We start from the raw sequence: 144,179 nt of genomic DNA on the forward strand, positions 1-144,179 counted from the left end.
GTGTTGGCAAGCACATCTGATATGGTTGTGGTGCCAGCCATAAATATTTATCACAAAATCCAACAATGCTGCTCAGTCAGTGTGGTACGAAACACATTCAATGTGGGCTGTAGATTACCAGAAATAGGTTCTCTAGAATGACAACCTTCTACATTTGATGGCAGGTTCTCGCATCTGCCTGGAGAACGCACAATGCCCACAGTAAAGTTTAGTAGAGGTGGAGTTATGGCCTGAGGATGTTTCTCCTTGTATGGACTAGAACCCTTGGTTCAAATTTAAGATAACTTCAATGATGACACCTACTGTTTTAGATAACAACTGTCTTCCAACATTGTGGCAGTTTTATGGGTTGAACCCACATTACTTTCAGGATGACAATGTCAGCTGTCATGTTGCAAGGTCCACTAAGGATCAGTAAGTGACAATGTGGTTAACTAAATGGACTCACCCGTCCAGACCTGAACTCTGCCGAGAAACCCCCCGACATGAGTTTGGTAGCCAAATTAAGGAACACAACCAGACAACATTGGTGAAGGAACTTGCACATTTTCTGCAAGGTGAGTTGACGAAAATACCAATAGCTGTCACACAAGTACTTGGTGCACCCCGGAGGGTTAAGGATGTAACTGCCACTCGTGGAGGCTCCACCGACTACTAACACAACAAATTTTTGATATCACATGTCCAAACACTTAACTGGTAGATGGTGTACACTGTAAACAGTACATAACTTTTTTCCTTTCTAAATTTTTCAGTGGGATAAGAGGATGTATGATGTGGGTATATATACACTCTGGTCATCAAAGTTAAAGGCTAACGAGAAAAATTTACTCACTAAGTTAATGTTGCAACTAATGCACAAAACTGCACTTCCATGCATACATTAGCAACAGAAATATGGAAATTCGGTGACTGATAATGTGCTGCACAATGGACAAATGTTGGCATTCCAGTCTGTAGTGTTGTTTAAAGTTAATGTGGTTTCTGAGAATCATCAGTATTCAGCAGCTGTGGCTCAAAGGCCTTATTGAAATGAAGCAATTGGTCGGAAATAATTGGGGGGAGGTCAAACACAAATGGAGGTCGCACAAAATTTGAATATCCTTCAAAGTGTTACATCAAGAGTTTGGAGCTGCTTTTTAAGCACTGGATCAGTTGACAAATAGCCTGATTAAGGGCAACCAAGAGTAACAACCGCATCAGATGTTTTCAATCATTGTTGGGTTGAAGAAACTGGAAAGCAACTATAAGAGATTTGCTTTTAGACCCTTAGGCTGCCACTGAAACTCGAACTAGCCTTCTATTGCAGCCTGAAGGCTTAATGGCAAAGAAAAACGATGGTTTGTGTCATTCCAGCTTTACAAAGAGCCTTTGTCATGTTCAATGCAGCCAAGATGACTGAACCTGAGTATTATTTATGATGAGGAAGAGGCACACAACTTGCTTTCCCTTGTCTGAAATATCCCATTTCAGTGATCGTGGTTTAATAGTTTGGGGTAAATGGCTCCTCTGAGCTGCATATTTTTCAAGGACGTTGTGTAACCACTCGATATATCAGGGTTTCTTAAACTGTGGGTCGCTAAAAATTTTAGCAGTTTTGATATTTAACTTGTTATAATAATTTTACAATTACCATATATTTTTACACAATTTATCTGAAAATAAATAATAAATAAAGACAATGAAGACAAAGGAAAAATGAAAACGTTTTCGCCAATTCTTCTTATAAAATAAATGTTCATTTCATCTGTTACTTATTTAAAATTTTCACATTGTTCTTTGTCTTAAAATTAGAAATTAAAGTTCATGACCTAAAACTGCAATAGTATAATTACAGTACAAGTGAAAAAATTGCAATTTGCGCAATACTTATTGGGTCCCACAAAAATTTTGTAAATACTTTGGGGTTCAGGAAAAAAATCTCAGTGATAAAAAGGGGTCGTGACTGAAAAAGTTTAAGAAAGCCTATGATATATTAATGAGGTAATCGAACCCCATGTTAGAATTTCAACAATTAAATAAGTTTATGTGATACATTAAAAAAGTAAAATACATTCTTATGCTCAAATACACAGCAATATGTTTATCTGAGAAATGCACAGATATAGGACTGCAGGAACATCAGCTATCAACCAAATGGATCTCCTCATTGTTCTCTTTTAGAGATTTTATGCCAAAATTATGTGCTCCTAAAGAAATTTTTTGCAGTTTCTTCCATTGTGCCAAATTCCATCAGTACATAAAATTAAGGCATAAAATATCATTGGTTTATAAAAGTCATTGGAATACAAGGGCTGTCAGAAAAGTTTCTTTTTTCATAATGCAAGAAACATAAGACGGTTGTCTGTTCGACCTCAGTATTTTGATGGCAACTCAAATGAACAGAAGTGGAGGGAACTTGTTTGGGCATCACTTGAAAACTACCAATCAAAATTTCAGCTATTTTGAATGCGAATTTTTTGTTTGACAATTACTTTCGTGAGTTGATGTAGCCGTTTTTGTAAAAATTAGGTGGTGGTGGTGATGGGGAATCGAGTATTGTGCTGTCATTAGATACCTATTTTTTTAAAGGTAATACCCCTACTCAGATTAAATAGTAGTTGGACACAGTGTACAGGGAATCTGCACCATCATCAACCACTGCGAAATTTTGGGCAGCTGAAAACGTGGTCATAAAAAGCCTGGGTTACGATGAATGTTCAGTACAGCTAAAAACTGCAACAGGATTGCCACTCAAATAGGAAAATGAAATTCCCTGAATTTTCCAGGTGTGTTTTAAGAAAATACCAGTCTATCTGCATAATACACACTGGCTTTGCTAAGAGGTAAATTAATTATAGTACCACTTGAAAACACAAAAGTTTGCCATTTACATATGACATATATATATATATACTTATAACACATATGACTTATAATATATAATTCCCAAAGGATTACTATTATAACACTTTAAGGAGTTATTTTCTCCTCTGAAGATTCAGATTAGAATCTGCCCAATCTGGATTAAAAAATGTCTTCTTTGGCAGACATTTTTCAGCTAAACGAAAGAAAAATCTATTTAATGATATTTTTAAATAAATTCAGGTATTTTATACTTATTTAGTAGCATGCATAAGCAAAACATATATGCATTAAATTTTGTGATAGTATGTCATCATACTGCTAGAATTAATGTCAGGATTATGCAGAGAAACTTTCCTGAAATTTGAAGGTTTTATTTACTAATAATAAATAAACTTAGAGAGCAGAAGCAACATTAAATGACATAAATATGATTCAAATAAAGATAATTATTTAAAAATTGAATTGGAATAATCAACAATATTTTGGCTAATATAGTTAAATTAAATGGTTAGCCTAGGTGACTATTTACTATTTTATTTTACTGCAAAATGACAAATAAGGCATTAATTAAAAAAAAAAAAAAAGAAAAAGAAAAAAGGAGCGTTAAAAAGATTTTGCGGTAAAATCTTAGTATACACTATGGCCTTGGCATGATTTTGAAAATTGTCGCCCACACCAAAATGACCCGTTTACTGCTCATCATAATATCCCCAATATTTTAACAAATTAGTTCAACAAATTCCCCGACTTTTCCAGATTTTGACTAAAATATTTAAATTCCCTGAATTTTTTGGTCAATTTTCAAATTCCCTGACTTTTTACTATTTTCCAGGTAGTGTGGCAACCCTGCTGCAATCACTAACGAACACATCGCTAAAATTCACCAAATGGTGCTGGAGGATGTCGAAGCAAGGTTAGAAAGATAGCAAAGGCAACGAGCACGTCCAAAGAACGTATTTGGCATATATTGAACCAAGATTTAGATAAGCGCAAGCTGGCTGCACGTTTGCTCCAAAAACCTGTCTGAATGAATATTTGCACCTTTCTGTTGGCGCAATAAATCGGAATTTCTTCAATTACTGATCACTGTAGATGAAACATGAACTCATCATTACAGCTGAGAAACAAAACCATAGTCAAAACAGTACACTGCAAAGGAAGAAACGGCTCCGAAAAAGGCAAAAAACAGTTCCTTCTGCTGGGAAAGTAATGACAACAATTTTCTGGGACAGCCATGGGATTGTCTTAATAAGTTATCTTGAAAAGGGATAAACCATTATTGGAGCATGCTATGCAATGTTACTTCACAAGCTGAAGGCAGAAATTGTGGAAAAACGGCCACATTTGCAAAAAATAAAAATCTTGTTTCACCAAGACAATGCTCTCACATTTCAGCGACTGCAATGACGAAAATATATTAATTACGGTTTGAGCTGCTTGACCACCCGCCCTGTTGGTCAGACATGACACTGCTCTTTCTGACACTAAGTGACAGTCAAAACATTTCTCCAAAAATGGGCTCCAAAAATGATAAAAACTGTGACTTTGGCTCTAATGTAAAATTGGGTATCCTTTCGATTAGCGACAAATTTTGGCGATGAAACCACATTTCTGGTTACCACAATTCCTGATTTTTTTAAAATGAAAACAGATCAATATATACATGGACAAAGTTAAAGCAGTGTGCAATGCCTAGTTTATGTAATTCTTCAACTTTTTATTTTGGTTCTGTGTAGCGGCAATCTTGATATTATGCCTCCGTGGTGTCAATCTTGGCGCCAAAAACGAATTGCCAAAAAACAAGGGGTACCCAATTGTAAACTTTTACCATTCCTTCTGCTGGAAAAGTGATGGCCAAAGTTTTCTGGGACAGTCATGGGATTGTCTCAATAGATTATCTTGAAAAGAAAAACCATTAACGCAACATACTATGCAATGTTATTTAACAAGCGGAACGCAAAAATTGTGGAAAGACGGGCACATTTGCAAAAGAAAAAATTTTGTTTCACCAAGCCAATGCTCCATCACACACCACAGCAGTTGCAATGGCAAAATTCCATGAATCACAATTTGAACTGCTTCATGATCCATCCTAGTCAGCATCAAATAACTTTTTTTTTTATTCCCTAAGCTAAAAGTACTTGGAGGACAAAGATATGAGAAGACATTACAGAGAAAGATTCCACATATTATTTAGGCGGGTTAAAAGTATGCAAGCATCGCTGGAAGAAATGTATACACCTACAAGGAGACTATGTCGGAAAATAACGGTAATTTTGGAGAAGAAATAAGTTGGAAACTTTTAACAGTCTACGTACAAAAATGGTAACGGTAAAAGTTTACAATTGGGTACCCCTTGTTTTTTGGCGATTCTTTCTTGACGCCAAGATCGGCAACAGGAAGACATAATTTCATGATGGCCGCTACACAAAACCAAAATAAAAAGTCAAAGAATTGCATAAACTCTGTGTCCATGTACACATTGACCTGTTTTCACTTAAAAAAAATCCCAGAAATGCACAAAATAGGCATTGCGCACTGTTTAAATTTGTGCATGGACACATCAATGTATTTTATTTTTAAAAATCAGGAGACTAAAGCAAAGTTACACTATCATAGTAACGAGAAATAATATTTCATCGCCAAAATTTTACAAAAAAGTGTCGCTAAACGAAGAGGCACCCAATTCTACACTAGAGCTAAATGGTGACACTACTTGAATGAAGGATTGTTATTAGCATGGCTGCCTGAAAAATCATTATGCTCATGATTGGCAGTGTGACACATTCTGAAAATATGGAAAATTCTACCAAGATGGTAGTGATAACACATAAGTATCAATAGAAAATTAAAGGGGATATAAATTTCCCAGTCATTATCTTAATTTTTTAGACAATAGTCTCTTAACAAGAAAATCACCCTGTATGCACATGTAAATGTTGAAAAATAATAAACTTTAGCATGTGCTCATCTTACAAATAAGATTTTAAATCAACATACTGTTATGAGATTAAATTCTGTATTTTTCATCATTAAACTAGTATGCTTTCAGAATTAACCAAAAGGTATTGGAATCACTTCGGCTAGTGCTTAGTTCCGAGTTTTACAAGAATTTGTTGGACTTTTAATGTATCACTTGACACATAATGGAAGTGACCATTGCAAGTGAAATCCAGATGTTATTTTCAAATTACAACCCTGCTTCTCCAAGCTAACAGTGTCAAAGATATGATAAATATAAATTATGAAAATTACTTTTTACAAAGAATTACATTTTATATGTTTCAAAACTACTTTCCAAGGGTATATTCAATTTCAGGGTTTTTAAAATAAAACAAATACATGTAAGCATAAGAAAGCTAAAAATTTACTATTCATCTAACTGTAAGATAATATAGAAAAATTTTAAATCATCAAATTTAATTTTATAAGCTTGTTTAAAATTATTTTTTGAAGATTATAAACAGAACCACAGGAATAACTCAATCACTTCTTTCACTGCATTTAACATTTTGTTAGAGCATGGGTAAACTATCAGTTATCCTTTTTAATAAATGTACCTTTACTCTTAATGAGATATTTATAAAAAAAAAATTTAATTTCTACATAACATTTAAAAAATAATTTCATGCATATATATATATTTAAATTTTAATAACTAGAATTTACTCCAATTATGTGATGAAAATATTCTTAAAACTATATAAGGCTATCGAGTTATTTATTTTCATATTTTTGTCAAGAATTCTGAATCCTGAGAAATTTACGAAAGTGCAGGATTTAATCTTAAAATACGAGGTCCTAACTTATTCTTTAAATTTATAACAAAGCATTATTGCCAAAGTAAAAATAACCTTATCCCATTTGATTACCTTTTAGTCTTTTGTCTTTAAAAGGTACTTTGCGTCTTTACTGAAGGCGCTTGTGCTTTGCGTACTTGATCTGCACAAATTGCTTTGCCCCTTGTGTCTTTACATTTGTCAACTTGACCTTTACCAGATGTCTGGTACTTGTATCTTTACTTGAACCCTTGTACTACCTTGTACCTTTACTTGGACCCTTGCATTAACTTGTACGCTTACGAGTCTAGGACTCTTGTGTTACCTTGTATCTTTATAGAACTTCAGAACCTTGTATTGCCTTGCCTTTACTTGTATCTAGAGTACTGCAATGGTTAAAAGAATTAATAAATGAGTCTAAAAATATTAAAATTTCTCGTGTAAAAATATATAATTTAACGTTACGTGTACACACATACAAAAAATACTGATTTAACATTTTAATGACCAACCAACTACAAGCTTAATGAATCAAATGAAATTAAGATGAGTATACACATGGACATTAATTAAGAACAAAAATAAAAAGTCAAAATAAGCAGGTGAAATTCTAAATGTTCATTTCGGCATTTGGAAGACCACAAATCAAGCGTCGCTGTGAGGGCTGGCACTTCGATGATACCTCTCCTTTGAACGAGAACGTGATCGTGAACGCGAACGACTGCCAGAAAACCTTTTCTTACGGTATCCAGGGCTACGATCACGATAATACGGAGATCTGCTTCTTGATCTACCTCTTCTACGATAATCATCATAACGGCTAGAACCACCTCGATATGGCGATCGGCGTCCTTTCCTTTCTTTACCACGCATTTCTTGAGGCGTTTTTCTATCACCTTGAGCAAATTCAATTTCAAGCTCGCGTCCAAAAAATCGAATTCGATCTAGTTCATTCAAAGCTTCTTCGGCATCGCGAATATCTTCAAATTGCACGTACGCAAATCCACGAGGTCGTCGACTGTAATAATCAAGTGGTATATACACATCGGTAATAGGACCATACTTTCCAAATAATCTTCGTAACTCTTCAGGTCTAGCACTGTCCGGAACATTACGCACAAAGAGCGACGAATTCGGTGGTCGCGAATACCGAGACATAATTCTCCAATTCAATTTATGTTTTCAAGCACACAAAATAGCTCAAACCAGGGTTTCTAAATGCTTAGAAGGTAACACTGTTTTAGCACTAATATGATGCCTATGGAAATTTCAGCAAACTTAAGCACCGACACATAAAATTCCACGAAATGGCGAACAACGCAGATACTTATCTCAGAAAAATCGATTGTGAAGTTAAAGTTATTGCCACCCTCAAGCAATGCTACTCTCAGGAAATATTTATCAGTTTTAATGCAAAGAAAACAAAAAATATAATTTAACTATGTAGGATATTTTTTATTATTATTAGACACAAGTAATGTTTAGTATCATCATTTACATCATCAGTTTTCCTATCATGATTTAATACTGCTGGTTAAAAAAGAAGTGAAATTCAGGCTTATTGAATCTAAAATAAATTAAATTAAATAAATAATTGTAATTTACTGTAAATTGTGATAAATCTTTTTATTTTAATGTTGATACTTTTTTTTAAATTGTATTTTGAAAATTTGTATTAAGAAATGGCAATCTGTTTTTATTTACATTTGTTGCTTATCGCCCGCAAATTAATTCGAGAGTTTGAATCATGAATCTCCATCGCGTTAACACATCATTAAAAGTAAATTTTTGTGAATCTAAATTTATTTCCTGTATTAAATATGTGCAACTGTATTATGGATAAATAAATTAAATAATAAGTATGCAATTCTTTGTAGGTGTTTTATAAACATATACAGAAATCAAATGGAAATTTTGGCACATTTCGCCAGAAACATAACGTAAGTATCTGTTGAATATTGTTGCTTTCGTTGTTTGTTAAATCGTACGTCTAATCTCTTGTTTTTCAAATGCGATATTTTTTTCTGCGAAAGATTGGTTACTTCGGGATACCAACTTTATTACACTCTATTGACTTTTAATTAATGCGAAAGTTAAACTGTGGCACTATAAAAAAAAAAAAAAAAAAAAAAAAAAAGATTTGATAGAAATAATTATAAATCCGACTTAAAAAAAAAGGCATAATTTAATCTAAATTCCATTTATAATTCGATGAAGCGTTTTCACTTTAATACTGATAGTTTTTGTTCGTACATTTGCTTCACATGAATGTCATTCTCCACCATACAAATAGAAAATGCAAGATAACTGCCCTATATTTCTTGTTGGTTTCGCTAACATAACATCATCACCGTGTTTGTTTGAATATGACATAGAATAGCTGTCAGTATTCTGTTATGTATGATCACAGCTGTAAAATAAAAATTTTCTTCAAGTATGAAATATGACACTTTAATTGAGAAATGTAATAGCATTTCTTAAGCTGCTTTTATTGTGGTCAGAATGGGTTATTAGTTATGTGAATAAAATATGATGGGTATGTTGTATCATAATATAATCAATATTCTGATTGACTCTGCCATGGTTAGTTTTATATTTCATCATCAATAGCAGAAGTAGATGTGTATGGTTGCAGTTGCAAAGGCTTTCCAAAGAGTCTGATATTTGGACTAATTATGGTTTAACAGAGTGGGTTTTGTGGCAAGTTGGCTTCAAAAAATTAAATTAAATGGGACCATAAATTTGCCATTGATCACTTTTATGTCAGTATTAAATGTTTCTTTAAAGAAAATAAGGAACTACACTTATATGCGCCCTCAAGTTGCCAAATTTCTTGCCAAACATTTTTGGTGAGAAACTCCACGCTGTCATATTACTACCTAAATTTTTTGTCTACATTTCGAATTTTAAGCCTAAAATGTCTCCCAAAACATGGTTTTCGCATATGCAAAAACCACGTTTTGAAAACACAATTTAAGCTAAAAATCCAACGCAAAAACAAAAAATTTAGATAGCAAAAACATAAAGTTTTTACCCAAAAATATTTGACAAGAATCCATATACGCAGTGATCTGTTTTAACTTCAAAAAACATGTACAACTTGCACATTCTAGGCAACGAAGGAATCTACTAACTATGCACACCTCGCTTCGATAAATTAACGTAACAACAATAAATTTCAAAGAATACCATGTACACAGCATTCTGTTTAAAATTAAAAAAAATATGAATTGCACAATCTAGGCATTGTGCACAAATCAACCAAATAAACTAAACTAAATTACAAATAGTTCAAAAAACAACGATAACAACAAAAATTCATAGTAAAAAAAATGAACATAACATTCTACAAAATAAAAACAGTAAAATAAAATGCACTTACCATGTAACATTTCCCTTCTCTGAAGACCACTTAGTCACCCACCCTAAAAGAACGGACAGAGAACCCTTTGCTCGCCTTGGCCGGAAGAGAGGAGTGGATTTTTCCCCCTGGTCGCAGGTGGGAGTAAGAAGAGATTGAGATGTGAAAGAGAAAAGAACGGACGCTGGTTTGCGCGCTCTACTGTAGTGAAAATGTATTTTAAAGTTTTTCTAAATTGTAAGCTGTACATAGGTGTATATAAAGATAAATATTTAGCCTAGACCAGGTCTCGTTTCTTTTGATGGAGATACGACTATGGTACAACCATAATACATTCCTGAATAAAATTTCGCCAGTCACACAATGTCTGTGAACAAAAGTGCCACGATTTTGCTATATCACATGTCATTTTGAGATTCAAAATTTTGAAAGTAATGATAAAAACTTCCTCTCAAGTTAACTTACTACACCAAAACCATAATCCAAATCTTAAACTCCGCTGTCAGCCACATACTTTACCAGCAACCATTTGACTGCAAATCCACACAAGAACTATCAGAAATGCCCTTCTTCATCCGAGTTCTCATAGCAGCTCTGCTCCGTTTTAAAAGTCCCACAGAAATTCCAAAAATGCACTTCAGTCCTCATAAACACACCCGTGAACAAAAGACTCGTTAACAACTCCAACATTGTACCTTTTAATACTAAATTTACTTTCCACACAAACTAAAATATGTGACCAAAATCTTTCCAGCACGTCTATCATTACAACATAGGCTATTTCAAAGCACGCACAACACGAACCAACGAGCAATTAAACCACTCCAGCAAAAGATTTTTCAACATCAACAGGTTTGCTATACAACACGCAATAGCTCCAAAAACGAGCACAGAACATGCATCGCCACATTTGGTAAAATTAGGGTGCATATAAGAGTAGAGCCGGAAATAAATACCTGCCATTTTAGCTTGGAAATTCATTTTATTTGATTGCAGAAATAATTTTACTGCTGTTAACTACCATTTTTAATATTTTTTAAATTAATATTTATAACCTGTTTGTAATCTCAGTAATCTTTGTACAGTCAAAAGTCGTTAATTCGGACACCCATAATCCGGAATGATCTATAATCCGGACCTCAAAGCTACAAACTTTCTGCGCATGCGTCGCGTTGACGCGTAAGACCTTTACCGCTGCTAATTTGCGTGTGCGCGTGCGCAAAATACGTTTACGAATGCGCGTTTAATGTATAACGGACGGGATAAGCTAAGCTAAAATTATCTAATTATCTATTTCAGTTAATGTTGTAGATTGCGTTGTTCCTTAATCTTCGAATTGGATCCGGATTATTATTTTTTGCAGACTGTTAGAGCAATTTTTTAAAAGTAAGCTTGAACTTTCGATTATGTCAAATAGAATTTCCGATATATATTTACTAATATGTAAAGGATATACAAAGCGAAAGTATCTTTCGGAGTCCATTAAACAAAAAGTGGAATTGCTGCAAAAAATGGATAAAGTTTATCTAAACTTTAACGTTTGTTTATCTAAACTTTGTTTATCTTTAACGCCGCGGCGGCGTGCATTGAATTGGAAGTTGATCTGTCAGCACTATCCTTATCTTAAGGGCAGATGTTTTTATTTTATTTGGCTTATAATTGCTTACTCAATGTAGTATTTCATCTCGCCTTTGATATGATTTAAATCAAATGCCTCGTCATTATAATTCGCTTCCGATAGCGAAGAAAGTGACAGAGGTCACTGAAAACGAAAAAATTTCGATTGACAAATTAGTCGGTATTCTCGACACAGCAATTATAGGACTTGAAAAGCGGAACTTTGTAACTGAACAAGAAATTATGTCTGTTTATGGAATTAAAGAGAATGTATTATCACATAAAAAACGAAGCAACTTAAACAACTTACATTGAAAGAAATGTTAAATAAAGTAAACAAATAAATATTAAGCTTTTCTTTTTTTGTAAATTTTGATACCCTTTAGATCATAATTGTTCTTTATTTCGTAAATTACGGTTTCATATTTTTAATTTTATAATTTCTGCATGCCATTTTACCAGATTTAAACTGATGATCTATAATCCGGAATCGCCAAAGTCCCGATGAGTCCGGATTAACGACTTTTGACTAAATGATTTTAAAAATATGTTGAGCTTTAGAACTGTAAAAATAAAATGATATCAGAATTATAATTCTTAACACTCATCTTTTATTTTTATCATCTGATCTAAAACTTGGGTAAAAATATATTTCAAGATACCCCTTGGCAAAAATTGGCAATTTTTTTGTGCCATTCTTATTTATGTCCAACACATTCCCCGATAAAATGGCATGCAATAATACATAATTAAAACAAAAAATACGTAATCTCAATAATTCACTAGGAAATAACATAAGAAAGGAAATACATGTTATCTAATCTAAGGAGTACAAAAAGGAAATATCAACTTATTTTATTTAAAAATTTCTGTTTCTTCGAATGTGCGATACACAGAACTCCTTAGCAGCATCCAAAAACTATTTAAATTTATCTAAACTGAATTCTGTATACTGCTGTCATTACATTAATTCACAAATGTAAAAATGAAAAATATCCTCTGTACTGCCAGATTGTCAGTAGCATTTCTTTTGAAAATCCCTTTTTATGATATTCCACATACCTTTCATAGTGTTGATGTGAGCTCCATTTTCAAAATCCTTATATATCACTGCATAATTTACTGAGAGGTGAACGAAGACATTTAAATCTTATGCACTAGTCAATCAATGTTTTCTTTCCCAGTCATTCCAAAATGTACAGAAACTTCAGGTTAATCTTACCACCAGCAGGCATTTTATAGTATAAAGCACAAAATAAGCAATGTACTTCCTAACCAACATCCATACCTAAGTAAGCCCTTACAAATACTTTCAGTCAAAATCACTGCAATCATGCATCACGACTAATCACATCATAACAGGGTTTCCATAACATTCAACCAGCTCAGGTTACCATAAATGAAACAACTTGGTGATAATCCAAGGGGTATGCCTAAAATATAGAATAACCAAAACTTATGTAATATGCTGAAGTTTTAGTAAATAAATTAACCTAACTGTTTCAATATAATAGTAATATGAGTTATTCAGTTTAAAAACAGGTCATATGTTTATATGTGGATTGAGTTTAAATAATATAATTTTTATAGGCCTTTTTTTAATAGTTATTGTAATTTTAATTAATTTTAGTTCTCTATTTTGTATTTTTTAGGATGTAGTCATTGCTTCTGCTATCAGAACACCTATTGGATCTTTCCGCAGCTCTTTGGCTCCTTTGACAGCACCTAAGCTAGGGGCAGTTGCTATACAAGGTGCTGTAAATGCAGCAGGTAACAAACAAAAAGTTATTAAAATTAATGTGTTTTGAAATTTGAAATTTCCATTTCATCTGTATTGTAATTTATATAGGCATTCCCAAAGAAGCTGTTCAGGAAGTTTATATGGGACAAGTTTTACAAGCTGGAGCAGGACAAGCTCCTGCAAGACAAGCTGCTCTTGGAGCTGGTAATTTTAAATTATAAATTTCAAGTTTTGGTTTGTGTAAAAACTTTCCAAAAACCACTTATTTTAGATAACAGGCAACAGCAATCAGTGAAGTGCTTAGTTATATTTTACATTGAGCATAAAGAAAAAATAATCACTTTGAAAAATCCTTTATTTAAATTTGAAAAACTGGCAAACTTTTTATCACATTTTTCTTTTTTTTTTCATTTTTTCTTTTTGTGTATATGCTCTACTTATTAAAATTCAAGTAACGAATAGCTGAATGGGTAAGATTTCTGATCACTGATAATTTACCTCATATTCAAATCCTGTCAAATAAGCTGGCTGCTTAGGTGTTTTGATGGTTTTTCTTAGAATATGTGACAGTTTCCCTTAGCTCTGGTGCACATAATGGTCAAACAAGCAAATGTGATAAATTTCAAAATGGTTGTTTTTATAGTATGAATAATAAAAATCAGAACATCCTTAATGCTTAAAGAAATTTCAGCTAAGCTAAAAATCATATCCTTCTTCATGCTGAACATAAATATTTGCTAGACGTACTCTGAAACCTATGTCCTATCTGTGGCCTTTCAAAAATTTGCAAAGCTCATTATAACTTCCTGTGCAAATAATGAAGTAATAATTATCAGGAATTTGAGCTTCTGAGGTAGATTATAGAAATCCACATTTGAACAGTTTCTGCTGAGTGCTCGAAATCAGTGGTAATCAGGCTTTTTAGCACTGCAACATCAAGGTTACAAGCTGACACAGAAGTTAAAGCAGTCAATCCACAATCTAATTTTAATTGCTCAGAAATATCCATTAGATAATATTAAAAATGAAAAAGTTTTATTTATTTATTTATTTTACTTTGTGTGAAACAGATGTTAATGTCAAAGCAAGTACAATAAACTTAAAATCAGCTCTGTCGTTACAAATATTTTGGTGAAAAATTGACTAATATTAGTAATTTATAAATAAAAATGAAAACATGACATATAACACATAGGAAATTTTAAAAAATTACAAAAGGAAAACATTTAATGATACTTCTGGCTCTATATTGCTGAACTTAAGTCTTAAAGGCAGTTGTAAGGCTAATTAGATTAAGTATTTAGATTTTAGATCGAGGAATTGGGAAAATCCCATCTTGCATATATAAGATAAGGCAAATAGTAATAATACCTTTAAAACCGCATTAGACAGTTCTGGATATTTATTTTGAACTTTTAAGCCAAAAACTGCTCAGTTCTTTGAAAACAAATTTTATATCTCCATTAGATGATAACTCAGTTTTTCATTTAAATGAAATAATAATTTTAGGGGCTACATAAATGGTTAGTCTATATTTTAGGGTGCCCCTTGGATTATCGCCAAGTTGTTGTTTCATTTATGGTAACCTGAGTAATTGGATGTTATGAAAACCCTATTATGATATAATTGGTTGCATGACTGTGATGAATTTGACTGATGGGAAAATATTTGTAAGGGCTTAGTTATTGGATGTTGGTTAGGAAGTATGTTGCTTATTTTGTGTTTTACACCATAAATGGCTGTATGTCATAAGATTAATCTGAAGTTTCTGTATGATATAGAAGGAAAGGGAAAAAAGCATTAAATCACTGGTGTGTAAGTAAAGGTTTACTTAGTAGTAATTATAAGTGTCCTATTTGTACGAAGGAAATGCGTATGGTCGAACATAAAGACCATTCAGATGGCATTGAATGGGTTTGTCGCATGATAGGTTCATGCAAGAAATGCCACTGACAGTCCAGCACTATGGAGAATTTTTTTTACTCTTATTTTTGTGAATTTATGTGATGATGGTAGTATACAGATTCTAGTTCAGATAATTTTTGAAAGTTTTTGGATGCTGTTAAGGAATTTGTGTGTCACAGACTAAAGACATAGAAATTTCTCAATAAGTTAAATTGATATTTCCTTTTTTAGTCTGTTGATGAGATAGCATGTATTTTCTTTTTTATGTTATTTCATTGTTTGATTTAAAATGCAGTTTTTTGAGATTATATATTTTTTGCTTTAATTGCGTTTTATTGCATTATGTTTTGGACACCATTTTACTGGGGAGAGCATTGGACGTAAACAAGGATGACGCCAAAAAATAACCAATTTTTGCCATAGGATACCCTAGAATATATTTTTACCACATAAACTGGAAAGGATATTGAATTTATCGAGTCCAAATCTTCCAGAAAATATGTATTAAGATCTGTTAAGTGAGTTTTTAGATCTTTATTAACCCATTCACGACGGGCATCTCTGTTACTGAAGCATAGTCTTGGAACGGTACGTTAACCAGATGCGTCGTCTTGCGGGGGCAATTCACGCTGCTAAGCGTAACTTTGGAAAAAAATTAAATTTTTGGAATTGGAACAATTTTTGGTACATTATGAGAAGAATATTCAGGTAGTTGTCAAAATTAATTTTAAAGCTTTATTATTATATTATCCTTAAACATTTTTTAAAATACTCATGTAGAATAAAAAATTTTCCCCTTATCCCACAAATAAATATATATGGAAAAATATCCAAACAATCGCAAATTTAATTTAACACTTCACGCAATTAAAATTAAAAAATATTAAAACTGTCTTTCATAAAAATTCAACGAGCAAACAATAAAAAGTAAGCAATATTTCAAAATGAGACAGTGTATGATATTCTTTGAAACGGGTGAACGCAAGGTCCAACGTTGCATATGTCACAGGAATATAACATATGCTGCTATTTTACTCAGCAAATTTGAATCATTTAGCATTTGCATATGTTCTACGGTCAGATAGTGCTTTCGTTTTGCCATTTGAAGGTAAAAAAAAAAAAAAAAAACTTTCGCTAAGCATCGTCTTAATGCCCGAAAACTCAAAGAGTAATAAAAAAGTCTGTAATGATAGAACATCTACTACACTATGATGGGATAAAATAAAAATAAGAAAAAAAAAATGGTTAATCTTTGGATTATGGTAACTTGGCATTTTTTTGGCGGAAATTTGGCGACCCAACCCTGCTACAGCAACTTGCTAGTTTTTTTTTTGGACGCTATTTTGTTTTCACAAAGTAAAGGCATGTTTTTTTTTTTTTTTTTTTTTTTTTTTTTACTCAACATTTTTTTTTCCAACAATCTGCTAGCTGATTTACGCTTATGCTAGAACTTTTATGGAACAAAAGTGCTTAATCATGACGAAGATTAGGTGGGAAATTGGGACAAAGTGTAGAATCGCCTACTGTTTGCCGCGTTTTTAAGAACTGCACATACACGGTATCATCCATGTACACGTCGACCTATTTTCACTTAAAAAAAAATCCCAGAATTGCACAAAAATGGCATTGCACACACTCTTGACTTTATCCATGTACACTGCTAAAGTCCTAGCTAGTAACCTTTATCGCCTTACCAAAATGTCGCCAAACTACCTGTTACCATATTCGAGAGATTAGCCAAATTAATAAATTAAATTAAAAGTATTCCAGAGCATCGAGAACATGTTCATTTGTTTATATAAAATGACACAGTAAGAGCAATTACATTGCTCAACACTAACGAATTAGCATTTGTGTATATTCTATGTTTAGATATTGCTTTCATTTGCCATTAAAAAAAATATGTTTCGCTGACAATAAAAAATATTCATCTCAAAGCCGGAAAAATCTAAGAGTAATTAAAAAAAACTCTAATGATAGAACATCTATCCCACTATATCGCAGAAATAAAAATAAAAAGTACCTCAAAGCAGCGAGAACACGTACATTTGTTTATATCAAATGACCTAATTAAAGAGACATTACATTGCTCAACACCCACCCACGAATCTCACTCTCATTCCGAAACAAAATACCGAAAATAAAAAACATTGCCTATGAATGAAGGTAAATGTACTTAATTTTCGATATATTTCACCATAACAGACATACATCTACATCTAGCGGCAATAAAAAATACGGTACTTACATATTATCGCAACCAGGTTGGCGCGATTTGTAAGTTTGAGTAAAAAAGTATGAATAGAAAGAAAATGTACATTTATTAATTACAGATAATTTTTAATACAGTTTTTTATATTATTTTGTTTACCCTACTTACGGCAACCTTATGTTAATTTATTAAAGCGAGGTGTGCGTAGTTCGTAGATTCGTTCGTTGCCTACATTGTGCCATTCGTAGGTGTTTTTTTAAGTTAAAACATGTCGCTGTGTACATGGATTCTTGTCAAATATTTTTGGTTAGAAACTGTACGTTTTTGCTATCTAAATTTTTTGTTTTTGTTTCAGATTTTTAGCTTAAAGCGTGTTGTCAAAACGTAGTTTTTGCATGTGCGAAAACCGCATTTTTGGAGACATTTTAGGCTTAAAGTTCGAAATATAGACAAGAATCCATGTACACAGCGACATGTTTTAACTTATAAAAACATCTACGAATGGCACAATGTAGGCAACGAACGAATCTACGAACTACGCACACCTCGCTTTAATAAATTAACATAAGGTTGCTGTAAGTAGGGTCGCCAAATTTGGTGATTTATGCGAATTTTGGCCTGGTTGCGTTAATACGTAGGTACCAAAAATACTAATTAAATGTTCTATCTAAAAAGTCAAATGTGGTATGCCCGGCCATAAGAGGGAACTAAATGGCGATTCAAATATGACACACCCAGCTCTGAGATAATGTTTGCTGCTGATGTATATATGACATGCCCGTACTGAATGGGTTAAGGGAATGAACAACTTTTAGTTTTTTGCTGTAATAAAACCTTTTTAAAGTAGGAAATGTTGTAAAATTATCTTCTTGTAGAATCAGTCACGAATCAGTTTTCTTTGTAATTGCTTTGCTTTTATCATTAGCTATAAATATATTTAATTTTTCTCTTTGAGAAACTTAAATTCAGGTCATTCAGTTTGAGAAAAATATTACATAAGTAAGCTAACCTAAATTAGCCTTTCTTCATCAGTTAAAAAGTGTAAAAAAATTTCTATCGCCATCGTCATTCAAAAACACAAGTACTTCATCTTTAAGTTCAGATAGTCTCATTAAGACACATTTGTTGAAAGCCAACATACTTCTGTATGTTAAAGAAGCTGTTGATATTGACTGCACATTTCTCTGCATATCTGCGAAAAAAATCCTTGATTTCAGAGGACATGCCTTTGTAAAATTTATTATTTTAACTCCAGTATCTGAGACAGATTTTTAAGTGGTGTGTTTTTCGATACAAGCGCCTTTCTATGAATCCTACATTAAACTCGTGTAAAATTGGGAGAGACTTTTTTGATTTGGGCTACAAATCTGCTGTGTTTCTCTGCCATGGCACCAGTTGCATCACTGCACACACCTGCACAATTTTCACAAGAAGTATTTTCCATGATGTAAGAGTTTGCCAGTTTAAAGATTTCTTCCTCCTGAGTTTTTTGTAGTTCCTTGTAAAAAAGAAAGTTTTCAACTATTTCATTGTTGTACTCATATTTTGCAAAACAATAATTTCTACATGCCATCTTACTAGATTTAAACTGATGATCCAATTTCCAGAAAAATACTTTGTACTGTATAAGGCATGGAATCCATCTTGCTTATAGTTCATCATCTTCATTGCATACAAAATCATCTTTTATAAACTTGTTGAACTTATAGACTGATTTGTTTGCTTTTACTTCTTTATGTGTTGATTTCATGTCTCTGTAGAGGCAGAAGCCATCAAACAGATTTTGTCAGTGGTGAAAGTCAAAGCAGCTGAAATTGAAGAACCTTTTTTTTTCTTCAGTCATTTTTTCCCCCAATTATCCTACCAGTTTTTAGCCATTTATTTACGAGTTAACATAAAATCTATAATTTTAAAAACAGTCTGCTTAACACAAATTCTAAGTATGGAATTTTACACCAAAATAATAATTAAACTCACAATTGTGCCACATTTACGGTTATTAAAATTTGTGTTCTCATCACTTGCTTACATGGACATCCTGTGAAAACAAACTTGGTATTACTGCCTGTCTCCCAGAAGAACTGCTCTCGCAATTATGTTTAGTACTAGTTGGTAGATGTTGCTATAGCAATAGAATTAGTATATTTCAAGTAGGGCTGAGCCAAATGAATGCTTTATTGTTATTTTGATTTTGATGAATGTTGTCCATGGAAAACAGTTTAGAGAAAGTCAGTTTATCATTAAGTGCACCAAAATGCAAACTAAAAAGCAATTCTTCAAGATGCTGCTACGAAAAATAGATTTGGGCCTGTTTCTTTGGCAATAAATAGCTGTTCTTATGATGCACAGATAGTACACAGCATTATCTGATGCATATCCAAACTAAATAGATTTTAGATCAATGATTTCTAAGAGATATAGTCTATCTCTTTGAAATCGTTGTTCTAAAAATAGAATAACATCTCTAGAATTTAAATTTTCACATTTTAAGAACCAAAATTTTCTTTCCAAATGTTTAATTGTTACTGTTATCTAAAATATCATGAAGAAAATCCCTTTCTGTCAATCATGTATTTGTATTGAGTTAAACTTATTCAGAATTTTTTCATCTATCTTGTGATCCCATTTGGGGTCATGACCCATACAATTGATGCCACTGCTTTAGACTGCAAGACCAAATACTATTGCTTTAGATTATTTTTTTAAAATCTGTAATTCACTGCTGTTGCCAATTTTGTTATAAATTAAATAAATTATTCAGTATTCAAACCTCATTGGTGATCTGACTGTTATAATTTATATGGATGATGTAATCATTCCATCCAAAGATGAAAATAAGTGAATTAAAAAATTATGGTATGTTCTTCAAATTGACTGAGACTATGGTCTAAAAATAAATTTTCAGAAATGCAACTTTCTAAAAAAAAAAAAAAAAGATTGATATCCTAAGATATGTTATTGAAAATAGCACCCTTTGACCTTCAACATCCAAAATATATGCTATACAATCATTTCCTGAACCCAAAATAGCTAAATAGGTTCAAATTTTTCTTGGATTAGCTGGATACTTTTAAAAATTCATTAAAGATTATGCCACTGACACAAAACCTGTAATTGAGTTACTATGAAATTTTATCCCGTTTGAGTCCTGCTCAACAATGTGTTTTCTCAAATCTGAAACAAGCACTTTCCAATTATCCTATTCTATACCTTTACTAACAAGGTATACCGCAACTTCATTGCAACGCGAGTCAACACAGTAATGTATCTGTTGTCTTGCAACAAAGTACAGATGTTTCTTTCCACCCAGTTACTACCATCTTTTTCCGAAAATAAGACACTGTCTTACTTTCGTTTTTGGTCCAAAATACGCACTAGGGCTTATTTTCGGGGGAAGGCAAAAATAAATGTATATTTATATATTTTTATGTAATATTTATTTTACACAGAATACAGAGATTTAAATTTATTCAATTACAGTCATGTCATCTTCTTCTGCAACATCATCATAAATAAAATTATGAATTGTATTCTGATTTTCTTCCAAATCCATTTCCTGTTGAATCATTGGTCCGAATCTCTCACGTCTTGTGATATAGCTATCGTTAAATGAATACTTCTTGTCTAAGTAACCTGTTTGTAATGCATTGGAAACATCACTATCAGTTATTTTGTCCCAGGAATTTTTTACCCAATTCACAACTTATTGTAAGCCTGGTTTTACAAAATTACCTCGATGATTTCTCACCATTCTGATTTCAATATATCCCTTGATTTCCATCTGCAAATGATCCTTGAATGGCTTGTTTATTGGAATGTCAAGTGTCTGGAGGTAACCAGTCATTCCTGCCGGAATCATTATTTGATCAATCTTCCTCTCAGCAAGAAAGTTTTTCATGTCTTTAGCACGGTGATTACTGGCTGAATCCCAAACTAGTAAACCTCTATTCTGACCCCTCAACAGTGGTGGCAGCATAAAATCAACCCACTTTCTTATAACTACTTGGGTACACCAGGCTTTTTCACTTTCAATGACATAAATTCCTGAAACAAGTTGAATCTGGTCTTTTTTACCTTTAGTGATTAAAAATGGCGATACTTTCTTGCCATCTAGATGAATCGCCAAAATACAGGTAGCACAAAGCACTATCGTAACTGGTAGAAAGAACGTAAATTGACAAAGAAGCCTTGTGGTGAACCGTCATTTGAGCTCCTTGGCATAGGAATACCACAGTTTCATCCATAGCAATCATGTTGGAGAGTTGGTATTTCGAAAAATCGATGCCATCAACAAAAAGCTTAAACGCAAGTGCACGCTTAACAACTTCATTGTCTTCCAGCTTAAACAATATTGTTGATCTCCTTAGAGACAGTTCATATTGTTTAAGGAAGTTGTCTAAGCAGTGTGACAATGCTTTAACTTCTTCTGTGGATATATCAAATTCAATTGCTGTTTCAAGGGCAAATTTTTTAATATCAGCCCTGTGCACAACCAAAGCCATTGCTCTCCTCCCTGCAATCCATTCCCAGATGCAATCTTCCAACTCAAAAAATAACGGCTTCCGACCTGATCCAACTCTGCGTTTTTTCTCATTTCCTTGGTCCACCAGTTGACACAGGTAATTGTAGTCTGCACGCCATTTACGAACCATATGGAGATCCAGCGTCTTCTCTTTACAGCATGCTACAAGATTTACACCCCTGGAGTCTTCCACGATTCCCTTTTTGTACTCGACAGAATAGCTCTTTTGTTTTGTACTAATTTTAACTGAGGTTAAAAATTATTCACTTAATTTTTAAATAAAATTACATATGAGGAAATAATCAGACTTACAAGACTGAAATGAAGAAACGTTGTATACCTGCACTGTCACTCAATGTAGACTGCTGCCTTATGTTGTATTTTTAACCAGTTCGCTGTTAGGAAAATCGCAAACATTTCGTGCCATTTTTTGCACACAAAGGTAAACTTTTTGTGTCTAAAACTGGGCTCAGAGTATTTCTTTCCCCCTTTCACCACCTGTGAAAGCCTATTTAGAAGTTCTGTTCAAACCAGATTGAACAGCGTACCTGTCACACTGAAGGATGGTGAATAACGACCCCCTAAAGGGCAACATAAAAGACAAAGACTGGTATAGTCCTTAGAGCAGATATTTTTCCCTTTGCACCCAACCCCACTTCCACTTCCTGCACCCAACCCCAAATCTATTGCAATCTATTACAATGTAAATGTAATTTTTAATTGTCAAGAAAAAGCTTTATATAAAGTAAAAATAAGGGCATTAGCTAGTATTTGAAATGCCCTTGAATTTTGTTTTATTATTTTCTTGATGGCCTGTAACAAAAGAGAAGAACTGAATCGTTAAGAATTGAAAAGATAGCATTCAAATCCCTTTGTTCGTTAATAGAAAGGGAGGAAGCTGTTGTGAATCTTATAAGATATGTTGAGGGGGTAGCTATTCGAAGAAAGTGTCCCCATCCTTTACTTTCCTGAAACAGCCCCGCTGTGATCCTAATGCGACACCGTTGAGAAGATAAGTAATCCATCAATTACCCCTTTTGATTTTCAACTCATTCTAAGGGGGTTGGAAAAAGGTCGCTGCGTCGCATGTGTCTTGGGGGTTACGGTTCAGCTCAAATTTCACTCCGACGAGAGTCTGCTGACGCTAACGGTTGACAAAGCCTTTCCTGTGAACGTATCTCTCTCGGGGCAAACGGTGAACTGGTTAAGATAAATTCCAAGAATTAATTTGAAACGAACTGTAGAGGTAAACAATTAATTTCTTGGAATATTTTGTTTCAAACATTTCTCTGAAATACAAATATTAGGAAAGCTAAACATATTATTACTTATACTTAATAAATCAACAGCATTTTTTACAAATTCTTTTTGTCACATTATTTTAACTAGGGATTATTTTCGGGGGATGTCTTATTTTACAAAAAGTTCCAAAAATCATGATAGGGCTTATTTTCAGAGGATGTCTTATTTTACAAAAAGTTCCAAAAATCACGATAGGGCTTATTTTCGGAGGATGTCTTATTTTCAGAAAAAGACGGTATATGAACAAGAAAACGGGAATGAGACTATTCGTCGTGGGCGTTTCACTCTCAGGCGAGTTCGCTGTTAAGGCATATTTTTCTTTACACGACTGTATTATATCTTGTCCTTTTATAATAAGTTGATTTAAATTATGTTTAATTTAAAAATTTAATTCTATTTAATAAACATTTTATATATATAAAATATAAATACATGTAAAATGTTTCTGTGTACAGTTTTATACAAATACACCGTTATACATGACATATTAATTTTAAGAAAGTAAGGTACTGACAAGATTCCAAAGTAATTCTGTTTTCCATTCAGATTTCATAAAAATGTGAATTTCCTGCTTCTATGAGTGATTTCTCTGAACTAGCAGATTAAAATTTCAAGAAATTTTAATGAATGATGTAAATATTGTATTTGCATAATTTTAAAATAGATAATAACTTCTGTTATGTCAGAAGTTTAGCCCCAGTTCTCTTTGACTGACATAATTTCCAACTATGTGTAATTTCTTTATATCTCGTACTTGTAAATATCTATATATATTAATATATTAAAAACAACTTTTATTAAATATATACAAAAGGTAAACAGAATTATTAAACTAAATAAATTTAATACAAGTATAATACGACAAGATAAAATACAGTCAAGTAAAGATAAATATGTCTTGATGGCGAAATGGCCACGTTGAAATGGTAAGGACAAAAAAGACCTATACCCCAAGAAAACTACATCCAAGAAGAGAAATACTTCAGTTATGAATTAGAAATCTTATTCATCACTAAATCCCTTAAAAAATTTCTATATTATTTAGCTGGAACAAAATGTGACATGGCCACTCACAAAAACAAAACAGTAATTCAAAATTACATCACCAAAATATTAAAAACAAAAATTAGAGCACTAAAATTCAATTCTTTACCAAAAGATTAAGACATAAAAATTTCATGATGAAAAATCTTCAGTGATTAGAGGTGAAGCAATGGTGTGTTCAAGACATAAGGTCATTCAATACAGCAGGAGAATGTCACCACTATGTTGTAATTTAAGGTCAAGGTCCAGATAGATGAGCAAGTTGTGCTTATCCATGGTGTCTGTTTAGGGCATTGGCTATTAGTCAATATGCCTATTCTGCTGAGATGTTTGGCTAAGCAATCGTGCCCTGTACTCAATCTGAAATTAGCCACAGCCTCTCTATGTGGCCTGCGACTGAACTCATTGCAGTCATTCCTGATAATTTCCCAGAGTTTACTCTTCCATTTAATTGATAATCATTATAAGCTGGTAGAAGATTCTCGTGAATGCTTCTAAGAGAATACAAAGGAATAGAACTCTGTTCAATGAATAACTCTGTACGTCTATTTGCCAATAAATAACTCTGTACGTCTCTCTGCCGTCTCTTTGCTCTTTGCTTTTTCACTACCATTAATATCTATGTGGGGTGATATCCACTGAAATTATACTGTTTTACTGTTCCTGTTTAGTTGCCTGATATCTTGTTTTATATTTGACACAAGAGGAGGCAAGAGAAAGTGGTGTTGCTTCTATGGGCGACTAAGAATCAACAAGAATGATAGCCTTAAAAACTCAATTCTAGATTTAAAATTAGACATAGCAAAAAAGACTGCATGAATTTTTACATTAAAATTTGAAAAATGTTGACCCACTGGAGCGTGATGTGAAAACAGTTTACAATATGCACCTGCACCAGCAGCATTATTCGTGCTAGAGCCATCTGTAAATGCACATATCCATTCTGGCTCAGGATAGTTATTGTCCAGTAGAAACAAGGCATTTGATTTTAGATTAATATCTAGTGTGTCTTTTTTTTTCTATTTTCATCCAATTTTAAATTGTAGAATATTTCCAAAAACTACAGCAGGTCTACAAGTTAGTATTTTTAGCAGGGATACTGAGGTTTAAATCATCCAAAAGACCTTCTGGCCTTCGAAAATCTCGACTGGAAAAATCTGAGTTCTGAGGATGCTGAGTTGTATATTTTGCATCTGATTTGTCCACTGGGATGATTTCACTCTAGTAACTGTATAAACTGCCTGTTTCTGTATCTCAACAGCAATCAGAGGGTTTGAAGTATAGTATTATAATTCATATCACTGAAGAAACTTCAGTGCGAACAGCGAACAGCCACAACCTCCAAAAGCGAACAGCCACAACCGTGAACTGTTACTCACTTAGTCAGGAGACATATGCAATTTTAGGAATGTCACTGGTGTGAGTAATATAACCCCCCATAACTAAAATAACACTTAAAATTGCTTGATGGGCTCTTTACTCTGAAGACTTTCACTCACAATTAAATATAGCTATGAACCTGTGAATATCTAATGAGACATATACATTCTTTAAGTTGATTTTCTGTTATGTTAATTTCCACCGACAATGTCACCCAAAAGATTATTGTGGCACAATCAACTGATGAATTCATTACTGGGATCAAACAAACTTTAGACAAAACCCATTTATATAACTACTCTTTAAAGAATGATCTTCAATATAAAATAGTTAAAGACCAAGAACTGCTAGTTATATTTCAGGCCATGCAAAAAGAAATAGTGCAAAATGTTCATTCTAAAGGTTATTTCTCTACTCTTAAAACGGAAGGCATTATTAAATGGGAATATTATATCCCTAATTTGTGTACAGTTCTTAAAAAAAATCATCTTGAACTGCATCCTAGGTATGCTGTCTTCCAAAAAATCTGGTAATTTTCACCCAATTCCAAAAGGTAGTACACAGTTTGACACATATACTTTCTGGCAATGCATTCTAAGTTTCTCTGCCTTTAACGTGTTAAATAGACAAATATGCAAAACACTCTTGACGAAGTTGAAATTATATCAAAAATCTTTGGGTAACTCCAGACTTATTATCTCAGATAAAGGGGCTGCTTTTACTTCAACTGAATTGTCATGACAAGAATGTTGAGCATATAACAATAACTGCTGGCATTCTGCATGGAAACAAACAGATTGAATACATGCACAGTATTTGGTTTCCCATCTTAACCAAGTTCTCCATACAAGAACTCAAAATGTAGTTTAAACACATTGCCTCTGTTCAAAGAATCATCAATAGCACTACATCACAAACCACCAGTTGCAAACCACATGAACTACTTTTTCGGCATAAAAATGAAAAATGAAGAAGGTATCAAAATTAAACAAATAAGGTTGCACTATGAACAGAATAGTGAAAAACAGCATTCTCAAAATTCAAGAAGGAAACAGACGTTACAATGTAGCTCCATAAACTACCAAACTTATATAAAGTGGGTGATCAAGTAGCTCTGCAATGAACTCAGTTTGGAATTGGAAGGAAACTCTGTAAAATTTGTAGACCCCTACAAAGTCATGTGTTAAGCCATGTGACTACTATGAAGTAGGGAAAGTTGGAATATATGGAGGAGTTCAATGTAGATAGTGAACTCTTTATTTAGAACTATGTACCACACAAATGGACATCTCATATTTATTACTTCTGTTCTTCAATTCATGATTTTTTTAACTTTGTATGATTTTTCATTCTTTTTTATTGCTTATTATTTTTTTTTTCATAGAATTTTTTTATGTAATAAAGATTTATTTAGATGTTAATTTTTTTCTTCTCTTGTCAGTATGTTCCAGGCATGTTCCTTAAGACATTTGAGATAGTCTGGAGAAAAGACATTTTCTTTCTTCTTCTTCTTCTTTTCCCCCCCCCCCGGATCTTCATTCTGAAGATCTAGAAAATAATCAAGATAAAAGCATTTCCATGTGGAAAGATGATCATTTAGAAGCTGCTAATGAAAATGGAGAATAAGAGGCAGAAAATTAAGAACAGCCTACAAGAAATAGAAAATTACCAGCAAAGTATAGAGACTTTATAATTTTGTCATACTAAGAAGCAATATCAGGAGAAAATAGAGACAAATGGTTAAAAGCTATTGAAAAAGAGGAAAAGTCTTTAATTAAAAACAGGATTTGGAAAGCTGTGAATAAAAGCAAAACATAAAGAACATTTTAAACAACAAGTGAATTTTTAAAATAAAGAGGGATGAACATTTTAAAGCTTGACTTTTTGCAAGAGGGTTTCAGCAAGAAGAAGAAATTGTCTTTCAAGAAAAAAAGTCCTGTTGTAAGCAGTGAAGCATTAAGAATATTATTTGTTACTTATAGTATGTGGGAACATGAGACAATACCGTCTAACCTCTTGGTGGAGTGGTAGAGTGATGATGCCTCTTGTCTCCCATCAACTATAATATTTTTTGCATTGTGTTTTGCACTATTTTCATTTACACAGTGATCTGGTTTTCCTTACAAAAAAAGGAAGGGATTCAAAGAATTGCACAAATTCACATTATATACAAATTTTGATACATACAATTCAGTTGTTTAAGAAGTACAGTTTCATAGAGTGTGAATTTTTACAAAATCTACTGTCAGGCAAAAGGCCATATTTCTAAAGACAGCACTTTCTTTTTCATCATCTGGCAAACTCCGCAATCGTATAATGATTCCTTACATGGAAAAAGAAATACTAATCAGAAAAATGACCGCTGAATGTTAAGGTGATCTTCACTCATCTGCTATATGTGCAAGCTTACCTGGCTTGCTACATAAGTATATTTGGGTGATATCATGGGTTGTCTATTTTAGCAACACAGTGGCCTTGTAAGTAATTTTCAGGAATATATGGGTAATAAGAAAGAACCATATAATACTGTATGTTATAATCTTTCAGTTTTCGTCTTAAATGTGTTATATAATATAATTTTTATAATCAAGATTTTTTTTTGTAATAGTTATATATAAAAACTAAAATGTGCAAAATTTTATAAAAATCATCAACTAAAAAATGGTATATTTTTTCGTTTATATTTGAAATCCAGCTGATAAAAAACTAGGCATATTTTCTTTTATATTTCTATGCCTCTAATCATTCAGTTTTTTTAATGCTGAATACTTATATATTTTAAATTTATAAAATGTTTTTAAGGCCTTCAAATTTCAACACCCTGTACCACTGTTAACAAAGTATGTGCATCTGGAATGAAGTCTGTAATGCTTGCTACTCAGAGTCTTATGTTAGGACATCAGGTTTGTTTTTAAAAATGAATTTTGACCGATCTTCATAGTATATTTGTATGCTTCGTGGTCACTGACTGTTTTGTATTTTGTTTCAGAATGTAATGGTAGCAGGTGGTATGGAAAGTATGTCTAATACCCCTTATTATTTAGCACGAGGGGAGACTCCATATGGTGGTGTAAATCTCTTGGTCAGTTATTTCTATAGTACTTTTTGCTTTTGTAACTTTCTAAATTTTGATGATTATTTAATTATTTCATTTTCGTAGCATTACATATTGATACAGTCAAAAGTCGTTAATTCGGACACCCATAATCCGGAATGATCTATAATCCGGACCTCAAAGCTACAAACTTACTATACGATGCATGCGTTTATGGCTTACTATACGACGCATGCTTTACGGCTGCGAATATGTAGGTGCGCATGCGCAAAATACGTTTACGAATGGACATTTAATGTATAACGGACAGTATAAGCTAAGCTAAAATTATCTAATTCAGATAATGTTGCAGATTGCATTGTTCCTTAATCTTCAAATTGAATCCGGCTTATTATTTTTTGCAGACTGTTAGAGCAATTTTATAAAAGTAAGCTTGAACTTTCGATTATGTCAAATAGAATTTCTGGTATATATTTACTAATATGTAAAGGATCTACAAAGCGAAAGTATGTTTCAAAGTCCATTAAACAAAAAGTGGAATTGCTGCAAAAAATGGATAAAGGCATATCCTTTGTTTATCTAACCATTCTGAAATCTGTTTATCAATTTCACACTGCTCTGCGTGTGTGTGGGGGGGGGAACGTCGCGGCGCGCAATGAACTGGAAGTTGATCTGTCAGCACTATCCTTATCTTCAGAGCAGATGTTTTTATTTTATTTGGCTTATAATTCCTTACTAAATGTAGTATTTCATCTCGATGTACTCCATCTTTGATGCGATTTAAATCAAATTCCTCGTCATTATAATTCTCTTCCGATAGCGAAGAAAGTGACACAGAGGTTATTGAAAACGAAAAAATTTCGATTGACAAATTAGTCGGTGTTCTCGACACAGCAATTATAGGACTAGAACAGCGGAACTTTGTAACTGAACAAGAAATTATGTCTGTTCATAGAATTAAAGAGAATGTATTATCACATAAAACGAAGCAACTTAAACAACTTACATTGAAAGAAATGTTTAATAAAGTAAACAAATAAATATTAAGCTTTTTTGCAGACTGTAAAAGCAATTTTATAAAAGTAAACATGAACTTTCGATTATGTCAAATAGAATTTCCGATGCTGAAGCTCCCGAAGGATCTACAAAACGAAAGTATGTTTCGATGTCCATCAAACAAAAAGTGGAATTGCTGCAAAAAAATGGATAAAGACATGAAGAAAGTGACAGAGGTTATTGAAAATGAAAAAATTTCGATTGACAAATTAGCCGGTATTCTCGACACAGCAATTATAGGATTTGAACAGCGGAACTTTGTAACTGAACAAGAAATTATGTATGTTTATAGAATTAAAGAGAATGTATTATCACATAAAAAATGAAGCAACTTAAACAACTTAAATTGAAAGAAATGTTTAATAAAGTAAATAAATAAATGTTAAGTTTTTTTTTTTTTTTTTTGTAAATTGATACCCTTTAAATCCTAGTTGTTCTTTATTTCATAAATTACGGTTTCATATTTTTAATTTTATAATTTCTGCATGTCATCTTACCAGATTTAAACTGATGATCTATAATCCGGAATCGCCGAAGTCCCGACGAAATCGGATTAAAGACTTTTGACTGTATACGAAATTGAATTAAACTATTATTTATTTATATATATATATATACTTCTGAATCTATGGAACAAACTTTTCCAAAAGAATGCCGATCTAAACATAAGCAATTGTTAGCAGTAATAATTTTTTATTACCTTAATAGCTGCATAAGAATTTTTCCAGCTCTTATACATCCATTGCATATATGCAGTAAGATCAGACTCAAATGATGCTAGACCATTTCCTTTTATTCCTTGTTTTATTTGGATGATCCCCACTTTTTGTCTGCATGTTGAGCAGGCATATAAATTTGGGGATCTACAAAATTATACGAATAGTTCAAAATAAAATTTTTGTATCAAAATTTATGAGAATTATCCTTTTTTTATAACGCTCAGAATCTGAGTATTATTCTAACAATTGGAGAATTGTTAAGCCATATTTAACGTGACTAAGGATGTTTTTTTACAAATATGTTTTGGCATCATTATTTTGAACTTCAATCAGAAAGCACTCTTTTGAGTTGTTTACCAAAATTTATAAAAATTATTTAAAATTACAAGCATATGCCTCTGAATATTCATTGTTTGAATAAGATGCCTCTGGCATTGTTTTTCCTACGTACAAAGGTAATTTTTACAATGTTATGCAGTCCTCTAATACAGTGTTAGCATGTTTGTCTAAATGTTATGAGCAAACTTCCCACATAAAGTTATTCCAATCATTGCTCATATTATTACAGATATTTTAATTGATTCGCTAACCACTTGATCTATGTCATTTCTTCTGATGAACAAGAGATAAATTGTAATGCAGTCAAAAAAATGTATTTTTCATCCATGAAACAGGTCTCTAGCATGTGTGCTTTTTCATTTTTAGGCATTATTTAATTATATTACACCATGTAATACTATACAACTTCATTTCCTTGTTATTCTCATTAAAATCTAGTGCATAGTAGAATTCCTTTCCTTAGAAAAGCAGAACAGCATATATGACACCAGTTTTTGCACAATGAAACATGTAAGTGCATGAACATCGTATCATTAGTAACATGTTACTAATGAATATCATTGGTAACATGTTACTAATGAATATCATTGGTAACATGTTAGTGCATGAAATATAAAATTAAAAAAGCAGTATCTTTATCATGAATAATTGAATTTATAAAAGTAACATAGAAAAGACATCATCTATTTTCCATGCAGGTAAAATGACAGTTTGTCATATTAAATGCGAAAATGCGATTAAGATTTCCAATGGAGCCAATTTATCATTGTTACCTCCAAAATCTACAAGTGCTACTGTTTATTTGAGCATTTACATATTTGCAGCTTCATTGTAAATATTCCATTTTATGTTGTAGTTTGCATTTAAATTTCTCTGTTTAACATCCACTTTAATTAAGACACAGTAACACGCCAAATAAATACTAATTCAGAAATCAAACAACAAAAATCAGCGTTATATTTACAGAGTTTTCACAGGACTTTCGATGGTTTTACCGAACCACCATCCTCAGCTGCAAAACCGCAAATGAACAAGATAGGAAATAATGATTAGATAAGATAAGAAAGCCTGGACAAGAATAAGCAAGTGGCACCATCTGTTGGTGAAACCAGAACTAAAACATAATTTCTTTAAAGGCCAAAGGCAAATTTGGATTGGAATTAGGATCGTTAACTAGAACAGAAAGTTTTTTATGAATGTGAAATGCCTCTAGAAAATCCAGTTCTCCAATGGAAGATGTTTCTTGAATAATTTTAGCAACAGAAAAATTGAAAGTGTGATTTTCGGACCAACAATGTTGAGCAACAGAAGACTTCTGTGTTTCCTTTTTTTCTAACATATGCCTCATGTTCCTTGACGCGAAATTTCAAGGCTCTCTTAGTTTAGCCAATGTAAATTAAACCACACTGGCAAGGAGTTCTATAAATACCACCAGGAACTCATATCCGGAATGGGTTCCTTGAGTATGGAGCTCGGAATTTTATTGATGGGAGAATAAACAACCCGAAAGTTAAATTTCTGCAAAATATGTGCAACTTTATAGCTAATTGATGGAAAGAAAGGAATGACAACAGAATTTTTATAATCTCCTAAAACAAGAGTGTGCCTTTTAGTGTGTTGAGATGAGAATTTTTTAACTGCTTGATTAATAATGTTGGATGAAAAGCCCCTGTCAATAGTTATTGCTTTTAAATAATTTAGTTCTTCATCAAGGGCTAGTTTGGAGGAGCAAACTTGAAGAGCACGGAAAACATAGGAATAAAATGAAGCTAACTTTTTTTAGTTGGATGACATGATTTAAAGTGTGGTGGAAGGCAAACCGATGAAGGTTTACGGTAAACCGTAGTACTGAAGTTGGATGTGTTACGTGTGACCAGAATGTCGAGAAACGGAAGAAAATTGCAAATCTCAAGTTCAAAAGTGAACTGAATAGCAGGATCAATAGAATTCATTGTTGAAAGAACTTTATTTAAACCATCTTTATTACCTTCAAACAGGGTCAAAGTATCGTCTACGTAGCGGATCCATACCGGGAAGTTTAAAGTTTCAAACAATTTTGATTCATAATAATGCATGTAGATATCAGCCAGGATGGGACTGAGGGGAGCTTCCCATGGCTAATCCCTCAGTTTGCTTGTAATATTTATTTTAGAAAGCAAAATGTGTTTGTTTCAAACAGAGTTGAGTGAGAGTAATTAGCTCATCAATTTCGATGTAAGAGAAATGAAATTCACGAAGTCTGGTTTCTAGACATCTTAATTCACCCTCCACTGGGACATTGGTGAATAATAATTTTATATCAAAAGAAACCATGAGTAAATTACTAGGAGAAATGTTTTTAACCTTTATTACAAACTCTATTGAATTTTTTATGGTGTAAATGTTATTGTCTAATAGAGTTGAAAATCTAGAAACTAAATATTAGCTAATAAATACGAGGCAGTACCTAAATTTGATACAATAGGGCGGAAAGGAATACCACTTTTATGAATTTTGGGAAGAGCATATAATCTGGCACAATTCGCAACAGATGGGATAAGCGAATGTTTTAAGTTGCTTGAAATGATTTGTAAAGATTTGATCGCAGTTTTTATTTTTGACAAGTCCGAAGGTGAAGGATCTTTAGGGATCGGATTATATGGTCCTTCGTTTAAGAGTTTAGTGACACCATCGATGTAAATGTTCTTATCCATGACGACTATCTGGCCACCTTTGTCGGCCTTAGAAATGATAATATCCGGGTTAGAATGAATTTTGCGCATTGTAGCTCTTTCTCTCGCAGTTAGATTTGGTTTCAAAGGTTTATTATTGAATTTCACATTATGAGCGATAAGATGCCTAATTATTTCTTTCTGTGAATCTGAAACTTTACTGAACTTCAAAGCTTTTTCGATAGGAGCCAAAATCTTTCGAATCAAGGGTTTACAGGTTTGTGAGAAGTTAAAATTATATTTTAGAATTCTCTCTTGTTCTTCTGAAAGATGAACATTAGAAATATTAACTATTGGCTTGATGTTTACAATGGGAAGATTTTTTAAACTACTCGAACTGGAAGACTGTAAAAGAAGTTTTTCGAATTTAACTGCAAGGGTGTTTTTATGACGGTTAACTGCATTCTCCGTTCTAGACCAAGACTTTTGTTCAAGGGCAGTGAATCTTGGATATGATTTAGAAAGTTCCAGATGAAGCTTATAGAGTTCATGTTCAATTTTGGACAATTGTTGACGTGTATCCCTTATGACGGACCGAAGTAAGGCAAGCTTGCAATTTAACAGAATTCTTGAAACGCGACTCAAAGGTTTTTTCATTAGATTTGATTTGAATAAAATTGGGTATCAATTTTTTACATTTACATTTAAGTAAAAAGTCAAGATGATTCAGGAATTTTTGCCGTTTCAGGCGTAATTTAGTGAAACGATTAACGGATGAAGGCATGATAAACAATGCAGAAAATCAAACTAAATTAACTAAGAAATAATAAAGCACACACAAAACAGCAGAAAAATACCTCACTGAAATAAATAGAAACAAAACGTTTGTAAGCAAAATGCATGAAATCAGACTAGAAAAGCACAATATACAAAACATAAACATAACTTGAAATTTGCAAAAAAGTTTACCGAAACTCATGCAATAACAAAATGGCGGCCACACCACGTGCAAAAAAGAAAGCAAAAAATAAGCCTTTTTGGGACTTTTATAATTAAGACACAATAACACGCCAAATCAATACTAATTCAGAAGTCAAACAACAAAAATCAGCGTCATATTTACAAAATTTTCACATTACTAGTTTCGATGGTTTTACCGAACCACCATCCTCAACTGCAAAACCGCAAATAAAAAAGATAGGAAATAATGATTAGATAAGATAAGAGAGCCTGGACAAGAATAAGCAAGTGGCACCATCTATTGGTGAAACCAGAACTAAAACATAATTTCTTTAAAGCCCGAAGGCAAATTTGGATTGGAATTAGGATAACGATCCTAATTCGAATCCAAATTTGTTAACGAACTAGAACAGAAAGATTTTTATGAATGTGAAATGCCTCTAGAAAATCCAGTTCTCCAATGGAAAGATGTTTTTTGAATAATTTTGGCAGCAGAAAAAATGAAAGTGTGATTTTCGGACTAACAATGTTGAGCAACAGAAGACTTCTGTGTTTCCTTTTTTCTAACATATGCCTCATGTTCTTTGATGCGAAATTTCAAGGCTCTCTTAGTTTGGCCAATGTAAATTAAACCACACTGGCAAGGAATTCTATAAATACCACCAGGAACTCATATCTGGAATGGGTTCCTTGAGTATGGAGCTCGGAATTTTATTGATGGGAGAATAAACAACCCGAAAGTTAAATTTCTGCAAAATATGTGCAACTTTATAGCTAATTGATGGAAAGAAGGGAATGACAACAGAATTTTTATAATCTCCTAAAACAAGAGTGTGCCTTTTAGTGTGTTGAGATGAGAATTTTTTAGCTGCTTGATTAATAATGTTGGGTGAAAAGGTGTTTAGGAGATTATAAAAATTCTGTTGTCATTCCCTTCTTTCCATCAATTAGATATAAAGTTGCACATAATTTGCAGAAATTTAACTTTCGGGTTGTTTATTCTCCCATCAATGAAATTCCGAGCTCCATACTCAAGGACCCCATTCCGGATATGAATTCCTGGGATATTTATAGAATTCCTTGCTAGTGTGGTTTAATTTACATTGGCCAAACTAAGAGAGCCTTGAAATTTCGCATCAAAGAACATGAGGCATATGTTAGAAAAAAGGAAACACAGAAGTCTTCTGTTGCTCAACATTGTTAGTCCGAAAATCACACTTTCATTTTTTCTGCTGCCAAAATTATTCAAAAAACATCTTTCCATTGGAGAACTGGATTTTCTAGAGGCATTTCACATTCATAAAAATCTTTCTGTTCTAGTTCGTTAACAAATTTGGATTCGAATTAGGATCGTTATCCTAATTCCAATCCAAATTTGCCTTCGGGCTTTAAAGAAATTATGTTTTAGTTCTGGTTTCACCAATAGATGGCGCAACTTGCTTATTCTTGTCCAGGCTCTCTTATCTTATCTAATCATTATTTCCTATCTTGTTCATTTGTGGTTTTGCAGCTGAGGATGGTGGTTCGGTAAAACCATCGAAACTAGTCCTGTGAAAATTTTTTAAATATAACGCTGGTTTTTGTTGTTTGACTTCTGAATTAGTATTGATTTGGCGTGTTATTGTGTCTTAATTATAGAAGTCCCAAAAAGGCTTATTTTTTGCTTTCTTTTTTGCACGTGGTGTGGCCGCCATTTTGTTATTGCATGAGTTTCGGTAAACTTTTTTGCAAATTTCAAGTTATGTTTATGTTATGTATATTGTGCTTTTCTAGTCTGATTTCATGCATTTTGCTTACAAACGTTTTGTTTTCTATTTATTTCAGTGAGGTATTTTTCTGCTGTTTTGTGTGTGCTTTATTATTTCTTAGTTAATTTAGTTTGATTTTCTGCATTGTTTATCATGCCTTCATCCGTTAATCGTTTCACTAAATTACGCCTGAAACGGCAAAAATTCCTGAATCATCTTGACTTTTTACTTAAATGTAAATGTAAAAAATTGAGACCCAATTTTATTCAAATCAAATCTAATAAAAAAAACCTTCGAGTCACGTTTCAAGAATTGTGTTAAATTGCAAGCTTGCCTTACTTCAGTCCGTCATAAGGGATACACGTCAACAATTGTCCAAAATTGAACATGAACTCAATAAGCTTCATCTGGAACTTGCTAAATCATATCCAAAATTCACTGCCCTTAAACAAAAGTCTTGGTCAAGAACGGAGAATGCAGTTAACCGTCATAAAATCGCCCTTGCAGTTAAATTTGAAAAACTTCTTTTACAGTCTTCCAGTTCAAGTAGTTCAAAAAATCTTCCCATTGTAAACATCAAACCAATAGTTAATATTTCTAATGTTAGTCTTTCAGAAGAACAAGAGAGAATTCTAAAATATAATTTTAACTTCTCACAAACCTGTAAACCCTTGATTCCAAAGATTTTGGCTCCTATCGAAAAAGCTTTCAAGTTCAGTAAAGTTTCAGATTCACAGAAAGAAATGATTAGGCATCTTATCGCTCATAATGTGAAATTCAATAATAAACCTTTGAAACCAAATCTAACTGCGAGAGAAAGAGCTACAATGCGCGAAATTCATTCTAACCCGGATATTATCATTTCTAAGGCCGACAAAGGTGGCCAGATAGTCGTCATGGATAAGAACACTTACATCGATGGTGTCACTAAACTCTTAAACGAAGGACTATATAATCCGATCCCTAAATATCCTTCACCTTCGGACTTGTCAAAAATAAAAACTGAAATCAAATCTTCGCTAATCATTTCAAGCAACTTCAAACATTCGCTTATGTCATCTGTTGCGAATTGTGCCAGATTTGGCAACATTATGGGGAGCAGTAAACAGGTCATTTTGGTTTTGGCGACAATTTTGAAAATTGTGCCAAGGCCTTACCGTATACTAGGATTTTACAGCAAAAAATTTTTTAATTTTTTTTTTTTTTTTTTTTTTTTAAATAAATGCCTTATTTGCCATTGTAAAATAAAAAAAAATAGTAATCAGCCATCTAAGGCCTTACCGTATACTAGGATTTTACTGCAAAATCTTTTAAACCTTTTTTTTTTTCTTTTTTAATAAATGCCTTATTTGCCATTTTAAAATACCATTGTAAAATAAAAAAAATAGTAATCAGCCATCTAGGCTAACCATGTAATATACTATATTTGCTAAAATATCGTTGATTATTCTAATTCAATTTTTAAGTCATTATCTTTATTTTTATGTTATTTGTATCATTCAATGTTGTTTCTTTTCTCTAAATTTATTTATTATTAGTAAATAATACTTCCAAATTTCAGGAAATTTTCTCTGGCATAATTCTGAAATTAATTCTAACAGTATGATGGCATACCATCACGAAATTTAATGCACATATTTTTTGCTTATGTATGCTGCGAAATAAATATAAAATACCTGAATTTATTTTTAAAATATCATTAAATAGATTTCTTTCATTTAGATGCAAAATGTCTGCAAAAAAAGCCTTCTTTTATTCCAGACTGGGCATTTCTAATCTCATATCATCAGTGGAGAAAACAACTCCTATTATAATTATAATAGTAATGCTTTGGGGATATAAGTCATAAGTAATTGGCAAATTTTTATGTTTTCAAGTAATACCATAATTAATTTACCTCTTAGCACAGCCAATGTGCATTACATGAATAGACTGGACTTTTCTTAAAACACACCTGGAAAAGTCAGGGAATTTCATTCTCCTGTTTGAGTGGCAACCCTGATATATGTTTTTAATATTGTTATGTTGTGTTTATACTATTTTATAATCCGAAAAGAAATGCAGAAGTAAATGTTAAAACTTTTAAAATTTAAATTCTCTTTGAATTTTAGTTTTATTTAGTAACAGTAAATGTTTATTTTTATGAGTTTATTTAAATTTTGTTTTTATTTAAAAAGAAAATCGAAATATTTTTATGTGTTATTTAAAATTTTGTTTTTTAAATTTTTTAAAAATATAGAAGTCATCTTAAGAAGATAATTGCTGTGAGATATACATGTATGCTGTGTTGGCTTTTATTACATGAAACATTGTATTGTTTTAAAAGACACATAAATTAAAGCTGCACTGATAATTATTAACTTAATTTTAAACATAAATGTTAAAGGAAATGTTTCAAAAATGATCACAGCTATTATCATTTGTTTGAAAAACTACTTTAATATAGCATTTTTATGGTTCCTTAACTGGCATGCTTTTATTATATATTAAATTATAATATTACAAATTATTATAATTCTGTGCCTGCAGTATAGCAAATGAATTTAAGCATTCATTTTTATTTGAAAATTAATGGAATTTCAAAATAATTTTTCTCCTCCCCCCCCTCAAAAAAAGAAACCTCATATTTCTCATTTCTCTGAAATTTCATCTAAAATATGCATATTTAAAAAAATAACAAATAAACAAATAAAGTAACAAAAGTGTTGTAGTTAAAATGCAGAATTAATGAGCCAAATTTTAAAGTTCCATTAGAAATTGTTGTTTATTGATGAATTAAATGAAACTAGAATTAATGTAAATTAGAAATTTGCTAGTTGAAATTGTTTTAAGCAGCAGTTTAAAACTAGCACCAAAATCTCATACATGTATGTGATATCTTGGTGTATCTCATATATCTTGGTGAAAAGTCTTTGGTTGTCGTGGCATTAAAAGTTATGTTTAGCATAATCGAGGACATCCCAATTTTTTAGTGTTGTTTAAATGACAATTTGGTTTAAAGTCTATTTGTTTTACTCTTTATGTTTATTTGCTTTTGAATCTGGGATTTGCATCTAATGATTTTAGACCAATATGATTTTTTGAATGCTTTTTTCACATAATATAAAATTTTGTGGGTTGTTTTTAAGTAGTCAATTTAGCACAATGTTACCTTTTTTTTTTTTTTTTTTTTCATTTTACCAAGTGTTTCGAAGGTGTGTAGGGTCCATCCTGGTATATTTGAGATTCGAATTTTTAGTTTTATATGTTTCTTTAGTGTCTTAAATGAAAATTTAATAGATTTTTTTTTCCAGTTTTTGATCTCAAATGAATCAGAATGTAACATATTTTGGAAACATATTAATCCACTTTTGTGAAGCTTTAATTCATTTTCCTCTGATGAGTTCTGACTTGGAGTTTCAGTGAAAGGAGATTAATTATCATTTTTATATTTTTATTATCTTGTATTTTTTTCCATTTTTGCTTTTTCATTTTTATTTTTAGAGTTTGTAATACTATGAATTCTTATTTTAATTTTGATGTGTTTGGATTTTGTGTTAAACCTCTTATACATGATAGCTAATATTAATATTGTTAACGAATAACTTAGTTTTGACTCCAATTTACTCTATTTTACTTCAGTCCTGCAGCTATAGCGCAGGATGGGTATAAAAATTTGCTTTTAATTTTAGACTGCCATTATTTTTCTTTTTGTATATATATATATGTACATCTTTCATATTGTACATTATATTAAACTTCATGAAGACATTTTAGTAAAATAATCTACGAGGGTTGGAACTTTAATAGTGGCAACTATTTATTTACAAGGAATACAAAAGTGATTCATATCACCATGTTTTACAGTCCTTCAATATAGTCGCCAGCATTGTGTACAACCCGTTTCCAACAATGTGGAAGTTGCAGAATACCTGTAGCAGCGCCTGTTTTGTTGATAGTTTGAATGGACCGGTCTACTGCCGCAAGAATCTCAGGAACAGTTTGGAAGCGAGTGTCACGAAGTGGTTCCTTCATCTTAGGAATTAAGTCATAGTCACAAGGGCTTAGATCTGGGGAGTATGGTGGATGGTAAAGCACTTCCCAGCCCCATCGCTTGAACAAATCGGTCACAGCTTGCGCTGCATGCGGCCGAGCATTGTCATGCAAAATGAGAGGAGCATTCTGCAGAAAGCGTTGCCGTTATTTTCTCAAGCTGGTCAGAGATTGTGCTCGAAAAATGAGCAGTAATACTGCGCAGTGACGGTCTGCTGTGGGAAAACGGTATGTGTTAGGATGACATCATCACAGTTGTACACGAGAATCACCATAACTTTTACATTGCTGGTGTTCTGACGAAATTTCGAACGTCGTGGTGACCCGTGATGATGCCATTCGTTTGATTGGCGTTTCAGTTCTGGCTGGTATGATTGAGCCCAAGTCTCATCCAACGTAATGATACGGCATAAAAAAGCATCTCCTTTGCGCTCATAGCGCTCCAGGTGGCTTCGGGCAGCATCGTATCGTAGCCATTTCTGCATTTCCATCAATTGATGTGGAACCCATCGTGAAGCAATTTTTCTCATGGACAGGCATTCCTTCAAAATGTGCAGCACAGTCGTATGCACTAATCCTGTTTGTCCGGCCAGGTGACGAATCGTTTGGTGGCGATCACAGTCCATTAGTGCGGCAACAGCTTGCACGTCTGCATCGCTGACACTTGGACGACCTGGCCGCAGCATTTCGGCCATGTTTTGGCGTTCTTCATTGAATGCTTTCACCCATCTTGCTACGGTTCTGTAAGGCAATGCAGATTCCCCGCAAGCCTCTTGAAGCCCTTGATGACACTGTTGTGCTGTACAACCTCTGGCACATTCAATTTTAATCCAACATCGTTGTTCTTGTTTTGAAAACATCCTGACAACACTTACTTTAGACCGCAAGCTAATACAAGGATCCGTTCTTCGCGTCACTCCGCATGCGTGTGACGTAGGCAGGACAAGTCTTTTTGCTGAGAGGTAAGGTAGGTATGTAGTTAACGTGTGGTATACGCGATATTCTTTGGTTTTGTTGCGTAGCGTTTTTTCAGCTGTGTTGCCACTATTAAAGTTCCAACCCTCGCATTTTGCTTTGAATTTTTCTGTTTTAATCAAAAACCTCTCTGAAAATTTCATTTTATTTCATCATGTATTGTTTAAAGAATAAACATTATTCTTTAATGCTGACATGTAATATCTCATTCCAGGATAGCTTGGTTTTTGATGGATTAACAGATGCTTATCAGAAATTTCATATGGTATATAACTTTGTTTTCTCATTTGAAAATTTCATATGCACTATTATTTTGATTTTTATTATTAAATATTATTTTTAAAGAAAAAAATAAAATTTTGATGAAAAGATTTTATTTACAAATGTTTTATTAAGCTTTCATATATTATTTTGAGATTTTTTTAATATATGCATTTCAGAAATATCAGTTTAATATAGAATCAAATTTTTGCATATACAGTACAAAGTCCGACATCCAGACTCTTAAAATCTGGACCTCAAAGCCACAAACTTACTCTTTTTTTGGGAGGGGGTATGCTTTATGCATGCACATTTGATTTTTCCTCCTGTAATAAAACATGGAGAGCCCCAATTCTTAATTTCACTACCTTGTTATTGGAGAAACAATTATTTAAGCATAAATTTGTGAAATCCATCATTTGGCTCTAGCTGCTTGGCATACATCTCAAACTGAAAAATTCTACAATGAAACATCATTGATGTTACACCTACTACTATTTTATATCCCTGATGCCAACCTGGTGGATCATTATTTATTATATTTTGCTTTCATCACTGCATAGTTATCAATGCATGACAACTTGAGTAATAACTCATGCAGCGATGTGTAAACATTTTTTGTTTTATATTTGTAACTGAATAACAAAAATATGGCAACCTTTTATGCTGGCTTTACGTTTGGCGGTGATTATAGATTTAAGTTAAATGTGCTAAGAAATGTTAACAAGGAAAAATTTCTTTTCATATGCCAAAAATAGATTTTGTTAATGAAACTCATAGGCAAAAAGATTACATTTAATGCTATTTAAATTAAGAATAACTGATATGTTATTCACATAAATCCAGAACCGGCATCAGAGCTAGTATGGATGCAACAGGCGGCAGAATTTAGGGAAGGCAAAATTCTTGGAATTTGGAGAAGCACCAAAAAGCAAAATTAAAGGATGACAAAATTTTTATAATTTAATGAAAGCACTGGAATCCAAAATTTAGGGGCGGCAAAAATTTAGAACTTAGAAAGGAGCTTTGTAGCAGAATTTAGGACCTGTAGAGACTGCATCAGGTGGTATCTAGCACCGCCTATATATCTAGCACTGATATCCATTTCTATATGTGGGAGTTTATTTACTCAGGACTCAGTTTAGCCTTAAGAATGTGCAAAAAATAGACGTAGGTATAATAAATAACTAAACTAACACAATTCAGGCTTAATTCAGTACGTGAGAGAAGCAAGACAAAATTTAGCGGAAAAATTGTCTTTCGTTGCCAATCTTATGATATATAACCAATAATGTATAGTAGACACTATTAAGCTAGGCTAAAATTATCTTTACTGATTCTAAGGAATTTCAATTAATGTAGCAGACTGTGCTGCTCCTTAATCTTCTAATTTGATACATCTTATTATTTTTTGTAGACTGTTATTATTACAGCAATTTTATGAAAATTGAAGCTTGAACTTTCGATTATGTCGAAACGAGTTTCTAATTCTGGAGCTGCAAAAGGATGTACAAAGCTAAAGCATGTTTCGATGTCCATTAAACAAAAAGTGGAATTGCTGCAAAAGATGGATAAAAGCATATTTGTCTCAAAAATGTGCAAGGAAAAACTCGCAAGAGCATTGGAAAGTCATCTATATATAACATAAGAAAAGAGAAAAGGGAACTTTTTGAATGTTTCTGTAGATTCTGACACCCCACTCACAATGAATAACAGAAAAATTGTTCATTATGCTAAAAGTGATGATCATAACAATGATGAATGAATGATTCAGACAACATTGCAGTGAGTGTGTTCTATTGATGGGTCTAATGCTAATGGCTTAAGCCAAAATATTTCATGCCAAAAATGAACTTCAAAACTGAGTTCACATATTCGATAGGTTGGTTAACCAAATTTAAAAATCGCCATGGCTATTAAAAATTTCAGGTGAAAAAGCTTATAGCTCAAGCCAAAGTATTTCACTACAAAATGAACTTAAAAACTGAGTTCACATATTTGACAGGTTGGTTAACCAAATTTAAAAATCGCCATGGCTATTAAAAATTTCAGGTGAAAAAGCTTATAGCTCAAGCCAAAGTATTTCACTACAAAATGAACTTAAAAACTGAGTTCACATATTTGACAGGTTGGTTAAGCAAATTTAAAAATCGCCATGGGTATTAAAAATTTCAGGTGAAAAAGCTTATAGCTCAAGCCAAAGTATTTCACTACAAAATGAACTTAAAAACTGAGTTCACATATTTGACAGGTTGGTTAAGCAAATTTAAAAATCGCCATGGGTATTAAAAATTTCAGGTGAAAAAGCTTATAGCTCAAGCCAAAGTATTTCACTACAAAATGAACTTAAAAACTGAGTTCACATATTTGACAGGTTGGTTAACCAAATTTAAAAATCGCCATGGCTATTAAAAATTTCAGGTGAAAAAGCTTCAGCTGATACTGAAGCTGCTGAACTATTTGCAGATGAATTCATTGAACTAGTAAAAAATTATCTCTAGAATGAATATGCAATGCTGATGAAACTGGTCTTTTCTGGCAATATGTATCACAAAATACCTTGCAACCTCTACAGAAAAGGCTCCAACTGGTGTCAAAGATTCCAAACCGAGACTAGCAATTTTAGCACGTACAAATGATGCAGGAACCTGCAAGTGCAACTTTTCATAATCGGAAAAAATGCATGACCTTGAGCATTTAAAGGAGTAACGATTTTTTCCATTATATATCATGTAAATAAAAGAGCATGGATGACACAAGCATTAGTGAATGATTGGTTTGAAAGTCATTTTATATCTGAGGCTGAGCAACATTTGAATTTGGCTGGTCTGCTGATGACACAAAAATTGTCCTGATTGTAGACTACTGTTCAGCTCATACTTCTACTCAAGTTTTAGTGCCATGAAAGATATCATGAAAGATAATGTATCCATATTATTCTGTTCTCCAAATTGTATGTACATCAGTTAGCCTATGAACATTGGAATAGTGCGTTCGCTGAAATGCAAATATAAAGTAGCATTTTTTAAATTACTTGAACAAGACTATGAAAAAGTTTCTGAAATATTTTAGCATAAAATCTGCTGTATTGATCATCATCAGATCATGGGAGGATGTGTCTCCAGATACTTTTAAAATTGTTTGGTATAATTTATGGCCAGCTACCATATTTCGTGGTGAAGATGATAAAATGATAGCCGCGGATTTGAAGGTTTTCAGATATCACAAACACAAAGTGAAAGTTTCTAATTAATGGGTTTTGTAAAGAAATTTGGAGAAGCAGTAATAAATGAAGATGATATAACAGAAGTTTTTCATTGCGATGACAATGCTCCAATCATCAAACAATTAACGGATGGCGAAATCTGTAGCGTGGTTCTAGATCTAGAAAATACCACTACCAATAGTGAAGAAAGGGACAGGGAGGGGTCATTGAAAATGAAAAAAAAAAAAAAAAAAAATCAATTGACAAGTTAGATGGAATTCTCGACACAGTGATTACAGGATTTGAACAGTGGAACTTTGTAATTGAACAAGAAATTATGTCTGTTTATAGAATTAAAGAGAAAGATTTTTTTTTTTTTTTTTTTTTTTTTTTGTAAATTTGATTTGGTAAATTTTGATTTTTTTTTAATTTTGATTTTGATATTATAAATGCTCTTTATTTCATAAATGACAATTTCATACTTTTAACTGTATAATTTCTACATGCCTTCTTACTAGATTTAAATTGATGATCTAATATCCGGAATCCCGATGAGTCCGGATCACAGACTTTGTATGAGTAAAAGCACATATAAAATTTAGTTGCTAATCATTTTATTTTTTACAAGAGATTATTTGGTCTGTATAATTAACAATGTCTGAAATGCATTTTTGAATGCAATTAGTGTATTATATTTTATAAGCACCCCTTTTTAACATTTTTGTATTTTTTAAATCTTTCCCTTGTATTTTGGAAATGTATGGCTTAATACAAAAATCACTCTGCTCGAATTTCAAGTAAGAGGAAAATTAACGTTGTGGAATGTAAAAGAGTATGATTGTGCTGTTAAATTCTCTTTTCTGGTTCCTTCAAAAAAAAAGTAGAATTAATTTATGTTTCAATGTATTATTCATCTTCAACATTACCTAGGTGTAAGAAGCATTTTTTGCTATTAATCAAGTTCTTGAAAGAATAAGAGTTTAATTTGAATAATAAATAAATAAAATTGATTAATAGTCAAAATATTGTTACTTTAATTTTTAAAATGAACCATAGCTAATTGTGAGTTTATCAATTTCACGGGAAAATATTAAGCTTTACATAAATTATGATACTGTTAAGTGTAAATGGCTCATGACAAAGGGCAGAAATTTTAACATTTCATCGTTGAAATTGTTTTGAAAAGATGAATGATGAATAATGTAAAATGTCAAGCAGAAATATCTTAATTTTGAAAAGAATGTGTCATAATATATTTGCTGAGGCATATCAGAGCACTGTCATGTAAATCTTCTTGTTTTAAATACATAAAACTGTATGACTGTAGCACACATGTCTTTTTTAAACTGAATTAAGTTTATATATATGTTCATTTTAATTTTACATAAATTATATAAACTTTACATAAATATAAAGTAAAAGTTTATACAGGAGCAAAGATTTTAAATTACAAAATAAAGTGGCAGAAAATTGCAGAACCTAGTAAAAACCATCATGTTACTCACAGAATTCATACAATAGAAGACCGACCAAAAATCTGTTGCCCTAAAATTAAACAAAGCCTGTAAAATGTAAACAGTAAGTGGCAAATAGTGTAAAACGTTTATTGTGAAATGGCAAAATTAACACATAAAAAAACTTTTATTTCTAAGTCCAGATTGAAATGGATAGTGAAACTGGAGGCCATATTCAATTTTTATTTAAACAGAGTAGGATAATGAGGGAACAAATGTCTAAAGAATCATGCATTGTGCATTAGATTATATGTATGAAAACAAAGACCATTTCAAAAAGAATGCTATTTAAAAGCATTAGAAATATTTTACTATCTAGGAACGTTCTGATCTCGGTGATATAAGGAACCTTAAACAAATACAGTCAAAAGTCTTTAATCCGCACTCGTCGGGACTTCAGCGATTCCGGATTATCGGTTTTTCCGGATTATAGATCATCAATTTAAATCTGGTAAGATGGCATGCAGAAATTATAAAATTAAAAATATGAAACCGTAATTTATGAAACAAAGAACAATTTTGATCTAAAGGGTATCAAAATTTACAAAAAAAAAAAAAAACCTTAATATTTATTTGTTTACTTTATTAAACATTTCTTTCAACGCGCGCATGCGTAAAGCATACATTACGCATAGTCGAAATTAGAAAATTGCAAGCAGAAAACTATTTAATGTGTATTTGTGATATTTATAATGACGAGGAATTTGATTTAAATCATATCAAAGATGGAGTACATCGAGATGAAATACTACATTTAGTAAGCAATTATTACCCGAATAAAATAAAAACATCTGCCCTGAAGATAAGGATAGTGCTGACAGATCAACTTCCAGTTCATTGCGTGCCACCATCCCCCCCCCCCCCCCCGCAAAGCACCGTGAAATTGATAAACAGATTTCAGAATGGCTAGAAAAACAAAGGATATGCCTTTATCCATTTTTTGCAGAAATTCCACTTTTTGTTTGATGGACATCAAAACATGCTTTCACTCCTTTGGCAGCTCCAGAATCGGAAATACTATTTGACATAATCGAAAGTTCCAGCTTACTTTTATAAAATTGCTCTAACAGTCTGCAAAAAATAATAAGCCGGATCCAATTCGACGATTAAGGAACAATGCAGTCTGCAACATTAACTGAAATAGATAATTTTAGCTTAGCTTGTACCGTCCGTTATACATTAAACACGCATGCGTAAAAGTATTATGCGCATGTGCACATGCATATGTGCATGCGTGAACGCATTATTCGTTGACACATGTGCAGAAAGTTTGTAGCTTTGAGGTCCAGATTATAGATCATTCCGGTTTATGGGTGTCCGGATTAACAATTTTGACTGTACTGTTTGATGAAAGTTTTACTTTCGAAAAAAATATTTGAAATTTTCAGAACAATATTGTAAAGCTGATTAGAAAGCAATGACTGTATGCGAAGTGGGGAAAAAAATCAGTCATATGCATTCTAAAGTTTTTAGACTAATTACTAAAAGTGAATATGTAAAAAATGGGAAAGTTTTATCTGTCATTTTTATGTTTTTATCCTTATTTTTTCTTGTAAATCTTGCTTGGTTCTGTCAAAATTATATTGTTTTTGTGTGCTTTTTTTCTTTTTTCTTTTTTTATTTATTTTACTTTTGCCCCCAGTTCAATTTTAAATCTGGCATTTATTTTTTATATCCTGAAAACCACAGAACTTTAAAATCGGCATAATCTCTGGTCTCAAGCAATTCCAGTTTCTAGTCTTCTATTGTACTTTATATAAAATTGTATTGGTTTTTTTCTGTATCAATTTTTTTAAATTGATTTTGAAAACTGTTTCCCAATTTGCTAAATTTCAGAACCCAAAAGGCCAAAAATGTTATATCTAAAAGTCACCAAGCATGGTGAATTATTATATTAAAAATATATATATTTGTCCTTTGCTCATGGTAAGAGGCAACTGGAAAGTTTCGTTGCATTTATTCACATTAAAATTCAATTTTATAGTTATTAAATATATTCATTCTGTGTTCATATACTATCCATGCCATTTTTGTTTGATCTTATATTTTGAACAGTTGGACATTTACTGATGAGCTCTTTGCTGCGAATTAGGGTTAAACCAACTAACCATTTACTTATCTTGATACCAAAAAATATTGTACAGAAACTACCATCTTACATCTGTAGAACAGAAAAAAAAAAAAAAAAAAAAAAAAAAAAAAAATACATAGTGAATCTTAAAAATTTGTCCAAGCTACACTCTTGTTTTTGAATTGGCAGTCAGCCTTTCCTAACTATTATACTGCAATCATAGAAAATAACACAGTGCTCTAGTATAGATGCATACAACTGTCTTTCATGAAATATTAAATTTTATATTTATTGTTGGCCAACTAATATCATTTAATATCATCTATCTTTGGTGAATTCTCTGCTATTTGTTGGCAAAATCTGTTTTAATTTTAGTTTTATATGTGAAGTTCATTTTTAACAAATACAGTACAAAGTCCGTAATCCGGACGTCCATTATCCGGAATTATCTATAATCCAGACCTCAATACGTTTACGCATGCATTTTTAATGCACGCATCCGCTACGCATGTGCATAAAGCGTTTACCCATGCACACTTCCGATAGTGAAGAAAGTGACAGAGAGGTTATTGAAAACGAAAAATTTCAATTGACGAGTTAGTCGGTATTCTCGACACAGCAACTACAGGACTTGAACAGTGGAACTTTGTAACTGAACAAAAAATTGTCTGTTTATAGAATTAAAGAGAAGGTATTAGCACAAAAAACGAAGCAACTTAAACAAGTTACATTGAAAGAAATGTTTAATAAAGTAAACAAATAAATATTAAGTTTTTGTGTGTGTGTGTGTGTAAATTTTGATACCCTTTAGATCATAATTTCTCTTTATTTCTTAAATTACAGTTTCTTTTTTTTTAATTGCATAATTTCTGCATGCCATCTTACCAGATTTAAATTGATGATTTATATCGGAATCGCCGAAGTCCCGACGAGTCCGGATTACGGACTTTGTACTGTATTAGGCTTTTATTAGAAAGTCGCCAAATATTCCGCCAATTTAATTATTTTAAATTATATTATTATGAGCTGATATTCTTATCAGAGATCTGGATGACGTGTTGACATTGTCTTTTTATCACATTGGGGGTGAATACTGTCATAGTAGAACACAGTGACTAATTAAAATTTTATTTAACAATTTTAAAACTTATGGATTCAGAAGTTTTATTTGGCTGTTTATGGATTTCAGAAGTATTATTCTTAATAAATTTAATAATGCTTGTAGTATTTTAGAAAAAAATGAATAAGAATTTTTTCCCCTACTCTATATTTTAAAATGTCATTAGCCCTCATTTTTGTTAATTTTTAAATATTTATATTTTTACATTTAAACAAAGTAATAAATTCTATAAGAGACCATTTGTTAATTTCATTTTAGCAAAGGCAAAAAATATTACTATGAGTATTAAATAAAGTATTTTTGTTAAAATTAATGAAAAATTAGTTTATCTCACAAATATCTTTCAGCTGTCATGAATTTGTTTCGAGTCAGTTTGAGTTAGTTGAGAAACTGTGTGTTTGAAATTATCTTCCACTGCTTTGTAAAAACTTATTGAGTCAGTGAGAGAAAGCAGCCATGAATTATTTCAAGCTGAGAGTTTTTTTAGCTGTATCTGAAGATGACCATTAATCTAATAGTAGTAAAAAAAATTTGAATTTTTTATCAAAACTTTTTTCTGTTTAATAATTTAATATTATTACATTAATATTTTAACCCTCTGACCAACAAGGCCATATATATTTATACACATCCTAGAATATTTTGTGACATCTTTAAGAAAGTATATATATATATATATATATATATACGTGCTTCTCGAGCCATATTGAACAAATTAAAGCAATGTATTAAAAGAACGTAAATCCTGGTAAAAAGTGTTAGGGGCATTTTGGCATTAAAATGTTTTAATGATAATTTTGCATTTATGTTTAATTGCTCTAATGTTAAATTTGCGTTTTGGCTTTAAAACCCTCTTTTGCATAGCAGTTTTGAGAAATTTAGCCTTTCTTAGCGAAACTCCATCCCAGTGAGTGAGTTAACATTCTATTACCTGTAAACATATAATAAATTTCATTTACTTAATTTTCTGTTTCTATATGGCCTTTTTTAAAGTCTTTAATTGTATTGTAAAAATTCAGATATGTTGGAGTGCTTTCTGTAAAATTCACTGCATGCTTTTTTCTCATTTTTCCTTCCCCCACAAATCTTATTTTTAATTTTATGAAGTTGATAAGTATTGATTTTATTTATTTATTTAATGCTGCTGTTGTGATTTCTGTATTTTTTTAATTTAGATTTTTAAGATATTATTCTCTGAAATTATCTTTATAAAATTTTCAGGGTGTGTGTGGTGAAAATACAGCAAAAAAAATTGGAATTTCTAGAAAAGATCAAGATGATTTTGCAATCAACAGCTACAAGAAAACTGCTCATGCAGCAGAAGTAAGTTACACATTTTCAAGAATTTTTAATTGTCTTTTAAATAGATCTGCAGAGTTTATTTACATAGCTGATATTTAATGGTGTGCATATCAAGTAGTTGTGTGTAGTGAATTATAGTTGTTATATAAAACAATGTTAATTCATATAAAAGAATACCTATTTAGAGAAGAATGCCTGTTTAAAAAAGTTGAGATGTTATACTGCATCAGATTTCAAGTTTAGTACTCTACTGTGAAGTACAGTCAAAAGTCGTTAATGCGGACTCGTCGGGACTTCGGCGATTCCGGATTATCGATTTTTCCGGATTATAGATCATCAGTTTAAATCTCGTAAGATGGCATGCACAAATTCTAAAATTAAAAATATGAAACCGTATTTTAGGAAATAAAGAACAATTATGATCTAAAGGGTATCAAAATTTACAAAAAAAAAAGAAACTTAACGCGCACACGTAAACGCCTATGCGCATGTGTCAACGCGGCGCATGCGCAGAAAGTTTTTAGCTTTGATGTCCGGATTATGGGTGTCCGAATTAACGACTTTTGACTGTACTTTTTTTTCGACGGGGCAACTGGAAATGTTTTGATTTTTTTTAAATAAAAATTAAAATTTATATTGTGATTTGAAATGGACTGAAAAATTTGGTTTCATAAGAAAAAGAAATTTTCTGTCTGGTAACAGTTCAAAATATTTTTTTTGCTGCCATTAGTTTTTAAAAACATTATTATTTTAGAGAAGTTAATGTGTTATGCTGTATCTGATTTTAATATCAGTTAGAATTCAGAGGATGTAATGAAACTAAACGCATAAAATTAAATAAAAATTTATTTTTATATTTGAAAATACAAAATATTTTGATAAAAAAATGCAGCAGCAACGGGAAAAAATATAACTCTGTTTGTTCCTTATTCCACTTAAAATGTGCACTTTAAAATATTTAAAATGTATATAAATCTCAAGAATGAGATATTTTATAACGTTGTAAATTGAAAAATTCTTAGGCCTGTGTTTTCTTTTATTTTTATAAGTAATAAATCCAGTTTGAAAAAGTAGTAGATTGTTTAATTGAAATATATTTTTCATGAGATATTAATACTAAACAACCATTTAATAAAAATGAAATTAATTTTTTGTATTCCTAATGTAAGCTTTTGAGATTGCAAATTTAAGAGGTTATTTTACAAATTTATTATAAATGAATGAAACAGGTGAAAAGAAAGAGTGCAGAATCATACCATTCTGCAGTATTTCCCTTCACCCCATTACTAGAAGGCATAAAAATAAAACAACATTAATTAAATGAAACATATATGAAAATTAATCATTTTTCACAATAAATTCATTTAATCACAATAAATTCTCTAACAAGGAATAATTAAAATAAACCCATTTAGATCATGCAGTGTAAAATTCGTCATTACTGCAAATAATGTAGAACAAAATAAACAAATATGATTGAAACAACACTTTCTGTTTCAAGTAGTGTTTTATTTGTAATAATATTGCAAAACTGTTTTATTAATATTCGCAACATACTCATATGGACTCTAATTTTTTTCCTTATTTTTTAAACAAACATACCTTGGAAAAATATGAATTTATTGTAAAAATTTGTTCACTTGACATTTTTCAAGTGAAAGTTAGATTGAGTAATGTACACTGCTGGCTACTGAAATTGCAATACCAGGAAGGAATGATCTGATGAACATCAAAATAACATGAAAGAAAGAAGAGGTGAGGATATGCAAATGATTAGTATTTCAGTGCATTTAGAAGTTGCAGGAGGGTGAAACGACATCTAAAGATCTGCATAAAAGAAGAGTTGTCTCGAATAATAAGAAGAAATGCTTACCAGCAAGTGTCAGAATGCAGTAGAGGCAAGATCATTGCCTATTGAGAGTCTAGATTATTGTTCCGTGATATCGCCCGTCGCACTAATCAACATCCAATTGAACAGCATGCAGGATCTCAACACCCTATGACTAATGCCTGAGAGAACAGACATATTGTGTGGTCAGCCATGCAAAATCATAAAACCACATCACAGACCTTTAGTCAGGAAATGGACATGTATGCAGCAAGCCTAGTATCTGCTCGTGCGGTGCGTCGATGTTTGTAGCCGTGTGGACTATCAGCATAACGACCATTACTTCGGCTTCCCTTGACAATGCAGCATAGAGAGAGACGACGACTCTGGTGCCATGAACGACAAAGCTGGACACAGAATGGCACAACATCATCTTTTCACATGAGTCATGGCTCTTCATGCAGTACTCGGATGGCTGCATACATTTCTGCAGGCTCCAAGGAGACCACACGTCACCTGCTTGCATTCGATAGTGGCATAGGAGCCCTGCACCTGGTGTAATGATTTGGACAGCCATTGGGTGGATGACAACCACATCTCTAGTTCGGATCGATGGTAATTTGAACGCAGATCGGTATATTTCTGACATCTTACGTCCGGTGATTGTGCCCCTATCTTCGAGGCCTGACAAACATCATCTTCCAATAAGACAATGCAAGATCACATGTTGCACATCATGTTCTGACCTTCCTGCGCTGACCTGTACGGTCTCCAGATCTTTCACATGTTGAAACATCTGGTCATGGGTTGCTGAGAGACTGGCCTGCCACCCTTCTCCAGCTAATACCGTTGATGAAGTGTGGCATAGACTTGAAGCAGCATGAAATGAGTTGCCCATTTCTGTCATCCAAGCCCAGTTCGACTCCATGCCTAGTATCTATAACTGTTTTAGATGCCAAAGGTGGCCACTATTTTGCACTCATACTAATTTCGCACCCTTGTAAACCCCCAAACTGCTTAAAAATTTTATCATTTTATCTACATGTCACACTGTTTACATACAGTAAATATATTTTTTATATTTGCTTTCCTTCATGGTGTTGTAGTTTTAATGGCCAGCAGTGTAAATAACAGCAGCAAAACCAAAAGTTATGTATCCCTTTTAAGTCACTCAAATGAACCATAAGTTCTGCAGATGATTGAATGTGATAATATTAAAAATTAACAACTATTCATTCAGTTAAATGCAACTTAAAATTAGCATTGCTAACAAAGAAACACCAAGTAAGTATAGCACTACATTGTATCAACATTATTTTACTTCGACACACAGTGTTGCCATTCCGCAACAAGAAAAACAAAACAAAAACATAAGTTGAAAATCACAGAAGTAGTAATAGTTAAATTTAAATACATATATTAATTATCTTACAGTTTGTAACATACTTCTACCTTGCAAGGTGAAATTTACAAATCTCACTTTGCTATTCACATTTAGAGCAAGCAGAATTTTCCAATTTCTGAATATAAAACTTAAATTATAATCAGTTACACAAATAAAAAACAAATTTCACAAGTCTATTCAATGAGGAATTCTTATGGTTCTTCCTGATCTACATTTGGGATGGTGTTTGACTTAAGTGGCATCAGTGTTCTCAGTGGAACATTTGGAAACATTTTCTAAAGATATGTCACTTTTTCTAGAAGCCTTCAAGACATCAACATCAGTTTTGCCAACACTCTTAATGAATTTTAAAGTCTCTTTGAGAAAAATGTATCCCCTCACCCCTGTAGTTTCTTGCTCTAGCAACTCTTAGATCACTGTCTTTTCCAGGATGGGCCTCTAAAATCATTCCAAGAGGCCAATCAATGCGTCTGAGCTGATTATGCGCAGTTAGAACAATATCACCATGTTTAAAGCATGATTTCTTTTTACTCAGGGTTCGTAGCGGTCCTTACAAGTGCTTATAAGTCCTTATATTTGAAAATGAAATATAAAGGCCCTTATAGGTGCTTACTTTTTCTTTAAAGTCCTTATTTTTTTGTTTTTAGTGCTAATTTTTTGCTTTTAGTGCTTTTTTTTTAATCCTTTGTTTTTAATGAACGCGCATTTTTTCCCCGTACCAAAGCCGAAACAAAATAAACAACTTTTCTTATATGCAACGTCAGATGGTGAATCATACTCCCGAAAATTGCTTTCCCCCCTTCCTCTGCATTAACGTAACCTATGGTGCGCGCGAGAGTACAGACAGGTGCACGTTGTTCTATTGGCCAAAGAATTGCGAAAACGTAGAAAATTCCGGTACATTCGGTACTCTTTTCTTCCCACCCAAATACTACACACGTTTGAATTTCTATCAAGATTTTAATAATTTGCATTCTCGTTCCGCGTGGTCAGTTCATATTCGTGTTTATTATGATCGTTATGCTTATATTATGAGCCTATGTATGAATATTTATAATAATATAGTTGCAGTAACTGCTGAAGTATAGATAAACTTCCAAAAATGGGTGTGTTTTTACACAGATTAGCTTTCTAAGGAATAATATGCGGAATGGCTTAAATAAAAGGAAAGTAATCGAATAGTCAAAATAATTTCATTTTCTTTGCCAATACATTATACAGTACGGAGTTTCTCCGCAAAATCTCTAATATTGAAGCAGCGGACTTTTTTTTTTTTTTTTGTCACTGTCCAGTCTGGATTGTACAGGACTAAAAGTTTTTGCGGTCTACCCATCCCAAGCGAAAATTGATTCTATTCCGGAAATTTAATACAGTCTGTTGAAAATTAGAATCAGAAACACCCCAGATTAGTAAGTCTCTTTCTTTTCCTTTATTTAGTTCTTTTCTCTCCGAATAATGGCAGGTGTTGATTCCGATTGCGTAATATCACATATGGAAGAATTACGCCGCACGTGTTGCGCAATAACATTTGCGGTATTTTGCATTGATAATTAATTTTGATGTTCAGTCTGAGATTTGATTATGCACACTTAAAAGAGTTTTACTGTGCTTTGTAAGCAGAATATTTCTCAGTTCCGTTGGTTTTTATATGATGCACATATCGAAATGTCAAAATCACTTATTTAGCCTAAATTTAAAGAACAGCTACAATCTCCCCCACTCCTCTTTTTCCAGTTACTGTCCGGAATATTCGGGAATTTCCGAGTATGCGGGTTAGTTAAGCTTTTACTGTTAAAGGATGACTGAATGAAGCAATTTCCCTTCTTCTGATTTCAGAAATGTGCCTCTTTTTTACTTAAATTACTTTGCTTGGGATATATGTTAAGGGAAAACTGTTATGCAATGAAAATTTAGAAAATGTTCAGAATTTTGATTTAAATTATTTAAATATTAATATGAGTGGGAAAATAAATTGTATTTATTATTAGGTGCCAAATGAATACAATTAATATGGCTTATTATTATTTATTTTCTATATTTTCAACTGAAATATCATCATTAAATTTTGTAATATAGTTTAGTTCTGCATAGTTTTTTTTTTTTTTTTTTTTTCTCTCATTGCAAACTAATTCTGTAAATTGAACTGTCATTTAAAATTAAAAAAAAAAAGTTAATTGTTTTCCATTGTTGAGGTAATGCTTATTCTCTTAATAAATATTGCATTGCTCATATTTTAAATTACAAGTCTAATTTTTCTTTTAAGGTTATGCAGTTGTGTGTAATGTAATTAGACAGGTGCTTATTTTTTCCTTAAAATGTGCTTGAAAAGTGCTTATAGGTGCTTATTTTTTTAACTAAAATGTGGCTATGAACCCTGTTACTCCTTTGTGGACTAAAAGAGCAAGATACTCATTTCTAAATCTTTGTCTAAGATTTTCATAGAGCTTCTGCACATACTTTATGCATTTTATCAAAGAAGATCGGTCTACATTGTCATGTTCTGCAGTTTCACTGTTGCTATGAATAAACATTCTAGGTGCCAGTGGTACCAATTCATTCAGATCATCTAGTATGTAGGTCAGCAATCTAGCATTTATTACTGATTCACAGTCACACAGGATTTGGCTGAAGTCTTCATAATCTACAGTGAATTTTCCTAACACTCAACGCAGAAGTTCCTTGAGCATTCTTATCGTCCGCTTCCACCGTGCTGCTCTGGGTGGAATAAATTTCCAAGTAATCTTTGGAACAGTTGAGTGCATGACTATCTAATGTGTCAAATGCATTGTTTGTTCCTACAAAGTCCTGTTATTAGAGTATAGATCTGAAATCCTACCTCTTCTCACAATGAATCATTTTAAGGCTTGAATATAAGTATCTGTGGTGGGTGACTGTACTGTATGGAAACGGACCATTCGGTAAATAGTGCAGGTAAAATAAAACAATCTAAGCTTCACATTTAGATTTCAGATGGCGAGAACGAGCATAATCAACACCAGATACTGCAAAGGCTGCTGTCTAAGTAACTCTTTCTCTAGGTCGTGAGGTGAAAGCAACTTCCATGGGTTTAGATCTGTAATGCTTGTACATTACACATTTAGAAAGCACTTGTTTCAGTAATGTTTTAACTTTAAGAACCTAAAACCTCTAAGCCTGGAAAGTAAGACTGAAGAACCTGCATGTATTACTTTTTCATGCTCTTCATGAATTAACTTCAGTGCGACACCGCAGGCAAAAAAAGAACTGGGGACCTGAAATTCCTTTTTTGTCACTGTTCTTATTTTTAGAAGCCCTTCTCTATGTCTAATCCCTGTATTTTAATGAGAAATTTCTCATCTTGAAAGGTCTTTAACTGTAGAAACTTAAAAACCAGAACGCTTCCTTGATTGAATTCTTCATAACTCAAGCTACCTTTTAATTTATTTTCCTGTGGAGTGTTATAGGGAAAACATAGAATCCATTCCACTACTCTGATATTTGTATCATAGGTGGAAAAATCACTCCAGATTTCTATTGTCTGAATATTCACCAAGGAGTACATAATTTCTCTTTTCTCTTTAATCACTTCTCCTTCATTGACATTTAGTTCGGTATCACTAGCTGGCCTTTCCAGAGGTGGAAGATATAACCAGCTGGTACCTTACCACCATTTTGATTTGCATAATTGCTGCGCTGAACAACTACTTGGAAGGTCTGCTGGGTTCAAAGATCCAGGCTCATGTCTCCATGCTTGGACAGGTGTTAGATTCCTAATTTCTGTAACATGGTTATGAACAAATACACTCTATGAGTCTTCTTTTTTTAACCAAGCAAATATTGTGGTAGAGTCAGTCCAGAAAAAAATGTTCTTTGTTTGAAATTCTTTCAGATCTTTGAGGAAAGACGAGCAGAAATAATAGCACCAAGAAGTTTCTACCTAGCAATCCTTTTTACAACCAGGAGCAGTTCTAGTTTTACTCTGTACTAGTTGTGCACAAGTAGTATTTCCATTACTAGCTTTCAGAAAGACTATGGTTGAATAAGCAAGTTTACTTGCATCACTGGAAAAATGTAATGAAATGTCCTCGAGTTGTTCATCAAAGTGGAACCATTTGGACACTTTCAATGCCTTGTAAATATTCAAGCTGATTTAGCCATTTTATAAAATCTTGACGTGTTTTTGTATTAGTTCTCCATCGCAACTGATTTTAGATTTTCACAAATTTGGTAGCCAAAGTTTCGAACACAGTATCACCAGACCAGTACTAATTTCGCACCCCTGTAAACCCCCAAACTGCTTAAAAATTTTATCATTTTATCTACATGTCACACTGTTTACATACAGTAAATATATTTTTTATATTTCCTTTCCTTCATGGTGTTGTAGTTTTAATGGCCAGCGGTGTAAATAACAGCAGCAAAACCAAAAGTTATGTATTCCTTTTAAGTCACTCAAATGAACCACAAGTTCTGCAGATGATTGAATGTGATAATATTAAAAATTAACAACTATTCATTCAGTTAAATGCAGCTTAAAATTAGCATTGCTAACAAAGAAACACCAAGTAAGTATAGCACTACATTGTATCAACATTATTTTATCTAGTTATCCCTAGAGCAGCATTTCTTAAACTGTGGGTCGCAACTCCAAAGGGGGTCGTGGGACCTGCAGCAGGAGGTCACCAAAAATTTAGTAGTTTTGATATTTCTTTAACTTAAAATAATAATTTTACAATTACTAAATATTTTTACACAATGTATCTGAAAATAGATAAAGATAAGACAATACAGATAGAAAAAAGGGGGATACATTTCGATGTATTGTTTGTATAATAGAAACGTTCATCTCACTTTGCTTTGCACATGACACTGTCACTTCGTATGTTACTTATTTAAAATTTTCACATTGTTCTATGTCTTAAAATCAGAAATTAAATTTAATGACCTAAAACTGCAATAGTATATTACACTACAAGTGAAAAAATTGACAGTTTCACACATGGGTATGTCGGATTTGCGCAGTGCTAATGGGGTCTCACAAAATTTTCGTAAATATTATTATTACACCCTTACAATTGACCAATGCTGGCTCTTTATGCAATAGTGGCTGATGCACATGTTCTAACTGCTGTGAGTGTGGGCCTACTGTGATGGTTTAGCCACTGGCAGGAGCTCATAGTGCACCACTTGGTGACTAGTCCACCAGATACAGAGCATGATCCTGCGTGGGTGGAAAGAAGATCTCGCAGTGTGATGTATAGCATCCCACGGTGGCAAAGGAATGACAAACAGGCAGCGACATACTGTTGCTTGTTTGCATCAGACAGTGAGTGGGGTACCCACTTGTTCAGCTTGTATTCCTTTTCTATGCAGTGCAAATGAAGTCTGATCATTTCATCAGATACCTGTAAGTGGGCAGCAAGCTCACCACATGTTGGACTACTGTCACTTTCTATAGCTGCTCTCAGAGCTTCATCGTCTAGTGCTTGTGGCTGATCGTTGCGTGGTGCATCACTGAGAGACATATCCCCTGACCTGAATTTCTGGAACCATTGCCTAGCGGTTCATTCTTTAATGGCATCATCCCCAAAGGCCTGGCAAATTAGCGACTTGATTCTGCTGCTGACAGGCCCACTTTAAAATCATACAGCAAACAACTCCGATCGAAATGGAGTGCCTTTGCTTCACGCAGTGAGTTATTGAAAAGAATCTCCTTTGACGCATCCATTTCAATCAGTTGCTGTTGAGTTATGTTTGAAGTACCGATGTAGCATGCTTTTATACTGTTGTTCAATGTCCCGACTCCCATCCTAACCACTTCATTGCCAGGTTTGGCGACTATTGTCATGTTGGGGGTTCACTCTTCCAATGTCATATCAGAAATGGCTAGAATTTTTTTTGTTTACCTTATATTTATTTGCTTTACTATAAATATTGGGGACAGGTATGGATTACAAATTAGAGCAGTGGTCAACCGTTTGTCCTTAAGAGCACATTCTAGAATATTTGTTGAATGGCAGGCACCATGTACATTTTCAAGGTGAATTTATAGTTGGATAGAGTTAATATTACATGCACATAAAAAGAGATCAATCACATTTTTCTTTGTGCTGGTATCTGTGTTGGATTCAATTTCTATGTCATTAAAATTGAGAAAACTTTCAGACAGAATTTTATTGAAAACTAAAACATTTTTATTGTTATCACACAGATGCCATGGCACCCGTGAGCATAAGCTTGGGAACCCTTGAATTAGTGTACTGTTCAGCTATTTTCAGTATGAATGTAAGCAGGACTAATGATATAAAAATTTTAATTTTTGGATTAAGTTATTCATTTGTATATTAAAAAAATTCTGAAAAATTTTAATTATGAATGCAATTGCAATTATTGAGACAAATTTACTCAAGGTATCAGGATCAATGTTCCGTCTTACCTTCTTCGGGAACATGCAAGGACCTGACTCGGAACAGAGAGCTTACTAAAGCTATGTTCAAAACTGTGGGAAGTAGACAGGATACACAAGAAGGGTATACAAAACCCTTTATTTTTCTCTATTTACAATAACTTCGGTACTTCGGAATACACAGACCCGCTACTTGGGGTCTAACGTAAAAATATAAAAATAGAACTAAACTCTAATTTAACTTTAAAATAATAAACGTGGAAGATTGGCCTTATATTAACAGGAAGCCATATGTAGTACAGAGAACTGTGAACACTACAATACGTTTAAAATTTATCAAGAGGATTAAAACCTCTGGCCTGGAAGGCAACCAGCAACTGAGTAAAACTTCTAAGGTAAGCGGCCTGCTTCGACTCACTGCTTCCTCTCTCTCGCTTGGCAAAAAGCCACAACTTAAATACTTGGCGTTCGCCAGACAAACTTTGCATAAATACATTAACGCTTATAATTCTGACCGGAAGTAGAAAATAAGAAGTGATAGTAAAGATTAAAAATAAAATAAATGTTAGTAAAACTTAAGATCCTTACAAAGGAAACTTATCATAGTTCATTAATGCAACTGAATTAATGAAATTTTCTGAATATAACTTCACGTCTTCTAAATAGGTATCAGTGTTTCTAAATATATTCAATAGTTAAATAATGTTATGTTTTATTTTAGTCTGGGTTGTTTAAATGTGAAGTTGTACCAGTTAGTGTACCAGGAAAGAAAGGAAAGCCTGAAACTGTTGTGGATACTGATGAAGAATATAAGAGAGTTAACTTTGAAAAAGTGCCTTCTTTGCCAACTGTTTTCCAGAAGGAAAATGGTACTAATGGAATTTTCTTAATTTTGTGCTTAGTGTGAATTATAAATACTTTAACATAATTTTTATTCCAGACTTTAATAATGTTACCAGAATATAATTTGCATAGCTGCCAACTTTTTAACATGTGAAGTTGAAAGGTTCTCCAGCAAGTTTTAATGCTATCAGCAATGCTATTTTTAAAAAAACTGACTTGTAATCATTTTATAATGTACATTGGTTATCATAAATTAAGGAAAAATCACGATTACTGAAAAAGTTACATATAGAATTTAATGAAACTTACCAACAATATACAACACATAGTAAGGTATCAAATAACATAAATAGAAATTACCAGACAAATATGGTAGTATAGAAATTAGCACATGTATAAAATGAACATATCAAAGGTGTCAGTTTGCTATAGGAAAAGTACCTTCAATATGGAATATGGTCGCCTCTAGAAGCAATACAATACATACAGCGATGCGTGATGCTTTCAAGTATGCGGTCTATCAGTTCGATAGGAAGCGAGAGCCATTGTTCTTGCAAAGCAGTTGCAAGGACAGCAAGGGTCTGAGGGGGCGGATTAAGAGCAGCTAGACATCTCTCTAAAGCATCCTAAACCTTCTCGATAGGATTCAAGTCCGGGGATCGAGCTGGCCACTCCATGTGCATAATTGTTTCCTGTTGAAGATAATCATCTACGATGCGAGCCCTGTGTGGTCTTGTGTTATCGTCCTGTAACAGGAAAGCATCACCTATTGACCCGCAACATGGGCACACATAAACATCAAGGATGTCATCTCTGTAAACCGGAGCATTCACGGTTTCCGTTGGAAAGACATGGAGGTCTGTGCGTCCACCCAAAGAGATGCCACCCTAAACACAGACACTGCCCCTTCCGTATGCATCTCTTTCACAGATGATAACGGGTTCTAGGTTCTCTCTATACCAAATACGCCTATTATTGCTTTCTAGACTAAACCTGGACTCATCCATAAGATGAACCGCCCTCCATTGATCAGGCGTCCAGTGGACATGTTGTCGTGCCCACTGAAAATGGTCCCTCCTATGGCGTGACATGAGCGGCACACAAATGGCTGGTCGCCTCACATACAGACCGCCTTCGTGAAGCCTTCTATGCATAGTTGACGTTGACACGAACCTTCCGGTGGCTGCAGCAAGGGAGGATCTAACAAGAGTCAGAGTAGTGGTTCTGTTTCTGCGTGCACATAATGTCAAATATCGGTCATTGGCGCTCGTCGTAGCAGTTCCCCGTCTTTGGCTGAACCTCCTAGATGCCGAATCTGTGGTTTGAAATTGCCTGCAAAGTCTATGAACCGCAGAAGGACTCACATTTAGCCATCTGGCCACTTCTGTTTGACTTTGTCCTTCCTCTAACCTGGACATCGTAGATGATTATCTTCCTCTAGTCTCCCAATGGCTCTCCATCTCAGTTCTGCTGACGAATGATACCCGGAGGTCATTGTTACGAATTGGCTATCTTAGATTTCTGATGTCACTGTCACAGTGAAATATGTGGGCTTACTCTCAAACATGGACTTTTATGCTCCTCGCAGATGACGTATTCCGAAAGTAGCTCCACTAATTTGCATATTGCAGTTTTACTTAGCTACTTTTACTTGGCATCATATTCAAATTTTACATGGTTTGGCTTATTTTTGAGGGAGTTATCATTATTTTTGTGATTTTTGCTTAATTTATGATAACCAGTGTATAATTCAAGTTACAGAAACCGTTTATAACATAATTATGATGCATATGTTATAAACGTTCAAATTGTTATATACTGTTCAAATATGTTATATACTGTTCAAATTCAAATTATGAAAACTGATATCAAATGAAACGGTTAAAAGAAAGATGGCTAAATAAGTTAATACATACATAATATTTACTAAATCCTTAATTATATTCATCGGCAGTTCAGCTTTAGAAATAATCAAATAGAATTTAAAAACTGTAACAATAAATGTATAAAAGTAATTTAGAGGAACTTTATTGTTCCTATTCAGTTGGAGTCTAAAATACATCTAACTGTAAAAGAAATGCAGTGAGTGTTTGGGTTAGTGAAAAGGCAGATCATGTTTAATATGTGATGCTAGCGCCATCTGTCAATAATCAAAACAATTTTCACACACACACCATCTGAACTCTGCCAAGAATTGGAATCAATCTAAAGGTTTTTTAAAATTTATATCAAATATTAAACCAATAAAATCATCAAATTGATTTCAGTCAAGTAATAACAAATATATATTCAAATTGTTCAATTAATGACTACTACAATCAAATCAACCAGTGAATATAAATCAAATCAAACGCTAGAATCAAATCAGCAAATGAATATTTATCAGTGAATTCTAGCATGTAATTAGGAAAGCAACATTGAATGAATTGAAATTAACCCCCTTAGCATTATGGAGAGAAAATTCCATATGCAAGCCTGGCTTTCTTATTCATTGCACATAAAAATTTCTGCTAGCTTTTAATGTATCTAATTTTGATTTGGATGTATATTGGAAGAAAAAGAATGAAGGTATGGAGTCATTTTTTTTTAAAATTATAATCAAGAAAATACCATTCATTCATGACATTTTGAGCAACTTTGAATTTTCAGGGCTAAATCTGGAATGCTCAAAACATTAATCAAAATTGCTCTAAGTTCTTTAAAGACAAATGTTAGTATCAGATATATTTACTTTCTTTCTAATCGAGGAAATCTATACTATTCATAATTATGTGAAATACGAATAATAAAAGAATTGTAAACTGTTGCATGAAACAAACATATTAAATCAAATGTTATTCATGGATATAATAATTAGACTGTTATTCATGGATATAATATTCATCATAAGAGTTTGAATAATTGATGAGCTGAGTGAAGATCCATTGAATATGGTTTTTTCCGACTAGTCCACAATAGTTTGACCACTAAATACTGATATATCTTCCTTTTGGTCAGAGAGAGAATGTGATTGAACCATCTTTAATATTGGAGTGAAAATTGATAGGTAGTGCAGTTTCTTTTCATCTGAAGTTCAAGAAACTGGCTGGTTTCAGCGGTAAAGGCTGTTTTTGATTATTGTACGAGGGTTGGAACTTTAATAGTGGCAACTATTTATTTACAAGGAATACAAAAGTGATTCATATCACCATGTTTTACAGTCCTTCAATATAGTCGCCAGCATTGTGTACAACCCGTTTCCAACAATGTGGAAGTTGCAGAATACCTGTAGCAGCGCCTGTTTTGTTGATAGTTTGAATGGACCGGTCTACTGCCGCAAGAATCTCAGGAACAGTTTGGAAGCGAGTGTCACGAAGTGGTTCCTTCATCTTAGGAATTAAGTCATAGTCACAAGGGCTTAGATCTGGGGAGTATGGTGGATGGTAAAGCACTTCCCAGCCCCATCGCTTGAACAAATCGGTCACAGCTTGCGCTGCATGCGGCCGAGCATTGTCATGCAAAATGAGAGGAGCATTCTGCAGAAAGCGTTGCCGTTATTTTCTCAAGCTGGTCAGAGATTGTGCTTGAAAAATGAGCAGTAATACTGCGCAGTGACGGTCTGCTGTGGGAAAACGGTATGTGTTAGGATGACACCATCACAGTTGTACACGAGAATCACCATAACTTTCACATTGCTGGTGTTCTGATGAAATTTCAAACGTCGTGGTGACCCGTGATGATGCCATTCGTTTGATTGGCGTTTCAGTTCTGGCTGGTATGATTGAGCCCAAGTCTCATCCAACGTAATGGTACGGCATAAAAAAGCATCTCCTTTGCGCTCATAGCGCTCCAGGTGGCTTCGGGCAGCATCGTATCGTAGCCATTTCTGCATTTCCGTCAATTGATGTGGAACCCATCATGAAGTAGTTTTTCTCATGGACAGGCATTCCTTCAGAATGTGCTGCACAGTCGTATGCACTAATCCTGTTTGTCCGGCCAGGTGACGAATCGTTTGGTGGCGATCACAGTCCATTAGTGCGGCAACAGCTTGCACGTCTGCATCGCTGACACTCGGACGACCTGGCCGCAGCATGTCGGCCATGTTTTGGCGTCTTTCATTGAATGCTTTCACCCATCTTGCTACGGTTCTGAAAGGCAATGCAGATTCCCCGCAAGCCTCTTGAAGCCCTTGATGACACTGTCGTGCTGTACAACCTCTGGCACATTCAATTTTTATCCAACATCGTTGTTCCTGTTTTGAAAACATCCTGACAACACTTACTTTAGACCGCGAGCTAATACAAGGATCCGTTCTTCGCGTCACTCCGCATGCGCGTGCTGTAGGCAGGACAAGTCTTTTTGCTGAGAGGTAAGGTAGGTATGTAGTTTACATGTGGTAAACGCGATATTCTTTGGTTTTGTTGCATAGCGTTTTTTCAGCTGTGTTACCACTATTAAAGTTCCAACTCTCATATATGTAGGTTAACAGATGATAATTCAAAACGGCTTCTACTTGTGCTAAAACTGTTGACAATTAAGTTGTTCTTAAAGCTTTATTGAGAATTTTGCTTAACCATTCTTTCAATCATTTTAGTGATCTCTCATAGAAGCCTTCCACATTCTATCGTAAATTTCAATCAGTTCTTTCATGGGTTACAAATTTGTCTTTTGACAGAATTTTAGAGAAACTTTTGAGTTCCTTTTTCCCTTCTTTGCATTGTCTGAATAAATCATTTGGCTATTGCCTCTTCTAAAAAATTAATCTTTTGATTGTCGTTAAGGAGGAATCCATAGAGAAATTTGGCACGAGCTCCGTATAATGCCCCGAGTAGTAGTGCAAGTAAAAATTGATGTGTAAATTTTTGACTTCCTTCAACATTTTTAATGTAAATCAAACCAGCTAAATCGATGTCACAAATGCAGAATAGCGGAGTCTCATTGATTCTATCTTCTGGCACTTGCGAAGTGGTCTGGTTGGCAGGTTTCTTTGAATATTTTTTACTGATAAGGCACTTGTTTATTAGTTTCTTAATAATCTGATGCCCTTTTGGGATCCAAAAAGGACAACGAATTTCAGCCAATGTCTTTAGTAGCCCATTTCAGGCATCATTTTAACATGTATACTTTCCACTATCTATTTTAATAAGCAAAGAATCTCTTGGGAGAATTATCAAACATTTTTCATTATGTTGTTATGATATCGTTTTTTATCATATTGTCATAAACTAGATTGTTCTAATCGTCTACCTACATTCAATATGTCTTTCTTGTGTAGAGAGGAGATTAAAAGGTATAAATATAATTTTCTAGTCATTTATTTTTCCCTTTCAAAAACTGCATTTCATCAGGATACCAGGATAAAGTTCCACCCCCCCCCCCAAGATTGAATTAGTAATTTTTGGCATCTTCGAATTCTCTAGCTGTGAAAAGACCTGTCAAGTTATTCATTTTCTTTATTTTAGCAGTGAATCGCTTCATTCAACCATTTATTCTTAAAAAAATTCTTAAATCACTGTACTTTGATATGTCTATCAGCGTTTCTTCAACTACCTTGCACTTGAATTAATGAATATCATTAATTTTCTTATGATATTCTAATTCTTTCCCAATGATAGGTTCTTCTCTCTTCTGTCAAAGCCAGAATTCAGACAACATTCTAAGCCATTCCACTCCTTGAAACCAAATAGGAATATTTTCTCTGATCTTGAAGTTTAGCTCCTCTCAATGCCAAGCCAACTTTGCTCCTTTTTACAGGGCAGTAATTCCAATTTGTGCGTAATGTTAGATGTATTTCTTCAGTATGATTTTTAATAAAAAGCTGAAATTTCTTTGTAGAATTTTTTATGTCAAAAGTATGATTTTCGAACCAGCCCTGAAGAAATAAGAAAGTTCTAACTTCAAAACGTAAACGATGCTAGTGCCTAATTAAGCTAACAAAAGAGCTGCCATAAGTTCATACCTGGTCAATTAATGAAGTGAATGACTTTAAAAACACTATTTTGGAAGCAACGAAAATTGTAAATATTTGTTCAGCACTAGAAATTATATGCAGATACGCTAATGTATCATATTCCTTTTTAATCACATCAGGAAAACAGTGTAGCTCAATCCTTTTTACTTCATTATTACAGATTGCAGAAAAATAATATCATGGAATAGCAATTGCATTCAAAAACTTCATTGAACCATTTTTCCATATAAAGTGTAAATTTTCTGTTCATCATTCCAGTCTAAAACAAGTGTCCCAATTGGTAGTTGTCATGTTTGTGATGAAGCTTATTCAAACTGTGCCATGGGCGATGATGGCAGCCTTGATAATCTGCAAAATGTTATCATCATAGAGGTTCAGTCTCTTAAACAAGACCCCCGATTTTTAGCAATTCTGCAAGGATGGCCAGACAATCAAAAATGTGTGCAGTTGGGAGTTCTGTGTCTAGGCAGTTACGTCAGTTCCTGTAGGTTTACCTATTCTCTTTGCCAATTTTCAAACCTCTGTAATAGCCAGTTCTGTCTGATGATGGTTTTAGTTATAAGTCGATCTCCATTGATGTTATGGAGCTGTTGCTTTATTGGAACTGAAAGTTCCTTCAATCTGTATTTGGCGATGGCGTTTGCATCTGAAAGCATGACATTTATATTATTAGTATTGAGATTTCGAGCCTCTTCTGTTAATTTATCTGCATTCTCGTTACCTGTGATGTTGACATGCACTGGCAAACATTGAAGAGTGTAGACATTATTTAACTTTGAAACTCATTTAGGCAAAATCCAAGTTTGTTGTAATTTGGTTTTGACTCTGACTACAAACGGTAATAATAAGCCTACATCGAAAATGTATTTTTTACATATAAGACAAAAAGTTTAGTATTCATCACACACACACACACAGTTCTTCTTCTTAATTAATTTCCAATTGTAAAAACATAAAAATACCATTTAGCTACAGATCTATAGATCAAGTCCTCTTGTAGCAAACATATGCAAAACACGTATAATGAAAGTACACTCTTTTTCCTAATGTAGTGCCATTCATTCCGTTATATTAAAATTTTATTAAAATGCAGCAGTAATTTGATTTTTTTTTCTATTATAAATCAACAGCTTTATATAGAATGATCTTACTTTACTGGATTCTTATTTAAATGAATGTATGTAGAAATATCAAAATAAATGCAAAAAATCCTCTAAATGAATCTTAGCCAACACTGCTAAGATAATATGCTTATTTTCAATAAAATTTTTCAAGGTATATCATTTTAGTTTAATTCTTTTCCTATTAAAGCAGCTAACCTAAAACATATATCTCATTAATTTGTTAAAAATGACAATTAATTGTAAGTTTTATAGCTTAAGTAAGTTTTATATGCGTACTGAAAGGCAGAAAAAAATTGCCTTGCAATAAGCAATAAACAAAATTTTAAAGCAATAAGCAACTAAAATACATTGGTTCTATTAGCATGTCAAAAAAAAAAAATACTGTTATGCACGCTAAAAACAAATCCTAAGTATTACATCATGATATATAACACTCTTACAAAAGAAGAAATATTGGATTAGGAATATACTCTTTTTATGTATTTGATAACAAAGAAGAGTAAAACATATGCAGCACCACATTATGAAAAATCCTGCAAGTCATTACAATAACTATAAGACTGATTAATAAAGTAAAAATCACTTGATCTTTCTTTCACAGTAGCACTAAATTTTCCATTCAAAATTATTAATATGCCAAAACAGATTTACTATTGGGGCCTCAGATTTAAGGTCACACAAAAGTAAATTTGATTTAGCTGAACATGAGATCTTCCATGATAAATTTATGAGCATTGACAAATTTATGAACAAATTGATTGTCTTCAAAATGTTCTTGCAAATTTAACAAAAGTGTGCATGAAATTTTACGTTAAAATCTAAAGCCCTAGTATTTAATAACAGTTACATGTATTAAATGAATTTAATCACACTTTTAAGAATGCAATTTTCTGATAAAAATAAAAATTAATTTTATTAATAAAAATAAAAATTAATTTTTATACAAAAATAGAAAAAATTAAGAAAAAGTAATTAAGTTTGTTAAGCTACTTAAAACATATTTCCTGTTCACACATTTAAATAAATGTAAAGTAAGTAAAGTTAAAAATACAACATGAAGTTTTACTACTAGACAAAGCATGATAATGGGATCAAAACAATTTGTCGAATATTTAAATTAATACTTAACGACTTCAAAATTCCTAAAAAATACAGAATATATTTATCTTACTATAAAGAAAAACCAAAATCATTTATAATTTAGATCACACTATAAAGTTTTTAACATTGGCACCAACAAACAGATTTGGCGACAATATATCAGAATCAAAATAGAATGCTACTTTAAATCACCAGTCGTACAGTAAAATTAAATTTTAAAAAAGGCACATCACATTTTTAACCTTTGTGCTAACCCAACACAAAGTTTGCATGAAATGTGGGATACAATTTTACAAACAATATTGGCAATATTTAACTGCAAAAATGCATGCACATTCCGCAATTGATTTTGTATTTATAAAATCAATCAAGAAGTGACAGTGAAATGAAATTACGCATTTTGAAGAAATACGAAAAGTAATGTTTCTAACGTTATATGGAAAAATACGAAGCTGAACTTACTTCACAAAGACATGCTCCTGGGCCCAGAATCCATTAATCTTGACAATAATTAATTATACATTTTCTTCATTTCATGCAAATCGAATGCATTGCTTCGATCACGGAAAATTTGCTGCCGATGCAGAGAAATTCGACTGATTTCATGCAAATACGCTTCAGGCTAAAACTGACGCAAAACATTCCGCCCTTTTTATTGCTGAAATATAACCATCTGTTTATTTAACATGAAGAGTCACACCTGTCCTTACTTTAACAGCTATCTTGTCAATTTAAAGGTCGAATTTAATGCTAGCTTTGGTGAGAATACCAATATTTGCAATTTAACAACTTGTGACGTCAGAGTACGTCATGATTCCTTAAATCTCACTTAACGCTGTGGTTAAAAATGTTATGAATAGGGCCCTAAATCAAATAATGTTTTTCAATTCACAGTTGTCTGATCTAAATTTTCTGCTAATACACTTGTACTAAGGTCGTCTTTACTTAACTCTGTCTTAATTGTTTTTAATATCTTCAACACTGCAGTTCTTATTACCGTTAATTTTTCTTGTAGTTTTGTGGCAGGATCTTACATCATTGTTGTACTTCAAAAACTAGAAAATTTAGTCTTACTATGAGCAGCCTTCAGATGCTACATGCTAATCCAAACTTGGTGGCTTGATGCATCACGTTGTTCAAATTCAAAATGTAAAGATCTTCATTGAATGGTTAAAACAAATAAAATATTTAATATTTACAAAATCCTTAATTACATTCAACAGCGGTTCAGTCCTAGAAGTAATCAAACAGAATCAAAACATTATATTTTGGATCCATTGAAGAATGCAGACCTTATTAATCAATGGATTAAAGTAATTTAGAGGAACTTAATTGTTCCTATTCGGTTGGAGTTTACAATATATATAACCATAAAGATGAGAACAGTAAGGAGGTATGTCATGTTTGATATGCAACGCTACCTCCATCAGTCAATAATCAAAACAATATCCACACATATCAATGTGCAGTTAAATATTCTGTATTTTACATTATTTGTCTAATTTCATTCTGTAATTTTCTTAAATTTTTTATACTGTGAAAATTCTGAATAGGAGGGAGAAAAACTCTTATTTTTAAAAGGATGAAAATAAAATAGTATGTTGATGTAAAATAAAAATTAAATGTGAATATTAACCGCTGAAACATTGGCTGAATCTTTTCAAGCAGCTTTACAAATATCTAGAATAAGTTAACACATCAGATTAAATTTAATTAAAAAAATGTGCTGAAAATCCTTAGAACTGGGGTAAGGGAAATAAAATTGGTATAGTTTAAGTTTCATTAGTTTAATAAATTTCATTCAATTACTGGAAAACATATTACTTTGTAGTTTTCCTAATTAAAGGCTAAAAATTTAAAAAAAAAAAAAAAAAAAAAAAAAAAAAACTGAAGTGGGAAATATGATAAAAACAAGACGTCTCGTGGTAAAATTAGGTCATATTGTATAGAGAAGAAACTAGAAAACTAAATTTTTGTTTTCATATATAAAAACATGATCAGTTACACTAACTTGATTATATACTGTAATCAAAGATAGTTATAAGTATAAAGTTATATGTAAGGTACCAGTAACTTAATTATTAAAGTTCATTAATTGCTTGATATATTGTTATAATTAATAATAGGAACAATTACTGCTGCCAATGCTAGCACTATAAACGATGGAGCTGCTGCATGTGTCTTAATGACTGCTGAAAGTGCTGTAAAAATGAATGTAAAGCCCTTAGCTAAAATTATTGGTATGTTTTCCTCCTTAATTTTTATTTACTCCTTAAATAATTAAGTTGTTAAGCATTTAAATATTATTTAGTCATTTTAACTGATTTTGTTTTATTTTACTTCGTAAGAAATAACTGTATTTATATTTTATACATGCAGTGTTTTCTCCTCCTTGATGTAGTTTATACTAAAATTAATATAATAAGGAAATATGTGTGGAATAAAAAAACTTATTTTAAAATTAATATAATAAGGAAATATGTGTGGAATAAAAGAACTATAAAAAACTTTGAATTTTTAATCAGTTATCAAACAATAAGTAAGTGTAAAACAGTTTATAGAAATTTTCAAACATTATTAATTTTTAAGTTCAGATTACATACGAAATTAATTTGATGAAGACTTCCATTGTAATTTTTCTGCTACTCAAATCAAAAATGTTTATTTTGAAAATGCTCATAGCCTAGCCCTAAAGATATTTGGCATGAGCATTAAATTACTATATAGAAAATATGCCCAAAAAGCATTAATGCAAATCTTAGTATGAAATTATATAAGTACTTATGTATTTACCATGAAAGTTGGCGGAGATCCCACCAAAGTTGCACCAATCATTCCTGCAGAATTCTGAGCTGCCCATCTGTCTGCACCTGTCTGCAACTCTTACAATAAAAAATTCATCAGTCCCTCTGCACAATTGATAAAATAGCCACTACTGTGGAAGTACTGAATTTACTTTCTTTTAGTGGCTACGTAAAAACACTTTCTTTGATTTCTACTCTCTGATTTCTACTCCTTAATTTCTACTTTTTATTATCTCTTCTGATTAGAATGCTATGAATTCTGACTTCTTGTAGGTAATTGTTCCATTCTGTTACTGTTTTATAGGCCATATCCAGCTGTTACTTTCCCCATTCCATAGATGGTAATTCTCTCATCTAGCTATAAATGAACCAGAGTGTAATCACATAATAATTTTTCCCAACTTGCAGAGAAAAAATACGGTGTAGAGATATTAGGTATATTTTTGGAAGTAGGAGAATTTAAAAATTAGCAATGCCTTCGCCGGGAATCGAACCGAAAACCTCTGGAATACGCACCCAGCGTGCAGACCACCATACCACGAAGGCATGCCAAGAAGGCAGGAGAAATACTTTATATACTCCCCCTTTTAAAGGGTAACTGCGGTTTTAAGGAGACCCAGTCACCAAATCCTGGGTGTGGAAATTCATCATTCACCACCCTTTTAGTTCGGGCGCCACTGTAGAGACATTAGGTATATTTTTGGAAGCAGGAGAATTGTAAAATTAGCAATGCCTTTGCCAGGAATCGAACCACGAACCTCAGGAATACGTGCCCAGTATGCAGACCACTACACCACGAAGGCATGCCAAGAAGGCAGGAGAAATATCTTATAACGGGAATAAAAGTTGATATAGATAACTTTTATTCCCATTATAAGATTTTGTTCATAAAAACTAAAGATAGCTTATCAAGGATCAGTTGGGGGCTTACATCAAATGGAACTGCAAATGTTATGAGTGCATTGTAACATCACTTCCATAATTGGCACTAGATTGTACTGCTTGACAAAAGTTTCACGGTTGATGGGATATTACATAAGGTCCATTATATGTAAATAAATGTTAAAACATTTTATATATGGTGATACCTTGGTTCATAAGCTTGATTTGTTCCTGAAGGCTGTTTGTCAACTAAAATGTTTGTAAATCAAAGCAATTTTTCCGATGATAATTAATGGAAAATGGAAAAATTCTCTTTTAAGCAGCAGATGATTTCTTGTTTAAACTTTGCAATAGTGCTTTGTGCTCAAGTTCATAATCTAAAACCGATTGAAATTATTAAATATTATGAAAGATAAACATAATATTAAGCAAATAAAATAAATGAAAACTTAATTTTACTGTACCTATATAAAGGCAGCATCATAAATGCAAAATAATGAGAAAGATGTTATTCTTTAGATGTGAAATTTCGTTCTATAAAAATATCAGGTAACTGTTTTTCTGGAGCTCTTTCTTTTGCTCTTCTTCTTTTTTCCTTTTTTAAAGTACTTTTTGACTCTGCTTGACACAGTTTCACTCAAAATTTATACAATATTATTTGTTGGCACCTATGTTTTAAAATGTCTGAAGATATTTCTTCAACAATCACCCTTTGTTGCTGTTTCTGAAGTTGTAGTTTTTTCTTGAGCTCATTATTATGGTGCTTTAGTAACTTTGCACATCTTCATTGTTAACTTTCTAATCCATGGCTTTGCCTAGAAATATGATACCATAGGTAATAAAAACAATCAATGTGTAGAGAGTCTGCTTGCAGTCTAGTCTAAGCCATGGTAGTAAGTCTTGGTCTTGAAAGTAGGTTGCTTCCAGACTTCATTAATGATAACTAAGCAAAAGTAGGTATTAAAATGATGTTCTCGGAAAACTTGAATGTTAGATATGGTGCACAAGTTACTACTAAACAAAAGTAGGTATTAAAATGATGTTCGCAGAAAACTTGAATGTTAGATATAGAGCACAAGTTAAGTTGTTGCTAAGCACATATGAAATTCATATATTGCCAGTCGGAATGTCTGTAACTCGATATTCTATTTGTCATCCGATGCATTTTTTGTTTAGATAATTTACCCATATTCGTGAACCAAATTTTTCATGAAGTGAGGTGTTTGTGATCTGAGGTTCCTTTGTACAGTAAGACATTGTAAATTAGATCTAATAATCATAGTATATATCATTTAAAGATAGTTACTTTCTTTATTTTTTGAAATAACAATTTTAAAATGGACATGAGGTTGAAATAAAAAGTTTTTTTCCTTTCTTTATTTTAAAAATATATTCTGAGTATTCAGTTAGATGTTACAATTAACGCTGAGAAAAGTGAAAATAGCTTAAAATATGATTTGAATATTCAGTTACACATATTAAAGATAATTACAAATACAACTAAATATATATATTGGAGAGAATAAAAATATTAACTGTAATGTTACTTTCTCATTCTGTTAATGTCTTAATAAGTGTTTCTATTAGTTTGCTTATGCATAGTTTGAAAAAGTATTTTAAAACTGAATAAATAGATCTGAATGAACTGTAGTAATAACTATTTTTAATTAAAATTATATGCAATCTGTAAACTTGTAACAATTTTGAGAGCAACTCAACACTTACAAATTTGAAAGAGTTGGAATTCTTGAACTTATCACATAGGAGGTCTTTTGCATTAGTGATAAAGAATTCAATTTGCATTAATAGACTCAGGACTGAATCCCAAGATCATTTCCTTCTTAAAGGACATACGAAACTGATGCACTGCAGCACTTCACTGATGCTGATAGATGGCAACACGAGCAAGCAACTACTCATTCGAAACATATTTTCTACATAGAAACATATTTTCTATCTGCCCCGCCAACTGAATGACATAACAGGGACTGAAAAATCAGTCAAAGCCACCTTAAGATTGTTGAACTCACTCCATTGAGTTCCAGAGTCCCACATCCCCGAGAACATCAGCAATTTAAAGGCTCCTTGTAAAGACCCACCTCTGAACTGACCAGCCAATACCACCATCCCAGTGAACAGAGACCACGGTGGGGTGGGCATGATGGCTTGGAGCTTTGACTGGTCGAACATTGATTTGCTAATTACCAGTACTATAAGGGCAGCCCTTCCCTTCAGGTTTTACACAGAATACTGAGGATAGCAGTGACTGGATGCTCAATGGCCAAGGTGCTATTCAGCAACTCATACCCTTAATAACGGGGAGATGAGCCCCACCCCACGAACTATCAGCAATTGCCAAGTTAATGAATTTTATACCCTCATGGCCGAGACTGCCTAGGTACAGATCCTAGCCAGTAGCTTCGCAGAGTACTCTATGTCTATCCCAGGTGGGGGGGGATTGCATGAAACTAAGAGAAAAATGCTGGCAGAAATATTTAATGAAGAAAATAAAATGCTTACTGAATGTGGACTTACAAAATGCTATTTTTCATATATGCATTATCTTTTAATTATTACTTATTATTATTTTAATTATTATTAATTTAATTTGTCCAACATGAAAATTTAATGTGCGGTACACTGCAGCACACTGGCTGCATTGTGATAGTCCTCTTTAATGACTCTCCTTTTGAAAATTCATAAAGAAATCAAACATTATTTAGAATTGCAAAACGTGAGCTATAAAGTTTTAATTCTCGATAATGGTGCTGAAGCCCTGAAACATTGCATCCAAATGTAAAGATTTTATTCCTTTCACCAAACACCACTTCCTTAAGATCAGGAATTATAAAAATATTCAAAGCCTGTTATGTCAGGAATATATACACTCTGTAAGTAAAGTATTAGGTGAAGGAAATGACACACTAATGGCATTTTGGAAGCAGTTCAACATAAGTCACTACATAGAAATGATTAAGCTGATATGGGAACAAGTGAATGCTTGCTGGCCAGAAGTTCTCAACAATTTTAAAGGATTTCCATTGACTGAAAATGAAACTTGTACAAATTGCAAAAGCAATATATGACAAAGGACTTTAAGATATGGCAGAAGAATAAATAAAAGAATTAGTTGAGAATAATGATAGTAAAATGATAGATGAAAAATTGAATGATCTCATAACACCAGCAGATGATGAAAGCAAATATAGTGAAGAAGATACCGAGCCTTTAATTTACAAGAAATTAAAACCAGTTGTTAAAAAAGGCAATGGGACTGTGCAAGTTTGAAATGGAGATTGACCCAAATGAAGAAAGAGGCTTCTTTATGACAGGTATTGAAAAACTTTGCACTCCATACCGCAAACGTTTAATGAGTTGCATTAGAAATTCTCCCAAGTAAACAAACACCAGCTATTTAAAAAAATAATTGTATCTTATCCCTTCAGTTAGCATTTATTTGATGTTTCCCTTTTATGAATTTTGTGTTAACTTTCAGATTTGTAGAAATTATATGCATTTTCTTAATCTAAACTGTACTTACTCATTTTTTCCGTGGAAAAGTTAACTTGTAAAATATGATTTTGCCATATGTGCAACGTGTTAATGATGTAACTCCCACATTCGGCAAGGGTTTACTATATATACAAAGTTAAATGGGCTGAAGGATTTCATAATAAAGGAAGAAAAATATGTTAAGGAAATCATAGTACATCAGCGACTCAGTGGCCAAAAGAAGCACGAAGCATGTTACTTAAAAGGCATGAAAAAAGATGTTAAAGTTATTTAAAGCATCTCTGATGGCAGATTGATCATAATCTTGGATAGAGTTATTACATTGCATGACTGACAGCGTGCATTTTGTTACTTTCGTGTGAAGTAATTCCTGACATGAAATGTATGTATTATCATTTGTATTGTTGACAATTTATCCACTTTGAAGATGATTTGGATTGATTAGGCTTCATTAATTAAATATTAATTTTTTTTTATAAATGATGTTTCTGTATATGTTTCTGTAAATTTGACAAATAACTTAGTCAACTCATTTATTTATTTATCTTATTATTAAGTTTATCTTAATTTTAAGTCTTTTAAATCAATAACATTTTTGAAAATTTTATTCACATGACATTAGTGTAGTGACTTGTTTTGCCCATTACGCTTGCATAAAAAATTGAAAATGGTCCTCATCATTAAACAGTTAGTATTTTAAATGTGACAGATGTATAAGGGGTATCCAAATCATAAGTTTTCCTGGGTGATCTGCAAAAACTAATCATAATTTCATGGCAAGATTTATTGCTATGGATATAGTAATTGTTTATTTACTTTTCAACATAATCCTGACTGGAATTAAGACATTTATCACATTGTATGGCAAATCTTTTGGATTCCTGCATTGCAGAGTCCTTCTGCCTGGCATTTGAACCAATGTTTAACAATTATTAGCACATTTTTTCTGGCTTTGAAAATGGTGACTGAAGAAGAATTTCTTTATAAATTATGAAAATTATTGGAAATGAGATTAAACTATGTTATGGAATTTTCAAATGTCTCAAACTTCTGTGGAAAATCAATTGTGCTACGAGTCATGTAAAATCAAACAGGATTGCCAAGCAAAATATTTCTTTTTCCTAACTTTTTTTTAATCATGTATCATATGTGAAAATGCATTTTTTCATAAACTGTTAAATAATTCAGCAGTATTTATCACATGTGTTTTTTGTGTATAGGTTTTGCAGATGCAGCTGTTGAACCAATAGACTTCCCAGTGTCGCCTGCTTATGCTATTCCTAAGGTTTTATATATTGTTCCTATTTAGTTGTAACATTTTTCACTGTTCTGATTTGTTTTAATAAAGTAAATATTTAATGACTGTAATTAAACATACAAAAATGCAAACTGGTATGTTTATATTCTCTCCATCTACCCATAAATATGAGAATATTTTTTCAAGTCGAATCTGTCATTTTTTAATATATAAATTTAGTTTTCTATGACAAAAAATTGCTCATCTAAAAAAAAAAAAAAAAAAAAAAAAAAAAAAAAAGAGGGGGATAGATGTTTCTTTCTTTTGTTATTTAATGGTCAAAGTTGTGAACTCTCAGAATGTGATTTAAATGGATTTATATTTTTTACATGTAATGGAATGTTAGAACCTTTTTATCTTAAATTAGTTTCTTTTAAACTGTGGGTTGTGACTTCAAGTAGGATAGCAAAGCAAAATATTGTCATTACAAAAATTTAATTCAGATACATAAGTTAAAAAAAAAACACTAGTCACAATCCTTTAATCATCTTCAGTTTAATATATTGCATTTTATATATAGGAAAAGAATAGAATCATAATATTGGCCAAGTTGAGCTGTAAATTCTATATACATATTGAAGTCTACCTCTAAGCACATCATAACAGCAGTGTAGCATAACTGTTTCAGTATATAAATTAATTCAGAATCAAAATCTGCAGAAACGGGCAGTACATTACACAGTGTATCCAAGACTAGTGTAGTAGTAACGCATTTTCAATATAGTCAGTTGCTTGTTGCATCGCAACAACTGTATACATCACGTGAAAAACACAATATATTTTATTGTTTTACATGACTATAGCATTTATTTGAATAATTATAATGAGATGTTATTTTATTTGCATATTAGGATAAAAATATTTTTTCCCCTGGATAAATGGTTGAACTAGAGTAACATATGTGATGGTACAGACTGTGATTTAATCTCTTCAAGCAGAATTTAGTAGTTATAAAGATGCAAAAAAGAAAATATGATGAGACAATTATCTATTTTAACTTCAGTTTCATTAAGTGTGATGCTAATGAATATAATCATCTTGAATTCATATTGAAAGGCATTTTGAATTCAAGCATCTTTCTCGTGTCAATAAACCAAAAGAATATTTTAAACAACTGTTAGAATCTTCAAATAAAGAAAAACAGTATTTTGTGAAATTAATGACTATTAGCAAAAATTATTTATTAGTGTCATATGAAGTTTTATATCTGATTGCTAAAAATAAGCAGCCATACACCACTGAAGAAAATCTTATATTACCTGCTGCTGTTAAAATGGTAGAAAAAATGTCACAGGAGTAAATATGGCAGTGAAACTTGCAAAATTCCTTTGCCAACAACACTGTTGCAAATGAATTTTCTGGAATCAGCAATAATGAATTCAGGCAACATATTACTAGACTTAAGCCAATAATTTATAATTCACTTAGATGAAACAAGTGATGTTTCAAATATAGCTCTGTTGTCAGTATATGAAATATATTTATAAAGAAACATCGGTGAAGAATTGTTACAGCGATATATATAGTAAAGTTGAATGATATATAACATAACAATATATAAAAAGAATGACATATATATATTAAAGTTAGTAAATTTTTTAAAACTGAAGATTTAGAATAGAAAAATTGCATTCTAATATGTTCTGATAATGCAAAAGTGATAACAGACAAAAATATTGGTTTCTATTCATTTGTTAAAGCTGGTGGTAATGATCATGAAACTTTTATATACTGTCTAATCTATCGAAAGCAGAGAAATTAACATCAGAATTGAATGATGTGATTCAGAGTACTGTCGAAATTATAAACTTTTTTAAATGCCATTCCCTTAACAGCCATTTATTGTCAGGTCTCTGTAAAGACATGAACTACAAATACAAGAATTTATTATTACAGTTAGAAGTAAGAATGTCAAAAGGAGAAAGTTAAAGATTTTTGTAATTAAAAAAAAAGGGGGGGGGAAAGAAATTATTTTATTTTTAACTGAACAAAAATCTGATTTTGCTGCTGTTTTTAAAAATGACTATCAAAGCTCTATTTTGTCAGATATTTTTGAGAAACTGAATGATCATGATCGACTTTGTATTGAATTTTGATTTTGGAAAGTTATCTTGGGTTCAAAAATCATTCTTGATTGACATTCATGAGGTTAATCATCTACTGTATAAATCCCAAGAGGAATTTGTTGAGCTATCGAATGACTCAAAGTTTGAGTTTCCTCAAAAGTCCTTGACTGGATTGGAGCTAGAAATGCATTTCGCTCAATTTCTGAAATGGCATTAAATGCTTTTCTACCATTCAGCACCACATACTTACGTGAAATGTCTTTTTCAGCTTTAATGCTTATTAAATACAAATGTCATTCAATGCTGAAAAATATTAAAGATGCTTTATGTCTAACATTATCAAATATTGCACCAAGATTTAATGTTTTGAAGCCAAAAATAAGCACATCTGACTTATTAAAATATGATCTTTTATTAATTTTTGTATACTTAAAAATCCATATAAACCAATTTTTATTAAATCCTTTGTGTACTTGGAACAATTTTTCATTTGTATATTATTTACTAATGAAATAAATTATTTAGAAGAAAATATTTATTTTTGTATCTTTACTTTATATTTAATATCTGTCGTCAGAAAAAAATAGCTACGGTAAAAAGGGATCATGAATGAAAAAAATTTATGAACTGCTGGTCTTAATTGTATGGTATTTCTCCTTTCACTGTTTCTGAAGTATATGAATCATGAATAGGTTTTAAAGAACTGCCTTAATAATCATGTCATATAAGTGGTAGCCTTTAAAGGTATATTAATGTAACTTGATAACCTTTCAGACTAATGATCATTTTTTGCTTTTTTAAATAAATAGTTTAAGTCTGAAAATATCAATTTAATATTTATTTTTGATGTCTGTTTAAGTGAAGTTTATGTGGGATCATGTTTAAAGTATTAAAAAAGGAGGGAGGTTACAAATGTTATTTTCTTAAATATTGATCTTTCATATATATATTTCTAATTGTAAATTTCCTTAAACACATTGCATATATAAATATTATAGCTATCAAAGCTATAATATAATGTATGAAATTTATGAAAATAGTCTAGAGATTATTGGTGAGGGTTCTTAAATCTATCTAGCTTTTTGTATGAAGAGAGAAAAATTCAGTTAGTAGAATATCTGTTATGGTTATGTTTTTTTAGATAAAAATTCAATGTTGAAACAAAAGTGAATAATATAATTTAGTTTTATTAAAATATTCATCATTCTTTTATTTAGTTAAAAATTTAAAGTTGAAGTAATAGTTCATAATAAGATTTACTTAGAGTGATATGAATCTCAATTTGTAACATAACTGTCATTTATGTACAACAGCATCACTCATGAGTATTCATCTGCCATTAGATACTTATTCCAATATTCATGGTATTTTCCTTGCTAAAGTTAAAAAGATCTTTAACTAAGGGTTCCACACTCACAATGTGACTTTAGGTTCCTTAGCAATTTCTCCAGTGGTGATTTTTCTGATTTGTCAAAATTAGTGCATCAACAGCAGAGTACTCATCTTCATCAGAGATTCTAGGCCATCGAGTAAGTTCATTAATAGTTCATTTCTAGTTCTCAGCCTGCCTGCTGTAAAAGACTTACACCAATCATACTTTCTAAATTGAAAGAGGCACTCACCTCCAGATTTATTTTTATAAGTCTCAAATAAATTTGACATGGAAATAGTAAAAAAAATCTAATGATGATTAGCTGTGCAATACTGGTGTGAATCTTTTTCTCCAACATGTTAGATACAATTACTACAGGTTGATGAAAAAGAAACTAGTATATACATATAGTTGAGAAGTTCAGTTGTGCATGTGGTTTTTCCCATCAAGCCATCAGACTCTTTTTAAGAATGAAGCACGAAACTCCTGTTTATAATTGAACATGCTTCATATGTTAAAATTTAGCATTATTTATTTAGATCATTCATTTTACATTAAAATTTCTATCTGAAAACAGTTTTTTGTAGAGTTTAATCAAATGTACTTGTTGCATTTATAAAGTCTACTGCTGTGTCTTAGAAACTGTCATTAGTACTCCATAGCGTAATGCAAGTTATAATAAAAACATATTTTAAAATACAAGTTTATTGTCCAAGAAATTTTATCATAAAAAAAAATTGCAAGGGACATGAAAATAAAATATCACTTTATTGCTCTAGAATAAACACTTCATGAGTTGTGATGCAGTCTTTGAAATTCAGATTAAGAACTTAAGTTTGACCTAATTCTTAATCTGAATTAAGAATGAATTCAGATTAAGAATTAAGTCAAACTAAACACCTTATTATACTGTTTAAAACTGCATTTATTAAATTGTTAAAGTTTAAAAAAATTATCATATTTAAACTTTCAGAACAACACGTAATATTTAATATTACATCTTTGTTTTTGAAAAGTTTAAATAACCAATAAATTTTTATTGCTTTTTTGTGATTACCAGTTAATTTTTATTTCTTTGTTTGGTCATTCATTTAAATGAAATATATGAGAATGAACTGAAGCGTCTTTTTTCTTTGTGTCTTTTTTCTTTGTGTTTTTTCTTTGTGTATAATCATGAAATATATATTGAACACGAAAGCATGATTAATTTGAGACAATTTCATCTCTTTGTGATACATGAAATTTTAATACTTTAAATCATGAATATTGAATAATATTTTAAATGGTAAAATTCATTTTTAGTTTATTGATAATTTAATGTGAAAAGCTTAAATATATACTGTTAATAAGTATATTTTCTTAAGTAATCTTATATAGGTCCTTTTCTATCAAAAACACATGTTGTGATATAGAAAGATTGTATCATTGTGTGTAAAGTCTTTCGTCTTTTCAATCAGTTTTAAACAGAAATTTTCTCTATTATTCAAGTTGATGTCATATTTCTCATATATCAGTTATTATAAAATATTATATTTAGATTTGAATTTAACAAATATTCTCTATTTGTATAAAGCTAATATAAAATTAAAATTTTAATTGCAAAAATAAAAATAAAATTTATTATTACTACGAAATAATTTACGATATCATTTAATTCTAAGAGCATATGTAAATTAAGTGCACGTATCTAAAACCATGAAAAAATATATTATTCAAAAAAATTGCTTAAGTGAATAATTGTTGAGTAGGCAAGAGAATCATCAAGAGAAAGTTCCCTTCAAACCTAACTCTTCAGTTACTCAATTCGTGTTTCATCATCCATACAAGCAAGGGTAAAAGTAAAATTCAAAATCAAATGTAAGAATGTTGTGAATTACTAAAAAAGAAATTTAAACTAGTGGAATTTTGAGAAATAAGCAAGTAAATGATTAGAATTAAAATTAATTAAATGTCAATTAAGAGTAGAAAACCAAATTTTTTAGAAAACCAAAGTAATTTAGAAACTCTTGCCTACTGAAAACTTCTCTACGAATTATGCATGTAAACCTAAAATAAACTATACACAATCTATCAAAATATACAGTCAAAAGTCTTTAATCCGGACTCGTCGGGACTTCAGCGATTCCGGATTATCGATTTTTGCGGATTATAGATCATCAGTTTAAATCTGGTAAGATTGCATGCAGAAATTATAAAATTAAAAATATGAAACCGTAATTTTTAAAATAATGAGCAATTATAATCTAAAGGGTATCAAAATTTACAAAAAAAAGAAGCTTAATATTTATTTGTTTACTTTATTAAACATTTCTTTCAACGCACGCATGCGTAAAGCATACATTACGCATAGCCAAAATTAGAAAATTGCAAGCAAAAATCTATTTGATTTGCTTTCGTGATATTTATAATGACGAGGAATTTGATTTAAATCATATCAAAGACGGAACACATCGAGTTGAAATACTACATTTAGTAAGGAATTATAAGCCAAATAAAATAAAAATATCTGCCCTGAAGATAACGATAGTGCTGACAGATCAACTTCCAGTTCATTGCGCGCCGTGACGCCCCCCCCCCCCCACGGCAGAGCAGCGTGAAATTGGTAAACAGATTTCGGAACAGTTAGATAAACAAAGGATATACCTTTATCCATTTTTTGTAGCAATTCCACTTTTTGTTTGATGGACATCGAAACATACTTTCGTTTTGTAGATCCTTTGGGAGCTCCAGCATCGGAAATTCTATTTGACATAATCGAAAGTTCAAGCTTACTTTTATAAAATTGCTTACAGTCTGCAAAAAATAATAAGCCGGATCCAATTCGAAGATTAAGGAACAATGCAATCATCAACATTAACTGAAATAGATAATTAGATAATTTTAGCTTATACCGTACCGTCTGTTATACATTAAACGCGCACGCGAAAACGTATTCTGCGCTTGCGCAGTCGTAAAGGTCTTGTGCGCATGCGTCAACGCGGCACATGCGCAGAAAGATTATAGCTTTGAGGTCCGTATTATGGGTGTCCGAATTAACGACTTTTGACTGTAATAATAATAATAAAAAGGCTAGTAAATAGCAAGTTTTAATCTAACTTAAAACTATATATTTGAATTCTTGAGGTGGACAAGCATTTGCTAAACTAGGTAAAGTTGAGTACTTTGTTACTGCTAACTGTACAAAAAGAGGGCACTAATACAATGTAAAGTTGAGTGTAAAGCTGTTACCTGTGAGAGCTATTGTAAAAAACCCATGCTGTAAACTTTAATAATGTAAAATGTAAAATGCTTGTTTTGTGTGCAAAAAAAAAATGTTGCTAACTCTGAGACATTGTTAAAATGTGTAAAACAGTAACAGTTGCGAGCTGCTACTGTTTGTGAAAATAGATGTTGCAAACTACTAAAGATGTAAAAATTTTTAGTAAAATTAAAATTCAAATAAACATTTTAATTGAATTAATTTAATTTGAGTTAGAAAATTACATATTAAAATAATAGAGAATTATTGTAAGAAATTTTTTGTACTAGACTGCATTATTTAAAACTGAAGTTACAAGTTTAATCAAAACTTTAACTAAATACTGGCCAAAGGTAAGGAAAATTGAAAAATTAAGTAAAAATTAAGTCTTCATTCAATTCGGGCTATAATTGAGGGCCCTTCATTAGTAAAAGAAAGAATCCAGTATTGATAAAACATACATTTTTACAAAATTAATTAATAATTAATTAATATGTAAAAGTAATAATTACATTATTACTTCAAAATCCTCCATTACCCTCCAGTTAATGTTTAAGGTAATATTATCATATGATAAAGAGTTAAAAAATTAAAGACAAAAGTTAATGTCTGCCTTCTTTTAATATAGAATTTAATTAAATGTTTTGGGACCTGGTTATTAACTTGAACCTTAATTAGTTTTATTACTTCTTACTTTAAATCTTCTATATCAATAAATATATTTTTAATTGTAATTACTATTAGGCTATAAAAAGTGTTACCTATTACTTTTGTAGAGATATTAGAGTTCCAATTAAATAGTTTCAAACTGGAATGGCCTCCTTTTATCGTGTAATTTAATTTTGTTGTGTTTACTTATGAGTATGTCTAGGTATTCAGTATTATCTTTATTCATATTAGTTCTATTAAGTGTTAAACTATCTGGGTAAATTTTGAATTATTCAAAAGCAGAATTATTATTGAAAGTCATAATATCATCAATGTATTTGAATGCATTTGCAAATAATTTTAATTCATTCTTATTGAAACTAAGTTGAAATTTATATTCATTAGCAAAAGGAATAGGTTACATATCTGTGTAGAACTGTTTGCTCTTATTCGAATTCCTTTCACCTGCTGAAAGATCTTATTATTGAATTTAATGTTGTTATTAAATACTGCACATTGCAGGTAAGTTTTCCATCTTTCAATTCAGAGGATGCTTAGCTTGTGAGGAAAAAGTTGTGGGAGTTGCATTAAACTAGTATAAATTTCATCCAATGGTAGAGAAGTATAAAGGTTTACAAAGTCACAGCAGTTAATGTTCTTGATTTCTAAACTTTTAAATTTGTTGAGAACTGGACCGTTATTATATCCAACAATAGTTGTGCTGCCTGTTAACTAGTGATGAATTAAGATACATATTTTTTAAGTTTAATTGCAAATATGTAATCTATATTCTTTTCATAATTATTTGTACCATTTGCTATAAATCTAAATTTGAGTGGTGATTTATGGAATTTTGGAAGAGCATAAAGTTTTGCTAATCTATTGTAGGTAGATGGTTGTGTAATTTGTAGTTTCTTATGAATTTAAGCTTTTCTGCTATGACATTTTCTTGCGTATTGCTAAGTTTGTAACATTATTCAGTTCAGTATCAACTAGTGAGACATAAAAAAATTTCAAATAATGCTGAAATTATTACTGGCTTTGTCAATATTGGTGATTACGATTTTAGTGAATGCATAATAAAGTATATGGCCTAAAATATTTTCTGTGATGTTTGTAAGATCATATATATATATATATATATATTAGAAATATGCCCAAGAAATAAAATTTAAAATACATAAATTCATGTATAAAGTACCAGGAACATTTTGGCATTAAAATCGAGAAAATACCATTTCCTACTGGCAGTTTTCAGGAATTTAGGCTTTCTTAGGAAAATCCCATGCTGATCAGATGGTTAATGTAAATAATCATGCAAAGTTTATACATACCAAGCATATAATTTCATAAATTGCATTATGTTCTCTATAGCAAGCAATATATAGTTAGAAAATTATCATTCAGGGGGGAAAAAGTACTTTTCTATTAAATTATGGTAAACTGCATACATCAAGAGCAAAATTTTTAGTGTATGTAAGTTTATGAAAGGCTTATAATTTTCCTGTTTTTGTTTTCCCCCTCCCTTTAAAAACTTAAATTGCAAAGCAATAAATTTTAAACTTTATAACATTTTATCATTTAATGTAAGTAGAAAGAGAATTTTGTATTACTAAAGAAAATATTTTAAAATATAATGTTATATTTACAGGTATTGGAACAAACTGGAGTAAAAAAAGAAGACATTTCATTATGGGAAATAAATGAAGCTTTTAGTGTGGTTGTTCTAGCCAATATTAAGTTACTGGGTTTAGATCCAACAAAAGTCAATGTGCATGGTGGTGCTGTAAGCCTTGGACATCCTATAGGGTATGGTGCATTATTTAGTCACAGTTAATTTGTAATATCAAAAGTTATAAGATACTAGTATGTTCATAGTCTTATAGATCAGATATGTAGCCTCCTTCCCACCCATCCACCTTTCCTTTTTTTTTACAAAAGTTGGAGATTTATGTGAGTATAGTGCTGAAAATAGAAATAAAATTCTTATTCCTATATTTGCAATTAGAACACTGACTTCATACATGCATTCAAAACGATGATAGTATTTAAAAATTTTGCTTTCTTAATAGAGTGATTTGCTTAATTATAACAATTTATTGTTTTATAAATATATCTTAAGTGCATTTTGTATGCTGTTCCCACCAAATGTAGCCAAAAGAGAAAATGTCCATTGTTGAAATGAAGAAGGTAAGAAAATATTTTGCATTGTGATACACTGGATAGAAAATATTTATAAACACTATATTATTTAAAGAAATATGAAAGCAGCATTTGGTGCTATGTACAAAAAATTTTAAAGTTTATTATTATCTGTTTGGCATGCTTCATTATGCCCAAAATATTAAAGCAATGAAGCAGTGTTAGCTGATCACTGGAGGGATAGAAAACATAACTGAATTATGAGGCATTAAATTCCCTCAAAAACTGTTATATTTATTTTGTGTATTAAAATCACTGTATATAGTTATTATTTGCTATAAAAATGCAGATTTTAAAAACAAAAATGAAGCTAAGGAAAATTGGTGAGCAAAAATTAATCATTAAAATCTGAAAGTTGTATTGTAAAACTTCTTTACATTTGTTTCAAAATTTAAGAAATTATAGTTGTAATCCTATATTTGCAGTTTTGCTTAGCACAGAGTGGAAAAGAAAAAAAAAATTAAAATATTGCTATAATTTTATCGGTTGCAAATTTCAAAATGCAAGCAAAATGATGTACAGTACAAAGTCCAAAATTCGCACGTCCATTATCCAGAATGATATAAAATCCGGACCTCAAAGCCACTAACATTTTTTTTATTACTGCTTTACGCATACGCATTTGATTTTTTCTTCCATAATAAAACTTGGAGATTTTCACTTAAAAATTCCGATTCTTAATTTCACTTAGGCACTAAATAAGATACGTCGTTATGGAAAAACAATCATGTAAGCATAAATTTGTGAGATTAATAATTTGGCTCCTTAGCTGAGTATCTACTTGGCATGCATCTCAAACCGAAACATTCACCTATTTTATATCCCTAACGCCGACCTGGTCAGTCATTATTTATTATATTTTGCTTTCATCACTGCATGTTTATCAATACATGACAGCTTCAGTAATAACTCATGCTGTGATATCTAAATTTTTTTATATTAGTAATTGAATAACAAAAGTATGGCAACCTTTTATGCTAACATTGCACTTGGCGATAATTATAGATTTTTAAATGCTCTAAGAAATGTTGACGAGGAAAAATTCAACAAAAATTTCTTTTCATATGCTAAAAATAGATTTTATTAATGAAATTCATGGGCCAAAATATTACATTTAGTGCTATTTTAATTAAGAATAACTGATATGTTATTCACCATTAACTCAGAAGTGGCGGTAGAATATGCCGCCATCAGACGGCAGAATATAGGGAAGACGAAATTTTTGGAATTTGGGGAAGCACCAAACAGCAAAATTAAGGGATGAGAAGTATTTATGATTTAGGAAAAGCACTGGGATCCAAAGTTTAGGCATGGTGAAAATTTAGAACTTAGGAAAGTGCTTTGTAGCAGAATTTAGGGCCCGTAGAGACTGCACCAGGCAGTGTAGGCTGAATTCAGTAAGACAAATAGGAGCAAGACAAAATTTAGCGAAACAACTTGGCTTTCGTTGCCAATCTTGTGATACACAACCAATAATGTATAACGCACGCTATTAAGTTAGGCTAAAATTATCTTTACTGATTCTAAGGCATTGCAATTAATGTAGCAGACTGCGCTGCTCCCTGATCTTCTAATTTGATCAAGCTTATTATTTTTTGCAGACTGTTATTATTACGGCAATTTTATAAAAACTAAGCTTGAACTTTCAATTATGTCGAAAAGAGTTTCCAATTCTGGAGTTGCCAAAGGAAAATCATGTTTCGATGTCTATTAAACAAAAAAAAAAAAAAAAAAAAAAAAAAAAAATGGATATAGGCATATCCGTTTCAAAATTATGCAAGGAGAAAGGCATTGGAAAGTCCACTGTATATTACACAAGAAAAAAGAAAAAGGAACTTTTTAATTTTTTGTGGAAGCATCTTAAAGAACTTACATTGAAAGAAATGTTTAATAACATAAACAAATAAATATTAAGCTTTCTTTTGTAAATTTTGATACCCTTTAGATTATAATTGTTCTTTATTTCATAAATTACGATTTCATATTTTTAATTGTATAAGTTCTGCATGCCATCTTACCAGATTTAAATTGATGATGTATTATCCAGAAAAATTCCCAAATCCGGAATCGCCGAAGTCCCGACCAATCTGGATTTCAGAATTTGTACTGTAACAATATCTGTGGTAGTCAAAATGTAGCAGTTCAGATGTGCCCAATATTGTTTTACCCAGAACCAGGACAAGGGAGACACTTGTCTCAGTCGAACAACTAGAAGAAGCACAAATTAATCGTGAAATATTAGCAATTCATTTTAGAAATTAGAAATTCCGGAATATATGGTATATCACATTTCTGAATATATAAGGCTCTGATAAAAAAATATAAAAATTAGAGTATTATGGCTTTAAAATAATTACCTTTGATGAATATGAAAGTAATAATATAATTAGTTTGACTATATATAGGAGCATATTTATCTCTTTGCCTCAGGTGAAAAAATATCTAGGCATGGTGCTGGTATCTTCATCCACTCGCATGATCATTTGGATTTTATATAATTAAATATGAGAAAAGGAACTATTCACAGATAAGCTCTATGTGTATTCTTAGGTTACAAGATATCCTTGAAATTCTGAGTCCACATCCCAACTTCATGAACATAAATATATTCGTACGCTTTTTTCATTATATGCATATTTTGCATTATATGCTATGATTGCATTTTTTTATTATTTTTATTATTATTATTGCATGACTTATCACTCATTACTGCTGAATTGAGAAAATTTAGGGGCAATGCATTGTAGTTGGCCAAGAATTCATGATAATATTCCACTTTGTCAGCATGTTAAACCAGTACCAAAGTTTTATAGGTACAGATTCGTATTCCAAAAATTCTTGAAAAGATACTCTCATTCTTCAAAATATCCAAAAGAGCTTTCATGTTACATGAAAGAAAATTTATCAGTCATCAACAACAAACAACAGCCATGATTTGCTCAGTGCTAGAGCTAATTGGTCAGTCCAACCAGGTTTCCTCTTTGATCAAAGTTTCCCTGCATTTAAACTTGTTTATTCACTTAGCAATCTTGCTATAGATAGAAAAGTCTTCACACATCATACCTTCAAGCTCACTTTCAATCTGTGGGGTGTAGTAACTGTTTAGCTTGAAGAACTTGATGACTGAGCACATGTCATTTTTAACTATTTTAAAGATAACCATCAACAAGCAGAAAATTTGGAAAATGAAGATGAAACATCAATAAACATAAAAATATGTTTTTTTAGATAAACTATGGTTTTCTAAATTGGAACTATCTTTGTATGAACTTTTTTGCTGAAACTAGTAATACCTTGCAAATTCTTAGATTTGCTCAGAACGATTGTTTAGTGCTATAGATAGCTATATTTTTTTATTATAGATTTATATAGATTACTGAATTACGGCAGATTAACTGATTTACTACCTTTCTTTGTACCTTTCAGCATCATTACACAGATTTACTAAATTTTGAAATTTAAAATGCATATATTTTGGTTAACTGAAGCTTAGACTTTGTGCTGCTTAGATCCATATATCTGTATGTCTACCTACAAGTGTATTTTACTTTCTAAAGCCTGCAAAGTACTTTTGAAAGTAAAGAAACTGGAAGCCACTTCTTTAAATGAAAATTAAAAAATCCTTGACTGACACTTCTAGTATTATGATGGTTATTTCACAGGTGATGTGTAATGCAACCTTTTATATCACTTTTTAATGTTGTTGGGTTGTTTAGAGAATAATTTTATTTCATTTTTTCAGAAGGCTTAAGGTCTACTTTTTAATAGGAACTTTATACTTAATAGTAATTATATATTTTGACAGCTGATATAGCAAAGCTTGCTTTTGAAAAAGTTCAATTGATTCTACGAGTAGTTTTTGGTTGGTGCGCCTTCAGATAAGGAAAGTGAAAAGCAGCATTTGCAGGATATTTTACTTTTTTATATCGAAAAGGTAAACATGCTGTTCAAGCAAGAAAAAAATTACTCAAAGTGTTTGTAGAAGATGTATTGACAGAATGCCAGTGCCCAAACTGGTTTGCAAAATTTTGATCTGGCAATTTTGACCTTGAAGATGCACCATGTTCTGGAAGACCAGTTAAAGCTGATGAAGACATAGTAAAGGTATTAATTGATACAAACCTGCGAATAACAACTCGTAAGATCACAGAGATATTTAATTTATTGATAGTTTATGATCATTTGAAACGCATAGGTTTAATCTCAAAGCTCGACATTTGGGTTCCTCATGTTACAGAGAGAAATTTGTGTCGTCATGTTGAAGTATGTGATTTGCTTCTCAAACATACAGAAAATTATCCATTTTTGAAGTGCATCATGACTGGGGACAAGAAATGGGTTTTCTACAACAATGTTAAATGCAAGAGAAGTAAAAAGATAAACCAGCTCAAAGCACTTCGAAAGCTAATATTCATCAAAAAAAAAGGTAATACTATCCATGTAGTAGGACTTCAAAGGAAGTTTTTTTTTTAATTTATTAATTATTATTATTATTATTATTATTAAAGTCTACCGAACAACATAACGATCAATTCTAAAGTGTACTGTCATCAGCTGGACAAACTCAATTCACTTAAACAGAAAAGGCCAGAATTGATCAATAAAAAGGGTGTAGTGTTCCACCGAGATAATGTGAGACCTCATTTTTTTAGTCCAAAGGCATTAGCCCAGAAAGGCTGTTAACTTCAAAACAATGTTTTGCGTTGATTCAATTTTCAAACTGTTGCCACCAAATATTAGAGCCCTGTATTATATTTAAAGAAACTAAATAATGAAGAATCTGCATAAATTTTTCTTGCATTGTGAAAAAACAATGGTACCTACAGCCTTCAAATTTTGAATAATGTAGTCCTCCAACCAAACACGGCTACTTGGAAGCCCGAATTTCAAATTTGTTCAGGTATCTATGTAAAATTTTGTAAAATGGTAACGAATTTTTGATTAACAAATGCAACGATTCCAAAGCAAGCAGTGGCAACACTGTACAGAAAAAGAAACATTTTTATATTCAGCGTGTGAGACTGTGTAATGGAAATTCTAAAGATATGCCATTTTGCTGTTTTTAAATATAGTATGATATTGCTGTTGAATTGAATTTTGTGTGTTTTAAGTGCAAAGAGCATGATATTTAATCAATAAAGGTAACACACAAAATGTTAAAAAAAAAAAAAAAAAAAAAGGGCCTTTTCGGGGTGTAATATAAAATCTGAAGGAATTTTTTTTTTTTTTCCCAAGAGGCAATTTGCCACTATTAATTTCATTTTGGCATTTTGCATTGAAAACTATAAACGGCAAATCACTTTTCAAATTGTTGCCACCAAACATTATAGCCCTGTATTATATGTAAAGTTATTACATAATGAAAAATCTGCATGAATGTATGTATGTTTTTCGCATTGCAATAAAACAATGTTACACTGCGCAAATAAAAAAGGGGGGCAGTTCTAAATCTCATGTTCTACTGCGCCGATTGACAAAATTAAAATTGCGTTTTTCGTGTCTCGAAAGCACAACATAGGATATATATTAGATTTATATATAGCATTGTTCTAACATACGTATTTTAACACAAAATCAGACTTCTGAAATAACATACCATTTTTTTCCATATTTCGATTCTACAACTCAAATTATGCATAGATATTAAATTTTGTAAAATTTGGTGCGAAATTTACGGAGAAATTCAAAAGTATATCTTGGCGAAATTTTTTCAGCTTGGCCAAGAATGGCGAACTTTTTAATATATGGCAACCAATTTTGCTTTCCTTTCCATTATGCCGAAGCAGAAAAAAATGCACCTTGTTTCTACCTTTTTGCATTGTGCATAAAAGTCACTTCGTTTCTACTTCCAAATAATTTTAGAAAAGTGTCTAAAACCACATTTGATGTTTTATCGCTGTCAATAAATATTCCAAAATGTGCTGTTATATAAATTCACATAATCTTTGGAAATTCTGAATACAAAATTGTAATTTCTCGCAGGTATGCTTAGAAATACATCTACTTTAAGATGATGGTAAAAGTGTTATAGATTATAATTCAATTTTTTTTGAAAAATTTATAAAAATTATTTTAAAATAAATCATAAAAAATGTGTGAATTTTATTTGGAATGAACCTAAATTTCGAAATGCGAAGGGAAGAATCAAATAAGCTTAATAAAAAAAGAGAGATTGATAAATATATACCAAATCCAATTAATATTGAAGAGCTAAAATTTTGAGAGCCAATATTTTAAAAACTGCTTGTGATATTTTTTACAAAACTTGGCAGTTTGGCATAATTTGAGTCATAGAATCGAAATATGGAAAAAAAATTGGCATGTCATTTCAGAAAAAGTCCGATTTTGTGTCAAAATACTTATGTTAGAATAATGCTATATATAAATCTAATACATATCCTACGTCATGCTTTCGAGATATGAAAAACACAATTTGAATTTTGTCAATCGGCTTGATTGTGAGCTTGTTAATCATGAGCTTGATTTGTTCTTGAAGGCTGTTTGTAAACTAAAATGTTTGTAAATCAAAGCAATTTACAATTCCGGATTTGGGATTTTTCCGGATATTAGGTCATTATTTTAAATCTATTAAGATGACATGTAGAAATTATAAAATTAAAAACATAAAGTCATGAAGCATTTATGATCTAAAAATGTATCCAATTTTTTTAAGCTTAATATTTATTTGTTTACTTTATTAAACATTCCTTTCAATGTAATTTGTTTAAGTTGATCCATTTTTTATGCTAATACTTTGTCTTTAGTTCTAAAGACAGACATAATTTCTTGTTCAGTTACAAAGTTCCATTGTTCTAGTCCTGTAACTGCTGTGTCAAAAATTCTGACTAACTTATCAAGGAAATTTTATCAGTTTTCAATAACTTCTCTGTCACTTTCTTCTCTATAAGTAGCAATATTTTCTGGATCTAGAATCATACAAGAGATATCGCCGTCAATTAATTGATTGATGATTTGGGCATTATTATCGCCATAAAAAGCTTCTGTTATATCATCGTCATTTAATACTGCTTCTCTATGTTTCTTTACAAAATCCATTAATTGGGAAATTTCACTTTGGGTTTCTGATATCCCGAAACCTTCAAATTCGCAGCTGTCATTTTCATCATCCTCACCAAAATATGGTAGCTGATCATAAATTATACCAAGCATTTTTTAAAGTATCTGGAGACACATCCTCTCATGATCTTGTGATGCTCCACACAGCAGATTTTATGCTAAAATATTTCAAAAATTCTTGAATAATCTTGCCATTATTCAAGAAATTTAACATGTCTTTTAAAAATGGTACTTTATATTTCCATTTAAGCACACACACTACTCCAATATCCATAGGTTGAATAATGGACATACAATTTAAAGGAAAGAATAATATGGATACATTTTGTTTCACTAAAACTTTTAAGTGAAATATGAGCCAAAGAGTTGTCATCAGGATAATTTTTGCATCATCTCGTAAACCAACTGAATTCAAATGCTGGCAAGCCTTGGGCATGAAATGATTTTCAAACCAATCACTCATTAATGCTAATGTCATCCATGCTTTTTTAATTGCTCAATATATAATGGGGAAAATCTTTACTGCTTTAAATGCTCAAGGTCATGTATTTTTTCCGATTATGAAAAGAATTCCGATTACTTGTGCATTCCTGCCACATTTGAGCATGATAAAACTGTTAGTCTTGCTTTGGAATCTTTGACTCCAGTTGGAGCCTTTTCTGTACTGGTTTCCAAGGTATTTCGCAATACATAATATTGCCCAAAAAGACCAATTTCATCAGTGTTGTAAATTTGTTCTCACGACAACTTTTCAGTATTAATGAGTTCGATAAATTCATCTGGAAATTTTTAATTGCCTTATTAGGCAATTAAAAATTAAGCATGGCAATTTCTGAATTTGGTTAACCAACCTGTCAAATGTGTGCACTCAGTTTATAAGTTCATTTCTTCATTAAATATTTTGGCTTGAGCCATTAGCACTGTACCCGTCAATGACAAGCCCTCGCTGCGATGCTGTCTGTCCCATCATTTCAACCATCCCAGTTACTCAATCATCAGTTTGTCATAATCATCACTTTTACCATAACGAATAATTTTTCTGTTATTCATTGCAAGTAGGGTGTCGGAATCCACAAAAAGTTCAAAAAGTTCCTTTTTCTGTTTTCATATGTCATATACAGTTGACTTTACAACGCCATGCTCCTCATATAATTTTGAAACCTTTATCCATTGTTTGCAGCAATTTCACTAATTGATTAATGGGGATGGAACCATGCTTTCGCTTTGTAGATCCTGTTGCAGCTCCAGAATTCGAAACTCTTTTCGACATAATCAAAAGTTCAAACTTTAATTTTCATAAAATTGCTGTAATAATAACAGCCAGCAAAAAATAATAAGCTGGATCAAATCAGAAAGTTAAGGAACAGCACAATCTGCTATATTTACTGAAAATCCTTGGAATCAGTAAAGCATAATTTTAGCCTTAATAGCGTCCTCTATACATTATGGGTTATGTATCATGATATTGGCAATGAAAGACAAGTTGTTCCACCAAATTTTATCTTGCTTCTATCACACATTGAGACAATTAAGCCTGAATTGTATTAGTTATTTTTTATACTTTTGTCTATTTTTTGCGCATGCTTAAGGCTTATCTGAGTCCTGAATAAATAAATTCCCACATATATGTAGTATCCGTAAGTGCGACACAACCACCAGAGGGCCTCACCGATGCGCCAGCAGCGAGGTGAAAGATGAGTATGACATAGACAGAGAGACTCTTGTGCTATCCCACGCGAAGGTGGTGAGCTGCACGTGAAGGTGTAGAATAAGGAACTGTAGTTTTCCACGCGAAGGTGGTAAATTGGACTGTACTGTTTAATACATCAGCAAATGCGAGTAGGCACTAATCGGTTATGTGATAAGACTGGTAAAAGCTATACATAATCCTCTTTGTATCAAACGGCACTTGTATTTAATCTAATTTGTACCTTTTCTGATTATCTTTATTAAATGTTCTGTGGTGTGGAAAACAAAGTTGGAACTGTTATTTAGCATCTTCAACTCCCCTACTACAGAAAATCTGGGGGCCCTGTCCGAGATATTTGGATATTTGGATACTTCAGAGAAGGTACTGTGAAAACTTTGCTTTATTTCTTTCTTGAAGATAGTGATACTTTTGTTTCGTTTTTAAAATGAGTTTCCTAAATAATTTAAAGAAAAGTGATTTAATAGTAATTGCGGAACAAATTGGACAGACTGTTCCAGAAAATGCTCAAAAAGCTGAAATTAGAAGAATTATCGAAAATTCTGATGTTTTCAAAACGAACGTTGAATTTGTTCGTGGCGTCGTCAAGTCGATCGCAGAGGATCGGACGCCTAAAACAAGTAATGAACACTATTTGTTAGAGATCGAACGTCTTAAATTAGCTCAAATTGAGAAGCAGATTGAATTAGAAAGTTTAAAATCACAATCATTATCGAGTGATAGAAGAAACGCGCAGACTAGTGTTGAAGATATTATTAAAAGCGTCAAAACACTAACTATAGCTGTACCTCAGAAACCGGAAGCTATGCATTTGTTTTTTCAGTCACTTGAGAAAGCTTTTACTACTAAAAGTGTACCAGTGGAGTTAAAATCAGAAGTGTTGATTAATATATTAGGTGATAAATGTAATAATGTTCTAACGTATGTTTCTGAACAAGAAATCGCGGATTATGATAAATTAAAAACTCTAATCTTGAAAGAATTTCAGCCAACACCGCGTGAGTGTTTGAACAATTTAAAAAATGCGCAGAGACATTCATCTGAATCACATGTTCAGTTCGCGTCTCGACTCAGTGCAACTTTCAATTATTATTGCAAGTTAAGAGAGGTAGATGACTTTAAGAAATTGTGTGATCTTATTGTATCTGATAAGTTGTATGAAACTCTTGATTCTAAAACAAAGGAACATATTAGTGTTCGGGAGGGTCAAAGTTGGTTCCCTCCTAATCAATTGGGAAGAGAATGTGATTTATTTTATTCATCCAGGGGTAAATCTTTAGTTGATACCAATAACACACGAATCGAAACTCCAGAAAATAAAAAGCTTAATTTTTCCAAAAACAATCTTAGAAAAGCTCAGAGCAATTTCAAGGATTCAGGGAAGTTTGTAAATCAGGGCAGTAGTAAACCAGAACGTATTTGCTATGTTTGTGGGAGTAAAGGGGAATTATTTCATTTTGCTAGAAATTGTCCCAAACGGTTAGGAAAGGAGGAAAGTTTGTCTCCAAAAAAGGTATCTGGGTTAGAGATTGACTCGGATAATGCAGCTAGAAATAAGTTAGAATTTATTGAACTGTTGATTGATGGTAAAAAAGTAAAATGTTTAATAGATTCTGGAAGTGAATTGATAGTTGTAAAGAAATCCCTTTTTCCGAATAAATTATCAACTGGATGTATAGAACTCAAAAGTTCGTTTGGTCACGTGGTTAAAGCGGAAACGGCTAAGTTTATTTTTTCTTTATGCGAAAGCAAAAAACAAAAAGAGATTGAAGCAGCGATAGTTGATGAATTGATAACAGACTGTATTTTCCCCCCTTCCTGTCTAAAAATGATCTGTTGCGACCAGGTGATGATTATGCAGTATGAAAATGATTCCGTCTCTTCGGAAAGGAATTTTTTGTCTTTTATTTCTGCAGCCATTGAGGCAGACAGCGAAACAGATTTATGGCATATTAAAGATGAAGGATTACGCAATACTGTTTCCACTCTTATTAATGATTATAAACCGTTAGAAAAGCCGCGCAGTACAGACTTAAAAATGAAAGTAATATTAAAAGATGATATTCCAGTTTCTCAGCGTTCGAGAATTCCTTTTGCTGATCAAAAAATTGTTGATAATCAAATAGATGAATGGTTAAAGGATGGGATTATAAAGCCGTCGTGTTCAGAATATGCTTCGCCAATTGTTTTGTGTAGGAAAAAATCGGGCAAGACACGGATTTGTGTTGACTTTAGGCAGTTAAATAAAAAAATAGTTAAGGATTCTTTTCCTATGGCACAAGTAGAAGAAGTTTTAGATCGTTTGGGTGAAGCAAGGGTTTTTTCGACATTAGACTTAAAGAATGGTTTTTTTCATGTTCCAGTTGAGGAAAACTGCACTAAATATTTGGCATTTATTACTCATTCAGGCTTGTACGAATTTCTAAAAGCACCTTTTGGTTTGTGCACGTCCCCTAGTGTGTTTCAAAGATTTATTTATAATGTGTTTAGAGATTTAATTCGGGATGACACTGTTGTTACTTACATGGACGATTTTATTATTCCAGCACGAAATGAGAAAGAAGGCTTAGAAAAGTTGAAACACGTTTTAGAAGTAGCCAAAGAATATGGTTTGGAGATTAATTTTAAGAAATGCCAATTTTTGAAAAGAAAAATAGAATTTCTCGGGTATGTTATTGAGGATGGTACAATTCGCCCCTCTACTGAAAAAACCAGGGCTGTTCAAAATTTCCCGGAACCCAAAAACCTTAAGCAGATTCAAAGTTTCTTGGGCCTTACTGGGTATTTTAGGAAATTTATTGCCAATTATTCAAAAATAGTGAAACCATTAAGTGATCTTCTTCGTAACGGAGCAGAATTCAAATTTGGGCCTGAACAAAAAGATGCATTTAATAAATTGAAAGAACTTTTATCCACAAGTCCGGTTCTTCATATTTTTAAACAAGGAGCACCATTAGAATTGCATACAGACGCAAGCAGTCATGGTTTCGGCGCTGTATTGCTACAAAAGTCAGATGATGGACAGTTACACCCCATTTACTTCATGAGTAAAAAAACGAGTCTCCAACAAGAGAAGCTATCTAGTTATGAGCTTGAAGTTTTAGCTATAGTAGAAGCTCTAAAGAAATTCAGGAATTACCTTTTAGGATCTAAGGTCAGGATAGTTACGGATTGCGATGCTTTCCAGAAGACCATGTTTAAGAAAGATCTAACTCCTAAAGTGGCGAGATGGGCGTTACTTCTAGAAGAATTTGACTACGAAATTGTTCACAGATCTAGGCAACAAATGAAGCATGTGGATTCCTTAAGTAGAAACGCGGTCATGATGGTTACTTGTTCTCAGGGAGAAATTACAGCCAAAATTGCAGCTGCGCAAAGAAGTGATGAGCGTCTCCAGTTGCTAAAATCCTTATTCGAGCAAGGACTAAAGAAAGATTTTCTAGTGAAAAATGGAATATTATACAAGTTTGACAGAGCTCATGAGTTACTTGTGGTACCCGAAGCATTAGAGCTAGAAATCATACGTAGTATCCATAACAAGGGACATTTCGCAGTGTCTAAAACAGAAGATCTGCTAAAAAACGACTTTTATATTCCTAACCTTAGAAAACGAATTGAGCAAGTTATTTCAAATTGTGTAGAATGTATTTTGTGCGACAGAAAACGAGGTAAGAGCGAAGGATTGCTCAATCCCATACCAAAAGATAGTATCCCTTTGAGCACTTTTCATATCGATTTTATAGGACCATTACCTTCGACAAATAAGAACTACAATCACATCTTAACCGTGGTTGATGCATTCACAAAGTTCGTATGGCTCTATCCAGTAAAGTCTACATCAGCTCAAGAGGCATTGCAGAAGCTGAAACTGCAACAATTAACTTTCGGTAATCCTTTGAGAATTATAAGTGACAAAGGTACGGCGTTTACCTCTAAAGACTTTGAAGATTACTGCAATCAAGAGAAGATCCAGCACATATTTACAACTACAGGCGTTCCTAGAGGAAATGGACAAGTGGAAAGAATTCATCTCACTCTGATTCCAGTCCTATCTAAATTATCCATAGATGATCCAACCAAGTGGTACAAATATGTTGGCGATGTACAAAGGATCTTAAACAGCACTAAGAGCAGAAGCACAAAGAGTTCTCCATTTGAGCTTCTCACTGGTGTTAAAATGAGAAATCGAGAGGACTTAAAGATTATGGAAATTCTTGAAGAAGAAGAAAGAAATACTATGATGAAAGATCGAGAAGATATGAGAGAAGAAGCAAGAAAAAACATTCTAAAAATTCAGGAAGAGAATAGAAAAACATACAACAAAAAGAGGAAAGAGGCACAAGTATACAATGTGAACGACTTAGTTGCCATACAAAGAACGCAATATGGAGGTGGTCTAAAGTTAAGGCCAAAGTTCTTCGGTCCATATCGTGTAACAGCGAGGAAAGGCAAAGATCATTACCAGGTGGAAAAAGTGGGACACCATGAAGGTCCTGGATGTACCACTACAGCAGCTGATCTCATGAAGCCGTGGACTTCTACTATATAAAACCATGTGTGGTTCTTCCGCACTTTTCTTTTTGTTTTTTTTTTCCTTTTCTTTTGTTTTTTTTTTAAATTTATTTTCAGGTGCTGTCTTGATGTTCCAGTGTTGCTGATCCGTGTTTTCGAGGACAAAAAAGCGTCAGGAAGGCCGAACTGTAGTATCCGTAAGTGCGACACAACCACCAGAGGGCCTCACCGATGCGCCAGCAGCGAGGTGAAAGATGAGTATGACATAGACAGAGAGACTCTTGTGCTATCCCACGCGAAGGTGGTGAGCTGCACGTGAAGGTGTAGAATAAGGAACTGTAGTTTTCCACGCGAAGGTGGTAAATTGGACTGTACTGTTTAATACATCAGCAAATGCGAGTAGGCACTAATCGGTTATGTGATAAGACTGGTAAAAGCTATACATAATCCTCTTTGTATCAAACGGCACTTGTATTTAATCTAATTTGTACCTTTTCTGATTATCTTTATTAAATGTTCTGTGGTGTGGAAAACAAAGTTGGAACTGTTATTTAGCATCTTCAACTTCCCTACTACATATATTTAAGGCTTATCAAGGGCCAGCGCTAGATAACTTACCACCTGATAGGTCTCTTCGGTCCTAAATTCTGCTATTAAGTGCCTATCTAAGTTCTAAATTTTTGCCGCCCCTAAATTTTAGATCCCAATGCTTTCTCTAAATTCCAAAAGTTCTGTCTGCCCTAAATTCTGCTGCCTGGTGTGACCATGCGAGCTCTGGTGCTGGTTTTGGGCTCATGTGAATAACAAATCAGTTATTCTTAATTCAAGTAGCACTCAATGTAATCTTTTGGCCTATGAGTGTCATTAACAAAATATGTTTTTTAGCATAAGGAAATAAATTTTTAAAAATTTTTCCTTGTTAACATTTCTTAGCTCATTTAACTTAAATCTATAATCATCGCCAAACATAAAGCCAGCATAAAAGGTTGCCATATTTTTGTTATGAGCCATTACTCAAGTTGTCATGTGTTGATAAACATACGTGATGAAACCAAAATATAATAAATAATGATTCATCATGTTGGTGGCAGAGATATAAAATATTAGTAGGTGTAACATCAACAATGTTCCTAGGTAGAATGTTTCGATTTGAGATGTGTGCCAAGCAGATACGCAGCTATGGAGCCAAATTATTGATCACACAGATTTATGCCAAAATGATTGTTTCTTCAATAACAAGATATTTTATTCAGTTTTATTCAGTACCAAAAACACATTAAGAATAGAGACTCTTCGCATGTTTTATTATTGGGCCAGGGGGTAAAAATATTTAAAGTGCATGCATAAAGCATACAAAAAAAACTGCCTAAAAAAATAGGTCATTTGTTTCTTTGATATTAGAATTTTAGAACATTCTGCATATTTGATGTTTAGATCTTGGACTTTGTACTGTATTTATTATTAAATCGTAAAAAAAAAAAAAAAAAAAAAAAAAAAAAAAAAAAAAAAAATTAAATATTACATTATAAAACAAGGCTAATATTTTATTTTCTTTCATTTCCATAGGATGTCTGGAGCTAGACTTATTGTTCATTTAGTCCATGCTTTATCTAGTAAACAGTATGGAATGGCAGCCATTTGTAATGGAGGAGGAGGAGCATCTGCAATACTTATACAGAAAATCTAGTTTTTAAATCTGTGCTTTTTGGTGGTGTTGTTATTCTGTTCTATTATCTGCAGCATGTATGAGCAGTTATGAACATTATATATTTTGGAAGACGTGTTATTTTTGTATGATGTGAAAGCCATTGCAATATATTTATATATTTTAATGGTATAATAAATATATATTTTTTCTATAAATTGCAGTCAATTTTTAAAAAAGGTAGGTTTATAGTGCATTTCGTCTCAAAATAGGTATGAACATCTGTAGTTTAAAAAAATGAATGAAGTAAAACAGGCATAGTAGTAAAATGCTATCCATAACCAAATCTGTTAAAAAATATACGATAAGTGCAAATATTGTTAAAGATGTTCAACATATAATAGAAATCATATGATGTTCAACATAAAATATGTATTTTAGAAATTCACATTCAAAACGTGAATTTCTAAAAAATATATTTTACATAAAAAAGTGTTAATTGAGAAACATTGTTTTCAAATTAGCATTTGTAGAAATGCTAAATTTTGATACTTTAATGAAAATCATTCTTTATATGACATTTAAAATCGATGGTTCTTATAGTTTTATTTATAAGGCACGCTTATCTGATTAAAGAATTTTTAAAAATGTGTCAATTATGTGTCAATTATGTGATCAAATTCATCATGCTTCAATTGCCTACTTTGTTTGATTCAATTCTTAAATTAGAATCATGCATCTATGACTTAGTGTGAAAATTGGTGCAGCTGTGTCAGATGGCAAAATTTTTTAGAATTTATTGTGGCAGAATTTAGGATCTGCAGAGATTGCACTGAGCATGGTAAAATGCCCAGCACTGGGCCTGCTTAACATTCAAGAGATATTTGTTATGCTTTTCTAAATGCATTGTAATAATTAATGAGGATTTTGACTTTTTTAATTAATGCTGTGATTTATTAAAATAAATCGATAATTCTTATTGATCTTCCTTTCTATTTGGAAAAGTATATTCCTATGCTAACAAATTTTTAAATTTTATATGATATACTGAGCACTTTTTTTTTTAATACCAGAGGTGTTATTAGTCTCGAGACTCACTTTTGTGTCCAAATCACTTTTTATATTGTTGCCACCACATGTTATCAAGATGCATTACATTTAAAACAAAAAAAAGTATATGTAATCCTCCACCCAAACATGGGCACCCCAAAGACTAAATATGGAATTTCAAATTTGTTTTTGATTTATTTCATATTTTGTACAAATTTAACAATTTTTTAACAAACTCAGCAATTTGAAAGTGAGAAGTGGCAACATTGTTCAAAATAAAATGTTTTTATCTCTAACTTGCCATTTGGCAAAATTTAAGATACTTGTCTCTGTTTCACGGGGAAATGGTGTATACACCTGGGCCGTAGGCCCTACCTTTATCGAACAAAATTTAAAAATTGCTAATTATATGAGCTTTAACACAAAGAAAATTTCTAAATTTAAATTTTAAAAAAAATGAGCTATATGAAGAGATTTAAGTAATAAGTTACATAATAAATTTTGTCACAATTAACTTTAAGGCAAGTCGTTAAATTATAATAAAAAGGTAATAAAGTTAAGAAAGGTATTAACATTAAAATATGAAAGGGATGAAGACATATGTAAAAGGATATGAAAGGACATATGGTAAGTGATGAGGATACAAGTTAATATGAGATAAGAATTTAAATAGTGTTGCGAGAGAGTCGGCTAATGGGGGAAGCATGTGGTGCAAGCTTTTCAAGCCGGTGACAAATATCCTGAAAGGGAGACATACAGCAATTGCAAGAATAAACAAGAAGTAGGTGTAACTCCTTCGGTGAAAATTTTAAAAGGGGAAAAGAATAAAAAGGCAGGTAAATAATGGATAAGTTTGAGCAATTTGAAATATTAAATTGACACTGGTTCTGTCAAACAAAATACAAAATGTGTGCATATATGAGAAGAGATACATACATAATACAGTAAGCATAGCTACAATATGCAGTCAAAAGTCTTTAATCTGGACCTAAATAATCTGGAATGATCTATAATCCGGACCTAAAAAGCTACAAACTTTCTGCGCATGCGCGTTTAATGTATAACGGACGGTATAAGCTAAGCTAAAATTATCTAATTATCTATTTCAGTTAATGTTGCAGATTGCGTTGTTCCTTAATCTTCTAATTGGATCCGGCTTATTATTTTTTTCAGACTGTTAGAGCAATTTTATAAAAAGTAAGCTTGAACTTTCGATTATGTCAAAAAGAATTTCCGATTCTGGAGCTGCCAAAGGATCTACAAAACGAAAGCATATGCCGAAATCTGTTTATCAATTTCACGCTGCTCTGCCGGGAAGGGGGGGGACATCGCGGCATGCAATGAACTGAAAGTTGATGTGTCAGCACTATTTTCATCTTCAGGGCAGATGTTTTTATTTATATTCGGCTTATAATTGCTTACTAAATGTAGTATTTCATCTCGATGTACTCCGTCTTTGATATGATTTAAATCAAATTCCTCGTCATTATAATTCACTTCCGATAGTGAAGAAAGTGACACAGAGGTTATTGAAAACGAAAAATTTCGATTGACAAATTAGTCGGTATTCTCGACACAGCAATTATAGGACTTGAACAGCGGAACCTTGTAACTGAACAAGAAATTACGTCTGCTTATAGAATTAAAGAGAATGTATTATCACATAAAACGAGGTCACATAAACCATAAAACCACATACTAACCCTAAAAGAAGTAAACCTCTAAAAAGTAAAGAAAAAAAATAGAATAAAAAAAAGAATTGGATATAAATCGGACACAGGAATGTTTTCATTAGCACGCAGGGATTTAAAGAGCTCACCTCTGTTTACGCTTTTCCTTCCCCCCTCACAAGAGCTGATGAGTAAAATACCAAAGTCAAGCAGAATATATCAAACTCAAGGTCAGGAACCTAAAACTGTGTTCATTTCAAAAGTAATGGACACAGGATGCCATCTAGTGGCCTTCAGAAAAACGTTCCACCTTAAAATGCATATACGCATCACCCGTCCTCTGAACGTGATCTTTACCGATGCGTGGATGGGTCGCCCGGCTCTAAGAGACGTTCTTAGGGAATGCTTATATGGGACGCCCATCCCAAAAGGGTTAAATCTTAAATAATTATGAAATAATGATTAATTAAAATTATAATGTTCTAGGCAATAAAATGCATTACGAAAGATAATACTGGCTGTAAATTTGATTATAAAAGTTACCTAGACTATATATGAATATAAATTTATAAAAAAAAAATTTGTATGATAAATTTGTTCTTTATTAAAAGCATTTTTATAGTTCATGCATGCATTATTAAGTACGAAAATAAATTCGTCTTAAGTGAACAGGACCTGTATATTAGTGGTAGTCATGAAAGTACATAAGTACAAGAAAAAGTTAGATGAAAGAACAGTATTTACATATTAACACAACCAACTTGACAATTTTTTACAGATGAAAAGGAAAAAGTTACTTATCAGGTGGAAGTTGGTGGTTTTCGCTAATATTTTGAGAAAGATTCCCAAACTACTTACTTATTGTAAGTCGGCAGACATTATCAACATATGGAAAGAAAACTAACGTTAGCAATTAAAAATGCAAATACTAATTATTAATTGAAGATTGCATGATATATTAAAAAAATAAAACGTTCTTCTTCTCCAAAATCTTTCTGTTTCTTGCGCTACTCCTCTTCCCAAGGACAAAGCCATCTATTTTCACTTAGAAAAAAAATCAGAATTGCAGAAACCCAGCAATACCAAGCCAAACATATCTCCTTGTTGTTGCTTTTAGACATTTTATGGCAAAATTCTCTATTCCTCCAAAAATTTTACTACAGTTTCTTCCACAGCTGGCAAATTCACAAATGTATATTTTAGAATTCAATTGAGGGCAAAAAAATATCACAATTTGTTTATAAAAAACCATTGGAATACAAGAAAAAGAACTCTTACGAAAATGCTGACATTGCTTGACTGAAGGAATATAATGTGCATGATTGCCAGAGTTTGGCACATTTAAAAATCTAGTGATGGCTGATCTTTAGAATATGGTAACTGGTAGCGACATTTTGGAGGCGATAAAGGTTACTACCTGCGACTTTGGTAATAATGTGAGTAGTACTCAGTTCCGATTACGCATTATTTTGTGTGAGGGAAATGAGAGATCATGGGATATGTCATGTGATATTAATGGACGAATTACGGTTCTTTAATCGGAAAAGGGGGGAAATCGGGAAAAAATCTGGCAATTTTGTATTTGGCTTTATTCTGTGTTGTGTGAAACAGTGTTCGTTAATTTTTGGATCCCATGGCCCTAACTAAAGTGAATTCGAAATGGGTATTTAGTGCGATTGAAAGGGGTAGTAATAAGTGTTTCTTTAAGGTTGTGCGAGATAGAAGTAAAGATGTTTTATTAAGTTATTTATTTTACCTGGTACCTTTGGTACCTTGCTGTGAACTATAAGTATGATTTTAAAGATCCTGAAACAGAAATAAGAAAAGTTTATTGGACACATAATCAAGATTCTGAAGAAGAATAGGTAAGTTAGTATTTTTAATTATTTGAGGATATTATTTTTATGCATTGTTCTAAATGTAAGGTGGAAGTAAAGTAATTTGCGTAAACGTGCATGGAAATAATTTAAATATTTGACACTAAGTATTTGTAACCATTTGTAATGTTTGCGGTCTGAATTAGTTAGTGACGTTTGTAATATAATAGATAATGTAGAGGTAAAAGTTTTTGGATATTTTATTTATTTTATACGGGGAAATCTTCATATTTGGAAAGGGTATATACTTTTTCGCGATCAGGTAATTTCATATATGTACTTTTTACCGGGTTTAAAGATTCAGAAAATTGTTATGCATTTTCGTGAAATTTTTCTAATTTATGAGAAAAAAGCAGTGTACGTGGATATAGTGAAGAGTGTGCGCAATGCCATTTTTGTTTAATTCTGGGATGTTTTTTTAAGAAAAAATAAGTCGACGTGTACATGGTTTAGTGATATTTTAATTAAATGATAGTTATTTTGTGAATTTTATGTTTGTAGGAATTTGGTATACGTTTATTGAAAATTAAAGTTGAATACGTTTATTGAAAATTGAATTGAAAATTGAAATAAATTGAAGTAGACGTGCATGGAAATAATTTAAATATTTGACACTAAGTATTTGTAATGCTTGCGGTATGAATTCGTTGGTGACGTGTATAATATAATAGATGATTTAGAGGTAAAAGTTTTTGGATATTTTATTTATTTTATATGTGGAAATGTTCATATCTGGAAAGGGTATATACTTTTTCGCGATCAGGTAATTTCATATATGTTCTTTTTACTGGGTTTAAAGATTCAGAAAATTGTCATGTATTTTCGTGAAATTTTTCTATTTTATGAGAAAAAAGCAGTGTACATGGATATAGTGAAGAGTGTGCGCAATGCCATTTTTGTGTAATTCTGGGATTTTTTTTAAGTAAAATAAGTCGGCGTGTACATGGTTTATGTGTATGTGTTATTTTGAAAAACCCGTAAGGAAACGGGTATTGTGCACTTTTTCCCAATTTTGCAGTGAATATTTGTTATGATTAAGCACTTTTGTTAGATAAAATTTCTAGCATAAGTGTAATTCGGCTAGTAGATTGTTGGAAGAAGTGTTCAGTAGATAAAAAGAAAAGAAACATGTCTTTACTTCGTGAAGACAAAATGGCGGCGGGAAAAAAAAAATAGAGGGTTGCCGTAGGAGAGTTGGTCGCCAAATTTTCGCCAAAAAAATGCCAAGTTACCATAATGTAAAGATCGACCCTAGTTATTTCTATTAATATGGTTACGATAACATGCAAATACCAAAAAAAAATTCTAGTTTTATAGCAACAGTTTGAATATTTCATGTTGGAAGTATTTGTAGAAAAATAGGAAAATACATACACTAATTCATTCTGACAATGTAAAAATATTGTTGCGTGCGTACAGGTTCGTAATAGATTGAATCCAAGTCTGATAAAAGGTTAATAAAATTTATTCTTATCACAAGAAATATAAGAAAACATTGAAATTTTCCTCAGAGATATTCGTGCAAGTGTTCACAATATCAGCCAATAATAATCAGTAGAGCGCAAATACGTTAAACAGAACGAAATTCACAGCGCATTTAAAGAGAAAGCTAATCCAATCTCAATGTGTTATATTTTCAAATTTTTACAGAAAATTAAAATATAATGCTGATTTTTGTTGTTTTACTTCAAAATTAATACTTGTTCCGCATGTTATTATACCTTAATTTATTTCAATGTAAGTTGTTTAAATTGCTTTCTTTTTTGTGCTAATACTTTCATTTTAATTTTATAGACATATAATTTCTTGTTCAGTTAGTTCCATTGTTCAAGTCGTGTAACTGCTGCGTCGAGAATTCCGACTAACTTGTCAATCCAAATTTTTTTTTTTTTTTTTTTCAATAACCTCTCTGGCACTATCTTCACCCTCGGTAGCGGTATTTTCTGGATCTAGAACCATACTACAGATTTCACTGTCTGTTAATTGATTGGTGATTGGGGCATTATCATTGCGAATAAAAAACTTCTGTTACCTCCTCTTCTACCCTAAATTCTGCCACCATGTGAGTTGTGGCGCCGGTTCTGGCTTTATCAGTTATTCTTAATTCAAATAGCACTACATATTTAATATTTTTGCTTGCGAGTATCATTAACAAAATGTATTTTTAGCATATGGAACGAAATTTTTGTTAAATCTTTCCTCGTATACATTTTAACGCATCTAACTTAAATCTGTAATCGGATAATACTCTTTGTTATTCAGTCACTAATATAAAAAACTTGTTTAGGCATTGCTGCATGAGTCATCACTCAAGTTGTCATGCATTGATAAACATACGGTGATGAAAGCAAAATGTAATAATGATTCGTTAGATTAATATTAGTAGGGATAAAATCAAAGATGTTTCTATGTGGAAGGTTTGAGATGTATGCCAAGCAGCTACGGAGTCAAATTATTGATCGCACACGCAGCTATGAAGCTACCATATAAGCAGCTATGGAGTCAAATTATTATCACACAATTTTATGCTAAAATGATTATTTCCTCAATAATGAAGTATTTTATTTAGTGCCGAGGTGAGATTAAGAATCGGGACTTTTCGCATGTTTTTATTATGAGGGAAAAAATATCAAATGTGCATGTGTACAGCCTACCTCCCTCCAAAAACAATCCTAAAAAAAATTCGTTGGAGGTTGCTATGAGTTCTGTATTTTAGATCATTCTAGATCTTGGACTTTGTAATGTATATTGGAAGAAAGGGAGGCTTTGTTTAAATTAGAGGGTCATTTTTTAATTTTAATCAAGAAAATACCATTTTATCATAAGAAATGTTTTTAGCATTAGAGTTTCGGGCCACTCAGGTTTAAAATCACACTGGTTAAAAAAAGTACGAAATTTTAGTAAAATAAAAACCGTAAAAAATCTTAAAATAATATATCATACTTTAAATTATATACTGATATGCAATATTTGCATTAAATGATGTAAATTCTATTTCAATTATATCTGGTAGTGCAGCTATTAAAAACCAATTAACTCATTCTAATTTCTTAACATTAATTACTTGCTTTTGAAAAACAAACAAACATTTTATATCTATATATTTTTTAACTGACATTTTGATCTTTCACTTCCCTCTACACATCATATGAGTACTGTCTTATGCATGCAAATTTATCAAATAATAATGAATTAAGCAATGGAATTATTATATGGTTGTATTAAAAAACAGAAAATCTGCAACATAAAATTTGTTTCAGGTAGGGTATTTAAAAAACAAAACACCTGAAATACATTGAAAAAGAACATATTAAATACTGAAATGAGTAATGAGATATTAATAATATGTATAAAAATAATTTACCGCTCATTTATAATATCTTAAAAAGACTTTATATTGCGGTTAGAGTAGAGAGAGGGGTGCCCCTTGTATTATTGCGAAGTTGTTTCATTTATGGTAGCCTGAGTAGTTGAATGTTATGGAAACCCTATTATGACATAATCAGTTGCATGACTGGTAAATTTGTAAAGTCACAATTACATTGTTTCGGCTACGCGGGACTTGACATCGAAAGGGAAAATTCTTAGAACCCGCAAAATTCCAGGAAACCCACCTAGCTAGGTTACCATTTTCATTAACTACAAAGACTTGAATGCCAAACACTAATCGATTATTGCTCAGATTGGGATCACGTGAGGCTTCAGAAGCAGAACTTTCATCTGATTGGTTGTCTCTAACCTTGACTGATTTTTTAACCGTGACACTCCTTTGATTTTTTAAGTGAACATAGGTCGATGTGTACATAGATAAACTCAAGGGAGTGTGCAATGCCAAGTTTGTGCAATTCTGGGATTTTTTTTAAGTGAAAATAGGTCGATGTGTACATGGATACCAAGTTTATGCAATTCTGTCTTGTTACTTTGGCTTTGTGTAGCAATATTCCGGTTAAGATGGATAAATGCTCTCTTTCTTATATAAGATCAGTGTCTGCTTAGATAATGGTGTATCTTGCAAGTTAATAATAAGAATTTCAGACTTGCATATAGATTTTTTTTTTTTTTTTTTTTTAAGAATGACACTATCTTTTCAGAGAAACTTGTTTAGTGAATTTCTTAACATTGAAGGCATTGAGCAAATAAATTAAGTTATACCTTAATTACTTATCTAGAACTTTCGAGATACTTTGCAATCTTTCAAAGATATCACAGTGATATCTTTGTGCTGCTACGTGTTGAATTTCTCTTCCTACAGATCTGAATTGCTTGATGTAATTCACCAAATAATTAACTAAGAATATGAAATCATGCAGCAAGTTCATGTGAGTTAATGAGAAAACATTTCATATAAGCAACAAAAGTCTCATGTTTTTGATATTTTTTTTTTTTTTTTTTTTTTAAATTTCATTATCACATATTCAGTAGTTTTGTTTATTTCATTTGTAACTACATCCAAGTCTTCAGTTTGTTATAATATTAGATATTACCTCAAACATATTCATTAACTTTTAATCAACTACTTTTGAGAAATCAGTGTTTTTGAGCATATGAAGATAATTTTAGATGCCAATATATATTTAAATTATTTAATGATGTTTTAAGTTAATTTGAATATATATAAGATTCTTTAATTTTGAATCTCGCTCTTTTTGGCTCCCAATATTTCATGTTTTTAAAATTACAGCATTAATTTATAGCTAGTAAATTTTATTGAAGTTCAATAAAAATGAAATACAACTTTTAATTTTTTTAAAAAAATTTAAAACTGTTTTATACTTATAAATTAAAAATAGTATATTTAAATGATCAGTATGTATTTAAAAACATTTAATTAAATGTTCTAAAATGAATATCTAATATTGACATACATAGATAATATTATACAGGTGTTTATTTTGTGTAAATACAGATCATTTTTCTTGACAGTGGGGCATAACGTGTCCATCTTTTAATAATCATGATCATTATGGAACTTTTAAAAAATACAAAATTAAAGTAATTTATTTATTTAAGAGTTTCTTAAAGCTTCTAAAAATTTAAGAAACTCTTATATTTTTAAAAGTAATTAAAAATATTTTGTCTCATTTCATAAAGGATTAAAAAAATATTTTATTACACACTCAAAACATTTATATTTTCTTATTTTTAATAGTGTTTCTTACCAATTTAAAAAATTCAGATAAATGGTATTGATTATGTATCATTAAAAGAATCTGGGCTAAAAGTTCTGAAGTAACCAGAAGATGATGTATATATGCACGAGTGTAATGCAAACATGTGTAACACTCACAACTTTTTAAAATAGGGAAAAAATCACTTTTATAGCTATCTTCTTTCAAGCAAATTTTTGAAGAACATTTTGGTCTTTTTGAGATAAAATAGTTTGTCTCTTCTTTGTAATATTCATCAATTATTGTCAAAGGATATACTGATGCTTCTCCTGCTTCAGTTAATACAAAAGAATACGATGAATCAAATATGTCAATTCCACACTTAACAGCTTCTAGCATAGCTTCAGGTCCAAATGTACCATGTAATATTCTGGGTTTATCCTTTGGCAGTATGCTCACAATTTCTTGAAGGATAGGTTTTATTTTGGAAAAGTCAATATTTTGAACATCTGGCCCATTTATATGAAAACCATCTATAACAAACCCATCAACTGATCTTAATGATGTTTCTCGAGCCGATTTTTTCCGAAAAAACATATCATAACCTCCTTGAATAGTACCAAAAATAGCAGTATTTTTTAATTCTTCACAATTAGCATGCTCTTTTAAACATTCATCTAAAAATATTAAAGAATGATCGACAGATTTATTCAAACGTTTCTTTGAGCAGTTTTCAGGAGTGTCACTGTCACACAAAGCTTGGTAGGACGCTGGTCGAAATTCTTTAACGATCTTCATGTATTCTACAACTGATAACATTTTTTTCCCACCATGGCACCAAACAGAAACACCATTTCTAACATTGTAACCGTGTGGAGTTATAGTTCCTGGATCTTGAACTGATAGATGAAATGGATACTCAGGAAGTCCTATAAATGCACTTAGACCCTTACCTTGAGTTCCAACTGCATCTTTAAATTCTACAGTTGTGGGTAAAGTTTGCAATACAAACATATTCTGGATTTCCAATCTTTTCAAAGTGTTAAATGTCAAATGTGGTACAGTACCTGCTCGTGTGAACGCATAAAGCATGGGAGTCTTGAAAGTTTCCGAGCTCCATGGCTTTGGAAATTCTGATAACACTCCGATTCGCCCGATATTATTATTTACACTTTCAACAAATTTCATGTTTCAATTTTAGCACGACTTTTTACTACTACAGTTACAGTTTATTTTCTTAATTAATTAGCAAGCTGAAAAATTACAAGAATTACAACAGATACAAAGAAAGGAATTAAGAATCGTTACGAAAAAAAGATTAACAGATAGCGACACAACGCTGTCATTGGATGGAGATATGCTTTATCTGATTGAAGAGTTAGCTAAGCAGGTTTGCCGCCATTTCGTATAACGGTGTTAAAATCCGCATTGACTAATCGCACGGACGGTGCGGCTATTCACACCAAAGCTGTATGTAAGTCAAGCAGCTTTGATTCACACCACCTACGTTCGCGCATGCGCTCAATCAGCTCAGGTACCAGCATTTTAACAGGACTTAGAAAGAAGGTCGCCGCTTTTTCGGATGGCCTAGAGTCTCCTTTTCCCATCGATAGAAAGACTTGTGTCAACGGGGAAGTGTCTACCCGTACGACGTCGGACGGCTAGCTCAAACATGGTAAAAATGCTAAATGTACGACTGGTTGCGCAGAGACCATCTGCGCATGAACATGCCTCCAATGCAAAGAATCTCTAAGGAGATCTTCAGATTCTTACAGATTCTTTGTCCAATGTGCCATGCGAATCGAGCGCCATTTTGTTCTCGAACGTGGTGGGATGTTGTAGTGGTGAGTATACAAGTGTTATCTATTGTTCCAAATTTTAAGTTGAAATTCAAATAAATTAAAATTCTAATGCTTTTTCCACTTAAATGAATAGTATTTTTTAAATTTAATTGTCTTTTTGATTAATTTTAATCATTATTTTTTTTCTTGCACAGACCGCAATTATAGGCATAATTCGTTTTCTGCTGAATGTATAGGTAAGAATTATTTTTGATTTTGTAAATATTTAATTAACTTTGAATACAAAATTATTTATGAATTGTATATAGTTTATTGGTTTGTGTGTGCAGTTAAAAGGAAGAAAAAAAATTCGTGTCGTTTATGTACTTATTCACCCATTTTTCTTTAAATACTGCGAAATGTAATATATTCTTGTATTTCTGTGTTCTTTTGAACAAATATACTCATTTTTTCATGTTCTCTTTGATATCGTATTAATAGTAATGTTAAATATCTGGCTGAGCAAATATTTTGGTTATCTGCGCTCAACTTTCCAGACGTTATTGGAAATCAGCTTTAATAATGCATCTAGTTGAACATGCTTAGCCAGAAACATTAACATATTAACTTCAGCCGAGCTAGAGAGTGTAATATTAATACCAAAAGCCTAACATTCTATGTACACTTATTGTAAGCAATTCTAGTATTATTCTGTTATTTGTAGCGAAATTAAAAATTGCAGCAAGAAGCAGTAGCTTTTGCTGTGATGGTTGTTTTGTTATTCAGCCCAGTTAATGTTCTCTTGCCTTGTATGCAGCGTGGTGTGGGTGTGATGTGGCTATTCTCATTCTTGATTGTAAAGTAAAATTAAAATTTATAATCCATTATTTGCTTAAATGAATAGGTTTTCAATTGTAATTATTTATGTTAATTCATTTTTTTAAAGCAAACTGGTAAATGCGATCTTTTTTCCCTGAATTTCTGCATGTATAGGTTAGTAAAAACTATATTTGTAATTATTTAATTTCGGTACAAAATGTGTATTAAATGTATATAATTTGTGTGTATTATTAAATTTCAAAATGTAGTTGCAGATTAAATAATTACATGGTTCTGCTCGATTCAGGATAAGAAATGAATATGGTGTACTTCAAAGGTATTCTTTCAATGCTGTGCGCATAACTCTGTTTTCTTATTCAAACGTAATTGTATGGTGTGGCAGTGATATTGATGTGCCTTTTGTTGTTGCTTATGTACTTATTTACACAAATTTCTTATTACATTCTGTGAACAAATTTACAATTTTGTTGTTGTTATTGGATGAGCATTGGTGCTAAATGTCTAGCTGAACAAATTAATATTTTTCTTAATATCAGCAAATATTTCAGTTATGTGTTCATTTGGCAGCATTTACTGCAAACCAGTTTTAATGTTGCTTCTGCTTAACCAGAAACATTAACATCGAAGTTGAGCCAAAGTATGTTTTGCCAAGAAGCTAATGTGTGCTATTTTTTATGAGATTCTGGCCATGTCTAACCATATGCTTTTGCAGTACCTTTCTTATTTTTTTGTCTGCCATGGTCCATATGATTTGTTTTTAGGATTACAGTATTTTTAAATTGTTAAACTTGTACTCATCTTCAAACATGTCTTTTCACAACAGCAATATGGTAAAACTAGATATTACGGTCCAGATTGGCGAGTTTTAAAAAAATTGCCAAGTCGCCAAATCGATTGTTTTCATGTGTTTTAGAAAATCGCTAACTCATCATATCGCCGGTTACAAATTTGAATTAATTCTGTAAACATGCAAAAATATCTAGAACAGGACTTCAAGAAAAACAATGAAAAATCACCGACTGCTTGGTGCGTTTTTAAGAATTACACATCCTCGGTATCCATGTACACATCGACCAATTTTTTACTTGAAGAAACATCTTAGAATTGCACAACTGCAGAGTCGTAGGCAAGAAGTTGAGTATGCAGCTGAAATCATAGAATGAATGTCAGTTTGTGTTTGCTTCACTGTGTTTCAACAGTTCTTGTGTTAATTTGGCATTAAGGTAAAAAATTACAAGAAGAAAGGTTCAATGTAACCTTTGTATGTATTTATAGGATTTTGTCTTTGTAAGTAAGACAATGATTACCACATCAACAAATACATTTTAAACTATAGGAAAGCTCGTTCTAATTAATTTATTGAAAAAAGTGGAAAATGAGGGAAATATTTTTAATAAATTTCAGCACTGTAAAGTGGGGTGGAAATATAGTAATCCATCATTGGCAGGTCTTCGATAAAGCAACATGCATCATAATAATCATCTTTATGACTAAAGGTAAGAATCAGCCACAGTGCAAAAAAAAAAAAAAAAAGTCCCTATTCTGATTTGACATCAAAGTTAAAATATGCATCAGATGATTGTATAGTTCATTAATGCCATATATTTTTTTAATTTCACAAAACTGGATCAAATTATTTCGTAACAGTAGTATATAAATTTCATAAAGTTGCCAGCTGGAATGTCCTTTGGAGCGGGATTTTTAATTTTCTTTTCTGTTTCAAGGGCAAACTTGCTAGCAAATTCCAATCTGTGTAATTATGTCATATATTAACCCATTAAATGCTGTGGTGCTCATTTGGTTATCATAAACAGTCAAAAGTCTAATTTGGACTCTTCGGCAATTTCGGATTATCGGTTTTTTTGTATTATAGCTCATCAGTTTAAATCTTTTAAGATGGCATGCAGAAATTATAAAATTAAAAATATGAAATAAAGAGCAAGTATGATCTAAAGGGTATCAAAATTTACAAAAAAAAGTTTAATATTTATTTGTTTACTTTAATAAACTTTTCTTTCAACGTGCGCATGTGTAAAGCATACATTACGCATAGTTGAAATTAGAAAATTGCAACCAGAAAACTATTTCATGTGTATTCGTGATATTTATAATGATGAATTTGATTTAAATCATATCAAAGACGGAGTACATCGAGATGAAATACTGCATTTAGTGAGGAATTATAAGCCAAATAAAATGAAAACATCTGCCCTGAAGATGAGGATAGTGCTGACAGATCAACTTCCAGTTCATTGTGCGCTGCAACGTACCCCCTCCTCTCCCGCAGAGCAGCGCGAAAATTATAAACAGATTTCGGAATGGTTAGAGAAACAAATCACCTCTCTGTCACTTTCTTCATGCCTTTAACCATTTTTTGCAGCAATTCCACTTTTTGTTTCATGGACATCAAAACGTGCTTTCGCTTGTAAAACCTTTGATATCTCCAGAATCGGAAACTCTTTTTGACATAATCGAATGTTCAAGCTTACTTTTTATAAAATTGCTCTAACAGTCTGCAAAAAATAATAAGCCGGATCCAATTAGAAGAATAAGGAACAACGCGATCTGCAACATTAACTGAAATAGATAATTTTAGCTTAGCTTATACCGTCCATTATACATTAAACGCATATGCGCATGCATTTAAGCATGTGCAGAAAGTTTGTAGCTTTGAGGTCCGGATTATAGATCATTCCAGATTAAAGACTTTTGACTGTACTTTAAGCCACCTAGTAACACCATCTAGCTATCTCAGAGGGAAAAAAAGGCAACATTCAACTCATCCACTGAATGTCATTTGTAGAAAACCTAAAGTGATCACTACCTATACGCTCTTATGCTGAGCTCATGTTCATTTCCACATTCCACTCTCCTCTTATCACAAAAGTGAAACGTGTTTTGAAAACGGATTAGACATAGTGGATTGAGGCTAATTTTGGTCATTGTGATTTTACTATATTATTAGTGAGTGTTGATTAAAGCGGTTATTTACTTCTATCAACAGTCCCTGCTAGACAGGACTTTCCTGAGAAACAAGTTTTTGGTATCACTGGTTTAAATGGGAGGATTCTTAAAAAAGAATCCCACCTAGCTACAGAAACAATGTAGCGGCTATGTGATATTTCTTCAAACCTCGCCAAAAATGTTTCAGCTGAAACTCTGTCCGGGGTAGAAATGAACCAATCAGATGAAAGTTCTGCTTCTGAAGGATCACGTGGTCCCAATCTGAGCGATAACGGGTTTCCTGGAAATGTGCGGGTTCTGAGAATTACCCCTTTCGTCATCCAGTTCGGCATAGCCGAAAGATAATGTAATTTTAAAAATTAGATAATGCTTTTTTTTTTTTTTTTTTTTTTTTGGTCAGTGTAATTTGTATAGATGATGGACACAAATTCATAAAGCCACATTTGGAGATTACAGTTGATACTGAGTAGAATTTTAACAAGCATTTTATGATTGCATTGTACAAGAAAAGGCTTGAGAAAAGCTTTGAAAGAATTTAAAGATAATATGGGATTCCCAGAACATCTGTAATTCTGCCTTTGAAGATGATGGCAATGATTTTATAAACGTGGAGCTTCCTCCACAGCAGGTTGATGGAGTTTTCTGATGATGGACTAGAGGCAGAATGAGGCATTGCTAGGAGTGACAAGTGTTATTTAAGATTCTGTGCTTAGCAATGAATCATTACGGACATTTCAATAGAGATTAAAAATTGTCTTCAGTTAGTCATTTATCTTCAGTAACATACGAGAGGATGCTGAGCAGGCACTGGATGCTGTAGACACACTAATGTTTGTGAAAAATGCAACACAATGAAGGAATTGTCGGAAATGAATGAAATTTATTCCGCACATTACCAATAGTGATACAAGTAAACGATCACATTTACAAACAAAAAAAAAAAAAAAAAAAAAAACGAAAGTTGGAAAATCAGTACTTTGGGTTTCTGTCATGCTGAGCGAGAGCCTGTACACATCGTGGCATTGAATCGTATAGGTTCTGAATGTAATCCTGGGGAATGGCTTTGAATTGATGTGAAAGTTCAGTTTCAGTGTGTGGCCCACTAGCTGTACGTGCGAGTCGCTGACCGATGAAATCCTAGGCATGCTGATTGAGCAACATATCTGGGGAAGATGCAAAACCTGTTGTACCTTAAAGAAGGCTTGTGCACAGGCATATTTTCCCCCTAAAATATAGTGCCTGGAATGCATCAAATAATGCATACTCTGTCATCATTATACTCCAGATTGTAGCAAGATTTGTTGGAGAAAGCAACTTGTTGCCACAGAGCACGCCACGCACTGAGTTGCGGTGCTCACTGAAGTCGGAGGCATATGTTACTCAGCGACAGGGCAATCCTGCGTAGAGGAACCCTTACATGCAGTTCATGTTGCAGCAGACAGCGACGAAGACTTGTAACCGTGCTCCAATATTGTACTAACATACGAGAGGATGCTCTACAATCCATCACAGCCATGCAGATGAGGTGTTTGTCGTCCTGTGCTGTTGTGTGCCCCATTGCCAGGATTTCACCTTGTTTGGTTCTCGCTGTCCATTTCTTCCAAACATGCATCACTGTTGTGGCATTGTGCTGCGTGCGGGCTGTGATTGTTTGATATGAAAGTCCACCCTCTTGCATACAGACGATGTTGCCTCGTTCAAACTTGTTGGTATGGCATCCTCTGCTGTTGACGAGGCATACTGAGCACAAATTAAATGTTCACTGCAGATGGAGGATGATAAACAGATTTCAGCACAACTTTACAGTCCTTTACAACTGCCAGTTCTCGTTTCATGCATGCATAATCCCTTTGTAATTCTAATCATTTGTATGTCTTAACTCACTTTACATTTCATGTAAGTTTGGTTCAAAGTGCATAATTCCTTCATGGTTGTGATTTTCACAAACATTAGTGTATATTAGGTAGTCCTAACTAAAAAAGCATCTTGAAATAAAAGTATGCAGTTGTCCAGATCAAATGTTTATTTTACAGAAAAATATAAACAGCTTATGCATACATGCATTGTTTTTATAGGATTCTGATCATACCTGAATAATAATTTTTCACTAAGTTGTATTTTACAATAATTCTTTCAAATAAGTAACAGTTACTTATCCATTATTTTAATTAAAAGAATTTTGTATATATTTTTGTTCTTATCAACTAATGAAAGGGATGTATATGTATTAATTTTATAAAATTCATGTGAATGTATGCAAATAAATTGTTTATAAATGTCACATAAGTTTATACCACCTTAAACCATTTTCATGTAAAACAGAAGCCTTATTCATAACAATATAATCAAACATACCAAGGTATAATTTTATTAAGACCCTGAGTTACATCAGTATGAACTTATGATGGAACTATTGGAACAATACTCATCATGAGTTGAGGATTACTTATAATTTGTCAGCAGGCATGTATGAAAATGGGTTTTGTAATTAATATTGAATGTATAACTTTTTCTTTTCATATAAATACAGGATTTCATGTCTGCAGATAATGTATTACAAGAGGCTGTTGTGTGCCAGTGGACAAGCTGGTGAGAGGCTGAACACTAATAGCTTGAATCCTGGTGAATGGACTGCCTGCATAAGCGTCGTCATGATTTTTCCACGTGTAATATGAATGCAAGCCAGTTTGCCTTAAAGCATCCCTTCTTGGAAAATATCTTCTAATGTTTCATCACAAAAATCAGCCAAAAACTGTTTCTCATGATTTGAAAAATACGTATAAAGGAAGTCAAATTTAATTGATAAATTGTGCATGCTGAGATTGTATACTATATCATATACATTTTTTTAATATATTTTCTGTATCTCTAATGTTGAGAATTTTGATGTTTTAATTTAACCCTGAATAAAATGTTAAGTACTATAAGCAAAGTAAGCAGTTTTGTATTTGATGTCAGAACAATATTTTTTTAATTTTTTTATTTTATACTTGTATATTTTGGCTTATGATTGGAATTTTAGTACAAATTATTTTGGCATGATGTGGCCTGTTCTCATTTAAAATGCATTTTGTATTTTTTTTTCTTCTGTTATTTGCATTATAATAGTTTGGCCATAACAACTATGGATGCCAAATCAACATGTATGGGAATAACTGTATTAAATTTTGAGAAAACCTTTAGGTGTCATTTATTATAAAGGTTGAGATGATTGTTTTTATAAATTCATTCATTCTTATCTATTTAAGAATTATCATTTAACATAAAAATATGAAAAAGAATAATATATTATAATACTAAATAAAATATACTTTTATATATATATATATATCCAAGCTCACTATATGCACACTCAAAGAGATACATTTCTTTTTGTGATGTATGTGATGATAATTTACTGTTAAGTATCTTAAGTTGTTCATAAATAGTGCTCATTTTTCATAATGCACCAAACAAACCTCACATAATTAATTTAATAAAATATTATTGCAGAGACATATTTTTGAAATTGACATTAGTCCTCTATCCGTCCGTCCCATAGGGATAACTATGGGGCAGATTCCTACTGTCATCTACAATATGCCCAAGCCCTTCGCCAATGACAGTTGCTTCTCAATACCCGTATTTTACAATTAAATTCATGAACCTGATCTGGCTGAGTTTCATATCAGGGGAATTAAAAAAGCAAAATAATTCATTACCTAAAACCATTTTTCTCCAACTAGCTGGATGATTATGTGCATGGATGGTAATGTGAAAGGATATGATTAGATTTCTTCTAGGTCATAACAGTTTTTAATAATGAAAAGCTCTTGTTCTTTTTTCTTTAAATTCTTTTTTTTTTTTTTTTTTTTTTTTCTTTCAATGCACACTTTTTTAAAAGCAAACTGAATTAGCTGGATGATCACTACAAGTTTCTTGACATGTTTAAAAGTAAAATATTGTATCTACATTCATTTTGAATAAATTGTTATTACTATAGTCTGCAATCATTGAGTTCATTTTAAGATTATTTGTCCTTTTTTTGTTTGTGGAATAGGCAGCTGTATATTTTAGATTTTCTGTTTATATAGCCAGTTTTCTATATAATGGCTAACATAAAATATAATTTATGTTAGCCATTATATAGAAATTTATGTGCCCTGTTTTAAAAATTATGTATATCTTAATTTAAGTTTGTCTCATGTCAGATGAACAATGCTGCTAGTCTGGTTGAGAAATTAAGAAAGTCTGACCATTCCATGAAACATCTTTTAGAACAGCTCACTGATTAAAATACATATACACACCAATTAACTGTGCTCATCAAAAGTGCTGTATTATTTAATGCTTCTTCTGATGAGCAAAATTCAAAGCATTATTTCTCTTGTTTCCTGTGTATGAAGTTTGTAGCAAAATGGAATTATTATTTTTTTTAATTTCATTCAATGATATCACTATTTTTATATGTCTGATAATGATCTACTGCATAAGTAATATCTATATGCAAACATAAACCAAAATCTTGCTTTAGAAGAATACCCACCGGTGTCGGTTCTCGAATAGATAAGACACAGAATACTGGTGATACAATTTAAGTTTGAATTCTATCAAATGGGTTAGCTACATTTCTGTTTTTACAGTTTTCCCTATGTTTAATATGAATACAAGTCAGTTTCATTCAAAAAGTGCTCAAAGAAGGGCATCTCTTCTTTTAAGCAGATACCCCTCAGGACCTTTGCCATAAAAATTCAACAGCTGAGCATGTACTAAAAGATAACATAGTATACAAATGTCCATTTTATAACTTTCAAATGAAGTGGTCGATTTAAATTTAACATCTGGTGCTATAGCAATATATGAGACTTGGGTAAACAGCCAGTTGATATGGTCTAAGGAACAGGGTTTTTAATTTTATTTTATTTTCGTATAGCAAACTAGCTTGCCTATGCATATATGTAAGTCTAATTTATTTTTTACAAAAGATTCATATTAAAATACATACACATATGACAAAGAAATGTATGCACATAAGCTATAACTAATAAATCAATTGAGCAATATGTGAACATAGATGCTAATGGTTCAAGTGTCGTGTAGCAGGGTATGACTGCAAACCCTATAGTGGTGCTGCAAACAAAAATTAGGGTCTGATTCAAAGCAGGCATAAAAACTAGTATACAGTTTGTCCCCATATGACACAAAACAAAAAGTATGTAATCAGAAAAAAGATCATGTAGACATTGATTTACCCAACTTATAAGCTTCGGTAAAGGCCTTATCATTCGCCTTAAATCTGTAGAATGATCAGCACCCTTCTGCTTTGGAAACAGCTCCAGAAAGACATGTTAACCTAATCCACACTACAGTAGAACATGTGCCTCTGAACCATTACCATCGAAACTGCAATTTCAGAGTCACTATGTACACTAATCTCGATATTAAAGCACTGGTAGCTCTATTTGAGATTGTGCTATTGTAGATGAGCGTAGAGCACCATAGAACGGTGATGTATAATATTAGGTTTATTTAGGAGCCAAAAAAAAAAAAAAAAAAATCAGAAATGACCTATCCTGGATTCGAAATCTGGGCTTAAAGACTGCCATCCAGAAGTGCTTCTAATTACATCATGAAAGCATGCGTTGAGAAAAAAGAAAATTCCGTACATTCTTTCCCATTTAAAAGGCAGTTGGGGAGGTGGTAACCTAATCGCCACCTGCTGGTGGTGAAGAATTATCGTCTACCACATTTTAGTTTGGGAACCACTTGGTTAGTTGGTTGAGCCTTTAGGTATTTATTTGAAATAGAAAATATCAGCGAATGACCGCCCCAGGATTTGCATTCTGGACTTCCCTATTGCCAGCCGAACGTGCTTCTAATTAGAACACGAAGCCAAGCGGTAAGGAAAGAGAAAATTAGTGACTTAGTATCTTATTTTATTTTGGCTGCACACAGTTCCTATATGTAGCTAAGCGAATTTCCCGGTCAGTAGCATAAATCCCAACCTTCCTAGTGGACAGCGTGCTTCCGCTCCTGTAAAATATTGCGATTTAAGAAGTCATCCACGATAGCTGATCAGTTCTGCAATTATATAAATAATAAAAATTAAGAATGAAATGGAGAAATTAATGTAACGTTAGTACAAACAAGAAGATGCAACAAAAAGATCAATTAGGAGATCACTTAGGGTCCGGTATTGTACAGCATGCACATATACGTAGCATGACATCTATGGGGTGTAGGAGAGGGTATAAAGCATGGTGTATGCTCAAAACATGAACGGAAGCTACTGCACGGTACACTCGGTTTTAACAACATGGATTTGTAGTCTCAGCGTGACAGTTCTATAGACAATATCTGGACGAATTTGTCTGGAAGTTTGAAAGAAGGCCAAAGTGCGACTATACACATCATGTCAGTAGTTTGGATTACATTTCGAACAAAGGGAGCAGCTATCAGAATGTTTAGTAATGCTCATTGCCAAATTAGACTTTTATATGCCCGTAGCACTTCAAAGATTTTGCTGCCTCCACATACATCTATAGTATAACGCCTCTTTCTCATCATTCCCTCTTTCTCGGGCTTGGATTAAGTGCACTAGGTATCTTCTAAAATCTGCAGTGAGAATTTTATTTTTGTGGACCCTTTGCACTCTTTGTTTGAATCTTTAAGCACCTTTTAGTAACGCCGCCTTTACCTGATGCCCTAAGCACGTGCTTACTTTCCTTAATGGCTAATCCAACTCTGGTAGTGGTTTTCCACAAACAACCACGCCAGGATATGAAGAACTGATATCTTCTCTTACAGATGATGAGTTGGGTTCAGTTTATTTAGTTATGGTGAAACATTCGAGGGCTACCTGTCTAAGGGAAGGGATGGCTTCGTGAAAGACTTTCTAAGGGAAATTGGACTGTATATAGGTTACACATATGGAAACCATGAAAACGCTTAGTTAGCAGCCAATCTGCTCGCCGGGATTCGAGGCCCGGCCCGAGTTTATCGGCTTTACCGCTCGGCCATTGGAGAGCCGTCTTTAGATGATGCGATATCTATGCTAATGACTCCCATCATCTGGTGGTGGTGACAGTGGGTGACATCCTAAGATGCATGCAATCTATTACTGGACATCCAATATGGCTAAAGACTTGGCTATAGTTTTCAGCGCCTAAAGACAACTGCAGATTTCATACACCCTTCTGTTTTCTAAGTATGGAAACCGTTTCATTCTAAAACTTCGTCAGTTTGGCATTTCCGTGACACTACGCCCAGGGACAGTTGTCCACCCTCGCCCGTCTCTAGCTATAACACTGATATCACTACGATGATATCACTCATGGTGTTTTGATCGCTTTGCGGACTTTCATGCCTTCTCGTCGGAGGCAGTGTCTTCTGTAGTGTTGCAAACAAAAGATCTGAGTAGCTCCAGTGGAGTGGCGAGCATAACTGGCGCCCGGGGCAAAATACCTTTTTGGCGCCCCCCTTCCCGAAAAAAAACACAGTGATATGATGAAAATCTTGTTTGGAGACCATTTGGCGCCCCTCTGCGACGGCGCATCATACACCCCCTTTACGCCACTGAGTAGCTCAGCAATGGAGTTGAGCTTTAAGGATAGCAGCAGTCGCTGGCAAGACTAAACAGGGAAAGGGGGTGTCATCCAGTTTTCTAGGACAATAGATCAGCCGCTGCAATATTATATGAGGCGTTATCATCCCGGTTCAAGAATAAGATAACAGCTTTAATCTTCTGATATTTAGATTATCTAGCCATTCTGGAAGTCTAAATATTACGCAGAGATTAATATAAAGCAGAGATTACGCAGTCGTCCCTCTGAGATCATCGAAAGGAAACAGTTTGCAAGTGCTCAAATTTTCGTTTGTGGAAGTGAAATGCTTGGTCGCTATATGAAGCTCCATACATCTGAAGAAGATTAATTCACTACTGACTGCAGTTGTGCTAATGTTCTTCTCCTCACGTGCATCTTTTCCAAGATTCTTCGCGAACAATAATGCTACACTTCAGGGTATACCAACTGTCGCTAGCTTGTTAAGGAATGAAGATATAGCACCTGTCTTAGCGTAGGCATTCTGAATGCTGTCGTATGCTCCAACTTAATATATGGTGTATGGTCTGGGGACTTTTGACAGCCCGTCGCTAGTGCCTTTCAATGCTTTCATAGCTGTAATCAGCCATGCAAGAAGAATTGAACATAATTTCTCAGAAATTCGTGGACGATCTCGTACAGAGCATGAATATACAGTAGAGAGACTGCATCACAATTAAGTAGGATTATATCCCCTAGTGATAATTGCGTTTGTGTTACCCTTATCATATGGGCATTCACCTTCTGATTTGAGTAGAATACAGATGTATTTCGAATCTGCTTTTGTATCTTTTGCATTCCTTTCTTAGTCAGTGTTGTCACATTTCTCACTGTCTAATACGTTGACGATGTTATACTATGCTTTGCACCATTCTAATTACTGCTTGCACATGAGACATAACATGCGAAAATCTATCTGTCTCAACCAATATACACCAATACCTGACAAAGAATCCAAGCACGATATTTCAGTAGGATAAAGAACGCCACTCATAGCTTATTGCCCAAGACTGGCTACGTCATTTACTGACACTTACACTACCTACCTGCTCCAAAAATATGTCCCTTGTTGAGTATAAACCTACCAGTAAATTTGGTGAATACTGTTAGTTCGACTGGTTTGAAATTCCAGCGAACGGACTGGTCGCATGGGAGTTTTTGATGTTTTCTCTTGCGCAATGTGAATGCCAGCTAGTTTTCTTCGAAAAGTCCATCATGAAGCCATCAAGAATCTTTGCTCTTCTTTAGACAAATAGCCCTCAAGTGCTTTTCTAAAATCAAACAAACCAAATCGAACCTTTAAAAAGTGCTCCGCAAAAGCATCCCTGTTCTTAGGCAGAAAGCCCTTGCGTGCTTTGCAGTGATCAAAATAATGTGTCTTAAGCTCTATCTGGCCTGCGTAGGCTCAGTGCTTCGATGTCCTCAATATGAAACACATTATCTAGCAAGTGTGGAATGTTTGTCATAGGATTATACGAGTGCCTGTTCAATTTTATGCCTCAATGCATTGTGGTCAGTACTTAATTTCTAAAAGAAGAAGGACTATGAAAGGTCGTCAACAAAGATAAAAATAAAGAAAAAATAAAAATAAAATGTAAATTAATAAATAAAATTAGATAATTCAATTTAATTAATGAAAACAGTTCAGTAGAAAATTGAAATACCGGAGCTCATCTTAATTTAGACTCCAACAGGAATTATACTTTTGCTCAAATAGTGAGAAGTACTGGGACTGGATTTTAGGTGGATTAAAGACGTGACTTTGACTTGAGATCGTACTGAAGATGATTGCACTGCATGCATATCCTTCTTTAATTGACCTGCTGCTCTGTTTTGATGAGCAGATCTCAAAACAAGAGAATAGATAAACAAGAGCTAAGTTCAGAATACAGAAAGCAAACGGAATTAACATTTTTTATGAAGAGCATTGCTTATAGATTATAGGTCACATAATATCATGATAAAAGGTGTTTATTACGCTAACCTGTTGACTCAACTTGTACTAGGCCCACCAGCGGCCGAGAGGTAAATCCGCTGAATGTTAGTAATTCGCTCAGAGTTTTATCTTGACGAATAGGCTGGCTCCAGAGGAGATTTTGCTGTTTTCCTCATGTATAAAGTGAACCAGAGCCAGTTTTCCTTATATTGTTCCTTTGAAAAGGCATATCTTCTCTTAGACAGATAGTTCTCACATTTTTTTGACGTAATAATCCAATACAATTCCTATTAACTATAAAACTGTGTAGCAAACTCAGCAGTAAAATTCCGCTATGCATAAAAACGCTGCAGCACACAAGACTAAAATTTGCCAGATTGCTGTTCCAGGAATAATAATTTCAGCTTATACCCTATGCACAATGTTCACTAGACCTTGTCATCATTCTTTTTTGTTTCAAAAACAGAAGAAGTATTTGTATATTTCATACTGCAGCCTGATGATGATTTGAATGATGTTCAGGAATGATCTGAAGGCTGTGATAAAAAATATTTTTATATTGGAATTCAATGCGTAATTGATTGCTGTACTAAATGCAAATGTAAAAGTCTACATAGGAAACTGAAAATGGAATTTTAGACATTTATCTTCTACAAATTTATTATGCTTAAACTTACTGAATATCTCTAGATATGGAATAAAATTAAGCAGAGAGAAGGAATATTTCACAAATGGCATGACATGACAAAACTAAAATGTACATAGGCTGTACAATGAAATTTTCTACCATTATGAAGATGTAAGACACAGAGCTCTTAAGTTGTCTGAATAATTTAAAAATAATACACTTGTTATGAATCCAGGTAAACATTGAAATTTAAAATGGAAGTTAGATTTTGAATGTTGATCATAAGTTTCAAGGCTATTAAGTTAAAATGCAGAAAACTTTTCAAAAGAGAAATTAAAAAACTACTGAAAACAACAAATTACAGAATAAATGTATTCAAAAAAAAAAAAAAAAAAAAAAAAAAAAAAAAAAAAAAATCACAGGAGTTCACCAGACAAACCAGTTAAGAAAAATAATAATTGAACTAAGGAAGTAGCTGTTATTTTGGAAACAAATGAACAAAAACTTTTCATTTGAAAAATAATAATAATAAAAAAAAAATATAGAGAGATTTTAAATCATTAGTGAAAAGATCATTAAAAATGCCAGTGTGGTAACTGTATTAGAAATCTCAGCTCTTCTACATATAAATCCATTAGTAACTTTAAATAAATAAATAAAGGTAATACAAGACATTCTGATGGTTCTGATGAAGTCATACATGTGTGCTGATTCATTGCAGTTAGCAATATTTCTTGAAATGTGTTGGTCCTGAAATCAGTTTCTCATTTATTTCAAGGTTTTGAAAAGAAGTAAAAAAAGTATCAAATTGGTTAAAATTTATTCAAAGGGGTTAAAACAAAAAGAGCGGCATTTATCTCATGTACATATTTTAATTCTTTTAGAACTTGTATTTTAGAACCACCAAAAATTGTTTTCAGATTTTTTCATTAAATAGCTTCACAAAACTCACTTCATTCTCTGACAACTGAAAGTATTAAATTATATTGCTTGTATTATTTATTACTGTACTAAAAATGGTCTGCCTTAATAGATATTGTATATCATTTATTTTTAGATTATTATATTAGATTAAGTTTATTCTTATAGGAAAAAAAAAGTAATAATGTATATATGTGCAAGATAAGTTGATAAAAAGGTTAATTTTTTTGATTGTTTACTTAAAACATCCAACAGAAGTCATACACTTAAAATTTATATGTATAAATTGATTCACATATTTGCATTAAACTGAATATTTTTATTACATTATCTTAGAATAATAATGTACTTATGTAGAATTTACTAATATTTTACTCTATATATATACAAATATATTGCATTATTTCAGACTTCCATATTTAGATATTTGGATAAAAAAGGCCAAGCATTTTTAGATGTCACATCTGTAAATAGTATAAAGCAAAACTCTTACAGGGAAAAAAAAAAAAAGGGGGGAAAAGAAAAGGACATTTGAAGTACAGTTCTTATACTAGAAATTCGGTGCTTTAAACCTATAAGTTCTTTTGATAAAGTTAATGATAAGACATAGTGCTGCCATTTATTTTTAAATAGAATATATAAATATGTCATCTATTACTTGAATATAATATATATATATTAATATATAAATATCCTTGAATATGATGTATAATTATCTTCAGGAAAATATTCATAACAAAATAATTTTTCTAACAAAAATAATCATCTGTTATCATAATTCAATACCATAAAATATATTTGGAGGTAAAATGACTTTCCTGTATAAAGTTTTATTTTTGAGCTTATGAGGACAGGATATGATAATAAAACAAATACTGCATAAGTCATTTGTAAGCGATTATTTTCTATATTCAGAAGTCACATATATTTATAAAAAATACCTTAGAATTATCTTTATTATAATTTTGTACATATCACCCTCCTTCTTTTCAATATTAAATATAAGAGAGTCAATTGTGTTTTTAATAAATCATCAAGTACACTATCAAAAGGTAAAAAATTTTCACGTCTTTATATTAAAATTTGAGTTCTTCTAAGAGTTTAAAACAAACTCACACACAAAAGTTTGCTGTAGAAACCAAAATTATGATAAAAAATTTCTAAACTTTTCTTTTAAGGAGCTGGGTGGTTTGTTTACATTCTTTTTCAGCAAGACATTTTTCGAGACCAGACTCAAAAATGTATGTATGCATGTATATCTGTGCACACACACACAAACGTATGTACACACATATACATATGCTACATGAACACCTACATCGGTACATACAAGCATATGCACATACATTTCTAATTCATCTCCTGAACACACTCTTTATGTATATAAATGCTTCTGTATGCAATTTTATAGAAATATTTAGCTACGCATGACAGAAAAATTACACAAGGTTTTAAGACGATTTTTCAATTTCCTTTCGTAAGAATGTGATTTTACTGTTTGCATGCGTGATTTATTTAAATCTGTTGATAAGAATTTCAAGAAATTTTGATTATTTGTGTAAACTCCGCATCAGTATAAAATGATCAAACATTAGCAATTTAAAACAAGAATAATATTCAGATATATTCAAAGTTCTTTATTTTATATAATGTTTTAGATATCTATCAAGAATGATAGTAATTAGTCATCAAACGAAATAAAAAATAACTTTTTCTTGATATTCTAGCACTACACGGAGAAGCACTTCACCCTTCCGATAATCAACACAAATGTAAACAAACATCTCTTTACGACTGGTCGGAATGCGCAGAAATCACGAAAGTGTCTCTGCGCAACTAGTCGTACGTTTAGCATTTTTACCATGTTTCAGCTAAACGTCCGACGTCGTACGGGTAGACACAGCCTTTAGCTAGTCGTCATCGATGGGGAAAGGAGACTCTTGGCCATCCGAAAAAGCGGCTACCTAGAAAGAAGGGCTAGCTCATAGAGCTTTTCCCCCTGAAGCAGAAAGTGAGAAGTGATGACGTAGTCATGATGACATTAAGCGCGCAGATGCAATTCACAGTTTGGAAATTAGCGATTTTGAACCAGCGTTTGAAATGAGCTGTGTGTGAAAGATAGCTATAATTTGGTAGAGACAATTTTACTGCTTTATGCATTTTAGACTGAACCATTAAAAAATTTAATAATACTTACTCAATTTTAAAATAATAGATAAAATGTGCTACTCTTTTTACATAAAGTTCCGTGGTTTTTTTTTCAATTTTTATTAGCAGGTTTTTTATTTAATGAACGGTTATTTCTAATCATTTCTTTATCTGCATGTGAACTGAGAGAATTTTTATACTGCTTCTAAGATAACTATATAACTATAATAGCAGCTATTTAAATTTACTCAAAAAACAATTTTACATTGACATAGTTTTAAACATATATGACATATATGGCAACATTTCTGCTAATCTACGTTTGATTTTTTGCCAAATTGTAAATTTTACATTGTTATAATTCTCTTCCGATTCAATATAATATTTTTTTAAATAATTTTGTAATTTATACTTATAATCTATATTACAATTAAATAAATGTATGTAAGATTGTTACCTTAATTTTGACAAAATAGCTTTACTCAGAGTACCTAAAACAGTTATTTAATTTTTCAAAAGTGTGAGTAAAGGAAGCAAGTCTTTTTATGCCAATTACTTTAATGTTTTATACTATTATATTTTATCTAGAATACTAATTTAGCACAAAATCTAATCAATAATTAGTTACAAAGGATACAATAAGAATAACTTTAACACTTGTTATTCTTGTTGTTACTATTCATAATACCGAAGATATTATCGATTAACTCATAGAAGTCAGATGCTTTTTGATTTCCTGTGGGGTGGAGTATACCTTTTGCGGTACTTTTGAAAATAATGTTTTCTCTGGAGCGACTTTTTGTCTCTCGTTTCCCTTGACCATTAAATAATTCGGTTTTAGTTTGTGTGTGACATTATTTGATTTCTTCTCAATCTCTATTTAAAACCTCTTTAAAAATAACAAAATTTAAAACAGTTCCATCTTCTAAAACAAATCCTTTATCTAAAACGTGGTTTCTCAGTAATTTGAGGCAGAACGCGAAATGAGACCTCTGATTAAAACAAACTGCACATTTTGAAAAGAACCGAGAACTTGGTCCAGTTTAGAGTCATAGCAGAGTTATCAATCTATATTCATTTCGTCGAAACTGAGAACGCATATTTTTTCTACAGAATACAAATATTCGCCTCTTTCCTTCTTTAGAGTAAGAACATCACTTTGAAGTCTTGGACTACACTAAAATTTAGCGCACCATTTCTTTAATTTGCTAATATTAGGTAAAGATATTTCAGTTTTTTCCTTAATTTTTTTTCTTTCCAAAAATCATAGCTTTAAGCTGACAGAGCTCTTATGACAATGCAACGTGAAATATCTTCACTAGTCCACCTGATTTTTTCCTTCTTTTTCAGTAATACATTAATCTGCGTCTTTAAAAAGTAGGCTTTAGACATTGAAATGACTTAATTCTATTTCCCGTCGATAGCTATATATCTTAATAAAATAACTCCACACACATTCCACAGTTTAAATACATTTATTTTCCATAGCGACACTCAGGCGCTAGGTTCCACCTTACAGCGTAACATATGAATCGCAACTTCGAATGTACCATAAATCAAGTTTTTCACATATTACATTTCAACGCCAATTTCGGCGGCGCATGCGCCATTAGCCAACATTCCGCTCTGGCGCCAAGCATTTCTCAGCTAATACAAAACACTCCCGGCGTTGAAATTAACAATTTCAAAACTATTATGTAAATAAGTGTAAATATAAAGGCACTACAATAAATTACTTCACAATAACAAATCACAATATTGAAAAATATACATTCAAATCATTACAACAAATACCAGTTTATAATAGAAATAAACCATCATTCTACAGGAAGTATACATATATCTCGAACATTTCGTTTCAGCAAATGCTGATTAGGCAATCTTACAGTTACTACTCTTATTTTGTTATCCCTACCATGAAAAACCTCAGCTATTCTCCCCACTAACCATTTGGTTGAAGGCAAATTTTCATCTTTTATTAATACAAGAGTTCCCAACTGAACGTCATCCTTTAAAATTTTCCACTTGTGACGTTCTTGTAAATTATTCAGATAATCACGTTTCCATAATTTCCAAATTTTTTGTGTATACTTAGTGATTCTTTGCCATTTAGAAAGTCTGTTCTCATTTATCTCAGCTAGAGTTGTGATAGGTCTACCAACCAAAAAGTGACCTGGGGTCAAAGTTTCAAAAATACTGTAATCAGCTGAAATTGGAGTAAGAGGTCTTGAGTTCAATACTCCTTCAATTTCAGTTAAAACAGTTAAAAATTCTTCTAAAGTTAAACACTGATTACCACTCTTCAAATGACTAATTTTAAAGGATGACGTTCAGTTGGGAACTCTTGTATTAATAAATGATTTAACCCCGGCCTCCCAAATTCCGCCGAAATTTGGCGACTTTGGAGGAATAAATTTCCACTGTATTCCTTCAGTGGTATCAAAACTCTCTAAATTATCATCTGGACACTCAACCAATTTTTGCAATTTTTTGAGTTCTACACTAGTACTTTTGAGATTTACACACTTACCTCTTTTTAATTGATTTATTTCTTCTCGAAACTTACTTTTTTGGGTCTCTAATAAAATATACACCTCAGCATTCTTTATCTCTTCTAAAGTAAGTACTCCATATCTCCTTACCTGAGGGTTCTTAAGATTATGGATAAACCTGAAAATGAAACTTACAATACGAATAAGTTTAGTATAATTAGAAGACAAATTAAGAATATCATTAAAGAGGTTTGCTTCATTACATGCAATTAAAACTAAGTTAGAATCGTTATGCAGTTCATTGTCCTTTTTAAGTTCATTTGGACACACTTCTTCAACTACCTCAACTGATAAGTCGTGATGAGGAAACTCTGAGCATGTTAAAAAGTCACAGCATGACCACCATTCGGAACAGTTCACAAGAAAGTCAATTTGAACACCACGCGTCATAACATCTGCTGGGTTCTCTTTTGTTGGACAATAGAACCACTCTGTCGGCTGTGTTAACTTCCTAATCTCGTTAACTCTGTTGGCGATGAAAGATTTCCATTTGGTACTGGTACCTTTAATCCAGCATAACACTATTTTGGCATCAGTCCAATAAAATATTCTCGAGGATTTCTTTTGAGCGAGCAATTTTTTCACTCCAGAACCTAAACGGGCTGCTAGTAATGCACCAAGTAATTCAAGACGAGGTAACGTAATTCTTTTCACAGGTGCAACACGACATTTTGATGCGACGAAACTCACAGAAATTTCTTCTTGCTTACGCAGTTTTACGTAGACAACAGTACCGTACGCCCTCTGACTGGCATCTGAAAAGCAATGGATCTCTATGGAATCGGCTTCGGCATTCAAAATGAATCTTGGAACTGCAATTTTACTTAGATGATGACACTCACAGCACCACTTTGCCCACACTTGACAGATATCTGTAGGTAGTTCATCATCCCATGTCAATTTTCGAACCCAAAGTTCTTGTAGCAAGAATTTAAGTCTAACAGTAAATGGAGTTATTAACCCAAAGGGATCAAAAATCTTCCCGGCAGTTTTCAAGATGAACCGTTTCGTATTACGTTTATTCTTAAGTAATTCCATCAAACTGTCTGTGTCTATGCTCAGACTGTCTTCATTAGTATCCCAAGATATTCCCAAGATCTTAAATGTCTCGTTTGATTCATTGATTTTATGTGGATGGATCTCGAAATCTTCCTTTTCCCATTTTCTCATCAGCTCAGGATCATTGGATACCCATTTACGCAAGTTCATATTTGCTGCACTCATAATTTGTTTAGCTTTTCGCGATAAGCTTAGAGCTTCATCTACACTGTCCTGTCCAGTAATAAAATCAACATAAACACAAGAATTCAATATTTCAAATACATCTGGCTGCTCATCTCGATATTTTCTAATGTGTTCTTTAATTGTTGCAGCCAACAAAAACGGACTTGACTTAATCCCAAAATTTACGCGCTTGAATCTATATGTCGCTAGTTTTAGATCATTTAATTGTGTATTTTCCACAAACAGGAATCGCACTGCGTCTTGATCCTTTTCTGCCAAAGCAATCTGCAAAAATGCTTTTTCTACATCCGCTGAAATTGCAACTTTATTTAATCGGAAATTAATTAGCAGATGGAACATATTAGGATTTAAATTTGTCCCTGTCCATAGACAATCGTTCAGTGATAGCTGCCCGAACTCATGTGAGCTGCCATCAAACACTGTTCTAGTCTTCGTTGAAGCACTGGTTTCTCTAAATACCGGTTGGTGTGGTAGGTAAAACACTGGTTTACCGATAGGTATATTTCCATCTGACACTCTTTCAATGATACCTTGCTTGAGATAATCATCTAATATTTCACTATATGTAGAAAACAGTGTTTTGTCATAATTCATTCGCTTTGCAAGAGTTTTTAATCTATTTTCCGCTACTCGGTAATTATCAGGTAATTCCCTCCAGTCCCTTTTCCAAGGTAAAGTAACCTCGTAGCGACCAGCTTTAAAACAAACTGTCTTATTAAATATTTCCAATGCTTTGTCTTCCTCATGACAATAAGGATCATCTTTAATGCCTAATGATTCTAGTTCGAAAAACATTTTCAATTCACTCTCTGAATTATCATTTATTAACCCACAATACGATAAATTATTTCTCTGTGAATCATTTACATTTCCACTAACTATATATCCAAACACACTATTTTGTAATATCAAGCCTGTGTTAGGAACATGGATTTTACCAGCTCGTAACATATCATAAAAATCTTCCGCGCCTAGCAACAGGTTTACTTTCTCTGGTTTATAAAATTCCGGATCCGCTAAATTCACCTTCTTAGGAATCACAAGATTACTAACATCGATAAACTTTGCGGGAGTTAAACCTGCTATTTTTGGAATTACCAAAACCTCTAGTTTTCTTTATACGTTTGTTCCTGATTACAGATAAGGGCAGCTGCTTTTCTTTTTATCGTAGTTGAAATACCTGATATACTGCAAACCGAAATATTTGTATTTTCCTTTTTTAAATTAAGTATATCCGCTAATTCAGTGGTATAAAAACAAGAAACACTTCCACTATCACATAACGCTTTCACCTTAATTAAAGTTCCATCATTAGTCTCAATAAATACAAAGGCAGTAGATAAAATTACATTCTTCCCACCTGTGGTACCCGTAGCGGCTGTAAAGGTTTCGTTTTTAGCTTGAAATGCAGGTGCGTGTACATTTAACGCATTGCTGTTTTGATCACCCAACTCCTGATCTAAAGTGTCTGCTCTTTCTACTGTGGTTCCAACGGAATTATTTTCGTTTTGATTACACAACAGAAAGTTATGTTTTTTCTTACACTTCTTGCACAAGTAATTAGAATGGCAATTTCTCACACTGTGCAAATTAAAACAACAAAAACATAAATTCTGTTTTTTCACAAATTCTACTCTTTCTTTTACACTTAATTTCTGAAATTTAGGACAATTAAAAAGCTTGTGATTGCTCAAATTACATAACCTACACGAATTCTGCATATGTTTTTCATTTGCGTTAGAAACGGCAGCGGAAACTCTATGTGTAACTTTTTTTTGTGTTAGTCACACTATTTGAAGAGTTGAGAGTTCTTGCATGATCTTTAAGAAATTCTATAAGATCTGTTAAATTAGGCAAATTCTCTTTCTCTAATTTTCTTTCCCACCATATTTTGGTATTAGGATCTAATTTTTGCCCTAAAATGTATGCAAACACATTGGAAGAAAAACCGTTAACACTCTGATTTAAAACTTCTAATGATCTCACGCATTCATTTGTAATGTCAATTAAGTTTAATATTGCTGACGCAGACTCATTTTGCATAGGATGCATATTCATAAATCGTCTCAGATGAGCATACACTTGTTCACGGTGATTAGAGAACCTTTCTTCTAGTAATGAAAAGGCTAATTTATAATTAGAGTCAACTATGGATATTGACTGCACAATACGATAAGCATCACCTCTTAGCGCAGATTTTAAGTACTGTAATTTGACTGCATCTGTTAAATTAGGATTTGAATCAACACTGGCTAAAAAGATATCTTTAAATGAAAGCCACTCATGTAAGTTACCTGAAAACGTTGGCAAATTAATTTTGGGTAATTTAATATTGTTTTCAGTATTCGTGCAAACCGAAGGCTCCGATTTAATTTCTTTGGAAAGTTTAGCTAATTTACGATTTAATTCGACTTCTACATCTAAGAGAATATCGTCAATCTCTTCTTTCTCTTTTGCATAAGCATCAATACTTTCTTCCGTACATAACCCGAACGAAGAATCGAAATTAGAATTTATTTCTGTCTCAAACACTTTAAATTTATTCTTTAGTACTTCCAAGTCACTTCCTTGGACATTTTCGTCCGCAACCTTTTGTTTTAACTTTGTTAACTGTGTTTTTAATGGAACGTTTTTCGCTAATATCTCCTTTAGTGACATTTTAATTAGCAAAAGTCAATAAACAAATAAAGAGCTTCAAAATGGTACAATGAGCTTCAAAAAGGAGGAGGGTACTTACCCTTTTGTTTCTACAGAACTTCAATCTTGAAGTATCCTATATAATTCTTCATTTCACAAACCGAAAGTAAATTCGCACTCTCATAAACTTTATTAGCTCTTCCGGCTCTGATCGGCCACAAAACTTGAAATGACTTAATTCCATTTCCCGTCGATAGCTATATATCGTAATAAAATAACTCCACACACATTCCACAGTTTAAATACATTTATTTTCCATAGCGACACTCAGGCGCTAGGTTCCACCTTACAGCGTAACATATGAATCGCAACTTCGAATGTACCATAAATCAAGTTTTTCACAGAATACATTTCAACGCCAATTCCGGCGGCGCATGCGCCATTAGCCAACATTCCGCTCTGGCGCCAAGCATTTCTCAGCTAATACAAAAGAGACATTTTTTCAAATTCTCCGATTTGTGCTTCCCCCCCCGCAAAATTTCGCTATTTGAGATTTTAATTTCTGATACCAATTTCTGTCTAGATGTCGTCCACCTTCTTTGTCGCTGAACAAACATTCTAATATTTTTCTTTTCACTATTTTTCAATACTTTAATACAATTTTCTAAGGATATTATTTTGTTCTTCAAATTATCAATGCATTCTTGTTTATCCTTAAACTTAGGGCATTCAGGAATATTTATATTTTCATTCGTGAGTTTTATTTCAAAATCATTAAATTTGATTTACTATTGTCATCATGAATTTCGATTTATTATTGTCATCATAATTTACTTTCGGCACAGCATTCCATTTCAACAATTTCTTTTTGTGGCTATCCAAACAAGCGATTTTTCATATCATCTTCATAAACACTGCATAGAAAATGTTCGCTGCAGATCTTTCCGCTCTTCGCATTAATAGAATCTTGTCTTTGACATTTGTGTATCCATTCTTTCGTCAAAAGCAAAACCTCATTTGGATCTTTGGTCCCATGAAATAATATATCTCATCCTTTCGTACTTCTGTAAGTGCTACGGCAAGTTACTACAGCGCAAAAAGCCATATTACGTAAATGGTACTTTACAATATAGAATTTAAAATAAAAACTGACTAAAATTATATATATATATAAATTATTTTAAATATATACATTATTAGAAAACAGATATATATATGATTAAAGTTAATTTGGGATATGTAACCTCTAGAAAATCGTCTCGCAGCTGAATGAAACTACAGTTTTAAACGCGGGAAATCAGAACAGGTGGCATCACAGTGACGTCAGATTACTGCCTGTTAATTTTCCCCATTAGGCTCGCGTCGGCGAGGAGTCGAACAAAGAAATGAGCTAGCCTTTTCTATTTATCCCTGGCATTTTACGAGAATTTCCGTGGCCGATGCTATTCACATCAACGGTGCGATTTGCCGCTATTCGCACCAACATTAACCACGCATGCACACTGGGTTGTCAGATCCCTCTCTTTGAGCGAATTGCCTAAGTTTTGTAGTGAATCTTTATTTTAAAAAAAACAAGCGGGTTTCTACCTTGGCGTAGTTTATCATTTTTTACGCGTTGGCGCCTTTCAAAAGTTTAGAAAGGAAAATGAGTACCATTTCTTATAAAAATAAACACATTTCATTTTATTAAAATATATATAAAAAAAGGGCAGATTTTTATGTTCGCAATGTTTATCTTTTTCCTGAACGGTTAGAATAGTTTAAATGTCTGATTTGGGAAGGACAAAATCTTGTTTAAATTTTTTGTACTTCTTAGAATACATTTAACTTTAAAGATGTGTTTTGCGCAATCAAGATTTTAATTCATTCCTCTTTGAAAAATTTCGTCCGATAAAAGATACTAAAAATTAGTCAGAGGGTTTCTGTGTAGAAAATTTAGACATGAAATAAGTTAAAAGCGATTATATCAACTATTAAATGAATTATTTTGTGTGCCTGCTTATTTTTTTATGGGAATACTTGGCATTTTCAGGACACAAAAATTGCTTCAAAGAACTTTGAAATATTAGTACAAACTCATTAATCAATTAAATTGAAATAAATAATGGGATGTAATTTAAAAGACAGAAATAATTTAATGTAAGAGATTTAGATTTAAAAATTTGCACACACAAATGATTTATCAGATTTTGTAAGGTTTTATTTCATAAATAACTTTGATTTTGAAATATGGCATTTGAACCTATAAACCTGTGTGGATTATGAAAAAGTGATGAATATATATTAATATTATCATTTTCAGTAAGTTTTCTTATTGAATAATAAATTCTGACAGTCCTATGCTATGAGAATGGTGTTTAAGTTTGCACAAAAATTCCTCTGTTAAATAAAAGAATTTAAGTAATTTCTGTAGCTTTTTTGTCAATACACTAAAGATTTTTTAACTAATTACTCGTCTCAGCTTACAATTAGAACCATTATTAAATTCATATTTTATATAATCATTTCCTGAACGTTATCGTGTATATAGATTGACCTCGTCTTTGTAACTGATAATTATTACTTTCAAATTATTCTCCTGCTGGTGAACTACTAACAACATTCGCTCTCACTACCGCCTGTCTTACGGAAATCGGCGTAAAATGCAGGTACCTGGGCTGATTGCGCGAACGTAAGTGGTGTGGTCAACTATTCACACCGTTGGTGCGATTAGCCACTGCGCTCTATTCACACCACCTACGTTCGCGCATGCGCATGATCAGCTCATGTACCAGCATTTTACGCCGATTTCCGTAAGGTAGGCGGTAGCGTGACTGAAGGTTGTTAACCCTAACTCAGCAGGGGAATAATTTCCAAGTCATTATTATCAGTTACAAAGAAAAGGTCAATCTATATACATGATAACGTTCAGGAAATGATTAGATAAAATATGGATTTAATGATGGTTCTAACTGCAAGCGAGAACGTGTAATTAGTTAAAAATTCGTTAATGTATTGACTGAAAGGCTACAGAAATTACTTAAATTCTTTTATTTAACTGAGGAATTTTAATGCAAACTTTGACCCTAGTCTTATACCATAGGACTGTCACAATTTTTTATTAAACAAGAAAACTTAATAAATATTACAATATTCTTAAATATTCATCACTTTTTCAGTATGCACATATGTTTATATTTGAAAATCAAAGTTATTTATGAAATAAAACCTTATAAAATCTGATAAATCATTTGTGTGTGCAAATTTTTAAATCTAAATATCTTACATTAAATTATTTCTGTCTTTTAAATTACATCCCATTATTTGTTTCAATTTAATTTAATAGTTGATGTAATCGCTTTTAACTTATTTCATGTCTAAATTTTCTATAGATAAATCCTCTAATTTTTATTACCTTTTCTCAAACAATTTTCAAAGAGGAACGAATTAAAGTCTTGATTGCCAAAACACATCTTTGAAGCTAAATGTATTCTAAGAAGCATAAAAAATGTAAACAAGATTTTGTGCCCCCCAATTTAAACTATTCGAACCGTTCAGGAGACATAGTGAACATAAAAATCTGCCATTTTTTATATATACTTTAATAAAGGGAAATGCTTCTTTTAAAATTTAGAAGAAAAGGAATCCATTTTCCTTTCTAAACTTTTGAATGTCGCCAACGCTTAAAAAATGGTAAAGTACGCCAAGGAAGTAACCCGCGTTTAAAAAAAAAAGATTCACTAGTACAACATTTTGGACCGTATCCTCCTTGCGTGCGACGCACACCGGTGTGCAAAAATTAAGGACGAAGTCGAAAAATTAGCATATCAGCTGAACGAAGAGGCAGAGCGGACAGAAAGACCAACCAGGAGATTAAGTAAGGTGATGTACGGTAGCACATGCGCAGATAGACGTAATGGGGGAGTGTCTGAGTAGTATAAAGCATGTTGTCGGTTTAAGATCAGTATTTCTGGCAAAGAGATTGCACGCCGTATAGCAGTTAAAATCACACCGACATGCTGCTTCAGCGAGAAATGGCGAATAATCAATCTGTTAGACGACATCTGGATGCTTTTACCCGAGGTCGAATCATTGGGAAGTTGGAGGAAGGCCGCAGTGTGACAAGTGTGGCTGCAGAGATCGGAATTGCTCACAGCATCGTTTCACGACTTTGGAGACAATTTCAAACTACAGGAACAGCTATCCGGGGGTTTAGTAGTGGTCGTCCACGAGGAACCACACCCGCAGATGACCGGTATATTGCCTTACAGGCCAGAAGAAACAGGCGGCAGACAGCGGGATAAATCGCTAGACACAGGTGACTGGACGACCGATATCGCGTTTTACCGTGGCCAGAAGACTGCACGGTGGTGGTCTGTTTGCACGACGCCCTGTATGGTGTGTACGCCTTGTAATAACTTACTTACATCTTCTTTATCGGTGGTTCTTGTGTTCTATTGGCCAAACAAAGACACTTTCCTTTAACTAAATCTATTTAATGAAGAGAAGACTACGTACAAATATTATATAATACAGATTACAGAGTATCTAGTTTATGCCACTCTCAACCACTCTCATCAACCTCTCAACCCTCTCTGCCGAAACTCTTAATTAGCTAAACATACGGGCGGCGCAGCGCCCTCTATCTCTTTTTTCTACATCACTCCCCACCTGTACTCTTTAACAAGAGTACACAAACTTACTTGCATAACAATATCAACATTAATTAATAATGGATTAATACTAAATGGTATGACATACATAAATGAATAATATAAAAGAATAATCTATACTAGTATATATCAAAGCCACAAATGAACATAATAATTAATAATATAATAAAACTCAATAATATCAAAAGTTCTAAATTAAATCTCTAAAGGATATAACATCTGGATCGATCTTCTGAATTGTCCTTTGGGCGTGCGAACGAGGCACGCTCGAACATGTCCATCTCTTCCTATAATCACGTTTTCAATTACACCCATGTCCCAAAGTAGTTTGGATTGTTTTGGTCCTTCTACCAACACAACGTCTCCAGTCTTAAGGTTCCGCTCAGTTTTAGGATTAGCAAAGTTATGCACATTTCTAAGATGGAGTAAATATTGCTCTTTCCACTTGATCCATGTTAATTTTAAGAGCTTAGATTGGTAAAGCTTCCTTCTAGTTAAAGTCTCTTTGTCGGATACTTGTTAAAAATTTCCAAGAAATGCTCGGGAAAGTTAAATGTACCACGTCCTGGCAATAAAAACTGTGAAGGTGTGATCGGGCGAGGTTCACCCAGGTCGTTGCTTTCATATGTTAGAGGTCTATTATTTAGCACACACTCGAGTTCAGTTAATATTGTAGAGAGCTCTTCGAAAGTCAGTAATGCTCTCCCTAAGATTTTCTTCAGAGGTTCCTTGATGCTTCTCATCAAACGCTCCCAGAACCCTCCCCACCATGGGGAACGCTCAGGTATGAATTTCCATGTTACCTCTTTGGATGTCAAGAAATCACTCACACTTGGATCTGCTTTGATTCTTTTAAATCCTTTAATTATTTCACATGTGCTGCGGAAATTCTTGGCATTATCTGAATAAATTACTTTGCAGCTCCCTCTTCTTGCTAAAAACGTCGTAATGAAAAAATGAAACTTTTTGCTGACATATCTGAAACCATTTCAATGTGTACAGCACGAGTGACGGCGCATATAAATAAGGCTATGTACACCCTTTTTTGGTTACCCGCTTTTTCTCTAATAGTAACTGCTCCCGTTAAGTCGATGCCTACAACTGTGAAAGGATTACTTTGGACTACACGATCTCTGGGTAACTGACCCGTTAACTGTTTGGCGGGTTTCACTGCGAACTTTTTACACACCAGGCAAGTGTTAATAACTTTCTTTACTACTTGTCTTCCTTTAGGTATCCAAAATTTATTCCTGACTTTGGACAATGTTGCCATGACTCCTGAATGGAATACTTTTATGTGTTCACTAAATATCACTAGTTCGGTGAACTTCGTTTTGGGCAGAATAATGGGATGTTTTTCGTCATCTATTAATTCTGATTGTTCCAAACGACCTCTGACACGCAAAATACCTCTACTGTCCAGATATGGTGCTAAACTGTAAAGCTTAGAATCTGGTGTTATTAGATTATTCCTCTCTAGTCGTTGAATATCCGAAAAGTAATTCGCTCTCTGTACTTCTTTTATCCAGTACTCCTCAGCTTCTTGGATCTCCAATACAGTAAGAGGACCTTCTTCACAGGCACGTTTTCTTAGCTTGGCGACAAACCGCTTTACCCAAGCTGTAACTCTCAACAATTTTTCGAGACTACTGAATTTGGTAATGTCTAACGCATTTTCTTCTTTTGGAATAGTCACCTGAACATAAGTGCTTAAACGTTCCAAATTTTGAGAATCAGTTTCTACTTTAAACTTCTGCTCAGGCCATTGATCTTCAGAATCTTTCAACCATGATGGACCATGCCACCAGTTATTATCTTTCACCAATGCATTTGCTGTTTCACCACGAGTTAATTTATCTGCTGGGTTTTCCGACCCTGGACAATATTTCCACTTATCAGGCGAGGTACAGTCTTGTATTTCTGCAACTCTATTCGACACGAACTGCTTCCACTCACGCGCTGACCCCTTTATCCAGCACAAGCAAATTTCGGAGTCCGTTCACAGAACTAACCTACCTACCAAATCCTGAAACATTTTCAATAAATATTTTCCTAACCTAGCTGCAACTACAGCCCCCATCAATTCCAACCTAGGGAGGGACAACTTTTTTAACGGAGCTATCCTACTCTTCGACATTATAAACGACGTACATACCTCTCCTCTCTCATTCTTATATCTAAAATATGCCACCGCTCCATATGCCACTACTGACGCATCACTGAAAATATGAATTTCAACCGACTGACCTTTACTTAGAACTTCTGTAAAGTA

The 144,179-nt window shown here is 32.4% G+C and overlaps 3 protein-coding genes across 3 annotated transcripts; 1 reads left to right on the plus strand and 2 right to left on the minus strand.

Annotated features, from left to right (window-relative positions):
* Positions 1-7,111: 7,111 nt before the first annotated feature.
* LOC118190359 (serine/arginine-rich splicing factor 10-like) lies at positions 7,112-7,971 on the minus strand. The gene has a single exon (XM_035361064.2). It carries the CDS (start codon positions 7,782-7,784, stop codon positions 7,272-7,274), a length of 513 nt encoding a protein of 170 aa, XP_035216955.1. The 5' UTR covers positions 7,785-7,971; the 3' UTR covers positions 7,112-7,271.
* Positions 7,972-8,306: 335 nt separating this feature from the next.
* On the plus strand, positions 8,307-102,536 carry Acat1 (Acetyl-CoA acetyltransferase 1). Its single transcript, XM_085806930.1, has 13 exons — positions 8,307-8,406; positions 8,504-8,566; positions 13,257-13,374; positions 13,454-13,549; positions 28,513-28,613; positions 28,700-28,792; positions 41,460-41,510; positions 50,638-50,739; positions 61,058-61,205; positions 71,481-71,594; positions 77,774-77,838; positions 86,826-86,983; positions 102,240-102,536. Exons 1-13 carry the CDS (start codon positions 8,374-8,376, stop codon positions 102,358-102,360), a joined length of 1,263 nt encoding a protein of 420 aa, XP_085663056.1. The 5' UTR covers positions 8,307-8,373; the 3' UTR covers positions 102,361-102,536.
* A 5,828-nt stretch (positions 102,537-108,364) lies between these two features.
* Positions 108,365-113,644, minus strand: LOC118189472 (queuine tRNA-ribosyltransferase accessory subunit 2). The gene has a single exon (XM_035360077.2). It carries the CDS (start codon positions 113,209-113,211, stop codon positions 112,042-112,044), a length of 1,170 nt encoding a protein of 389 aa, XP_035215968.1. The 5' UTR covers positions 113,212-113,644; the 3' UTR covers positions 108,365-112,041.
* Between the last annotated feature and the right edge of the window lie 30,535 nt (positions 113,645-144,179).

The sequence above is a fragment of the Stegodyphus dumicola genome, chromosome 1, assembly GCF_044657685.1.
Source record: "Stegodyphus dumicola isolate Sdum_Otavi_A_Nest chromosome 1, ASM4465768v1".
In the NCBI taxonomy this organism is placed as follows: domain Eukaryota; kingdom Metazoa; phylum Arthropoda; class Arachnida; order Araneae; family Eresidae; genus Stegodyphus; species Stegodyphus dumicola.

Coding starts and splice junctions, on each gene's coding strand:
- LOC118189472 (XM_035360077.2), bottom strand. CDS start 113,211: ATGAAATTTGTTGAAAGTGTAAATAATAATATCGGGCGAATCGGAGTG.
- Acat1 (XM_085806930.1), top strand. CDS start 8,374: ATGAATCTCCATCGCGTTAACACATCATTAAAA. Junction 8,567..13,256: donor CATTTCGCCAGAAACATAAC/GTAAGTATCTGT, acceptor TGTATTTTTTAG/GATGTAGTCATTGCTTCTGC. Junction 28,793..41,459: donor ATGGTGGTGTAAATCTCTTG/GTCAGTTATTTC, acceptor ATCTCATTCCAG/GATAGCTTGGTTTTTGATGG.
- LOC118190359 (XM_035361064.2), bottom strand. CDS start 7,784: ATGTCTCGGTATTCGCGACCACCGAATTCGTCGCTCTTTGTGCGTAAT.